Genomic DNA, 144,179 nt, shown 5'->3' with positions numbered 1-144,179 from the left:
CCAATTCCTAAATACATGTCAGAAAATAAAAATATGACAATGTCAACAGAAATATAGACCTAAGCGGAGTAACAAAGGGCCTCCCTTGGTCAAAAATTCTGGATGGTCTTTAGTCCTCATCTATTCTATCCTAAAAAATGTGTTTGATATAGTGAGCATTCTTCAGTTCCATCACACCATTCACAGTTTGTTCCAGGCAAAATCTGGGTGCTTTGACATTTACACCGGCCACTTTATTAGGTACACCTTGCTAGTATCTGGTTAGACCTCCTTTAGCCTTCAGAACTGCCTTAATTCTTTGTGGCATAGATTCAACAAGGTGTTGGAAACATTCCTCAGGGATTTTGATCCATATTGCCATGATAGCATCCCCCAGTTGCTGCAGATTTGTCGGCTGCACATCCATGATAGGAATCTCCCATTCCACCACATCCCAAAGGTGCTCTATTTGAAATGGGTTCTGGTGACTGTGGAGGCCATTGGAGTACAGTAAACTCATTGTCATGTTCAAGAAACCAGTGGTGACATGATTTGAGCTTTGTGACATGGTGCATTATCCTGCTGGAAATAGCCATCAGAAGATGGGTACACTGTAGTCATAAAGGGATGGACATGGTCAGCAACAATACTCAGGTAGGCCGTGGAGTTTAAACGATGCTCCATTGGTACTAAGGAGCCCAAAGTGTGCCAAGAAAATATCCCCCACATCATTACACCACCACCATCAGCCTGAACCATTGATTTAACGCAGGATGGATCCATGCTTTCATGTTGTTTACGTCAAATTCTAACCCTACCATTTGCAGTGGAAATCAAGACTCATCAGACCAGGCAACGTTTTTTACAATTTCCTATTGTCCAATTTTGGTGAGCCTGTGAAAAGTGTAGCCTCGGTTTCCTGTTCTTAGATGACAGGAGTGGCACCCGGTGTAGTCTTCTGCTCCTGTAGCCCATCTGCTTCAAGGTTCCATGTGTTGTACATTAAGAAATGATATTCTGCATACCTTGCTTATAATGAGTGGTCATTTGAGTTAATGCTGCCTTTCTATCATCTTGAACCAGTCTGCCCATTCTCCTCTGACCTCTGACATCTACAAGGCATTTTCGTCCACACAACTGCTGCTCACTGGATATATATATTTTTTTTTTGGTTGTGCATGGAAATCCCGGTAGATCAGCAGTTTTTGAAATAAGCCGTCTGGCACCAACAACCATGCCATGTTCAAGTTCACTTAAATCCCTTCTTCCCAATTTTGATGCTCGATCTGAACTTCAGCAAGTCATCTTCACCATGTCTAGATGCCTAAATGCATTGAGTTGCTGCCATGTGATTGAATGATTAGAAATAGGTATTACCAAGTAATTGAACAGGTGTACCTAATAAAGTGGCCAGAGAAGTTGCATGCCTTGGCAGCCAGGTAGATTTGGCAAGTGGAATAACCTGTTATGCCGCGTACACACCACTGGACTCAGTCAGACGGAATCATTTCATTGGATTTTCCGATCGTGTGTGGGCTTCATCTGACTTTTTTTTTCAAAAATTCTGATGGAACTAGAAATAGAACATGTTTTTAATCCTTCCAATGGAATCAATTCCTATTGGAAAAACCGTTTGTCTGTATGGACCAAAAACGACGCAAGGGCAGCTATTGGCTACTGGCTATTGAACTTCCTTTTTCTAGTCCCGTTGTACATCATTGCGTTCTAAACGAGCGGACTTTGGTGTGGTTGTGTGTAGGCAAGTCCGTTTCAACGGAACTCCGTCAGAACTCCATCAGAAAGACCATCAGGGTTTATTCTGATGGGAAAACCGGTCGTGTGTACGCGGCATAATTGTTGTGGATTTATTTTTATGGTGTATCACCAATGACTGTTGAGCAGTTGTGCTGTGGATCCTATCCCATCAATTCTTGTACTCCGGGAGGGGAATGTTGGGAACCTTTCCACTTTGTTTTGCCTCTGAATACAAATATCTGACCAGTGTATGGAATCCTCTCACTTCACTTTGCCTTTAAGCACAAACATTTGACAGTTTAATGAACACCTCTATTTGTCATTAATATAAATGACTCCTTTTCATTCTTGTCTAAATAGGCACCTTAGACAACCTAACAACTATCAGCAGCCAGAAGATGAGATTTAAGGAGTGATGACCTTTGCAAGCCGATACCATGGCTGTTTGAAAACCTATAATTTTGTAGACAATCCATTCCTAATTGCTGACAAATTGTGAGAACAGTATACTTCAGTATACTTCAAAATACATAGAATGCTGAAAAGAAATGACCATGATCCACACCTATCATATTCTTAATAAATGTTACTTTTTGAGGAGAACATTATTGTTAGTTTAAATAACTACAGTTAAAATAGTTTTTGGCTTGGTAAATTGACCCTGTATTTAACGTGAAGAAAGGTGGAATTACATTTTGAATTTACTTTCTGATCTAATCCATGATTTTATGGAATAACTGTAGCTCCTCTTGTCCACCTACAGATTACAGAGTCATTCTGGGTCTATGGCAGATCCTCTGTGTGTATTAGGGGCAGCATCTGGTCTTGGCCTGTGGTCCACCACTGGTCAGTTCTGGCTCTTCTCCAGTAATTAGTAGATGTGAACTATTTGGCAGATCTCATTAATATGCAGAATATGGTAATATCTTAAGAGGATTGAATTTATATAATAGAAGATGTTTGCTAAGCATATTACTTGGAAAATACCTTGCAGAACAGACATGTCTTCTAGAAATAACTTATATTGCTCATTGATGGACATTCACCGTGTAGTTATATCCTTATAATTCCTAGGACACACTCACCGGTGTGAGCACATGCTGATGACTAGTGAGAAGTGGAGAAAACTGCACATATATTTACAGTACAGAAAAATATTTGGCATTCATAACACACACAGATGGGTATCAGGTCTCAGAGTGTTAATCCACGGGAAGGATTAATTGGGAAAGGGCCAAACTGAGGTTACAGACTTCTCTATTGGGGGAGAGTTTTGATCACAAGGTCAGCTGCCTAGTATTAGTGAATGTGTTACTATATCAAGACAAATGTGATTTACTTTTATACTACGTTAAAGAGCTTGTATATAATACAGGCAGATTGTCTCCCATTTTGTATTGGCCCCATGAAAATTGATGATCAATTTTTCATTACATCTAAAGCCTTTCTCTGAGGGCAGTATCAACATACCTGGCCAAAAGTTGGGGAATATCTGACCATCACACCTTAATTAGTTTGCTGGAAAAATCATTTTAAACCCACGCACAATAATATAAAGTTGCCACCTCACTGCAGTTATAACAGCTTCCACTCTTCTTAGATGCCTTTCACAAGATTTTGTAGTGTTTTCTGTGGGAATTTCTGTCTATTTTCCAAACAACAGATCAGATTCTGATGTTGGCTGTGAAGGCCTGGCTCACATTCAGGATTTCAGTTCATCACAAAAGTGTTCAGTAGGTGAGGTCAGAGCTCTGTGCAGGCCACTCCAAACCAAATATTTCAAGCCAAACACAACAAACCATGCCTCAAATAAAGCTGTTTTTGTCTACAGAGACACAGTCATGAGGGGACAGTAGAGAACCTTCGCAAAATGTTTCCAAAAAGTTGGAATCACCAAATTATCTGAAATTACTTTGTATGCTGATCCTGAGGACCCCTTTGGGGGAATGCCCACAGGGAACCTGCAGTGTGGATAAAGGTAAGGTTTTATATTTGGCGAGTTTCCCACTCAGCATTGATGCTAGGGTGGTGAACTAGTTGTAAAATGGCTTCTGGCTGCTGCACTTCTGCCTGCCATTTCCGCCAAAATACAAAGGAACATATCTGCTGAACTAATAACTGACTACCCTCCAGAGACAAAGCAAGAGGACATCAGTCAACGCCTGGGTTATAGTGGCTCCTTTCCTGAACATGGAAAATACCCTCCCTTTACCTAGCAATGGCAGAGATGAGGTGCACAGAAGCTCAGAAAAAAGGGCCTAATAGTGCTTGTGCTACAGATGGCACTGAGGAAAACCAGTAAAAAAAAGCAAAAAAAAAAAAAAGTTAAAAAAGTAGAAAAGCTCATCATGATAGTTGTTCCCTTGCACCGGTACAAGGCCATATATTGACACAGCTCTATAATTCCTTCTTTATAATTCTAGCTCCCTCGCAGTCCCACTACAGATGGCTACTAGACTAAGGCAGATTTCACTTCACTATGTCTAAGGCAGATCTTGGGACACAGTCCAGGCAAAAATTTTCCTTTCTCAAGAAAAGACTGCTTCTCTGATGTCCAATTTTTGAACTCTCAGGTCAGCCAAGCATTCTGTGACTCACTTCTGCATGAGGGTTCTGGGCCTCACGGTAGTCTTTTTTGAGGCAGTCCCCTTTGCTCAGTTCCACTCGAGACCCTTGCAGATCTACAGTCTCACAATGTGACCACCCATTACTGCTGTGCAGCCAGGCAAAAATCTCTTTGGTATGGAGGATTTCCAACTCAGCTCTAGAATCTGGGAAACTGTTCTTTCCTTCTCTGATGGACTGGGTCAGGGTCTTCAATTCCCTGACTGTACAGGGAACTCAGTCCTCACAGGAGTCAATGCTTCCCATCAACATTCCAGGACATAAGACTTACTCTCCTACACTGGACCCATATCCTACATAGCAGATTTATGGATTCTGCACTCATATTCAATAAAAAACTAGACAGGTTTGTTGCCAGGTCCAGGTATCCCCTGGCTTTTGCAGTGGATGCTTTGGTGATTCCTTGGTCCAAGTTCAAACTGCTGATGCATTCCCTTCATTGAGGATTCTTTGACTTCTCTGCATGGTAAGAGGAATGAATGAATTTCAGTGATCCTCAGTGCCTCGAATTCGTACAGGCTCCTGGTGGAAAGCTTTGGCCTCGTTCAAACAGACCAGACTTCCTGTCACAAAGCCCTCTATTCCATTCTGCTTCTAAGTCAATGACTTTACCGGCATGACTGTTGAAACCCAGGTCCTAACAGATAAGGGCATTTCTGACTCTGCATTCCAACCTTACTCGAGGGGAGAAAAACTATCTCTCGTAGGATCTATCATCGCACCTAGAAGGCATACTTTGACTAGTGCAAAACCAGACATGTCAACTCCCATGAATATTCTGTCCCTCACATCCTTGCCTTCATCCAGTCTGGCCTGGACCAGTATCTGGTTTTTAGTACTCAAAAGCTGGCGATACACTAGTAGATTTTTGAATAACTGTGCATATGAAAATTCTTATCAGTGCATTTGATGACTTGACGAATGTTGATCAAAAGTACTTAAAAAGTTTGCGAATAACATTCGATTTAGGAGTGAATGGGCTTTCCCAAATAAAAACCACACTTATGCCGTGTACATACGACCAGACTTTCCATCAGAAAAGGTCAGACAGAATCATTTCATTGGCTATTCTGATCTTGTGTGGGCTTCAGTTGACTTTTTTTTTTCAAAAAGTCTGATGGACCTAGAAATAGAATCTTTCTGATGGCATCAAATCATAAGTGTTCATCTGTATGCTAGTCCGACGGACCAAATACGACGCAAGGGCAGCTATTGGCTACTGGCTATTGAAAATCCTTTTCTAGTCCCGTCATACATCATTGCGTTTGAAACAAATGGACTTTGGTGTGATCGTGTCCGTGGTGTGTCAAGTCCATTTGGTCAGAACACCGTCGGAAAGACCGTCAGAGTTTATTCTGATGGAAAGTTCAGTCATGTGTACATGGCATTGCTGTCAGAAATGTGTTTGTTCAATAAAATTCCATCCTGCTCCTTTCGAATTTTCTTGTCACTGCGATCAAAAACTAAATACAATTAATCCAATCAAATCGAATCTTATCAATTCTACTCCAGAACCCTTTGGATGTAAACTCTTTTGTCAAGACCTTTGTAAAGAGAGGTTCTCATGTCAATCCCCTACTTTGGCCTTCTGTGTCTCCCTTGGATATGAAACTGGTACTTTCAGTTCATCAAGGACCTCCCTTTGAACCGATTCAGAATATCCCATTGAAGGATCTTACTGTTAAGGTGGCCTTTTTGGTGCCCATTACCTCCGTCAGTCAGGTCTCTGAATTGGTGTCTCTTTCTTGTACGGAACCTTTCCCTGTCTTATATAGAAGCAAGGTGGTTCTGAGATCCAGACCCTACTTCTTCTCCAAGGTGGTCTCTTCCTTTCACCTCATCACAAAAGTTTTTATTTTGTTTACAGTTTTCAAGAGAGTATACAAAAATGTTATGATTACCGTTATAGTTGTGAAGGTAAATACTGCTGTAAATACAAAGGAATAAAATGAATGCTTAAAGAGGAGCTTCAGTCTCCCCCCCCCCGCCCCCCAAAATAAGCGTTGGCAGCTACAAATGACTTTTAATATATGGACACTTACCTGTCCAGGGATCCATTGGTGTCCTCACCCGAGCCAATTATTCAATAGGCTTCAGGAACGGCATCTTAACCACTTAAGGACTGAGCCTCTTTTTGAGATTTGTTGTTTACAAGTTAAAAATATTTTTTTGATAGAAAATTACTTAGAACCCCTAAACATTATAAGTTTTTTCTAACACCCTAGAGAATAAAATGGCAGTTGCTGCAATACTTTCTGTCACACCGTATTTGCGCAACAGTCTTACAAGCGCTATTTATTTAGAAAATAAATAAACGTTTTTGAATTAAAAAATAAGACAACAGTAAAGTTAGCCCAATATTTTTTATATTGTGAAAGATAATGTTACGCCGAGCAAATTGATACCCAACATGTCACATGACAAACTTTTACCCTTAAAAATCTCCATAGGCAAAGTTTAATACATTTTACAGGTTGCATGTTTTGAGTTACAGAGGAGGTCTAGTGGCAATACCTCACATGTGTGGTTTGAACACCGTTTTCATATCTGGGTGCTACTCACGTATGTGTTTGTTTCTGCATGTGAGCTCAGCAGGACGGGCGTGTTTAAAAAAAAAATCTTATTTATTTTACCTTTTATTTTTATTTTTACACTGTTCTTTAAAAAATAAAAGTGTCACTTTTATTCCTATTTATTACAAGAAATGTAAACATCCCTTGTAATAGAAAAAAAGCATTACAGGACCTCTTAAATATGAGATCTGGGTTCAAAAAGACCTCAGATCTCATATTTTCACTAAAATGCAATAAAAAAAAAATTGTAATTTAAAAAAAAAATGTCCCTTTAAGAGCTATTGGCAGAAGTGACCTTTTGACGTCGCTTCCACCCTGCAATGTTATGGAGACGGGTGGGGGCCATCTTCCCCTCACTCGTCTCCATGTCAAGCAAGGGGAAACATCCGATTGCTTCCGCTGCTGCCGAGACCACTCTTATTGCAAAGAGGACCGCCAGGCAAAGAAGAAGATACCGGAGTTATGGCAGCTAGCTGCTGCCATAAGAACGATATTCCTCTTGAAACTTAGGACGTATATCGGTGTGTGGCGGTCTGTAAGTGGTTAACTAAGGAAAACAAAGCTTAGTGAATGGTCCCGCGGTTTCTGGTACCTGTGATGTGTCCCAGAAGGCTGCGGGCAAAGAGGTGGGGAGGTTAACTTCTGCTTGGATTGTCGTGGTGCTCCGGGTGGAAGTAGGAGTGGGTACCTGATAAAACCAGGTACCCCCCCCATAAAAAAAAACAAAGTGCCAAATGTGGCAGGGGAGGGGGAGGAACAGGCAATCAAGTCGAACTTTCCCTTTTGGGTGAAGTGCCGCTTTAGGCCTGATTTACACCTATGCAGGTTGCAGTTTGCATATTCCAGGTGCATCTTACGCATTTTCATCTTTTTAAATACACGTTTTTGATCCATTGAAGTCTATGAAACCAAAAAACAGAAAAAAGTCCCTGGCCCTTTCCATGAAGTGCATGGAAAGGGCCAGGCCTTAAGCCAGACAACAAAAAAAGAAAACAATAGAAAAAGGGGGAGATGGGGGAAATCAGATGTCACGGGATTGCTGCTGTATGATAAAATCAGAGTGGCTAGCAAGTTAGAAGGACAACTGATAGTTGGGTATGACAGTGTGAAGGGGGGGGGGAGTGTACAGTATACAGGTGGGGGGAGGGGTGTACAGTATACAGGTGGGGGTGTACAGTATACAGGTGGGGGGGCGGTACACCACACTGGGCACAGTCAGTAGACACACAGCTGAGCCTATCACACACAAAACAGTCAGGCTGTGTGGAGAGTTGACTCACCGTCAGGCAGAGCATGATCAGCATGATGAGCACGGCGCCCCATCCTTGCTCCTTACATCACCGGACACCAATTCCGCTCTTCTCCACCTCCATTACCACCCAAACACTCCGCCCTCTTTCTGAACCTGGACCGTGCAACCCTGCCTCCACCATGACATCATACAACTGTGCCCTCATTCATTTTCTCCCACTAATCTGGAAGGAACAAGACTCCACCCCCTGCAGATCGTCTTCTGCGAAGTTACTGAGTGATTTTGCTGGTCTCAGCTCGGTTATTTTCAACACCCCTAGCCCCTCGATCTCCTCTCACCTGACAAGACATGGATCTGTGTGTTTACACACACAGATCCATGGTCCTGCGCAGTTAACGGGCAATCGCGTGTGCCCGGCGGACATCGCCGCCGCCAGGCACGTGCACTGGCCCCCCGAGTGCCACCCCCCCAAAAGGCCCGGAAGCCCAGGACATCATATGACACCCACCCAGGATGGGAGATCCCTCCTGCGGACGTCATATGTACATGGGCGGGATGTGAAGTGGTTAAAGGCTATTACTAAACCATATAGTATATAGAACCCTCATATTTGCAATAATTATAGTATAGATGCAGTAGGGGCACAGAAGATGTTTAAGATGCTATATCTTATGTAATTCTGGTACTGTGTCCCTTTTATTGCCAGTTCAGCTAAATTGCTGGAATTCAGTTACTGTTGCCCACTAGACTACAACTACAACACCTGGGAACTTTTTGTTCAAGATCTCATTACTGTTTGGTTGGCGTCCATCTACATGGACATCAACCAAGGCTTCACCCATTTGCTTTATGGAATCATTTTACATGATATGTAATCTCTGAAATGGCACGGCTTTTCATCTAATTTCTATGGTTACTACACATATCCCATTCTTGGCCGCACAACTTTCTGATATGTTCTTTTACCTTTTATGCCTCGTACACATGATCGCACATTCCGACAGCAAAATCCATGGATTTTTTCTGACGGATGTTGGCTCAAACTTGTCTTGCATACACACGGTCACACAAATCTTGTCGGAAATTCCAAACGTCAAGAACGCGGTAGCATACAGCACGTACGACGAGACAATATAATTGAAGTTCAATAGCCAATTTTCTGCGTTGGAATTGTGCACACACAATTGGAATTTCCGATCCAGATCTCAAATTTTGTTTGTCGGAAATTCTGACGGAAAATGTCTGATGGAGCCTACACACGGTCGGAATTTCCGACAACAAGCTCCCATCGAACATTTCCCAATGGAAAATCCGACCGTGTGTACGCAGTATTAGAGTAAAAACAATTTATGACTATATCTAACTCTATCCAATACCCCTGACGAAGGTGTTTAACGAGAAACCTGTCGGGTACCGGGGATTTCTATCTACTGGAAACTATCATTATCTCTCTCATATTTTTTCATGCAAACTGTTGTTTTTTGTTTTTCTTGTTTTCTTCACATGTATGTATATTCTGTAATAATTTTGATGTTTATTTAATATCGATCGTTTTATCGTAGACTTTTATGTATATTCAATAAACTATTTTTTCATATTACATCAGTGTATGTGGCCTCCAAAGTCCCATTGAAGGGGGATTTTTCTTTTTCCTACTATTACTTTTCTGGTGACAACCTTACATTTGGGATTTTCTTTTACTTTCACTTGCTATGATAATGATAAACGGGACAAATAGAGAGGGTGACTTGGTGACTTTCCCTACTGGGGACAAAGACTGCAATAAAAACTGACAAGGGTTCTAATCTTGCCCCCCTCTACCCCAAAAAAAAAGAAAAAAAAAGGTATGTGATTCTGCACTTCCAGCTCTCCAGCACGCACGATGTCCGCCAGGACCCACCGACCGTTTCAGAGGTGGAACAGCGATCTATGTAAACAAGACAGATTGCCGTTCTGCTAGTAGTGAAGACAAAGATCCAGGAACATGGATCTCTGTCTTCCCACAGTACCTCCCCCACAGTTAGCAAGCACCCCCTAGACACACATTTAACTGATTGATCACCCCCGATATTGATCTCTTCTCAGCCAGTGTCATTAGTACAGTGACAGTGACAGTGCATATTTTTAGCACTGATCCCTGTATTGGTGTCACTGGTCACCAAAAAAGTACCAAAGAATCACTTAGTAGTATACGATTTGTCCAACGCAATGTTTATCCCATAGTTTGTATACGGGATAACTTTTGCGCAAACCAATCAATATACACTTATTGGGAATGTTTTTAACAAAAATATGTAGCAAAATACATATTGCAATAAATTGATGAAGAAATTAAATTTTTTTATTTTTTTTTGATGTTTTATAGCAGAAAGTAAAAAATATTTTTTTTTTCAAAAACTATCGTCTATTTTTGTTTAAACTGCAAAAAGTTAAAACCACAGAGGTGATCAAATCCCACCAAAAGAAAGTTTTATTTGTGGGAAGAAAATGAAATCAATTTTATTTGTGTACAGCATTGCACGACCACGCAATTGTCAGTTAAATTACTGCAGTGCCGTATCGCATAAAATGGCCTGGTCATGAAGGGGGGTAAAACCTTCCAGAGCTGAAGAGCTTAAACCCTAATAGTGACGATAATCACTTTGATAAATGACCAATTTATTTTCCGATTAATCTGCTTCAATAGGAATAATTAATTGATAGATGACAACTCATTCAAGTGGATTTCAATGGAAAGGATACAGTCATAATGGATAATAAATGTATTTCTGTTTCCATGGTGTAATCTGATTATCAGAATCTGATTGGTCACAATAGTAGAGTGGGAGTGGTTTAGATCTTTATTCACTGTCTGGAGTCCCCATAGTGGAGATGGGCAAGAAGCGAGCAGAATCTCTCCCATAGCAGTAAATAAGGGGAGGGGCATCTACTGTACACACAGCGGTCATCTTGGATTGCAGAGCCTCTTTCCAGAGATTAATGTTTTTGGGGACCACTAGGATTCCCCCAATGATTGCAAGGGAACCCATACTCAGAGAAATATACAGGCTGCCATTGCTGATCTCCTTCTAAAAACGCTATACTCCTAGCTGGCTCTGGCTTCCATGCATTCTGCATCACTGCATGTTTATTTAGAACTTCTTCCCAATCAGTGATGGAGAATGGACAGAAAGCAATGGATCAGACTGATAGCCAGGAAACAAGTAGATTCAGTCTCTGTATTCTCCCATAATAAACAATTTACAAGACACCCCACCCTCATAGCAAACACTAACACTCAACCTCTGATTGGTTACTATTTACAACATGTATGTAAATGTGTTCTAGAGAACAATAGGGCCTATACTTCAGCTAAAAAGGTAAACAATCTTGTTGTCATAGCAACCATTTTGTTTACTTGTTTACAAACCTGAACTGTAAAAAAACACATCCTCCTGGTGCCTGTTTTACAGCTCAGATTTGTAAACAAACTGGTTGCTATGGCAACAAGGTTTTTATATTTAGAAGGAAACATAAGGGCCCTCTACATGAGATATCATCTAGAAAGGTAAACAAAACTGTTGTCATAGCAACCAGTTTGTTTACTCGTTTATAAACCTGAGTTGTAAAATTGACGGCATAAATATTTTAATAAAAAAGCAAAATAAAGTCGGCGCTGATCCTCCTCACTACTAACTGCTGATCTATATTACCAACAATATCTAGTTGTGTTATTTCCATATCATTCACCACCATACAAGAGAAAATTGAGTACTGTCTGTGATACTTTTTTTATTTGCACTAACATACAATTTTTCAAGACAAGCTTTCGGGGTATGTCCCCTTCTTCAAGCACCAAGCAGTATGGATTCACTAATTTTTAAGCAGAATGTTAAAAAAAACAAAAAACAAAAAAACAAAACACATCTCTGAGGGAAAGGAGAGAGAAAAAAAAGAGAGAAAAACAAACACATACAAATCAATGGTAATAAAGATAGCAGCAGAGTTAGTGAGATAAGACAGAGGAAGAGCTATAGAGCTATAGAATGGGGGGGGGGGGGGGGGGGGGGAATGCTAGTCACAGAGGGGCTTGTAAATCTTTAGTATAATGGGTAAGGAAACCAATATCTAATTTCAGGGCATTATTTTTTGTGTCAAAAAGAATTATCATTCTTAGTTCAAACGTTTTGCTTTCCTGGATAGTTCTGAAATTCCCTTTAAGAACTAAAACATTGAGGTCTTCTATAGTGTGGTCCGGTTGTGAGAAGTGATGTCCCACCAGTGTGCATAAACTTCTTTGTGTTCCTTGATGGTATGTGTGTGCAAATTCATCCTCGCTTGCAACTTCTGTCCTATTTCACCAACATAAGATCCTTTGCTGCACCTTTTGTATTGGATGAGGTACACCACATTACAGGAGGTACAGTTGTAAGATCCCATGATATTGAAGGTCCCATTTGTGTGTGTGTGACACTTTTGGGTAGATTGATCTGGTTGCATAGTTTGCAGCATTTTTTATTGCAGGGTTTGCTTTCATTATTTGTGACTTCATAATCAGAGTGAAATTTCCTGCTGATTAGTTTGTGTCTGAGGTTGGTTGGTTGTCTGAAAGCCAATAATAGGGGTTGTTGGAATATTCCTTTCAGAGTTTCATCCTCTGTTATAATGGGTTGTAAATCTTTGATTATCTTTTTGATCCCTTCAAGTGCTGGGCTGTATGTGGTGACTAGAGGTACTTGGTTATTTGTTTTTTTCTCTGTGTATTGGAGGAGATTTTCTCTTTGGGTTTTCAAGGCTGTGTTTATGCTGTTGTTGATGGTTTTGTCTTTGTAACCTTTCTTATGGAAGGAGTCTGCCAGCGTTCTGAGATGTTTATATCTGTCTTCTGGGTCTGAACAAATTTGGTGGTATCTGATGGCCTGGCTGTGTATGATGGGCGTTTAGTGTGTTGGGGCTGAAAGCTGGAACTGTGAAGATAGCTGCATCGGTCAGTCGGTTTTCTGTATATCGACGTGTGAAGCTTGTCATCCCTGATGTATACTGTAGTGTCTAGGAAGTTGACATGTGTGTTCGAATAATCAATTTTTAGTTTGATAGATGGGTGAAAACTGTTGATCAATGAGAAGAATTGGTTTAGATTTTCTTCACCTTAAAGTGGTAGTAAACCCTTCTATCGTTTTCAGTCAAGGAAGCTGACATCTTGGCCTCTAATAATTCTTCAACTGCCATGATGCTGCACCTGTGATCAGTTATGAAACCAGTGATTGGATGATATGAAAGTTTGGTTGAGAGCACAACCAATGTGAAAGTTACCATTTCCGGCATGCCGGGAATGTAAGTGTTTTTTGAAACTGGGTTTACTCCTGCTTTCAGTCCATATCATGAAGATATCATCAATATAGCAATAATATCTGTATGGCTTTTGTTGTATGCTGTTCAGGAATTTGTCCTCGAAGTCAGCCATAAATAGGTTTGCATATTGGGGTGCCATTTTGCTTCCCATAGCAGTACCCATACGCTGGAGATAGATGTAATTATTGAAAGTGAAGTAGTTGTGTGTAAGAATGCATTCGATGAGATGTGTCACATCCTCAGCAGTGTATTTGTGGTTAAAAAATATTTGTTTTGCCAAGAAAGAGTCCAAAGAAAGGGTTACAAATGAAAAAATATGGTTTGGCAGTAAAATGGTTAAAAATAAAAAGGGGGAGGGGAATCGGTTTCATAAAGGATTCATAAATGAAAGGAAAAACATTTGATTTGGCAGTGAAAGGGTTAAAAATGGAAAAATAATTGGTGTGTAATATGATCAAATAAAAGATATTAAAAGATTTGATGTGCAGGGAACCATGGGACTGAAAGGGTTAAATCTCATTCACATTAACTGTCACTTCAAGAAAAACATGTTCTTCCAGGAGCTGTATCCATATTAGATCCGTATACTGATCCTATAGGCTGTGGCTCCTTTAAGAGCTGAGTCATCATAAGATTAAAAAAAAAAAAAAGGTCACATGACTGTGATGTCATCGGCTGAGCCAATATAAAGAGGCGCAGGGAAGGAAGGCAGCAGAAGCTGAGAGCTCACTGACCAGTGAAGACGTGTTTTTTTTAATCTCTTCTGAGTTTTTTTTTGCAATTTTATTGGATTTGATTTGATTCAAGTAAATTTCATTGCGACTTCTATTCTTGTGCATTTAAAGCTTGTTTCTTTATTCTTAATAATGAACCGATTTTGTAATCAGCTTCTTTCTCTGAAAAATACCAAAGAGAAACCCTCCAAACGAAGTGTAGCTATGGTAGGAGGTATCAGTGACCAGCCTGCAGATACCCCAACCAAAAAGCCCCCCAAAATGAAGAGTATCCGGACGTTTATGAGTGGCTGTTTCAGAGCCATTGTTGGATGTTTTGGTTGTAGCTGTAAAGCCAATGGACATCACCAATAGTGATAGATACAAAAAGTACTCTGGATAAGTCATCTACACTCATGGATCAAAGGTACCTTCATCCCAAAATTATTTGTTTTCAAAGAATTATATTAACGTGGTTGTTAAGCCACAATCTGATCTTTATATCAATGGAAAAAACAAGAAAATACCGCGCTAAAAGAATAAATAGTACAAAAAATAGAAAACCAAATAAAAACAAACCCAATACCACCCACAGCAGCAGCTCTAAATTGTGAAATATGCACAAATGTAAACGTAGAAATAAGAAAAAAGCTGCGCTTACTAATATGTATGTGATATATATATACCACTATTAGTATAAAGTGACAAGACAGTCCAATATTGATAATGAAAAATAAAGTCCAATAAAATCCAAAAATTGTGAATAGAAACTGTAATTAAACAGACACCACCAACATGTGATTCACCACCACCTGAATTGCACGCTTACCAGAGGCAAGCTTAATTAAAGCCTGTATGTATCCAACCATCAACTTTATAATAGTGCTTCCATAGACCACCTGGATAATATTCATGCAGTGGGAGAGACTTTCAGATTCACATCGCTGTTGTCACCCTTCCTTATACGAACGTAAATGATGGACAAGAGAAGGCAACAACCGATCGGAGCGCACCTCCGTCATAAATTCATGGAAATGAAAGAAAGATGGAGATCCTTTAAAAACTTGTCTCCTCTCCCCAGGTGATCCCAGAGCACCCCGCAGTCCCAAAAACCGAGCTGGGGCGATTATCCAACAAAATGGCTTACAAGAAGTCACACTTAAAAATGACCCCCCAACAAACAGACGGTGGTCGGACAGAGGTTGGGTCCCCCCCCAGGAAGTATTAGAGGACATATGTGGCTGCACCATACTGCCCCAATATAAAAAAAGACTGTGGTCTGTGACCTAAACCGGGATTGGCCGCAAACACTGACAGGCTCTGTGGATTGAAACAGCCCTTGCACAACTGGTCGATTCTTCCTAAATTTCAATCCCCAGAGCCTGCCAGTGTTTGCGGCCAATCCCGGTTTAGGTCACAGACCGCAGTCTTTTCTATATTGGGCAGTATGGTGCAGTCACATGTATCCTCTAATACTTCCTGAGGTGTGACCCAACCTCTGTCCGACCCCCGTCTGTTTGTTGGGGGGTAATTTTTAAGTTTGATCTTTATATCATCTCCTCTGTCAGATAAAAAGCTGCATCCTAGTGCCTGTGCGTTATAAAAAAAAAAAAAAAAGAAGGTTTCTACCTGTATTAAAGCAGAAGTAAACCCATCGAGTTAACAGTTTCAATAAAAAAACATCTCTATTTCCAGCATGTCGGGAATACTGTCACAATTTTCAGCTTTCAGCACTGTCGCACTTTAAATGAAACTTGCACGTCATACAACACTGTACCCAAACTACATTTTTATAATTTTCTTCCCACAAATTTCCTTAGGTGGTATTTGATAACCTCTGGGGTTTTTATTTTTTGCTAAACAAGCTAAAAAAACACATTTTTGCAAAAAATATGTTTCTCTTAGTTTGTCATAAAATTTTGTTGTCTCCTTCACTGATGGGTGCTGATGAGGGGGCACTGATTAGGCGGCACTGATGTGCATTAATGAGTTGGCACTGATATGCGGCACTGATATGCAGCACTGATGGGCACTAATATGCAGCACTGATGGGCACTGATAGGCGGCACTGATATGCACCGCTATGCGGCACTGATGTGCAGCACTGATAGGTGGCCCTGATATGCACCGATATGTGGCTCTTATATGCGGCACTGATGGGCACTGATATGTGGCAACAATGGGCACTAAAAGGTGGCACTGACAGGTGGCATTGATGGGCACTGACAGACGACACTGATTGGCACTGACAGGCAGCACTGATGGACACTGACAAATGGCACTAATGGAAACTAATAGATGGCATTGCTGGGCAGCACTGATGATGATGTACTGACAGGTGTTACTGCTGGGTACTGAATGGCACTGTGATGGGCACTGATTGGCACTGTGGTGGGCACTAAGAGACTTTGAGGGGGCACAGAATGTGACGTTCACAATGTAACTACTCCAGAATGTGATGTTCACATTGAGCCTCCTCCAGAATGTGATGTTCACAATGAGTCTCTCCCAGAATGTGATGTTCATAATGATACCCCTCCAGAATGTGATGTTCAGAATAAGACTACTCCAGAATTGCATGATCACAATGAGTCTCCTCCAGAATGTGCCATTCATAATGAGACCCCTCCAGAATGTAATGTTCACAATGAGACTCCTCCAGAATGTGACATTCATGTAAAGAATTCACCAGCATGTGACGTTCATACCGAGACTCCACCAGCATGTGCCGTTCACACCGAGACTCCACCAGCATGTAATGTCCACACTGAGACTTCACCAGCATGTGACGTTCACACCGAGACTCCATCAGCATGTGACGAAGATGGGGGCAAGGTTACAAGAAAGGATAGGCACATACTAGTGGTAGTAGATTCAGTTATTGGAAAGATACAGAGGGCAATCTGTCACAAAGACCATTATCACCAAACAGTATGTTGTTTACCGGGTGCTCGGGTTTCGGAACATTGCAGATTGCATGGACAGATTGTTGGATGGCGCTGGAGAGGACCCAGCTGTCATGGTATATATCGATACCAATGACAAAGTTAGAGAAAGATGGAGCTCCCTACAAAATGATTTCAAGGATTTAGGGGCTGTATTAAAGAAAAGGTCACCCAAGGCAATATTTTCATAAATACTGCCGATACCTCGAGACACACCAGAGAGGCAACAGGAGCTTAGGGTACTTAACAAGTGGCTGAGGAAGGAGGGGTTTGGCTTCATGGTGAACTGGGCTAACTTTTCAGGTGGTTACCATCTTTATGGTAGTGACGGATTGCACTTAAATGGGAGAGGTGCAGCTTTTTTTGGGATTGAATTTAAACTAGGAGGGATTAGAGGATGATTTGCTAGTGAATATGAAAGAAAGAATCTTTAATTCATGTCATCATCAGAATTCAACATCGTCATCAATCTCTTCAAAGATCCTCATCATCAGCTTCTGAATCACAAACTATCAATGTAGTTGGACAAACAAGACAATTGGATTTTTCCTAGACGAAGACTCAACAAAAAGTTTGAAGAACCCTCCCAGGGACCAGGTACGGCTGTACCCAACACAGTTTCCTACACTGGTGGCGCTGCCACTCCAGTAACCGGAGGGTCCTCCCTGTCAGGGCTGGCTTAGTCCTTCCTCCTCTGGGCTGCCCAGCTCAGCTGTTGGCTAATTGCCAGCTCTCTTCTCTTTCCACAGTTACCAGCTGTTCCCGATGATGCTCGTCTGACCTGCCTATTTAAAACCTTCCAGCTCACTTTTTCCTTTGCCTTCGCGTTGGTCACATCACAAGGAACCATCTCCTGCTGTTTGTTTCAAGACTGGCTTGCTGACATCCCTCCTGGCTTCTTATCCTGCTTGCAGTTGCTCTCCTTGGATCCCTGACTCCTGGCCTGGCTGATTACCCGATCTGGTTAATGAACTTTGGACTGGCTGACTACCCGATCTGGCTACTGGACTCTGGCTATGCTTGACTACGCTTTTTTCTATTTACCTTTTTATTTTTATTAATAAACAAGTGTGATTTGATTGTACTTCTGTCTCAGTCTGTTTCATGGTTTCTGACACTCCCATCAGCCCTCCATTTTTGTTTTTGCTTCTGAATCGCCAACTATCAATGTAGCTGGACAGACAAGACAATTGGCTGTTCCTAAAAGAAGACTCAACAAAATGTCAGAGGAACCCTCCCAGGGAGCAGGTACGGCTGTACCAACACAGGTTCCTACACTGGTGGCGGCTGCCACTCCAGTAACTGGAGGGACTTCCCATCAGCCCTCTATTTACCTTTCTGCAGCTTCTGAATCACCATCAATATAGTTGGACACGCAGGACAATTGGCTGTTCCTAGAAGAAGACTCAACAAAAAGTCCGAGGAACCCTCCCAGGGACGGCTGTACCAACACAGGTTCCTGCACTGGTGGAAAGTGCCACTCAAGTAACCGGAGGGTCTTCCCATAAGCACTTTATTTCCCTTTCTGCAGCTTCTGAATCACCAGCTATCAATATAGTTGGACAAACAAGACAATTGGCTGTTCATAGAAGAAGACGCAACAAAAAGTCTGAGAAACTTTCCCAGGGACCAGGTATGGCTGTACCAACACAGGTTCCTACATTGGTGGTGGCTGCCATTTCAGTAACCAGAGGGTCTTCCCATCAGCCTTCTATTTCCCTTTCTGCAACTTTAGCTGCAGCGTTAAGGTTTATCAAAAATATCCCATTCTAAAGGGAAAAGTAGAACAAAGCTGAGGGGGAGTATGGAAGAGGGAGAGAGGGAGGAAAGGAAAGGGGGAGGTTGAGGGAAATGAAGGGGTGTGGGGGATCCCCCAACCCCCCCCCCCCTCTGTTCCTCCCTCTTCCATACTCCCCTCCCTCTTGTTCTACCTTTCCCTTTAGAATGTGTTATTTTTGATTAACCTTAAAGCTAAATGTGTACATTTGGAAACTCTTGGATATGAGAAAGGTTTTGGAAGACTTGGTTCGTTGCCCCCGGGCCTAGCAGGCTGTTTACCACCAACATCTCAGGGACTTTTTTTTACAAGTGATTATGTTTGATTGCTGTATTATCGATCTACATTAAGTAATTGATTATGTTGTGAAGTTTGGAGGCTGGTAAGGCTTTTGAGGCATGTGTTGGACCAGCTATAAGATGAGGTTGGAGGCTGGTATTTTTTTGAGGCGTGTGCTGGACTGACTATGAGGGGAGGTTGGAGGCCGGTATGTTTTTGGGGCGTTTGTTGGACAGGCTATAAGAGGAGGTTGGAGGCCGGTATGTTTTTGAGGTGTGTGTTGGACCAGCTATGAGGGGAGGTTGGAGGTCGGTATGTTCTTGAAGCGTGTGTTGCACCAGCTATGAGTGGAGGTTGGAAGCCAGTATGTTTTTGAGGCATGTGTTGGACCCGCTATGGGTGGAGGTTGGAGGCCGGTATGTTTTTGAGGGGTGTGTTGGACCGGCTATGAGGGGAGGTTGGAGGCCAGTATGTTTTTGAGGCGTGTCTTGTACCGGCTATAAAGGAAAGTTGAATGTTTTTGAGGACTGGCTATGAGGGGTGGTTGGAACTCTTTTTGTCTTCAGAGGCAGGAGGAGTCTTTCTGGCTTTCTTTAGGCTTGCTCTATTGGACCTCCCACCAATGAGGTCCTTTATGGAGAAGTCCAAGGCCTCACTCACACTGGGTGTACGAATCTGTACCCTGTGTGGGGGTTGCGTTAATCCCAAAAAGGACATCCATGCGGGTGTTGTGTGGATGCACCCTGCATGTGCGTTTGGGGCCGTGCACCGACACCCACACAGATGTCACATTGGGTACAGTCGCTGCACCCCAGTTGACAGCAATGGGACTGCCTACACGGGATGCTGGGAACATCTGTGCATCCCCATTCTGGTAAACATGGCCCTCCCATGGGGTACAGATTCATACCCTCCATGTGCATTAGACCTAAGTGTGAAATATTTAGTTCCATTGTGTTGCTAATTTGTGGACCACTGTACCCCTTTCTCTTGTTATTTGGGTGTGTTTTGTTATAGGAGTGTTATATATTGTAGATTATGATAAGTTTGTATATGTTGTGGAGGTGTGCGTTATTCTTTGTATGTGTGTTGGAGTGTTATATATATAGATTGTAGTTTAGGATAAGTTTGGATTTCTTCTGGAGGCACTTTAGGTGTACATAACTGATGTACTCCGCTCAGTGGGGGTGGGCCTTAGAGAACAGAGCCCTTATATGGGCAGCACAGAGGCTTAGGGGTTAGCCTTGCAGCACTGGGGTCCTTGTTTCAGATTCTGACCAGGACACTATCTGTATGGAGTTTGCATGTTTTCCCTGTGCTTGTGTAGGTTTCCTCCGGGTACTCCGGTTTCCTCCCACACTACAAAGACATGCTACCTTGCGTTGGTTGTGCAGTGGTGAGCATAGCTGCCTTCTCAGTAGCTGACCCGGGTTCGATTACCGGCCAACACCATCTCCAATACTGGGAGTCCTCAAAGAGAAAAGCGCTATACAAGGTCCATGCTGAGTATATATTAGCGGTGGAATAAATAATGAAGCAAATGTGTGGAATGTTTGTGGAAGAAAATGTTCCCCCAGAATCTATAGCAGGTGAACTCAGCAACTGATAGAAGACACTTAAGCTGCAATTCCAGATAGTGGGCAGAATTACTGCAATTCCAGATTTGCTGCAAGACAAGGATCCGTTCTGAAAACTCATGACTACCGATACTGGTATCCAGAAATGTGAACTGTAGAGATGGAGAGTTTAAAAGTTATTTTTTCTTCTCAAAGAGTTTTATTTCATTTCAGAGGGCAAAGCCAAACGATCCAAATATTAAAGGAGATTACACATAAACCATTATATTAGGTGTGGCCGAGTCTCATATTCTCAACTGGCCACAAGAGGCCAGTTTATGTGAAATCTTCATTAATATCTGTAAAATATTGTAATTATGAATATATCTCATTTGGCTTGCATCTATGAAAGCCGGGTAAAAGGGCTTCCCCCAAGCGCTTGTTAAGAGCAGACAATGTGGGGTCGAGGCTTGTATATACCAACAATGGAGAGCCAATTCCATTGTTCTACTCCTACTCACTTCAAAGGACCAAATGTTGGGGTATGCAGTGAAGGGAGCCTAACCCATAATTAATACCTAAGTTCCTGGGCTAATTCAATTACATCCCCTGCCCAGAATAGCCACAAGGATTTGCATGAAAGGGGGCTGACTTATGTAGTAAGCCCTCCAATCATGATCCAAGCTAGGCCAGCCTATAGGGCAGTGATGGCGAACCTTGGCACCCCAGATGTTTTGGAACTACATTTCCCATGATGCTCAACTACACTGAAGAGTGGATGAGCATCATGGGAAATGTAGTTCCAAAACATCTGGGGTGCCAATGTTCGCCATCCCTGCTATAGGGCATCAGCATGAAGGCATACACTCAGAGCAAAGGGAAGGTAACATTCTCTTTCTGGGAAACCAGCCACCTGAAGGGAACCTTGGTAAGAATGGGTAATTATGGTAAAGTTATGCCCTGTTATTTGTAACTAAATATGCTTGTAGATCACTGTCTTAAAGAACATACTCCTTCATATTCCTTCATGTAAATATTTTATTTCAACCTAGTATTTTCTTCCTTGATGTAAGACCATAGAGATTTGTGTATTAGCTAGACTTTCAACTACTTTTAATAAATGTTACTATATTTAAAGCTGTCGCTCCTGCTCAAAATAACTCTCATTTAACCCACATCATATCAATGAGATTAATAAATCTTAAATATAAATTTTAAAGGGTAACACCTGCCTAGCTATGTCCTAATCGGAGATCACCATGAACCTACCATAGGGGTCATGTGATCCCTTCCTGGCTATGGTCTGGTTGGAGATCACTATGACTCTAACATAGGGGTCATGTGATCCCTGCCTTGCTATGGCCTGGTCGGAGATATCTATGAACCTACCATAGGGGCCCTGTGATCCCTTCCTGGCTGTGGTCTGGTTGGAGATCACTATGAACCTACCATAGGGGCCATGTGATCCCTGTCTATGTCCTGGTCAAAGATTACCAAGAACCTATCATAGGGGCCATGTGATCCCTTCCTGTTTATGTCCTGGTCAGAGATCACTATGAACCTATCATTGGGGCCACGTGATCCCTTCCTGGCTATGGTCTGGTTAAAGATCACTATGAACTTACCATAGGGGCCATGTAATCCCTTCCCGTCTATGGCCTGGTCAGAGATCCCTATGATCCCACCGTAGGGTCCATGCGATCCCTTCCTGGCTATGGGCTGGTTGGAGATCACTATGAACCTACCATAGGGGCCATGTGATCCTTTCCGGTCTATAGCCAGGTCGGAGATCACTATGAACCTACCACAGGGGCCAAGTGATCCCTGTCTGACTATGTCCTTGTCCAAGATTACCAAGAACCTATCATAGGGGCCATGTGATCCATTTCTGGCTATGTCCTGGTCAGGGAGCATTATGAACCTACCACAGGGTCCATGTGATTTCTGCCTGGCTATGTCCTGGTCGGAGATCATTATGGACCTAACATAGGGTCCATGTGATCCCTTCCTTTCTATGCCCTGGTCAGTAAACACTATGAACCTAACATAGGGTCCATATTATCCCTTCCTTTCTATGTCCTGGTCAGAGATCACTATGAACCTACCATAGGGGCCATGTGATCCTTTCCCATCTATGTTCTGGTCAGAGATCACTATGAACCTACCATAAGGGCCCTGTGATTCCTTCCTGGCTATGTCCTGGTTGGAAATCACTATGAACCTACCATAGGGGACATGTGATCCCTTCCTTTCTATGTCCTGGTCAGTAATCAGGGCTATCAAAAACAGGAAGAAGATCTTCACAGCCACACTCAAAACATGTTTTTTTTTGCCTTTTATTCAAAAATTCTTCAATTCAAAAACAAAAATACAAGCCATAGCAGGAACAGACAGGAGCTAACACATTTCACACTTCATTGTAGTGCTTAGTTATGGCTCGGCTATTTTTTTTTGAGTAAGGCTGTCCAGAATGCTATTTTTTTTATTGCTTTTTGATTGCTATATGCATTGCCGGCACCTGGGCTTCAAAGCTGGAAGAGGTTTTTTACTGTCGCTTGACCTACCTGGAGCAGTGATATTTCTCTCTCTACCTTGATTTCCAGTAATCAGGGCTGGTGCAAGGATTTTTGACACCCTAAGTGGAAACCTTGTTTTGAATAAAACAAAGAGTCCTGCGCAAATCGTGCCACTCTTATAAAAATATAAATATATATATATATATATATATAAAAAATGTAAAATGAAAACGTGAAACAATCAATATATATTTATGAAAAAAATTAGTCCAAGAATCGCACACAAATGAGTGAGGATGAAATATGGAAAAAGCGGGACCAAATGCTACAAAGTCCACTAATCCAGGCTCTCAGAACTCTCACCTTAAGATGAAATAAGCAAGCAGATCAAATATAGCCCCAGAAACTTCTCCTTTGATTCACTGTATTAAGCCACTAAGGAAATGCAGGTGAAGGATGTGATAAAAACTTCCGCCACTAGAGGGCCAATCCCAGCATATAGGTATTGCACTGTAGATATTAACATCTATTCCGTAGTGTATGGCTCGAAAAAACAAAGGGGAGAGGGGGAAGGGGAGAGAGAGAGGGGACTCCAATAGTGTAGTAGTTTAAATAAGCAGATGTATTTATTAAAAAATAACCAAGACTCTCACATTTCAAAAAAATATAAAACACAGAGAGAGGAAGATGGTGGTCTGGCGTCTTCCGCCAGTCTTACTCTACTTCCGGTTTGTCCTACGGCCAATCCCTACGCATTACGTCATACCACGTGACTTCTTCATAAGTCACGTGGTATGACGTAACGCGTAGGGAGTGGCCGTAGGACAAACCGGAAGTAGAGTAAGACTGGCGGAAGACGCCAGACCACCATCTTCCTCTCTCTGTGTTTTATATTTTTTTGAAATGTGAGAGTCTTGGTTATTTTTTAATAAATACATCTGCTTATTTAAACTACTACACTATTGGAGTCCCCTCTCTCTCTCCCCTTCCCCCTCTCCCCTTTGTTTTTTCGAGCCATACACTACGGAATAGATGTTAATATCTACAGTGCAATACCTATATGCTGGGATTGGCCCTCTAGTGGCGGAAGTTATTATCACATCCTTCACCTGCATTTTCTTAGTGGCTTAATACAGTGAATCAAAGGAGAAGTTTCTGGGGCTATATTTGATCTGCTTGCTTATTTCATCTTAAGGTGAGAGTTCTGAGAGCCTGGATTAGTGGACTTTGTAGCATTTGGTCCCGCTTTTTCCATATTTCATCCTCACTCATTTGTGTGCGATTCTTGGACTAATTTTTTTCATATATATATTGACTGTTTCACACTTTCATTTTACATTTTTTATATATTTATATATATATTTGTATTTTTATAAGAGTGGCACGATTTGCGCAGGACTCTGTTTTATTCATTTCACTTGATAGTTTGTGTTCACTATTTTGTCCCGCTGCATTTTTTGCACTATTAATTAGCACTTGCACTTTTTATCACTTTATGGTTTACATGCTATTTATCTTTTTTGCATATTTTCTATTTATTTGTTGAACACATATTTAGATATTTATTCACTTTAGTCACTTTATTACCTAGTGGCGCGAGGGCTCATTTTTTATATTTATTTTACTCGGAAACCTTGTTTTGCCACCCCTGACTCCACCCCCTTTGCCCCTCCCATGTATATGGTGGAGGTGGCTGGGGTCATGGAGGTGTACAGTATACAGATAGGGGGCATGAGGTGTACAGTATACAGGTGTGTGGGGGGGTGTACAGTATACAGGTAGGGGGCAGGAGTGTACAGTATACAGGTGTGTGGGGGGAGTACAGTAGACAGGTAGGGGGCAGGAGTGTACAATATACAGGCGTTTGGGGGGGTGTACAGTATACACGTGGGGAAGCGCTACAATACACCACACTGGGCACAGTCAGTATGCATACAGCTGAGGTCGGTGTCCCCCTGGCAGTAGGTCCTCCTATCACACACGAGGCATCAGGCTGTGTGGAGAGGTGGCTCACCATCAGACAATGTACGATCAGCATAATGAGCATGGAGCCCAATCCTGGCTCCTCAAATCACCGGACACCAACTCTGCTCTTCTTCACCTCCATTACCACCCATACACTCCGCCCTCTTTTTGACCCCGGACTGTGCAACCCCGCCTCCTCTGGGATGTCATACAACTTCGCCCTTCAGAGTTCCTCATTCGTCTTCCCCCACTTATTTTGACAGAACAAGAATCTACCCCCTGCAGATCGCCTGATGAGGAGTTACTGAGTGATTCCGCTGGTCTCAGCCGGTTATTTTCAACACCCCTAGGGGCCGTGGCTGTGCCCTAGGTGGCTGCCTAGTGGTAGCGCCAGCCCTGTTTGGATGGTGAGCTGTATTGGGTTTCCGCCAGACATATCATTTGGTGTTGAGGCCAAATAGGTACATTTTAGTCTCATTTGACCATGACATCTTTTTCCATGTGGCCTTAGAATCTTCAAGGTTTTGGCAAAGCTCAGTTGTGACTGCATGTAGCCTCTTGAGGAGGGGCTTTTTTCTTGCAACCCTCCCATACAAGCCGCATTTATAGAGAATTTGTGATAATGATGGCACATGCATACAATGACAACTCTGTCATAAATTCCTACCACTGCTTCAGAGTTGCTGTAGGCCTCTTCTACATGGGTCTCTGACCAGTTTCCTCCTGGCTCTTTCATCCAGTTTGTAGCGACATCCTGATCCAGGTAGTGCTTTACCAAATACCTTTCACGTCTTAACAATAGACTTCACTGAGCTTTTTGGGATGCATTGGTAAAGCCTTTGAAATTATTTTTTATCCATCTCCTGACTTGTGCCTGTCCACAACTTTATCCCAGAGATCTTTTGACAGTGCCTTGCCACCCATAGTTGATTATTTGCTTCAGTTGCACTACCAGAAATGCTCCATGAAAGCCCTTTTCTTGCTGAGCTAATCAGAATGACCACAGTTGAAAGCCAAATGGATTTGTGTGATATTGAGAAGATTAGCTACACCTGCTTGAGTTTATTTTTTAGGAGGGGGTGATCCTTTTTTTCCAACTCAGTGATTCTGTTTTTTACTTTTATTAATCATCTTATAATTACCTTTCCTTTTCAATCTGCAGCCAATGATTTTTTCTGAGAATACAATGTAATATGGCTACCTGGAGTTTGCTGTACACAGAGTGTGTACTGACCACTCCCCAGAAACATAATTTCCTGCTTTTGTGATTGGCTCACCGATCTTCCCAGAAATCTGGGGTTTCACAGATTTGCAAGACTGCCATCTCGCCTTCTGTTAATACCATCCAAAACAGCTTGTTTATCGTTTTGATCTGTGATTGCCCCAAAGCAATCACATGGTACTTGGCTACCTGTATCCTGTGATTAGCTGTAGCTAATCACGGACCACAACCATAAGCAAGTTGTTTATGTAGGTTAACCCATTCATGACAGCTAAAACTATTGCTTATACAGTGATCATCACTGTATAAGCAATAGTGTAAAAAATAAATCCCTGATCAATCTCCCAAAGTAGTAGACACCGGACTACCCCGATGACAAGATGTACAAAAGAAAACAATGTTAAAAAAAAAGAAAAAAAAATTGAATTACATTTTTTTTTCTCTTACATACTTTCACCAATGTCCCTGATCACTGCCACACCAGTCATATGACGATGCTGTACTGCGCTGGTACCAGTATGTTAAAAACAATTTTGGAAAAAAAAAAAAAAAATCTTACAAAAAAAAAAAAAACTTGCCATGCCTCTTACTAAATACCCTTTCAGGCTGTCTACTTTCCAAAAATGGGTAATTTGGGAAGTTTTGTATTGTCCTGGGATTTTAAGGGCCTCAATAAATGAGATAAGCCATCAGTACATCAGAATAGATCAGTTTTCCAATATATATACACCATCGTTTGTAGATGCTATAACTATAAAACAACAAACACTAGTTCATTATTTTTCATTTTTTTTCAAATTCTTTTCATTCCCTTTGAACTCCTAAAGACAAAAGGTCGGTGACTGGATACATTCTACTCTCCTTCAGGGACTCCTGCTTATGTGTTCTATTTATCACCTTTTGGGTAAGATATAAAACCTACGATACCCATCACAAGGACATTCCACTAATGTTTGGATTCAACTGAGGAATATATTTACTTTTTCCCCCTCTTTTTAGAGCTTTCTGGTTTAACACCACACCTTATACCTTTACATCTGGTTGGTCTCGATTTGGGAGAAGTGGGCACTTGCGTCTTACACTCAGTGCCCCCCCATCCTCCCCTCACCCATGTCCACCTCATGATTTGTTATCCTCCATACTCCTACTTTCAAGGTTGATCAGGCAAGCATTTTTTCTTGATTGCTTATGAATGGTGATGTGTGTATATATGCACAAAAAGTACAAATGAATTATAAATGAAAAATATACTTCTCAATAAGCTATGATAATCACGTAATATTTTGAATTTATTAATAGCACCCACGCAATCAGTCCTGAGGAAGCAAGTAAATCTTGTGAAAACATGTTGACTAACAAGTATGGAGGAATTGTGGATATCCACACTGACACTAATATATATCTTCCAATGTTGGACTTCTATGCATAATATATATTGCTTGGCTGGATCTCTATCTCCATGCTTGGGATTGGGTATTTGTTTACCTAAAAGTAGATGGTATTACAACAATGTTATGCTCTTATATTTTAAGAATTTTGGAATAAAGGTTGTTATATATTTTAAAAGATTGCCTCATTGTGCCTCCAAAGTCCACCATGTGTTCAAGGAATTAGGGTTCTATTCTATTTTCTTCTCTTACATCCTAAAGGCCAAACTGATGTGTATTATGATAATCTAACGCATGACGGCCATCCTCCACGACAGGATGGCCTACTTTAAGAAAACATAGGATCCCGAAATAAAATACCTCTTAGGGACCTCCTGATCTGGATGGAGACACACTTATACAACACACAGCGTGCACATCTTCTACCCTGTATCTCATCTTTTCCCCTTTTCCTTTCAGATTTCTCTTTTTTACTTTTTCCTCCTCTCTTTTTTTCCACATGTGGGTTTACATTTTAAGCTATTGTTGATCCTTTATGACTTCTTTAACATATGTACCAGTGAAGGACTAGTAGAAGTCCAAAGAATTGTACAGGTTGCAACTAACTAATTGATACAACTTGAATCGACATTGTATTGTTTCTTTTTCTGATTATGGTGTTATTGATGTTCCAAGTGTTTAAGTCCTTTACATGGGCAGACCGTTCAGGTCTGCCTGTCAGTTTTTTTGGGGGACCTGAACGGACGCTCCATATACCTCTATGGAGTGACGGATGTCAGCGGTGACATGTCTGCTGACATCCGACCCGCTAAAGGGTGATGGAGGAAAACCCTATTTTTCCATCAGTCTGCAGATCGGATGAAAAAAACAAAAAACAAAACCCAAAACCAAACCAACAAAAAACAAACCAAACCAAACAAAAAAAAAAAAACAGACTCTACGGTCCGTCTTCATCCGATCCTCCATAGAGGAGAGTGGCGCTCTGACAAGCTGTGCAGAGACTGACCTGTCATCTGTCTGCTCAGATTGACACCCCCCCCCCCCCCCCCCGCTAAGCAAAGCAGAGCCTGTACACGGACACGGCTGTGTAAAAGGGCCCTTAGGCTTTATGCCGCCTACAGCCCTGCCACCTGACCAATAGAAGGTTACGCGTAGGCTACTTATCTCCTGACGTTTTTCTGTAACCATTATCATATGCCATGATGCACCAAGAAATAGACATTGTACTGTTTTGTACGATTTTTGTTATTTCTGATAACTCTAATGGAAACGATGGATATTTTCACCTTATTTTCTTTTCCAATAAAGACACAAAAACAGAACATTTATTACACGCCATCCTTTAGAAAACAAAAAGTCATCTAGTTAGCGTTAACATGCACTTTAAAGCAAGGTGAGTACTAGGTGCTTTGAATAATGTGCTCACAGTGTAGAATAAGTAACAACTGCACTTTGCTTAGGGAAAAACACTGTGCAAGGAAATGTTTTATTTTGCCAAGCATCAACTACTTGAGTCCTTGTATGTATTTAGAAAAACATGCCATTGCCAAAGTGTCTTATGAGCAGTTTTTCTTCAGTTACTTTGGAACTTTTTGGTGAAAAACAGTTGCACCCAAACCAAATGCCTACTGTGTCTAATTGTTCTACGGTCTAATCCTGGCCATATGTATGAATTGTATTTCAGTCAATCCTGAAAGCATCTGAAATTTATTCAGTGGGTGGCACGTGTCAGCACCACCCGGGTTGATAAAAGTCGATTTTTTTTTTTTTTTTTTTAAATCAACTTTTGTTGAAGGAGATGGACAGAAAATTCGCACCAGAGCAGTACCCTGTATCTAATCACATGTAGTGACTGTCAGGTTCTTTTCACAGTTGCAGCGGTCGCCTGTCAGACTACAGTAGCATGTTCAGCCATTCATGCTATTTTGGGTGGAAGGGGGGAAGCAAATGATTTATCTTGTTCAGCCCCACAGGCTAAACAAGAGAAATCACAGAATTCCCCCTTCCATGCCAAACATTGTGAATCAAGGACACTCTTTTGGTGGGCATTGTATTCAGACAGCCAGAGGAATGGCTGGAATGCACTCCTTGTTCGTCAGATTTTCCTTTCTGGCTCCTTCAATTGTTCATTTGAACTTTGTTGAGCCTGGTGGTGCTGGAAGGGCCATCCATAGCTTAAATTTCATCCCATTTAGCTGAAATTTGAGCCTTGTATGGCCAGCCTATATCCCCTGCGACATCAGCTGGTCCAATAAAAACAAAACAAAAAACACAGCCATTTGGCCACTTACTATCAGGTGAGAATGCTGGAAAATCAGCAGGGCCATCCCCTGTCAGAAAACAAACAGCTCAGGGGGAAAGATCGCTGTACTAATGTTGGCTCTTTAGTACAGCGGCTCTGGCTGGAGCAGACTTTTTTTTTTTTTTAACCCGCTGCGCTGGTCTGAATGGCTAAAAAAAAAAAAAAAAAAAAAAAAAAATCATCAAAAGAAAAATAAATAAATAAATCAGTGTGTACCAGGCCTAAAACAATATATTGCTCTTCCCCAGCAGTAACAGACATCATCAGCCTCAGTTTTCCATATCCACTATTCTACCAGATAGACTTGCTGGCATGTTAATGGGCTCCTGTCTAAACTGGGCCTAGTATGTGTATATACTGCTTGGACCTTGAAGAAGGGGACATACCCCAAAAGCTTGTCCTGAAAAATTGTATGTTAGCGCAAATAAAAAAAATAAAAAAAGTATCATTGACAGTACTCAATTTTCTCTGTCACAATTGCACTAATACTGCTACAATCACATCAAGTATGTGTATATATGAATGTGAGATAAGGATATCAGATTGCAAGCTCCTTGAGGGCAAGGAGTGATGTGAATGTACATTATGTAAAGCGCTGTAATAAAAACAAAATGCACTTTTATTGCACATGAGCACTGTATATAATTTATGAATTGAGTATTTATTGCACAGTAGCACGTTATAGGATGATTTAAAAGAGACAGCACACTTTTTTGGGGGTTTACATCAGGGGAAGTTAGATTGGACATCAGAAAGCCTAGGTTGGTTCAACTGGCAGAGAATGCTGGGACTTTTAGTTCCCCAGCAGCACATTTGAAAACTTCATTACCACTTTTGGCACTAAATGTGTCGGCAAAACAATCCTGTAAGGGCCAGTTCACACCAGACACAGTTCCGTGCGCTTTTTTCTGCACTAAAAATGCAAGCACAGTGTTTTCTATGTATTCCAATGGCTCTAGTTCACACTATGCAGTCAGTTTCTGGTGCAGAAACTGAACGGAACGGATTGTATTGGTGCAGAAAAAAACGGAACTGCATCTGGTGTGAACTGGCCCTAAAAGGAGCACACAGTGCTGAAATTTACACCATAAAACTTTTCTTTATTGTTTTGTAACTGTGACTGGATTCTGACTGTGGTAGAATAGTACAAATGTGTATGTTTTCGAGCCAAGAAAAAGTGGAGAAACGAGTAGGCTAAGAAAGAGGAAATGGCTGCAATTTAATGGAAACATAGCCTGGAATCTGACATTTACAGAAAGCTATTCCAAAGTGGACAGACAGTTTTATAATGACAGATTGCGAGGTAAAAGGCACACTTTCATTTGCATATCATAAAAAGCAAGGCACCATTTATATAAATATTCACATGAACAGATGTGTACAGACGCTGAACTGTGCATTTGGCGTCAGTTTCACACCCAGTCCCTTCTAGCACAGCACAATGCTTAACATCAACCATCCCCCAAGAACAAGATGGCAGAGAAGATGTCCTTTGTGGGAACTGCGTACAGCTTATGGAGATTTCTGTGACAGCTGAAGGTTAACTTGCTAGCACCAAATCGAATGCCCCTATATCAAAATGATATCCAATTGCCCCATAAAACCAATTTCTTTGTAAAATAACTGTTAGATAAATATGAATTAACCTGTACTGTAGGATGTAGAAGTATGTATAACTGCGGTACAAGTGTCTGAATCAACAGAGGACATAACTGAATCATTTCTGGAAAAAATGGCTTATTACCAACAAGAACACACAAAGATATATTTTTCCCATGAAAAAAAAAACATAACAATCCTTCTGCTAATTAATATCAAAGAGAGTGAAACGTGTTAGGTGCAGTCTCAAGGTTAAAGAGGAATGCAGTCTGCACACACAATTTGTAATAAAAACATCTTTGCCATTCTGAAGCTTCTCTCCAACCACTTTGTATATTTTATATATACTGCGATTCTGTACTTGTCAAATATGCTGCAGAAATCTCCCTCCACCGAGTCTGGCTGCATCCATTTTAACTGTGGGCAGCTGAAGCTATTGCCTGTTCACTTCCTGGATTTACACAGACACACACACCTCCAGCTCTGCAGCTCTCACTGGCCCCCTTATGACTCACCCCCCCCCTCCCTTCCTGGCAAACTCTCACCAGAATGAGAGAGAGAGAGAGCTGTGCAGGATGTAATAAGCCTAGGCAAGAAACAGGAAGTGGGCTGTATAAGGTATTTACTGGCATAAAAAAAATGTTTTACTATCTAAAGTTAAAACAAGGGCAGAAGATTTAATAGATGGAAAGTTGAAAAAAAATGACTGAAGGTCCGCTTTAATAAAACATACATAAAGCAATGGGGGAAAAAAAAAATATTTAAAGACCAAATGAACATTTGGTTTAAATCAGCGAAACGCATTCCAGGTGGATGAAAAACAAAAAAAAGGTATGTAAAAGACTTACAGTTTGCTTTCTTTTAGAAAACAGCCACAACCTAAAGCACAAAAGCCTACCAACATGCTGTAAAGAAGATCCCTTGCTCTCTAAATGGAAGCCATAGTCTCCATGCAGAGGGTCTCACACACACTCCTTGCTGAGTCAGAACTAGAGCTCTCCAATCAGTAAATCTTATGCTCACTGCTGATTGGACAGCGCTAGCTCTGGCAGACCTCTGTAGTGACCAACACTGGGTTGGGTCCTTCTCTACAGCTTGCTGGCTGGAACAAACATTTCTAGTCTGTTTTCTTTACAAAGCAGTCAAAGCCTAGTTATATTTATTAAAACCTGTACACTTAGAAATCGGGTGCAGCTTTTCATGGTAGCCAATCAGTTTATAAATTCAGCGTGTTCAATTAAGCTTTGACAACAAAACCTGGTAGCTGATTGGCTACTATGGAGAGCTGCACCAGAATTTGCAACATGCAGTTTTAGTAAATAACCCCCCCCCCCCCCCCCCCCAGTCTTTGCTGATGTAAGCTGAAAGTTCAGTTGGGCTATAAAAAAAAATAATAATAATAATTACACAAGGTGAAACGAAAGTACGTTTTTTCACATCAAAGAATACAACACGTTTCAACTTATTTACAGCAAACAGAAAAGAGTAGGCATATAAATAATATGCACATCAGAAAATGAGAGATAGTTTGAAAGTGTCACAGAAAAAATAAAAAATAAAAAAAAAAACACGCGACAGTTTTTTTTAACCATTCCTTACACTATACAAAAAACATTTAGACACACATAAAAGCTGAACTCCAGGCAAACCGATAAATGGATACATGGGAGCCGATTTCCTGTAGGACTTCTATTTCTTATCCAGTCCTGAAATTTACACAGCTTTAACTTGCAGGTTTCCTCCCCATTCTAGGACTGGCAATAAGAGGTGATACAGCAAACTAATGAGCTCATCTCTTTGTACTGCAACACACCTGATTGGCTCCTTGTGCGGCTTCTCCCTCTCCCCCCTGAACTCTGCTGTACAGGGGCCGATATCAAACCAAATTCATGTAGTTACAAGTATTTGTTTTAAATGCAAGTGCAATTAATGACTACACATTTGCATTTTTATATCTGCCTGGGGCTCAGCTATTAAAAAAACACAAAAATACCAAACACATAAAAGTGCATGCGGAGACTGCCTGGTTTTAAGTTGGTGGAATTGTTATAAATGTTGCTTGTGCCGTGGATACATTTATTAGAGATTTTTTACCATTAAATGAAGCAAAGCGATAGACGCGACACTGCGATGGATTCCTGCTGTGAAAATTAAGCTGTATATAAAAATCATAAGAATTTCTGTAAAACCGCAAAAACAGTTCATGAAATGCCTAGGTATAGTGCATCTCCCTATCATAACTCCACTCTGATGTATAGTAATAATCTTTACAGGTGTAACCGACACGAGTGAGGAAGAATGAACTAGAGAGACGACAGCCACCTTCGTCTTGTGCTGGAAGTATACTTGGTTCTGTTATCAATCACTTGCAGAAAGGGACATGTATAAACAGGGAGAATCATAAGATGTATGTTGGGAATGTGCACAAAGGAGATTTATCAAATATATGTTGTATCAAAATGTGATAACTTCACGGAGCCTCAAGGTGATCTCACATCTCTCAAACAAAATAGCACATATCGTAATAGAACAATTGTGCTCTGGTAAGAAGTGGTTTTATCAGGCAGCTCCTTGGTTCCAGTGGCAATGAGAGGAAGATGCAGCTCCGCACTAATAAATGTTTTTAATGGAATGAGGGATGATCCTCCAGAAGTGCACAGGAAAGATGGCAGGTCTCCCAGACTCTGTTGACAGGTCCCCAGTCCCACATATAAGAAGGTCATCAAGGAGGATGGAGGGCCAGGATCAAGAAGCTTATAAAATTGAACAAGCTTTTCACTTGTTTTTCATTCACTTAGAGGAGCTGGAAGATCCAGAGACTTTAGGCCATCCAGAAAGATGGTGGGTGTTAAAATATGAGTAGACCCTGAAAAAAAAGAGAGAAAAAGGACAACATTAAAAGATATATTTCACAAACAAGTGACTTCAGAGCTTCAATTCAATTACTCTGTCTCTCTTAAAGAGACACTGTTGTCACCTTACCTTTCCAGGGCAAAGTGTCTTTTGTAAAGGGCCCCCAAACCCCCGATACTCTGTCCCTGCACTCCCTCTACCATCATAGCCAGGGGAGATTGGTTTTGCGTGCCAAGATTAGTGATGATATCACCCTCCTGTCATTGCGATTTGATGCTAGACCCAAGCACTGTCACATGGGAAGAGGTAAAATGCCGCCACATGCTGAGAAGCACCAGGTATTGCTTCCAGCTGTGACAGAAAAAGAAGTGGTATGGAAGTACTGACAGTTTGAGCATCAGGAGTTAAGGGGAGTGCTTTACAAAAACACTTTTACTTTGCCTGAATAGCTAAGGTGATAGTATCTCGTTATCAATAACCAGTGCTGGGTAGAAATTTTTTTTTTCCGTTCAACCTAGCGGGCTGAAAGAAAAAAAAAGAAAAAAAAAAAAGGACGCTGCACCAACTAAGCAACGTTAGTACGACAATCTCCCCCGCTGTGCCTTTGTGTGTCCCCTGGCAGAACACACTGATCAGCCATTGACTGCCAGTGATGATCGGATGCCGATATTCCAGCATGCCCATTTGACAGAAGCTGGTTGTAAGTTTGGCTTCTGTCAGAAACTGGCCAATGTGAACAGGCTGTCTACTTAACCAGCTGATACAGGCCAGTGTGTACACACTGTAAGATAAGACATGAGTCACACAGGGAGTGCAGTGTTTACAATGAGCCAGCCGACTCAGACTTAAAGTGGTTGTATAGTAAATTTTTTGACTTTTACCTACAGGAAAGCCTAAAATAAGGCTTACCTGTAGGTAGAAAAAAAAATATCTCCTAAACCTGTACGGTTTAGGAGATATTCCCCTCGCAATGCGCCACTGAATGCAGTGGCGCATGCGCACAGGGGATTCTCGGCTGGAAGCCCTGGCTGACGATATCGCGGCTCCGGCCACTCACAGCGCCGGAGCTGCGATACCCGTAAGAAACGCTGAGGGAAAATGTCAGCTCCCTCGACGTGGATCGGGCCAGATGTCGGGGCCTCGTTCTAAGGTAAGTATTTCATAATGAGCTAGTATGCGGTGCATACTAGCTCATTATGCCTTTTCCTTTGCAGGTCAGGAAGAAAAAAAAAAAAAAAACCTTCCGCCGGCTATACAACCGCTTTAAGCTGGTGGAATCCTTCATGCTGTGCTATTGTATTCTGACAGCGGGACTCCTCCGCTGTCAGAATACACTGATTAGCACTGCATCCTAGTGGTGACAAATTTTCCAACATTCCCACTCACAAGAAATGGATCATTAGGGCAACTTCCCATGAACTGGAATGGACACAGATGAATCAAAATTCAGCCAGTCCCTGCTGACCTGGCCGAATTTTGATTTATGGCCAACTTTACATTATAAGCAAAAGTAGCAAAAAGCAAAACCACTGTGTGCACAGAAAAACAGGTAGCAGAACCTGAGTACATAGTGAGCAAACATAGGTGTCACCATTTATGTATTTATTATATAGACACACTGCATACTATGAAAACTTCAATTTATCCCCCCTTTCCAAATATGGGGGAAAAAAAAAAAAAAAAACTGAACAGTCACGCAGCGCAAGAGGTTTTTCTGGATCAAAAGTGCTGGAAATTACGAGAGGTCAAACTGGAAAGGCAGAGGTCTGTTTGTAACCTAGTAGAATATTGTTTGTTTTCAGTACCTGCTCCTCGTGAAATGGGTTCTGATGGAAAATGGAGGAATCTTTTCCTTAAAGTGGATGTAAAGCCTCACATATATCCAGTGATGTGAAGAGCCTCAAACGATACACAGCGATTAATCTCCCTACATAAGTTCTACATGCATATCTGTTGTCTTCAGCTATACTTTAGAATTCTCACTTCATCATTCAGCACTGGGAGTGTAGTCTTGGCTTACACTGGGAGACGATTGGAGGAAAGGCACACACCCCCACTCCACATAGGCAGAAGAACGAAGATACTTTCAGAGCTGTGCAGGGACAAGAAAAGCTCTCTGCTAATTTATAGCAACCTCCCACACAACACAAATTTTCAGCTGCTTTTATCTCATGTCTCAGAGAACTTTGTTATCATGCTGATAACAGAGGAATGAAACAGCAGAAACACTACAGATATGCGTGCCCAAGTCAAATTTCATGAATCGGGTTTACATCCACTTAAGGGCGTAGGCCCTGGATATGAGTTGCCTAATCCACCTTGCAATGGTGGAGCCAAAAGGTAAGGAGTCCTTTATGAGGGTGCACAGTCAAGACAAAAATGGACTTAAGTCTTGCACATAGAGGTGGTAGCTTTCAGGTAGACCCCGACAGCCCTGACCACCAGGCAATGTAGAGAAACTGCCTTGTCATGTTTTGGTGCAGGACAAAGGGAAGGGAGGGCAATGTCCTCATTGGGGTGAAAGAAGGCGATCATCTTTGACAAAAAGCAAGGTTTTGGTCTGAAACCCACCCACAAGAAAAGGTTCTTTTACATAGACCTGCTAACTCAGAAACATGTCTAAAAGGCCTGATGATGACCAAGAAGGCAACCCGAAAAAGGTAATATCTTCCAAAGGAACGTCTCTAGCTGGCTCTGAAGACCAGGGTGACATCCCAAGGTGACACAGAAGGTTGAATTGGGGGAATGATATTAGTAACTCCCTGTAAAAAAAGTCTGGATAAGCGATTGCGAAGGCAATGGGCTTCTGGAAGAGGATGGATAAGGTAGAAACCTGTCCCTTGAGGATGGTCAAGACCAGACTGATGAAAGGACAGAATATAAGCAATAGAGTATTCCTAAGGGTTAAGCCTCCTATCCTCACTTCATGAAAATTAGACCTCCCATGTGCAGTGGTAAATCTTACAGAATTATGCCCTGTACACGCGGTTGGACTTTGACGGAAATCAGACTGTGTTGTCAGAAATTTCGATCGTGTGTGGGCTCCATCAGAAATTCCAATGGAAAAAGTCCGACACACAAAGTTTGAGATCTGGATCTAAAATTTTCCGACAACAAAACTGATCATTTAAATTCCTGTCGTGTGTATACAATTCCGACGCACAAAGTGCCATGCATACTCAGAATAGATTATGAGACTAAGGCTAATGGCTACTGGCCTCTTGATAGTCCCGTCGTACATGGTTTATGTCACCTTGTTCTGAACGATCGGATTTTCACACAACTTTGTGCAACCGTGTGTATGCAAGACAAGTTTGGGCCATCCGATGGATTTTGTCGTCGGAATGTCCGACCATGTGTACAGGGCATCAGGGTTTCCTTGTTCTAAGTCAAGTGGGAAAGACTGAATCACCGATAACCCTATCCTTTAAAACTTGGGTTTCAACAACCATGCCATTGAGAAGCAGGATGAACAATGTTGTCCTGGGCTAGAAGTCTAAGTATGTTCTTCTGGGCCAATTTGCTGCAATAAAAATCACTGGAAGCCTTTTATCTTGTATAGCATTCAAACAAGGATTTTTATCATCAGGAATGCATAAACCAGTTGGAATTGGAGTCCAAGGAATCACCAGACCATCTACTGTGAAGTCCAAAGGATCCCTGGGCTTGGCTACAAACCTTTTCAGCTTGCTGTTGAACCTGGGTGTGGGTCAGGGTGACCACATCTGGTTTTCCCCACCTTTGACAGAAAATCCTTAAGAAATCTGGGTTCAGAGACCCCCCCCCCGGGTCTAGGTGTTCACAATTTGGAAAATCCATCTGCTAATTTTAAGGGATAGCTTACCATTTATACCTGCATGTGCGTGTTTCACTGTGTTTGTATAAGAGTCTCTTCAACTATGTAACTATAAAAGCTCCCTAATAGCAAAACACAGAGATCCTTGCCGAGTGCTTTTAAAACCTAGGGGATGATTTACCAAAAATTGAAGAGTATAAAACTGGTGGAGATCTGCATAGAAACAAATCAGTTTTCAGGTTTTTTGTCAAAACATACATTTTTTTTTGATTTTTACATAATCTCCCCTTCCATCAATATCCATTTTCGTCAAAGCTTTGAACAAGCTGAAGTTAGAAGCCGATTTGCTAACATGCACAGCTACACCAGAGTTTGTACTCTCCAGCATTAGTAAATCAACCCCCTACTCTTGGTTGTGAAGACTGGTAGTCCCATCTATCCATATAAGAATAAAAGCTCAGCAGGATATACATAAAATACCTTAATCTGAAGCAAAAGGTTCAGGGAGAAGGTGTTGTAAGAAAAACAATACAAATACAAAAACTTTAAAAATGGAGAGTGAAGATGATAACCCAAAAGAAAGAAAATATGTGGCATCCGAAACTGACCAATCAAAACCTCCCACTTAGACTCCGTAGCTTTGGTTATTTCATAGGCACATCTCATTTCAGACATGGAAACTCCTCCTACGACATAGACGAGGAGCCGTGGTCCAGATCTGTACTCTGCTGCACTGCGTGTCTTGTGCCAGTGACCAAATCGTGCGCTGAAAAACACAAAAACACATGAAAACTGGAGAATGCAATTCAATTCAGATGGAAGGTTTACTTGGAGACAGGCTGAAGACACTTACCTCACCACTGTTTGGGCAGTTCCTCCTCCCTGTGCATGGGGCTCTCTCACAAAGGGCCACTGTTTTTTATCCAACTTGTCTTCAATGGCATCCTACAAATCCACAAAGAGCTTATTATACCAGAGGTACAGTATGGAGGAGCTCATTTAATTGAATAAGTGGAGCAAATGGCAAAATAAGGTCCCTTTCATGCGGGCGGACAGGGAATCCTCCCAAAATGAGGGAATCCCGATGCGTCAACAGGGTCACTGGAACTGGTGTCCCCTTTGGAAGATTTCCCCTCTATCCTGTTCTGAAGTAAACTCAAAATTTCAGATTTTCTTTTTACTTTCACTTTCTCTATTTATCCCATTTCCTGTTATCACCTAGGGTTAAAAGTAAAAGAAAATCCAAAACTTTGGGCTGTCACCAGAACAAAAATAGAGGGGAAATCTTCCAATGGGAATTTTCTCACTGTGTGGGATTTTCTCTCACTTCCAGTTTTATATATGGGACAGCAAGTGAAGAAAAATCTCACCAATGGGACACAAGAAAACAAAAAACAAAAAAAAAAAACAAACAGCAGTTATAACCCTCCTTTACTCTAGCCAAAATGGAAAAAAAAAAAAAAAAAAAGCAGCTTTTGCCTTTAGTTCTACTTTAACCCATTCCCGACCAGCCTCCGCAGTTGTACTATGGCAGGTTAGCTCCCCTAGGTGAACAGGCGCAACTGTGCGTTGGTTTGGCGTTTGACCACTAGGGGGCGTGTGCACATGCGGCTCCACTCCGTAGCCGAAGCGAGTGCCTGGCGGACGCGATGACAGCCGGGCACCTGTGATCACTCGTGACAGAGTTTACACAGATCCCGGTTCTCTCAGCGGAGAGGAGACAGATCGTGTGCTCATACCAAGTATGAACACCGATTTCTCTCCTCCCTAGGCAGTCCCATCCCCCCCACAGTTAGAACACACACTAGGGAACACAGTTAACCCCTTCATCACCACCTAGTGTTAACCCCTTCCCTGCCAGTGATATTTATACAGTAAATCGGTGCATTTTTATAGCACTGATCGTTGTATAAATTGTCAATGGTCCCAAAAATGTGTCAAGTGTCAGATTTGTCCACCGCAAAATCTCAGTCCCAAAAAAAAAAAAAATAAAAAAAAAAAAAAAAGATAGAAATTCGCAGATCACCTGTATTACTAATATATATATAAAAAATTGTAGACGCTATAACTTTTGCGCAAACCAATCAATATACGCTTATTGCGATTTTTTTTTTTACCAAAAATATGAAGAGTACATATCATCCTAAACCGGAGGGAAAAATTTTATATTTTTTAAAATTATATATATATATTTCTTTATTTTTTAATTGGGATATTCATTATTGCAAAAAGTTCAAAAAATTGTTGCTCTTCTTTTATTTATAGTGCAAAAAAAAACCTGCAGGAGGTGATCAATTACCACCAAGAAAGCTCTATTTGTGGGGGAAAAAAAAATGTAAATTTTGTTTGGGTACAACGGCGCACGAGCGTGCAATTGTCAGCTAAAGCGACGCAGTGCCATATTGCAAAACATTGCTTGGCCATTGAGCAGCCAAATCTTCTGGGGCTTAAGTGGTTAAAGTGTATGTAATGACAAAACTTTTTTTTAGTGTTCAATAGAGTAGGGGAGGGTCAGTGGTTGGGGGGTAATCATTCCGTACTCCATCGATGAACACTTCATAATTATGAAGGTTAGTAGCAAGCCACCTACCTCTATCATACTTCCTAATCTGCTACTGTAGGGAAATCCTCTGAAACACAGTGGTTCTAAAAGTCAGTATTTGCACAGACCTAAGCATGCCCCCTACCATGCAACAGCACTGAGGCATGGCAATGGGCTGCTCAGGCATTAAATGCTGCATTGTGGAGTGTCGCACATGTCCCATGCCCTTGTTTTTAATAGGGCTAAAGTAGTGGAAGGAGCACCATTTAGGTAAACTGCTGTAAAGGAAATTTGTAAGGTCTGTATATAAATGTATTCTATTTTATATGTTGTGCACACTGCCCTAATGTTTTCATTCTTTCAAGTCCTGATTAGAATTAGTCTGCCTATGCTACGCTCCTTGTTACCATAAACATACACTTGGAATATTAATGCGATACCTACGCAATCATGTATATAAAAACCTTCAATTGCACCATAATAAAGCATAACAGTTATGTGGAGAGATGTGGAGTGTGTCTTTTGTGTCTGTTCCCTACTGCAGTAGTTCTTAATTTGGAACCACTAATCAATATGAGGATAGGAGTTGCCCATTTATAAAATTCCATGTCCCTGCTGAGCTTTATGGTTACTTCACCAATTTGAGTACCACTTTTCCTAAAGTGATTGTAAACGATCACTTTGTAAAAACGCCCTATTCAGTTTAAAATAGAAATTAAATGTTTTTAGCTGCATAAGAGCTGGGGAGGAGAAGTAACAGCACACTGATCCCCCCACCCCCCCAGTGAAAGGCTGTGGGGGCGCGAATCAGGGTAAGTCTGATCATTGGGGGAGAGCAGGCTGAGTTCCCCAGCATAGCTAGAAAACTGAGCACGGTGTGTTCTGCTTATATTTTATAGGAAAGCAGAGGGATTAACAGGAACACCAGGAAATTCACACACAAAAAAAAGGAAGCAATACAAAGAGAACAGAATACTTTCTTATACAAGTACATGGTACAGCAGGCAGATATCAGGAATATGAAATTTTGGGTTTAGATAGTCTTTAATTCTAACACAAAAGCTTACCCCACACTTCAACTTTATAATAAACTACATTATGCATTGCCCCTACCATAGCACCGTAAATACTACTGGCTTTACCCCTACAACTATATATTTACCTAATCAACACCAACATTTTACACATTCTAATGCAAAGATCTCAGTGCTGGAAGGAACCGTATTGGTTGAAGGAACATCCAAAGACCAAAGACTCTCACTATACAAAAGTTCAACTTTGTTCAAGCTGTAGGCCCTTCCCCCACAATGCATGCCTCTCTACAGATTAAAGTAGGTTAGACCATTGTAAGTGGAGGAGGGGTGTGGGGGAGCAACAAAGTAGAGCTGACCCTGGAGCATGAACTGTATGACCGCTTGGACTTTGGGAGGGGGGAGGGCTTTAGGTATTGGAGCAAGGGCTTTCACAAGATAAACAAAAGTACAACTGAAACCGTTGATTTACCTCCATGATGTCCTTCAGCACTGGCGTCCAACGTGATAGCTGATAGGTAGACTCGGGACGCAGCTTCCTGACTGGCTTGTTGGGAGAGGAGCTCGATTGCTATGGGAGTCAGGGAGAAGAGGTTAGGGTCAAACTGTATTGCCAGGTACAGAAAGTCTGCTAGGAGAAGTTATAGTTGCTGCTGGTGACAATAGAGACTGACTAATAAGGAAAAAGATTTCGGTTATGAGCTGAAGACACAGATATGCTGTTATCTTAGCTTTTAGATTTTTGCAGAGATTTTTTTGGCATATAAATTTATAGATAACTGACTGTACAAGGCATACATTTATCATAGTCATGACATGAATGCCTCAATTCTGAAAAATGAGCAGTTAAAAGAAAAAAAAAAAGAAAAGAAATTACAATATTACAAAAGCTTTTATAGATTAACTTTGCTGGGCTTCTTCTTTTCTAACTGTAATTTGGTTACGCCTATTCCCCAAACACTGAGGGGGGCATACACTGATCAAAAAGGGACAGGCTGAACTTTGATCTGTGTGTGGCCATCCCCCTTATCGAGTGTTTGAACAACTTCTGTCAGAGGGCTGGGAAACTTTTCTCATGCAGCCATTGATCAGTGTATGAGAATGTCAGATCTGGAAGGTGGGGGGTCAGAGTTTGTATTTCTTTATCCATCAGGTTTGTGTGGGTGGTGGAATCTAACAGTGTATGGCCAGCTTAACTTTAATTCTCAGATGAAGTGTAGACTATAGAACCAAAACCATCAGGCAATAGAATTTTGGGAAACCATACATGCCATGCTCATTTATCAGTGCTTAAGAACCTGAATGATGGGCGAGAGGCACCATTGTCACAACTTACCCCCGACAAGACACGGGTCCCTAGGTTGTTCAGGTTCCTGATAATGTTGCTGTCACTCTGAATATTGGCATGCTGAATTAGCTTGGTTAAATTTTCTTCTGTTATACCTACATGATAAAAGAATTACAGAGAGAAGCTAATACATTTGTAAAGCATGCAAACATTATCCTGAAAAAACATGCCGTGTTATCCTAGATCCAACTCCCCCATGATTGGTTTTGCAAATTGCTATTCTCCAGAGACTGAATGTGCATCAATATTTAATTTTTTTTAGAATACAAAATGTTGGAGTACCTGAAACTTACTTGATATTCGCCTCCCCGCTATGCACTCAGGCTCCACTCACCAACCGTTATTGTCACCTATGTGCCCCTGCAGCTTTGAAGTAACACATACAGTTGTGCTCATAAGTTTACATACCCTGGCAGAATTTATGATTTCTTGGACATTTTTCAAAGAATTTGAATGATAACACAAAAACGTTTCTTTCATTCATGGTTACTGTTTTGCTGAAGCCATTTATTATCAAATCAACTTTGTTTACTCTTTTTAAATCATAATCACAACAGAAACTACCCAAATGACCCTGATCAAAAGTTTACATACCCCAGTACTTAATACCGTGTTTTGCCCCCTTTAAACATCAATGACAGCTTGAAGTCTTTTGTGGTATATCAGATGGTAAAGCTGCCCATTCCTCTTTGCAAAAAGCCTCCAGTTCCTGTAAATTCTTGGGCTGTCTTGCATGAACTGCACGTTTGAGATCTACTCAGGGTGGCTCAGTTATATTGAGGTCAGGAGCCTGAGATGGCCACTCCAGAACCTTCACTTTATTCTGCTGTAGCCAATGACAGGTCGACTTGGCCTTGTGTTTTGGATCATTGTCATGTTTGAATGTCAAAGAACACCCCATGCGCAGCTTCTTGGCTGATGAATGCAAATGTTCCTCCAGTATTTTTTGATAACATACTGCATTCATCTTGCCATCAATTTTGACCAAATTTCCTGTGCCTTTGTAGCTCACACATACACAAAGCATCATCGATTCCCCTCTGTTTCACAGTAGAAATGGTGTACCTTTCATCATAGTCCTTGTTGACTCCTCTCCAAATGAAACGTTTATGGTTGTGGCCAAAAAGCTAAATTATGGCCTCATCACTCCAAATGACTTTGTGTTAGAGGGTTTGAGGCTTGTCCCTGTGCTGTTTGGCGTATTGTAAGCCATTGTACACATGGTCGGAGATTCCGACAACCAAATCCGTCGGATTTTGTCCGAAACTGTTGCATACACACGGTCGGACAAAGTTGTCGGAAAATCCGACGAGATGACGTTATTTCGTTACGACGGGACTACCTTCAGGCTAGTAGCCAATAGCTTTGGTGTAGGAATTTGATCTGAGCATGCGTGGCACTTTGTCCGATCGGAATTCTCTACACATGATCGGAGTATGTCCGATTGGAGCATTTTGTCAGAAAATTTAACCAACAAGTTGGAAAACTTGGTCCGTCGGACAGACCGATGTAGACCACACACAGTCGGAATATCCGACAAAACGGTCCGATCGGACACATTCCGTCGGAATCTCCGACCGTGTGTACAAGGGCTAAGAGGGATGCTTTGTGGCATTTGCGTAGTAATGACTTTCCTCTGGCGACTCGACCATGCTGCCCATCCATCTTTCTTCAAGTGCCTCCTTATTGTGCATCCTGAAACAGCTACACCACATTTTCAGAGAGTCCTGTATTTCACCTGAAGTTATCTGTGTGCTTTTCTTTGCATCCTGAACAGTTGTAACTGAAATTTTAGTTGATCTACCTGACCAAGGTTCAATTTCAAAAGAACCGCTCATTTTCCACCTCTTGATTAGAGTTTGAACACTGCTGATTGACATTCTCAATTCCTTGGATGTCTTTTTATATCTCTTGCCTGTTTTATACAGTTCAACTATCTTTTCCTGCAGATCCTTTGACAATTCTTTTGCTTTCCCCATGACTCAGAATCCAGAAACGTCAGTGCAGCACTGGATGAAAGATGCAAGGGTCTGGCAGGAGTCTATTGACCTCTTATATACACACATAGAAACTCATTGACCTCTTATATACATACACCCACACACTAATTACATGCAATCAGATCACTGGTAAGGATGGTTACCTTTAATAGCCATTCAAACCCCTTTGTGTCAACTTGTGTGCAGGTTAAAAAAAAAAAAAAAAAATCACCGGGTATGAAAACTTTTGATCAGGGTTATTTGGCTAGTTTCTGTTGCCATTGTGATTTAAAAAGAATAAAACAGCTGATTGATAATAAACTGCTTCAGCCAAACACTAACCAGGAGTGATATTTTTTTGTGTTATTCATAGTCTCTTAAAAATGGCCAAGAAATCAAATTCTGCCAGGGTATGTAAACTTATGAGCACAATTGTAGACACGTCCGATAAAGTCAGAAGGACAAAACACGTTGGAGTGTGGCTATGCAAAAATTGTATGTGACTTCACAGAAGTGACGAACCAGTAGCAGCTGGAGTGAGTGAGAGATACTACGTTGGTGTATGCCCATTGCTCCTAAATAGGAGTGATTTTATCGTTAAGGATTTTAATGAGTGGATTACTTTTGTTGTATGTGAGTGGCATTTCATTTTTAAATAAAGGTGTTTTTTATGGTATTACACGATCGGAGATTTTCTTCTTTTATGCATTTATCTGAGCGAGCTGGCTGATTGAAGGGGATGGATGATGGATGAATGCACATGGAGAACAACAAATCTAGCAATACACATGAGTGCCATATGCCAATCATGTGAATCAGGGGCATGGGATTCTGGTGAGTTTCAGTCTGAGCGGGGGAGGTATCTCAATGAATCACAAGATGGAGCACAAATATTCTAATGGTATACTGTTATCAAGAATTTCTGCATCACAGACTGTGGATTAAATATAATCGTTGTGGACCATTTCATTCCTTCACAACTTTTGGTTATTTATGGAGTTATTGGTAGTTTTAATGTATTTTTTTTTGTGAAAATAATTATTTTCTTTGTCACTGGCCAGATGAGGTGTTGCTCCCTTGATGACAGAAATGTTGCAGAATGTCACTTGCCAGCAAGAGAGCGACACCTCAATCATCCAGTCAGAGAGGAGGCCACATGTGCAAATCCTGTTGCTGGAGTGGTCACTAGCAAAGAAATAAAAAAAAAAAAAAAAAAAAAAGTGTTACCCGGGCCTTATGCAGCACATAGATGTGTTTTTTTTTATAGCAGCTGTTGTGCTGCAAGTGGTGACCTCAAATCAAAAAATAATTGTCCTCACAACAGAAAAAAAAGTCATATGTGAATGTAGATAGGCAGGCTTACAAATGTCCCAAATATATACATTTTCTCCTACAAAAACATCATTACAAATAATCAAATATGAATGGATTATCATAAAGTTTTTTTTTTTTTAATTAGTGACTATGTGCAAAAATATTATTAGTATGTAGTAAAGCATTGTAGTGAAATATGTATGACGGCTTCCATCAGACAGACAATGGTAATACCAAATAGGACTTCTACAAAGACTCTCACCATTCTTCAGATATATATACAGCAGAATAATACGAATCTTGTCATAGGGTTTGACGTTTGGATCAAGTAACACAGGAACAATAATCTTCATTGGGTCCCTCAAGTTCTCTCCCTCTGCGTTTGCTCCCATTGCCAAGTCCTAAAAATGAAATAAAAGAAGGCAACATCGTAAAGAGGTTCAGCCTGGAAGTTAGATATTTCTATTACTATCACCAGGGTGACAGTTGGGATGATGAAATAAGGAAAATTGCAGATTCAGCATTTATTGATGCTACTGATTACCAAAATGTAGATCTGATTAACAAAATATGCAGTTCATTGAACAAACTGGAGGATACTGCTGAAAAGACACATCTCCATGTTATATTTAGGAGAATGAAAAAAATGACTATTTACCTATCCAACGGGTATCAGAGCCAAGCAGAATAATACATTAGACATAGGCTTTTGTGAGTGTGGTGCTGCACCATTGTTTTCATCACTTTAACCCCTTCATGACCAAGCCAAAACAAACCTTACTGCCCAAATCCAATTTTGCAACTTTGACATGTTAGCAAAACTACTTAGGCTGGCCATACAAGGTTCGAATCTTGGCCGGTTTAGCAGGAACCAGCTGAGATTCGAACCATTAATGGGCAGGCTGAATGTACCAAGTTGATTGATCAAACTTGGGTACAAGCAGCCTGTCGGATTCATTTCAAATTATCGCAAACAGCTGCTATACCACTAGCAATAAGCACTGTCTTCTCCCAGGGGGAACAGTGTCTCCCGTCCGCTCCTACCCCCCCCCCGGCAGGAAGGATTTCCCTGTAAGCGCTGTCTATGCTAATGGAGAAAATTGTACAAATTTCTTTCCTGCAACCTGTGGCTGCGGCAATGAAATGTGCACGGTCTATGGCCAACCCAAGTCTATCCAGTTTTTTTTTTTTTTTTTTTTTAAACTGACTTTCATTTAGTGTTAAATGTTAATAAAATTCTCCAGGTTTAGTTTTATTATTAAAGAAAAAAAAAAACTGTCCCAAAAAAGTAAACATCCTGCAAAATGAATTCTACTTTTGATGATCATTGTGATAGCTCTTATGTGTGCCTTACTTGTACCTGTACTAGGATCAAGAAACAGTACGTATTTTGTGTTTTTTTTTGTCCTACCTAAACATATGGACACCGATACTCACAATCGGTGCTCACAGCCCGCCAGGAAGTCGGCACTGCGCTGCGCTAATCACAAGAGTGAGACATTTCCCCATCTCTGCAAACGTGCATCAGGACAATGTCTCACTGCCAGTGATTAGCGCAGCACCAACATCCTGGCGGGCTCTGCACGTGGGCTGTGTGAACACGCCGGATCCTTATAGTGCATTGCTTACTGACATTTCAGGTTTCATAAACCATTGGGCTATTATCGTGTGACATAAAAAATTGTAACTACTAGTATTTTATTCTCTAGTGTGTCTGCTTTCAGAAAATATATAATTTTGGGAGATTGTAATAAATTTTCAGGCCTAGTTAAAAATTTATATATATATATATATATATATATATATATATATATATATATATATATATATATATATATATATATATATATATATATATATATATATATATATATATATATAAATAAAAGAGAGTGGAAGAACACATGTGATTCAAGTGTCAGTGCACAAAATAAAAAACTGAAACATTGCATATACAACCCCCAGGGTGCATTATAAGGAGAGGCTGTCTGTCTTGCATTACTCCTGGGTTAGGCAGGGTTTTCATCCATTTCATTACATGTGGAGGCAGTTTCCAATCAAGTGTCCCAAATTTTCCCATATTTGGTCGGGCAGCCCCTGTGGGCGTAGAGTTTTTTTTTTTTGTAGGGTAATGCGCTATTAACTGCGGATATCCACTCTTGAAGGGATGGTGGTATTGACCCGAGTCACTTTTGTGCTATGAGCAATCTAGTTGTGAACAGCGTTTCTTGTATGAATATGTAGAGAAATTTGTCAGTCTGGATCTTGGAAAATTCCCAGTATGCATTGTTTGGGGCATAATGTAAGAGGGAATCCCATATTGTCATGTATGAATTTTACTATATGGGACCAATAGTCCTGTATTATTGGGCAAGACCATTAGATATGAAAAAAAATTGCTGGTGGAGCTTCCACAACTGATGAATGATCATTTTACAAAGCTGCACAGATTTGTAATATTTACTGGGGCCCCTTGTCTGCATAGGCTATTCTCTGGAAAAGGTGAACTTAGCCTTTAAAAACACACATACATTGCAGGCCTGCAGTCAGGGGAGGGCTGGGCCAGGGGGCAGGGATGCAATTGCCCCCTGGGCTGCTCTGATACGCAGTGGCAAAGGCTGCTGTGTCGTCAGCTCAAAACCGCAACATGCACAGTTCTTGAGCTGGCCGAGTCCAGTACTGTGAGCCAGCGATGTCTTCATGTCAGGGCTGACAGTCTGTGTTACACAGCACAGCCCCGCCCAGCCCCTCCCTACTCCACACCATTGGCTGGCAGAGGCTGGACCTGCTCTCTGCTCAATCTGAGCAGTTGGCTGGAATCCAGTGAGGCTCCTGGGAGGCTGGGACCATCCAAGTAAGTGAGCTCCTCCTCTCTGCAGCCAAAGAGTTTTTTCTAGCAGCCTGTGCCAGTACCTTGCCCTCCTAGGGCTAGGTGGTATGATGAGGGCTCTCACTGACATGCTGCAGTTTGGCTGCAGTGCTGGTGTACTGGCAGTCATCCTGCATTTTGCCCCTGGGACATAGAGGATGCAAATTTTTACTGCATGTTCTGAAAGTGCACAAAACGTCCTGCACTTTCAGAACATGCAGCAACAATGAGTAACCTAAAAGAAGTCTGAGGGGGTGTGACACCCGCCAGTACACCCGCACTGCAGCCAAACCGCAGCACACCAGTGTGAGCCTAAATGCTTGTATTCACTTGCAGGAGCTACTGCCACTCCTCTGAAAGGTGATCCATGCTCAGGTCACTTTTCAGAGGCATTTGACAGGCAGTGAATAGTTGATATCACATTTCATCCCTGCCTGCTTTAACCCCCCTAAATGCCAATCCCTGCAGGTAATGACACAGTTCACTTTGAACTCCACCTTATTTCCATTACTCTCTGTAGGTATTAGATGTGGTCTCACCTTTTTGTTTGCACATCTAATACCAAAGGGTACTTTCACACTGGGGCGATGTGGGCGGTAGTGGTACAGCGCTGCTCGTTTTAGTGGCGCTTTATCATTGTTTTAGTGGTGCTAGCGGGGCACTTTTAACCCCCACTAGTGGCCAAAGAAAGTGTTGCATTCATTTCAATAGGCTGGGCACCTCTCCCAAACCGCCCCAATAATGCTGCTTGCTGGACTTTTCAGAATGTCCTTCAAGCGCACCGCCCCTTTGGGAAACCTGGGGTGGCATAAGAAGCGCTTTACAGGTGCTATTTTTTAGCACTAAAACGCCTGTACAGCGCCTTCAGTGTTAAAGGACCCTAAAGAGAGTTCTGGAAATAAGGTGGAGTTCAAAGTGAATTTCTACACCTAAGTGGAGCCCCCCTTTCAGAAGATTTGAGGATATTATTAAACCCAGAGACTGGTGGACTTAGGCCACAATAGACAGATTGAAATTCTGCCGGTTCAGCAGACATTTCAATCTATCTCTGTGCAGACTGGTTGTACAGAATTTGACTCCATCAACTGACAGTACAACCAGTGTGTCTTTATGTTTTTTAGCGATCAGTGCTGGCTGCTATAGCTGCCAGCAGTGATCACTGTATTCTGATGGCTTGGAAACTTTCACCTCAGAGCACACACCGACACACGGCTCTTACGGAAGCTTGGTAATTCAAGTTCTGGGCTTCCCTAACATTACAGCCCTGTGCGGCTGTGACCAAGTCTGGGCAAGAGCTGGGATATGACATTACTTACCTCATATCCCTGCCACTCCTAAACCTGCTCCACTGCAGCACCAGGCCCAAAATGCCCTTAATCTGGTCTGTGCTCCGGCATGCGTCTGCATGTGCATTTCTTACTATCCGCAATTGAGACAGGAGGAACCTGCACCCTGGTGACAGCACAGTCTTTAGTCTTCATCTTCCTGCAGCCTCATTGGTCTGTGTACTGTGTGTGGGGAAGGGGCCAGCTCTTTTTCTCAGTCTCTCTGGGGGCAATCATGCAGTCTCGTTCTGAGAGACTGCTCCATTCTCTGAGAGACTGCTCCACTTCACACTGCCTGTACAGAGACTGACTGCTTCACAGTGCCTGCACAGAAAGTGACTGCTCTCTCTGTGCAGGCAGTGTCAAGCGAGGTCTGTGGAGGCAGTGTGAAGCGGGGTCTCTCTCTGTGGAGGCAGTGTGAAGCGGGGTCTCTCTCTGTGGAGGCAGTGTGAAGCGGGGTCTCTCTCTGTGGAGGCAGTGTGAAGCGGGGTCTCTCTCTGTGGAGGCAGTGTGAAGCGGGGTCTCTCTCTGTGGAGGCAGTGTGAAGCGGGGTCTCTCTCTGTGGAGGCAGTGTGAAGCGGGGTCTCTCTCTGTGGAGGCAGTGTGAAGCGGGGTCTGTGCAGGCAGTGTGAAGCGAGGTCTGTGCAGGCAGTGTGAAGCGAGGTCTCTCTCTGTGGAGGCAGTGTGAAGCGGGGTCTCTCTCTGTGCAGGCAATGTGAAGCAGTCTCTCTCTGTGCAGGCAATGTGAAGCAGTCTCTCTCTGTGCAGGCAATGTGAAGCAGTCTCTCTCTGTGCAGGCAATGTGAAGCAGTCTCTCTCTGTGCAGGCAATGTGAAGCAGTCTCTCTCTGTGCAGGCAATGTGAAGCAGTCTCTCTCTGTGGAGGCAGTGTCAAGCAGTCTATCTCTCTTTGGGGCAATGTGGAGCAGTCTCCCTCTCTCTCTGTACAGGGAATGTGATGTAGATGGGTGGTGAGCTGATTCAGTGGTTCAATGGGCCACTTAACTGGACTTGCCCCCCAGGCCTAAGGCTGCCAGCCCTCCCCTGCCTGCAGTCAGCCTATTTTCTTTTTTCTGCTAATGACAGGACATACACACCTGCTCTACCGCACACAGCTTTTCTACAGTTCCCTTAAAGTGCTTCATGCAGTCCTCTGCCAGGTGGAGGTGTGTGGAATACTGCACAGGAGAAAAGATTACACAGTTAGAGAGGGACTGATAAAACAAAGGTTTAAATTTGCTGACAATGGTTTACATCGTGGGACATTTCTGTTGTACATTGCTATATACAGTCTTTAACCTCCATTTGAGGACATTTTCAGGTATTAATCCTGACAGTGTTGTAGCTTGTACAGAACAATTACACTACTACCAGTTTGACTGGTAATAGTATGGAGGCCGACATTGCCGACATCACATTCTGCAAATGCTATTTTTCTCAACGTCACGTTTACCCTTTAACTACTTCCATACGTCCAGTCACTAATCCAGAAGAAGTGTGCAGATAAAGACTTCAGACTTTACTCTCTCTGACAAAATTAGTATAAAAGAGTAAGGCCTCTTTCACACCGACGTCCCGTTCAGGCCCGCCTGTCAGTTTTTTAGGCGGACCTGAACGGGTGCTCCATAGAGGTCTATGGAGCGTCGGATGTCAGCGGTGACATGTCCGCTGACATCCGACCCGCTCCGTTCCGAAAAAGTGTAACGGAGGAAAAAGCTATTTTTCCATCCGTCTGCGGATCGGATCGGATGACGACGGGCACTGCGGTCCGTCGTCATCCGATCTCCCATAGGGGAGAGCGGCGCTGTGACAGGTCCGTCCCTGCGCAGTGTGCAGAGACGGAGCTGTCATCTCCCTGCTCAGCGGGGATCGGCGGAGTGATCCCCGCTGAGCAAACAGACATCCACGGGGCGGATCAGAACTGATCCGCCCCGTGTGAAAGGACCCTAAGTGTCCACATATCAGCCAGGAAATTGGTATTTTTAGAAGATGGTTAACAATGATAGCCTTTGTTTGCTTTAAAATCTGAACTGCGGGCACACAGCTAAATTCCCCGGTTACATACATATATGGAAGTGGTTTTACCTGCCAAAAGATTTGCATTTTTGTCCAACCCAGTTCTGAGACTAAACAATTCTACAATCCCATGCTACCTTTTTGGCAATATACACATTTGTTAAAGCTGCTAGGCACCAATCTGACTCTACCCCTTGGTAAAGGTGGTCAGTAACAGTGGGTGAGAATAAAAGGAAGAGGCACGCTATGAGTACAATGTGTTACAGTCTATTGAAATTAATAACAATAGTGATCATCAAAAATGTAAATAACGTGAGCATTCCAAATAAAACAATACATTTCATATATTAAAAAACAGCATCAAATATATATTGCTTCCAATTCCCCAAAAAAACAACTGTGCTTTTTTAACAAAAAGTCTTTTAGCAGTGTCACATAGTTACATAGCTAGTAAGGTTGAATAAAGACACCAGTCCATCCAGTTCAACCCGAGTGAGTGTAGACAATTGTCCCTATCCCTGTACATTGTACACTCACATCTGTCCCTACCCTCAAGGAGCCAACAAACGGTAAATGGTACTCTTAAGAGCACACTACTCACCTTATTTAATTCCTTCTGATATTGTGGCATCTTTTTCAGTATTTGGGACAGGTCTTTGATGTTTGCCTGAGAAGGGGAAAAAAACAAAACAAAAAAACACAACATTTGAGAAAGAACTCTTTCACACTGCACTCCTACTGTCAGGTTGGCTTTAGTCTTGGGATGGATCTTAAAGAATGAATACACACGAGAATTTAAAACTCCAGCTAAAATTTAAATAAAGCATATAATTAATGCAGACAGCACATACAGCCTACATGTTGCCCCTCTGGGCACTGTAATGCACAGGATTATCCAATTGTTTTTTGGGAACATCTTCTGGATTCCATTTTATATAAAATTTACTGAAAATTCCTGGTCCAGCCCACCACACCCTTCTCAAGCTCAGTCCAATCATTCACTACATCTCCAACATATTTCTTAAGATGTTGCACTCTTACTGGATTCTTCAGATTATTATTGCCACAGTAGATTTTCCGACAGAGTACCACAGCTACCTCGCTGGCTGTATAACCCTTGATGACTTCCCTGGCTCCCTGATGACTACTCAACCTTGCACTCATTCCCAGCTTCACAAGTGTCTGCTTGGTCCTGCCTTCATTTCTCCATTTTCCCTGCTGGAATTGCCATTCTATGCACACTTCCATCTTTGCCTGCTTACCCTTCATGTTCCATTCCCTCTGCCAACAAGTTTAACATTTCTAAACTATGTAAACTCGGTATCGGCTGAAAGCAGGCAAAAAGCATTGAATGAAAACTTTGCATCTTTTCACACCTGTGAGGCCTACCAAAACTGGATCACAGGGTCCTACCTTTGCCCGGTGCTCCTCTCCCATCTCAGTCTACCACATTCCTATCTGTACACACTGTCCATTACCTACTTTTCCTTACCCTTAATCTGTCAAACTCCTTATGCTTTCCCCCTCAGGTGCGGTGTTTTTTTTTTCTGCAAATTATTTTCCAACAAGCATACATATAAGAGATGCAAGAAACAAATAAAGAAGCTTTATGAGTAGGCATGTTCGAAGAAGGAGTAGACGATATATAGAGTAAATTATTACAAGCCAATAGACCCAAAACATGTAAATACAGTTTCAATAGTGACAAGTAGAAATAATAAACTCCAAATCTAAAGAATTAGCTGTAGCATGAATGGAGAAGCTCACTCCTGCTGTGCTGCTCGCTTTTTCATAAATCAAGTTGAGAAAAAAATGAAGGGGTATAAAAAAAGGCAAGGGGAGGGGGGGGGGGGAGGAAATCAGAAGCAAACTTGGCAGTAAAATAGAAGAATCATGAACAAACGACAGTAGTGCGGTTAGGAAAAGCAAATAGGAGGGAGGGGAGAGGGTAGAGATGGGGACAGATCCACCTGGGGGTCCCTTGAAAAGATAGAAAAAGATAGAAGAGGTACAAAAGGGCCATCCCAAAATTTGAAAAGACCTACTTATTAAGTAACACACTTACCATCATCAAAGAAATATGGACTGGTGCCAATAAAACCAGGTTTTAATGGAAAACAGCCCACCTATTACTTTGGAAATGTGTTAAGTCCTCCGTTCACTCTCTTTCCTGGACTTTAATTTAGCCACAAGTGCTTACCAGCAGGCTGGAATACAAGCCATAGAAGCATTCAGGAGGTGCCACAGGAACAATTTTCTTAACATTTTGTTTGGGCTCTGGTTGGTATGAAAAAGAAAAATGGAAGGTTCCAGGGGGACAACAAAATCTGTAAAGCATGAAGTCACGTACTCTTGGCCAATAACCAATTTCCAGCATGACCAGGAGATATGTTTAACAGAGCTGGGGTCCTGTACCAGGAGAGAATTTTAAAGGATAAATTCACGTTTCTGCACGTTTCACCAATATTTAGGCTGTAACATGTTCAGCATCTGACTCCTCTCACTCAGATACCACCACCCCCCCCCCCCCCCTCCTTGTGGCAGTTAGCCAAGGGTCTTCTCCCCACACGCGCTGTCACAATTTAAAGAGTGTGGCTGTGCGAGGCTCTGCCCACATGGCCACATAATGGATTCACGGATCCCTGTGAATCCATGAACTACAAGTACTGACAGCCTTTGTGAAGGACGGCTTGTAGTTCTTAATGATATATTAGAGGTACGGGCAGACAGCTATACAGACAGCTTGCAGGTGCTAGCATTACACAATGCAATGCTTAACAGGCTCCAGAAATAAATAAATAAAAAAATAAAAAAAGAAGAAGAAGAAGTACATTTATTTTGTTTGGTTAAGGTAAAAAATTTTTTTGTAAAGGTGAACTTATCCTTTAAAATTGTATTCTTGTATTTAGGAGCATATCAAGGTTTTTAATGTGAAGAGAAAAATTATTTGAGGGTGTATCAGCATAAAAGTGATAGACAAGTCTTGTTCCCATGCAGATATAAAAGCAGGGCAATCTACCATTCTGGAGGCAATCAGCTGAGTATATAAAAGTGATAGTGAGGGTCGCAGAGGTCCAGTGAAAGAGCAAAAGATCTCAAAACTCTGTGGGCGCCTAAAATTCGCCTGAAAGAGGCAAGGAAGTGGTGCAAATGTAACGCAGAAAGGAAGTTGGTAGGGGCCCATAGGGCAAATCGACGATTAGCCTGAACTGCAGCAAAAATGAAAAAGGCATTTTATAAGTTAGCAGAGAGTCGACTTAGTAAAAAAGATTTCCTCAGGTCCGAGGAAAAATTTGGGCTTTCAATTAGGGGGAGCAGTTGGGAAGTGAAAGGAGCCAGGCTCATATTGTTTGATCGTTTTCTGGCAGTAAACGACAGCACGCCCATCGTCGGAGGAGTCTGCAAGTAATGTGGCAGAGGGTTATGACACCAGAATACATTTAACGAAAGCCAAACAATGGAGTTTTCGAAAGTAACTCAGGTCTTGCCAGGTTCATGTCTGTGCCAGTCTACCATTCTGAAAAGACGACAAACTAGATAGTATGTTAAGAAACCCGGTAAGGGAATTCCACCAAAGGTTTTAGGCCTCATAAGGAGAGTTTGTGTGTGGGGTTCTTCCCAGCCCAGATACATTTCCTGACAATGGGGGTGAGCGGTCAAATGAAGCCCAGGGAAATAGAGATTGGTAAAAAATTCAGGAGGTATAAGCCCTTGTACACACAGTCGGAGATTCCATCGGAATGTGTCCGATCGGAGCGTTTTGTCGGATATTCCGACTGTGTGTAGTCTGCATTGGACTGTTTCCGTCGGAATATCCTTCGGACCAACTTTTCCAACTTGCCGGAAATATTTTCTGACAAAATGCTCCGATCGGACATACACCGATCATGTGTAGAGAATTCCGATCGGACAAAGTGCCACGCATGCTCATATCAAATTCCTACACCAAAGCTATTGGCTACCAGCGTGAACATAGTCCCGTCGTAACGAAATAACGTCATCATGTCGGATTTTCCGACAACTTTGTCCAACCGTGTGTATACAACAGTGTCTGACAAAATCCGACGGATTTGGTTGTCAGAATCTCCGACCGTGTGTACAAGGGCTTAGAGTTTGGGAAGAATAGACATTTTTATTATATTTCATCCCCTGAACAAGCAGAAAGGTTATGGGTTCCATTTACTGAGTAAGGATTGAACCTTTTTCAGTAGAGCAGCAAAATGTAATGTGTGTTTTAGAGATGTTTCTAGGGATAGTGGCACCCAGGTACCAAATAGAAATGGATCTCCATTTGAATATAAAATTGGATTGGATTTTCTGGATTTGGGCAGGAGGAATGGCGATATTGAGGGCTTTAGAGTTCTGAACGTTTATTTTTAGGTTAGAAACGCCTTTTTCAACCAGGGTGTCTTGAGGTTTCTTCAGGGATGCCTTGGCAAAATGGCTAAAAAATTGTATACTATACTTCTGTGCACAGAACTTCTCCACAAATGTAATTTCCTGCTTTTGTTATTGGCTCACCGATTTTCCCAGAAGTCTGCACTAAGTTATATGTAAAATGTTGAGCATCCTATGCAACAGGAATTATATTGTTGGTGACATACTCCCTAAGGGTGAATTACTTCTGAAGGGATGCAGACACTGCAACTTTCCTCATTAGAAGATTGCAAGTGCATCAGCTTATCAGACTGAACATAGACACTTCCATTCAGAAACCAGACTTCCAAGGACATAAAACATTTTCTTAAGAACAGAACCAAGTAGGACAGAGTTTGTTAAAAACCTTGCAATGTATATGGATCACCCAGAGAGGATAGTTTTTTTCCCCTCAACAAAACTGGAGTTACTCTTTGAAGATTCCTGGCTACCCAAACATGTGATTTATCTTGCTTGACTGCAAGCCAAACAATGATGTCACATGCCTCTAGTTTCATTTTCCATTGGAATCTATGGAAAATTCAGCATGGGCGCTGCATACTACAGGATACAGAATAAACCCTACCTTGTCGGTTGTCATTCTTTTACTCTCACAGAAAGACCTCAGCAGCTCAGTGACTTTCCTGCAATAGAGAGGGCATGCGCTCAAAGGGAGGACCTGAGAAAATGTGATACATACAATTACTGAAGACAAAGCGATGCCTACTTGGACACATCTGCAATGTGCATGTGACGGAGCTCCACCCACAGGTCATCATCGTCGTCCAGAAGAACCTGCTTTTCCCGGGAATCTCCAATGCCCGTAGTCTCATAGCTGGAGGCAAAATAAGAAATTATGGATCAAAAACCAACAACCAGAATCCAGTCATAACAGAAAATTCAGCGTTGGGTCTTTAACCACTTTCAGACCGGACCATTTTGCTGGTCAATGACCAGAGGTCTTTTTACAATTTGGCACTGCGCTGCTTTAACTGGTAATTGCACGGTCATGCAATGTTGTACCCAAACAAAATTTGCGTCCTTTTCTTCCCACAAATAGAGCTTTCTTTTGATGGTATTTGATTGCCTCTGCGATTTTTATTTTTTGCGATATAAACGTAAAAAGACCGCAAATTTTGAAAAAAAAATGATATTTTCTACTTTTTGTTATTAGAAAAATCCAATAAACTCAATTTTAGTCATACATTTAAGCCAAAATGTATTCAGCCACATGTCTTTGGTAAAAAAAAAGTCAATAATTGTATATTTATTGGTTTGCGCAAAAGTTGTCACATCTACAAACTAAGGTACGTTTTCTGGAATTTACGCAGCTTTTAGTTTACGACTGCCTATCTCATTTCTTGAGGTGCTAAAATGGCAGGGCAGTACAAAACCCCCCCAAATGACCCCATTTTGGAAAGTAGACCCCCTAAGGAAATTGATAAGAGGCATGTTGAGCCCATTGAATATTTTTTTTTTTGCCTCAAGCGATTGAATAATGACAAAAAAATATATATATTCTTTTTTTTTTTTTTTACACAAAGTTGTCACTAAATGATATATTGCTCACACATGCTATGGGTATATGTGAAATGACACCCCAAAATAAATTCTGCTGCTTCTCCTGAGTACGGGGATACCACATATGTGGGACTTTTTGGGAGCCTAGCCGCGTACGGGGCCCCGAAAACCAAGCACCGCCTTCAGGCTTTCTAAGGGCGTACATTTTTGAGTTCACGTCTCACTACCTATTACAGTTTTGAAGGCCATAAAATGCCACGATGGCACAAAACCCCCACAAATGACCCCATTTTAGAAAGTAGACACCCCAAGCTATTTGCTGAGAGGCATGTTGAGTCCATGGAATATTTTATATTTTGCCACAAGTTGCGGGAAAATTACAAACTTTTTTTATTTTATTTTTTTCACAAAGTTGTCACTAAATGATATATTGCTCACGCATGCCATGGGCATATGTGAAATGACACCCCAAAATAAATTCTGCTGCTTCTCCCGAGTACGGGGATACCACATATGTGGGACTTTTTGGGAGCCTAGCCGCGTACGGGGCCCCGAAAACCAAGCACCGCCTTCAGGCTTTCTAAGGGCGTTACAGTTTTGAAGGCCATAAAATGCCAAGATGGCACAAACCCCCCCCCCCAAATGACCCCATTTTGGAAAGTAGACACCCCTAAATTTAGGGGTACACTAGTGAGACTAGGTAATAAATGGCGGGTGCCCTGAAACTATAAAAAAATAACTAACCAACCAGCGTCACCTGTAACAGTTATATGGTGATCACTGGTGAAAGGGTTAACTAGGGGGCAATCAGGGGGCTTTATGCGGTAGTATATGGGGGTCCCTGGCGCTATAAAAAGCTGCGGCGAAACTAAATACCTACCTGCCTAACTAGCGTCACCTGTGACACTAATACAGCGATCAGAAAAACGATTGCTTATTAGGCTGGGTTCACACTGGAGCGATGCGGGAACGCCACGAATCCGCGGCGGGTTCCTGCATTGCATGCCTCCCGGCGGCAGTTCCCACTGCCCTATGCGAACTGCTGGGAGTGTCAGTGAAATGTTAATGACACCCCCAGATCAGTTCGCATATCGCAGTGCGATCTGCAAACTTGGATCGCATGGTGTGAACACCCATGCGATCCGATTCTGCTGCGGACCATAAAAAGGGCCCCGTGCGAGTTTGCGGCGGGTGCGACGCAAATTCAGCCATACTATCTGTATGGCTGAACTCAAATCGCACAGAGATCGGATGTGATTTGCACTGCAGTGCGGTGCGAATCACATCCGTTCTCATAAACCGCTGCAATGTGAACCCAGCCTTAGTGACACTGGCGACGGGGGGTGATCACGGGGTTAAACCTTTATTGGGGGGGTTAGGGGGGTACCTTAGAACTAAAGGGGGCTAACCCTAACTGCCCTAACAGTTATTACAGTCACAAATGACACCCGCCGGGTGATCAGGGGGTTAAACCTTTATTAGGTAATAAATGGCGGGTGCCCTGAAACTATAAAAAAATAACTAACCAACCAGCGTCACCTGTAACAGTTATATGGTGATCACTGGTGAAAGGGTTAACTAGGGGGCAATCAGGGGGCTTTATGCGGTAGTATATGGGGGTCCCTGGCGCTATAAAAAGCTGCGGCGAACCTAAATACCTACCTGCCTAACTAGCGTCACCTGTGACACTAATACAGCGATCAGAAAAATGATCGCTTATTAGGCTGGGTTCACACTGGAGCGATGCGGGAACGCCACGAATCCGCGGCGGGTTCCCGCATCGCATGCCTCCCGGCGGCAGTTCACACTGCCCTATGCGAACTGCTGGGAGTGTCAGTGAAATGTTAATGACACCCCCAGATCAGTTCGCATATCGCAGTGCGATCTGCAAACTCGGATCGCATGGTGTGAACACCCATGCGATCCGATTCTGCCGCGGGCCAAAAAAAGGGTCCCGTGCGAATTTGCGGCGGGTGCGATGCGAATTCAGCCATACTATCTGTATGGCTGAACTCGAATCGCACAGAGATCGGATGTGATTTGCACTGCAGTGCGGTGCGAATCACATTCGTTCTCATAAACCGCTGCAATGTGAACCCAGCCTTAGTGACACTGGTGACGGGGGGTGATCACGGGGTTAAACCTTTATTGGGGGGGTTAGGGGGGTACATTAGAACTAAAGGGGGCTAACCCTAACTGCCCTAACAGTTATTACAGTCACAAATGACACCAATGCAAAAAAAAAAAAAATGACATTGGTGTCACTGTGACTGGGGGGCAGGGGTAATTGGGGGGGGTGATCGGGGGGGTGTGAGTGTGCCTGGCATGTTCTACTGTGTAGTGACGTGTTGGTGCAACTCACCGATCTTCTCTCCTTGGTGTCGGAACGAAAAATACCGACACGGAGGAGAGAATACATCACTTCCTCTCCTGTGTTTACATTACAGGAGAGGAAGTGATGTCACGAAGGATTTCTATTCGTCGGGAGCGATCGCGAGGGGGTGGCCATGAATGAATGGCCGCCCCCTCGTCCGGGATCGCTCCCGAACGAATACCAACCGCCGCAGGCACCGGGCGGGGGCCCGATCGGGCCCCCGACCCGCGGGAAGGCAGGGACGTACATGTACGCCAATATGCCTGCCCGTGCCATTCTGTCGACGTACATCGTCGTGCGGTGGTCGGGAAGTGGTTAAGTAAGGGTTAGTTACATATGTGCTATATCAAAGTGAAGGAGGGGGGAAATTCCATTTCATGACTTGATAGTTTGACTGAGAGCATGCCTTCTGGGTCAATTCAGGGCAACTAGGATCACCAGAACACACTCAGCCCCGATCTGGCGAGACAGGTGAGGGAGAATCTTCAAGGGAGGAAAGGTACATATCAAAGAGAACTGATTTCACAGGGTCACCAGAGCATCCACTGAAAAGGCCTTGGATCCCTTGACCAAAATAGGAATCTTTCAAGTTTGCTACTGAATCACGATGCTTGGAGATGCATCTTGCTCTTCCTCCATTCCCCCCTGGTCCAGGCTCTGATGGCAATTGAAGTCCGCATGCCAAAATTTGGGGGGTGGGCAGAGGACATGAACATGCACCAGAAGGTGAGAAAGAGGGGAGGGAACCCAGCCAGGACAGTAAGGGAAGAGTGCCCCGGTAAGCACACTGCTAAAGTCACCCCCCCCCCCCCCCATCGATGGCTGTGGGATTTAACCCTTCATACACCTGGCTTCATCCACTTCTTTAGAAGGCGGGTCACAGTAGTGTGGATTGCCTGCGTCTTGGACCTATATATCACCACGCTGCTAACCCAACATGCTGCAACTGTGTGCCAAGAGGGGCGCCTAACACAGGATCCAGCAACCTAGGCAACTTTACAGGCCAGCCCCATGTCTTCTCTGTTTGGGTCCAGATCGCCCCCCCGAAGCTCTCGCTTTGGGGCAACGATCCAGAAGTTGCACAAGATGCTGCTGTGGCTGGAACAAAGCGAGAGAAAGTTGATCATAGAAACCAGAAAGTCTAGGCAATAAAATCCCCACACAGTAGTGAGGAGACATCCAACACCTAATGACACCATCAAAGTACCGAGGCCTGCAGGGAAGGGAGTGGTTGTATAAGGGTCCTTGCAGTTTTTTTGTCAGTGTCCAATCACCTGAAGGTATCTGCCTGTAGCCCAATCTCCTCTGAACCTGCCTGCGTCCTGTATGAACAATAAACCGCTCTAGTGAGCGAGACATATTTGAACCTCAAACAGCCGCTTGATTTCCCTGCACACAATATGGGAGGTTTATCTGCTTTCTCTATACAGTATGTGTATAGGGGCTGAACCAGCCAAACTAGGAGCTTAAAGTAATTGTAAAGTCTCTTTTTCAATAAGAATAACAAAGATGTTATATTTGCCTCCTCTGTACAGTGGATTTGCACAGAGAAGCCCAGATCCTCCTCTTCTTGGGTCCCTCTTCTGTGATTCAGGTCTCTCCCTCCTGTTCAGTGCCTCCACAGTAAGCAGCTTGCTATGGGGGCAGCCGAGCTGATTGACAGCACCCTGTGTCCATTCAGACATGGAGCACCGCCCTGGCCCCTCTCTCCTCTTAATGGCTAGTTGACTGATTGACAACCAATGGTGCCGCTGCTGTGTCTTAGTCAATCAGGAGGGAGAATCTCGGATGGCTGAGACACTCGTGGACATCACTGGACAGAGAGGCACCTCAAGTAAGTGTTAGGGGGGCTGCTGCACACAGAAGGCTTTTTATCTTAAATTCATAGAATGCATTAAGATAAAAAAAAAGAAATTCTGCCTTTACAACCACTTTAATGGGCAACTCCAAACAAACAGCTAAAAACAGAGATAAAAAGTGTTGAACTAAAGAACAAAAAATATATTTATTCCAACCAGCACATCTAAAAGAGCAGTAAGCTGCCATATGTTTTCTTTTTTCAGGCTTCTTTTTCCTTTATGTTCTGTCAGTAACACACTTCCTGTCCTAGGGTGACCACGCTTACTGTACTGTATATCTTTTGTCACCTTATGACAAAAATGACCTATCCTCCATAAAAAACAGGTGAGGTGTTCTGCGGGCTTCAGAGATAAATGGGTACTAACTGATAAGAGTGCAGCACAGACAATAGGAAGCTATCGGTTGACCACATTTCTGGCAGGATCGACAGGTATTTTTTTGAATTTATTGCGCAGATATAACATATTTTCAAATGGTATATTTAACAGACTAAAATTAACCAAAAAAGAGAAGTTAATTGTAAGGGTTTACATACACTTTAAAAGAACATTTTTCTTGGACCAGATTACTTCACAACAGTTTATAAAAGTAAATTTGCATATTCATACGATTCACCCACCCTTGCTGTGCTATAGGTCTGCATAGCATAAGGGGGATGAAAACCTACTGGTATATGTCTTGCTTGATGTCTAGCAGGTCATGAGCCATGGCCTGAAAGGTAAGTTCATGCAGGAGGGGAGACACAGGGTCATATCCACGATCCACAATGAGGAGCTGGGAGCGGGACTTGTCTGGGCCCTGGGATGGAGAGAAGCAGGTGAGAACACAGGGAAGAGAAAAGCATTTGGGAAGAATGTGGAGAAGGACAGTAAAGTCTCATAACCAGAATCCACCATCACCTCTACAGTAAGTATATAACCCCAACATGCTTCCGACGCCGACATATGCTTGGTATTCACCATAGAGAATAAAGATCACTATAGATGGATACCTAGATACACTAGAGAAATGCTCAAGCAGCCCCAATGGCAGATAATGCAACAGAACAGGAATAAGATGAACGGCATGGAGAAAAGCAAACATGCAGGAAGAGGCAAACATTTTCTGACACAATTATGCATTTATATTTTATTTAAAGAGGAGCCCTACCAAAAACATAGCACAGTTGCACATTGTTCCCTTTCTGGATAATGCCACTAGAAAAGTTTCCACTTTCCATTCCTGAATCCTTACTGATTAATAGAAATGAAAGAGTTATGAAAACAATGGTGGATACTGGATAGTACACCATTTTAATGTTATCGTAACAGGATAGTGGCACCCTTTACTGTGTCATTGCCCGTTTACCAATGCATGATTTTAAATTGTCCAAAAAGGGTCAAATGATACAGATAAATGTAGTTAACAGCATATACAGTTAGGTCCATGTAAATTTGAATATTCAATTTTCATACTTTTGGCTCTGTATGCCACCAGCATTTAATTAAAATTAAACAATCTGCGGAAACAAAGTGCAGACTTTCAGCGTTAATTCAAGGGGTTGAATATAAATAAAGTACAAATTTTAGGAACTGCAACTATTTTTATACACAGTCCCCCCATTTTTAGGGACTCAAATGTAATTGGACAAATGAATACAATCATAAATAAAATGTTCATTTTTAATATTTTGTTGAGAATCCTTTACTGGCAATGACTGCCTGAAGTCTGGAACCCATGGACATTACCAAAGACTGGGCTTTCCCCCCTTTCTGATGCTTTTCCAAGCTCTAACTGCAGTGGTCTTCAGTTCTTTGTTTGTGGGCCTTTCAGCCTTTGGTTTTGCCTTCAGAAAGTAAAATGGATGCTCAATTGGGTTGAGATCAGGTGATCGACTCTATTGACTCAGCTATTGCACAACATGCCACTTCTTTTCCATAAAAATCATCGATCATTGTCCATCTGTTCTGTGAAGTGCCGTCCAATCATTAGCCGAATCTGGGCTGACAGTATATCTCTAAACAATGCAGAATTTATCTGGCCGTTTCTGTCATATCAACAATAAACACTAAATGACTCAGTGCCACTGGAAGCCATGCATTCCCCATACCCATGCCATCACACTGCCTCCACCATGTTTTACAGATAAAGTTGTGTACTATGGACCATGAGCTGTTCCAAGCCTTCTTCACACTTTTTTCTTCCTGTCTGGTACAGATTAATCATAGTTTCATCACTCCAAAGAATGCTTTTCCATAACTGGTCTGACTTTTTTAGGCTGGTTCCACACCATTGCGAATTGGATGTGGCATCACCAGATCCAATTCGCAATAGCAGGAGCTTTTGACTGGCTCTCTATGGAGCCGGATCTCATATCTCCGCAGCAGGTCCTATGCATTTTTCAGGTCCAAATTCAGCCTAAAATTCGGGCTGAAACAGTGAACCAGCATGACTGGACCCCTGCTGTGGCTGAGCCGCATGTGGCTTATATGCGAACCGAGCCTTAGATGTTTTTTTGGCAAAGTCTAATCTGGCTTTTCTATTCTTCAGGCATAAGAATGGTTTGCACCTGATGGTGAACCCTCTGCATTTGCTCTTGTGAAGTCTCTTGATTGTAGACTTTGACAATGCTACACCCACATCCTGGAGAGTCCTTTACTTGTCTGGATGTTGTGAATGGGTTTTTCTTTACCATCGAGAGGATTCTGAGATCATCCACCACTGTTGCCTTCTGTGAATGTCCAGGCCTTTTTATGTCGCTGAGCTCACCAGTGCGTTCTTCTTTCCTCAGAATGTACCAAACTGTTGATTTGGCCACTCCTAATGTTGCTGACATCTCTGATGGATTTGTTTTGTTTTTGAAGCCTTACAATGGCCTGTTTCACTTCACTTGCATAGACAGCTCCTTTGAACACATGATGTAGGTTCACAGCAATAGATTCCGAATGCAAAATAAAACACTTAGAATCAACTCCAGACCTTTTACCTGCTTAATTGATGAATAAGTAACGAAGAAGTAGGCAACACCTGGCCATGAAACAGCTTTTGATTCAATTGTCCAATTACTTTTGGTCCCTCGAAAAAGGGGGGTATTTTTAAGAGCTGTAATTCCTAAACCCTTCCTTCGATTTGGATGTACATACCCAAAAATTAAACCCGAGAGTGTGCACTTTCAGCCCATATGCATTATATAGCTACAGCTTGAATATGTTTTGGTAAATACCTGAAAAAAACTAAAATTGTGCCTGTGTCCAAATATATATGGACCTAAATTTATACAATGCTGAATTATTTATTGTGCATTGGAGTGACAGTGACTCAATACGAACAAGCTGCAAGGAATTTGATTCTATAACGCTCCACAGCACCTAACATAATATTGGTTTGTTACTATGCAAGTCCCTTCCAAGGACAGTAGTATCTTTCTACCACCTCCTCATTCTGTTACCTTTGACTCTTACCACCAAGAGCCAGATTATCAAGATACAAGACGATTGAGTGGCAGATGTGCAGAACTGTCACGATTGCAAAACTTTTCTACTTTTTAGAGTTTCTAATTTGACTTGCTACACTAAAAATGTTTTTAGTAGCGTTCCTTTTTAAGTCTGTCTATAGAATAGTGACAGGTAAGCAGCCTTTAGCCATCGTCAGAAGCGCTACAGTAATTCTAGCAACATCTTACCTCTCCCATGCTTGGGTTATCAGCTTTGAATGCGTTCAGTCGGTCCTGCACCATGTGGGCGAGGGTGGAGTTGTCTCCGTAGCCACTGCGATTAAAAAAAACAATTACTTCTACATATGTACAAGCACAGAAAGCCATTAAATAGAAATGGGGCAATTCTGCAAAAAAACTAGGGAACCAAAAGAGCAACAGAGCAAGGAAATGGTGAGCGATATGTGTAGAGGTTGGAGATTTCCACTTACACGGCACATCGTTAAGTAGAAAGAAGATAGAAGGCAGTAGAACGAGTCTCATGAGTTATTTCACTAGGATAGATGGCATATTAAAGAATCTAAGTTGTAAGCAATTTAAAGCTGAACTCTGGACTTCATATTCTTTAGCTCTCAAGCCTCCCTTCTTCCCCTGGACAGTAGTCACCAATAAAGACATTTCACATGGGCTGGATATTGGATAATCCAATCCAATATCTTTTAACTGCATCTGATTGTTGAAGCTTAATGGCTCTGGTTAGGCATCTAACATCACCCTGGGTGGAGGGCTGAAGAAAAAAGTAATCCAGCAACAAACCAATAATTCTAAAGTTCAAAATTATCCTTTAATTCACGGAAAGTGACATATGATAAAAGCAGCCAACACATTTCTGAGGTTAATAACAGTCCCTCTTCATCAGGGCTATAACAAACAAGAAATGCAAAATGAGCAAAATCTCAAGATCACCTATTAATATCCTGGCTATTGATGAGCACAAAAAACCTTTGCGATTCCAAACTATATTCTATTTTTTGGGGGGGGGGGGGGGGGATTAGTATGTAGCTGTATATAGCTCTAGAACATAACTACCCACTTGTTGAAATATTAATAGGCAGTCTAGAGTTCTATCTGCTTGCTCTGCATCATCTTAACACCAATAAGAATTGTGGCTTTACCTTGTTCCTGTGCCTTTGTGCGGGGAAATACTCCAACAGAAACACCAGTTCCATTGACAACTGTGGAGGAGGGGATTTATCCGCACTTAGGAAAAATTTCCTTTCATTTCCTGTTGTGTCTTTGGAACAGGAAGTGAAGGGAAATCTCCTCAACAGGCCTCAGACAGGAAAAACAACCCTACTACACTTTACAGCCTTTTAATCTGCCAATTAGTGGGGGAAGCCTCGTGGTGACATCTTCAGTGGATGCTTACTTGCGGTATCTGACTGATGGGTATTCCTTCAGGGTCTCACATAAGGTGGCGACCTGTTCTGCCAGGGTCTCCAGGCACCTCTCCCGAACTTCCTTCTCCATCTTGCTAAAGAGAGTGTGAAAGGAGTCCTTTGCATCTAAACAGTAGACCTAAATAAGCAGGAAATGGCAGAAGGTGATTGATGAGAAAAGGTAATAAGTAAGACAGAAACACAACTTCATTCAATAAGCACACCCTAGTGCATCAACATGGGGACAAGGTGCTTTGGCCCGACTCCCCCCTTTCCTGACCTGCATGCTCAGATAAGGGTCTGGTATGGAATTGGGGGGGGGGGGCACGCGTTTTTTTCTTTGGCATTGGGTTTCCATCGGGGGAGGGGGGGTCTAATGGCTTTTTTTTATTTGGGCGCGGGGTTCGCCCCCTCAAGATTCATACCAGACTCAAAGGGCCTGGTGCAGTTGGATCAAAGTTGGATCTTGTTCATTGAAGTCGCATGGAAGTCGGACATGAAGTCATAGAGCAAAGTCGGATCTGAAGTAATCAGAGCAGTGTGAACCAGACCAGAAACTAAATCAGCTTCCAGGTTTTTATTTTTTGTCAAAGCTTAACCACTTCAGCCCCGGACCAATAAACACCTTAAGGACCAGAGGTCTTTTTCCAATTTCGCACTGCGCTGCTTTAACTGGTAATTGCGCGGTCATGCAATATTGCACCCAAACAAAATTTGCGTCCTTTTCTTCCCACAAATAGAGCTTTCTTTTGATGGTATTTGATTGCCTCTGCGATTTTTATTTTTTGCGATATAAATGGAAAAAGAGCGAAAATTTTGAAAAAAAAAGATATTTTCTTCTTTTTGTTATAAGAAAAATCGAATAAACTAAATTTTAGTCATACATTGAGGGTAAAATTTATTCAGCCACATGTCTTTAGTAAAAAAAATGTCAATAAGCGTATATTTTTTGGTTTAGGCAAAAGTTATAGCGTCTACAAACTAGAGTACATTTTCTGGAATTTACACAGCTTTTAATTTATGACTGCCTATCTCATTTCTTGAGGTGCTAAAATGGCAGGGCAGTACAAACCCCCCCCAAATGACCCCATTTTGGAAAGTAGACACCCCAAGGAAATTGCTGATGGGTATGTTGAGCCCATTGAATATTTTTTTTTTTTGTCCTAAGGGATTGAATAATGACAAAAAAAAATAAAATAAAATAAAATTTACAAAAAGTTGTCACTAAATGATATATTGCTCACACATGCCATGGGCATATGTGAAATGACACCCCAAAATACATTCTGCTGCTTCTCCTGAGTACAGGAATACCACATGTGTGGGACTTTTTGGGAGCCTAGCCGCGTACGAGACCCCGAAATCCAAGCACCGCCTTCAGGATTTCTAAGGGCATAAATTTTTTTATTTTACTCCTCACTACCTATCACAGTTTTGAAGGCCATAAAATGCCAAGATGGCACAAAACCCCCCCAAATGACCCCATTTTGGAAAGTAGACACCCCAAGCTATTTGCTGAGGGCCATGTTGAGACCATTGAATATTTTTTTTTTTTGTCCCAAGGGATTGAATAATGACAAAAAAAAAAAAAAAAAAAAAAAAGATATATTGCTCACACATGCCATGGTTATATGTGGAATTGCACCCCAAAATATATTCCGCTACTTCTCCCGAGTATGGGGATACCACATGTGTGGGACTTTTTGGGAGTCTAGTCGCGCACGGCACCCCGAAAACCAATCACCACCTTCAGGATTTCTAAGGGTGTAAATTTTTGATTTTACTCCTCACTACCTACCTATCAGGCCGCGTACACACGGGCGGACTGTTCGCCCAACTTTGTCCGCTGAACAGTGTTTGGGCGGACAGTCCGCTCGTGTGTGGGCTTTCAGCGGACAGTTTCAGCGGACAGTTTGACGAACAAGGTTTTTCGGAAATTCCGTAAAACTGTCCGCTGAAACCTTGTTTGAGCGAACAGTCCGCCCGTGTGTAGGCTTGTTCGTCAAACTAAGTTCCGCGCATGCTCAGAAAGGATTTACACGCCGAAAGTTATAATGCAGTGTATAGGACGTCATATTTTTCGTCCCGTCGTACATGCCGTTCACGTCATCGCGCACGGTTTCAGCAAACTGTTCGTTCGTCGTGTGTGGCGATGTCCGTCCATGCTAATTTTGAGCGGACTGTTTGCCGAAACTGTTTGACGGACAAAGTTGGGCGAACAGTCCGCCCGTGTGTACGCGGCCTCACAGTTTCGAAGGCCATAAAATGCCAAAATAGCACAAAACCCCCCAAAATGACCCCATTTTGGAAAGTAGACACCCCAAGCTATTTACTGAGAGGCATGTTGAGTCCATGGAATATTTTATATTTTGCCACAAGTTGCGGGAATATTACAAACTTTTTTTTTTTTTTTGCACAAAGTTGTCACTAAATGATATATTGCTCACACATGCTATGGGCATAAGTCAAATTACACCCCAAAATAAATTCTACTGCTTCTCCCGAGTACGGGGATACCACATGTGGGGGACTTTTTGGGAGCCTAGCCACGTACGGGCCCCCGAAAACCAAGCACTGCCTTCCGGATTTAAATATAAAATGCTACCAAAAAAACTGTTAGCGATCGCAGGGATCAGGCCTGACTCTACGATCGCTGCAGTTATGTGTTTAGTGTTTTGTAAGTGACAGTGATCGATCGATACTGCACTTGGGTGGGCTGGGCAGAGGGGCAAAACGCAGGTGCTAGCAGGTATCTGGGCTGATCCCGCTAACAATGCGTTTTTTTGGAACCCTAAACTACTGGGGACGCTAGTATAGATCTGATCAGAACAGATATTGATCTGTTCAGATTCTATACCACTACGGGAGGTTTATGCTTTGCGCGTGGGTGTTAGCGGTACTGGCACTAACCTAGCGCTGCCTGGGGCGACGCAGACCCTGACCCTAAAACCTAATTGATATCACCCGCCGGGTGATCAGGGGGTTAAACCTTTATTGGGTAATAAATGGTGGGTGCCCTGATGCTATAAAAAACAAACTAACCAGAGTCACCCGTAACACTTATACGGTGATCAGTGGTGAAAGGGTTAACTAGGGGCAATCAGGGGGTTCAAATTTTTATTAGGTAGTATATGGGGGTCCCTGGCGCTATATAAAAACCTGACGGGGAACCTAAATAACTCACTGGCTAACCAGCGTCACCAGTGACACTTATACTGTGATCGCTGGTGAAAGGGTTAACTAGGGGCAATTGGGTAGTATATGGGGGTACCTAGCGCTATAAAAACCTGGCGGTGAACCTAAAAAAATAACTAGCTACCTAGCGACAGTAATGCAGCGATCAGAAAAATGATCGCTTAGTGACACTGGCAAAAGGGGGTGAAAGGGTTAACTAGCAGCAATCAGGGGGTTAAAACCATTATTGGGTAGTATATCGGGGTACCTAGCGCTATAAAAACCTGGCGGTGAACCTAAAAAAATAACTAGCTACCTAGTGACACATGCAGCGATCAGAAAAATGATCGCTTAGTGACACTGGCAAAAGGGGGTGAAAGGGTTAACTCTAGGGGCAATCAGGGGGTTAAATCTTTATTGGGGGGTGATAGGGGGCTACCCTGGACCTAACACTAACTGTCCTGACAGTTTTTACTGTCACAACTGACACTGAATGCAGTGATCAGTAAAGAAATGATCACTGCAATCAGTGACACTGTGACTGGGGGGGGGGAGGGTGGCGATCGGGGGGGGGGGGGGGGGTTTGTGTGCCTGTGTGTACCTACATGTCAGTGTAGTGTTGGTGCACACTTACTTTGTGTCTTCTCCTCGTAGTCCGGTCAAAAAGACCGCCCCGAGGAGAATGACATCACTTCCTCCTTCCTGTGTAAACAATACACAGTGGGAGGAAGCTTCTCATTGGCCAGGAGCGATCCAGAGGGGGTGGCCGAAAACCAAACGGCCATCCCCTCATCACGGAACGCTCCCGGAGGGAAACGGACCGCCGTATCCAGCGGGAGGGGGTCCGATCGGACCCCCCACCCGCTGGAAGGCAGGCACGTACATGTACGTGCTTGTGCCTGCCTGTGCCATTGTGTTGACGTACATTGGCAATACGGCGGTCCTTAAGTGGTTAAATGAACAAGTTCGAAGCCGATTGGCTACCATGCACAGCTGCACCAGATTTTGCACGCTCCAGTTTTAGTAAATCAGTAGTAAGGTTGTAACGTTAGCCTAATTTTTGTATAATGTGAAAGAGGACGTTACGCTGAGAATCGTGGGGAGACCGTGATCTTTATTCTAAGCAAAAAAAATCTAAATTGTGATTCTTGTGATTCAGACTTGTGCAGCTCTACTGTATAGCATGCATCAAGTACAGTATTAAAGAAAGGCACAATACCATATTCAGGCTGTGGGGGCATCTGTATGAAACTTCCCCCCCCCCCCAGCCTGCATGCAATCTCAGTGTCAGTGCTGAAATGGTGACAACAAAAATGGGAACCCTTGTGATTGGCTCCTCATCATTAGTGGGGACCAGATCAGTCAGTGTCAGAAAAAAAAAAAAAAAAAAAAAGACGTTGCAGAGAAACTTCAGGTATAACAAATGCCACTTTACTGATTAAGAATTAATTAAACGGCAATGCAAGTCAGGTGGAAGATAGCAGTGGGTTCTCATGCTCTGAGTGGATGTCTCGCTGCAAGTTGTTCTTGATATCTCTGGCTGACCATAATCAGCTTCACTGTATAGTTAGCAATAGTTAGATTATAATGCATTGGTCAAAAATAAATGGATACAAATGGCTTACCTGGGACTCATAGGGCAAGAAGGCCAAGTTAATTTCCTTTAATGTTTTAATTACTTTAGGGACCCTCGATTTACCCAGCTCATTAAACAATGACTCTGGGCAGGCTGTGAAAGACAAACATGATGCTTTAATTCTATTGCTCTGTAAACATCATTTAGCTTTAGTGAGGACCAAAAAAATTCTAGTACTGCTGTATAGTCAAGACATTTCATGCTTTCTGTGTGCAATGCATTTCAAAACTGCTATAACTGTTATACCCAAATGGCATCAGACTGCACAGAGAAAAAATATGACATCCCTCAAGGTCCCTTAAGTCTAGTGAGACATCAGACACAAAGATGTCTTTCAGTCTTAGGTCATACTTAATGTGATTGTAGCCATATGGAGATTTTATGAAGCATAAAAAAAAAAAAAAAGGCAAATTTACTTGATGGTTGAACCCCTTGTAAATACACATATATTGTAAATGAACTGTTTTACCTAGTAGATCTGCATGGTCAGGCAGGACCTGGACTTCCATGGAGGTTACACTGCAGTTAATACAGACTGGTCTAATCTACTTAGTTTCACTTTAATGATTGTAATCAATCTATAATTAGATGTAAGCCCATGTGCATTTTTTTTCAACACAGCACACAAAAAAAAAAAAGAAAACCACAAGAGAGGATTCAAAACCTGTTTGTTGTGGTGTAGGATACTGCAAGTATATTGGGAGCTGCCTAGGTGCATTCTGTTGCCCCTCAAAAATGTATTGCACCACATTGCACTGCACTTAGCTGTGGTAACACATCAGTGGGAAAGGACCCTAAATGGTTTTTAAGCTGTCTGAAGTTTAGCCCTAAACACTTATCAGGTTGAATCACATGCTTCTCTCTCATATCAATGAACTTCAAAAAGACAAAATATCTTTAGAACTCCCAGCCTCGCCTAGTTGTCACATTCACTGCAAAAGCCAAAACCTTCAAAAGTCATCACATTCCCTCTAAATAAATCACCAGGCAACCTTTATGGCGTGAATTTGCGGCAGTCAAACACCTTATATCTGTGGATGTGAGCAGTAACCTGGCTGCTTGCCTTCTACACTTATCGAACAGTCTTGTCAGGAAATGTATAAAACCTCTGATGATTCACCTTTTGAATGTGTCGAAGGCATGTACCAGTGTTTCTCAACTATAGTCCTCAAGGCGCCCCAACAGGTCATGTTTTCAGGCCTTTCATTATATTGCACAGGTGATATGATCAGTTTCACTGCCTTAGTAATTACCACAGCTGTTTCAACTGCGGAAATACTGAAATCATGACCTGTGGGGGCGCCTTGAGGACTAGAGTTGAGAAACACCGATGTATCCAACTCCGCTGGAAATAAATCTGTCCCCATACGAAATCTCTGTGGTTCACAAAGCTAAACGAGATCTCATTCATGGAGGAACTCATGGCCAACTTTCAGGTCCATGTGGATGCCCTGGCAGTATTATATTTACACGCATGCTTACCTCAATGCATTGTCGCAATTGGAGTAATCATCTATACCCAGTGTTTCTCAATTCCAGTCCTCAAGGCGCACCAACAGGTCTTGTTTTCAGGTTTTCCATTATTTTGCACAGGTGATTTGACCAGTTTCACTGCCTTAGTAATTACCACAGCCATTTTATCTGAGGGAAATCCTGAAAACATGACCTGTTGGTGCACTTTGAGGACTGGTATTGAGAAACATTATCTATACCTGTGCCCACGGCCCCTTTGCCTGTCTTCCTCTGTATGTCCTTTCCCCTTCTCCCTTTCCTCTTCACTACCTAGTCTTGGAAGCTCTGTTGATCAGCCCAACCTAATCTGTTTTTAGATCTTAACGCCCCTTCGAATGGTATCATTGTTGGCTACCTGGAATCAAAGTACACTAAGCGTTGTCTCTGGTTCTTAGTTTTTGTCCATGCATTCCACCAGGCCTACATGGTGCCTTCCCCTTCTCACCACTGTATTGTTTCTCAGAGCATATATTGTTCCCTTCCAACATTATCACTTTTTTGCTAGCTATTTTTCTGTCGTCCTTTTATTGACCTTACCTTTGTGCTGGATAATTGGTGCACTTAAGTTTGTATTTCATGGAAACTACATTTTCTCTCCGTGTTTGTAACTTACTTTTCTGAATAAAGTGAATTACAAAAAAAAAGAGGAAGTCACCATAAAAGACAAATGGAGCGTAATCTGACTTGAGTTTACATCTGTCCCAAGACCTGGTGTAAGGAGGTGAATCCACAGACTGTAAAGAAGGCTTATGGCTTGTGCAAAATGTATACTTTAACTCAACAGTGCCCACCCTACATTGTAATATCACCACTAAGGGGAGAAGCCTCTTAATAAACTAGTTAGTGCTGCTCATGCCAGTACTTACTGTCTGTGAAGAATATATGTACAGCTTTATACATGGGTGCGCCCAAGTCTCTGAAGTCAGATATAAGGGCCCGGATAGACTATGGAGAAGAAAAAAATAAATAAATAAAAAAAGGACAAACATAGCAATAAAATTAAACAATATAACTTCAGCTGATTAGTTGAAACACAATGTGGCTTGGACAGGGACATAACACATGATCTAAAGTTTGACAAACACTAGATAACAATTCAATGCAAATGAAGAATGTGGACTAATCCATTTAATATTTCTTAAGATCTAAATCTCTAGCTCTAGGACCTGTTCCAGCCAAAGGCTCACTGTTCTTACTGCCAATTATTGGCCCACGTCAGCTGCACAGAGCTACATAGTGAAATCATTCTTGGTGTGTATTTTTAGCTAATTTGGCACAGTAATGTATTTTAGAGATGCGCCGATGGATCAGCCGCCGAAAATTATTGGCCGAGATTAGGATTATCTGCATTTTGCCAATAAAAAAAAAAAAAAAAAAAAAAAAAAAAAGAAGAGAAGACAGAGTTAGGTACCCGTTAACTCCTTTTCTAGGAGGTCTTCCAGGGCAGCATCTGAGAGATATGCTCCTCCTACAGGAAACACATTGTCCACCATTCTAAAAAAAGATTGCACATACCTTTTGCAGTGAAGATTTGATCTCTTGTGGGACTGTGACCCAGGACTTTAAGGAGCGTGGGTTCCTGTCCCACTGAGCCAGAATGAAGTTCTGTAGTGGGCTTGTGTGCAGTAGTGCACACGTGATGGCAGGTATGGAGGAGGTCATGAGGCCCAGCACCCTCCTGCTCTTACTGATGGTAACTGCATTGGGGAGAGATAAGGTCTCAATCTCTTCTGTTAGTCTTGCTACCTTGTCCTGTGGTAGAAGGATCTTTGTTTCTCTTGAGTCTAGCACATACCCTAGGTCAGTGATGGCGAACCTTGGCACCCCAGATGTTTTGAAACTACATTTCCCATGATGCTCATGCACGCTGCAGTGTAGTTGAGCATCATGGGAAATGTAGTTCCAAAACATCTGAGGTGCCAAGGTTCGCCATCACTGCCCTAGGTAGTTTACGCTTTGACTGGGAATTAGGTTGGGACTTTTGTTCGTTTATTATCCACCCTAATTTCTTTAAATAATTGAGACTTAACTGCAGGTTGGCTGCCAAAAAAAAAAAAGGGGGGGGGGGGAGGGAGGGGTTCATCCGGATATGGTACGACTCCTATGCCTTCTGGTCTTAAGCCCTTTATTGCCCCTGCCAGTATTTTGGTGAATAATCTGAATTTCGTCAGCACCCAGAAGGGCAAGGAGGTGTACTGGAAGTGCAAGGTAGCCTTTTGACCCTGTATCCTGAATCTTAGTAACATGTGGTAGTCTACGTTTATTGGTATGTGCAGGTAGGCATCCTGTAAGCCTACCGTGACCATGAAGGCCCCTGGCGGTAGTAAGTTCTTTACTGAGTAGATGGATTCCATTCAAAATTTTTTGTATTTTAATTTTCTTGTTGAGGGGTTTTAGGTTCCAAATGAGCCTGTACTTCCCTGAGGGTTTTTTCCTGGCAAATATGTGAAAGTAAAACTCCTCGCCTATTTCGTCTTCCAGAACCACTGTAATGAAGTGCTGTGTTAGTAGGTTTCCTAGTGATGACGGGAATCCCTCTGCTTTCCCTTTGTCTCTGGGAAGTGCAGTCATCAAGTACTTGGTGGGTGGAGTGTTGGAAAATTCTATGGAACACCCTTGTTCTACCGTGTGTAGGACAAAAGTTGTTCGAGGGGACTTCTCTGCACTTGTCTATGAATGCCGCGAGCCTACTCCCCACCTACTGGGTGGTCGTTGTGTTTTTGGCGTTGCCCTTGGAAGGTTTAAGGAGGACATTTTCCCTTGGTCCTTTCGAAAGAGGAAGATCTCTAATGCCCCGTACACACGATCGGATTTTCCGACAACCAATGTTGGATGTGAGCTTGTTGGCTGAAAGTCCGACTGTGTGTATGCTCTATCGAACATTTGCTGTTGGACTTTCCACCAACACAACGTTGTTGTTGGACGTTCCGATTGTGTGTACACAAGTCAGACGCAAAAAAGTTCACGCATGCTTAGAATCAAGCAGAAGGAGCCACACTGGCTACTGAACTTTCTTGGCTCGCTGTACGTAACCATGTTTCAGAATTGTTGGCCAACATTTGTGTGACCCTGTGTATGCAAGACAAGTTGGAGCCAACATCTTTTGAACAAAAATCCACGGATTTGTTGTCAGAAAGTCCGATCCTGTGTACGGGGCATTACCGTTTTCGCTTTGCTTGTAGCTTTTTTCTGATGACAAAAAAGGCGTTTTGTTTTGCTTTGCTTTTTCTTCGGCTGCCGTAACCCCTTTTTTTCCCCGTCTACTGACCTAGTACCTGTTCCAGGCCTGGTCCAAAAAGAAGGTTGCCTGTGAAGGGGAACCGGATACCACATAATTTGTTTTTGGAGGCGCCATCCCCTGTTCACTCTAAGTCATAGTGCCCACCTGGCTGAGTTTATCAAGGTCGTTGTCCTTGATGCAATGTTAACTGCCTCGACTGATGCATCTGCTATGAAAAGCCGATGCCTGCATCAGGGTGGGCATGGTTTTTAGTATGTGTTCTCTGGGGGCAGCTCCTTCTAGGAGTTCTTGCAGTTGGTTTAGCCAAAGCAGCAAGATTCTTGCTGTGCATGTGGATGCAATGGCAGGGTTGAGGTTTGCTGCCCCTGCTTTCCATGCTCTTTTTAGTAGTGATTCTGCTTTTTTTTATCCATGGGATTTTTTAGTGTGCTGGAGTCTTCAAATGAGAGGTCCGACTTTTTTGCCATCCTGCGTGGTATGCCGTGATGCGTCTACCTTAGGGCATTTAGCCCATGATTGCTTGTCTTCTTCAGCAAATGGGTACCTGGTTTTTGCGAAGGGTGTGAAAAGTATTTTCTTGGGTTCTTCCCATTCCTTCTTAATATTTTTTAAGGTTTGGTGTACAGGAAATGCCCTAGGCCTTTTGGGCTGTAGGCCTTTGTACGGTTTGTGTAATGACAGCTCTGGCTTTTGTTCTTTTATTCCTAGTGTATCCGCAATTGCCCTCAGTAGTTCCTGTGTGTCCTCTGATGGGAAGAGTAAACTTTGAGAGTCTTCCTCTTCATCCTCCGAGTCCGAACATAAGCCTATGTTGGAGTCAGAGGACAAGGTTGCCGACGATTTTTTTTTGGTCAGATTTGTCAGGCTGATCTCTACTAGTGGACGGGGTGGCTGCCCGACTGGTGGGCGGTTGACTGCCAAACGCTTCTTTGGTAGGTGGTTTGCATTTTTTTTATTTTTTATTGCTGTGCGCAAGGGGTTAAATGTGTCCCACATTTCTTTTTTTTTTTTTAAAGTTGACTTGAGTTCTTTAAAGCACCCCTGTGATTCTTTTGCCACCAGTTTAAGACTTTTTGCATAGCAGTTTCATCCAATCTGCCGCTAATTTGTGTCCGCATGAAGCACATGTTTTGCTGCAGGACCTAGACTTTTTCTCTTCTGAGGCTTTTGTCTGTAGTGAAAAGTACCCAGAGTGAGAAGGATGCAGATGCGCTGCATACCACTATATAGCCTAGTAATAGTGGTTACTAAGTGCAGAGGTGACCTGTGCATGCTCTGGCTTACCTTGGAGCTTTCCTGGCTTACAGGATCTGCAGGGCATGGTGATCCAGCTTCCGACATGGTTAGCCAACTCAGCCTACTGTCAGATGCTCTTTGATGCCCCTGCTTTGGCTCCACCCCCAGCTGCCCTAATAGAAGTAAGGGTGGACACAAACTTCTGCTTAGGAGCGGTACCTGGTCACGCTTTTCGACGCCACTTCCGGCCCTCTGGTTTGTCGGTCTGAAGGCCTGGAACGCAAGCCAATAGCGAATGCGGAAGGACTTTTTTCGTCCGGTCGGAGAGTGAGTTTTTCAGTCAAGGCGAGCAGCCCCAGTGCCTGGTCAGGCACACAACCACGTAAGGAGCCATTTGGCTGTCTGTTTTTATATACTTACTTTTTTTTTTTATTAAAGTCAGTATTATGCCATGGATCCTTTTGTATTATTTTTTCATATCTACCGCCTGAGTCTGTGAAGGGGGGACGTATCATCCATTGTCATTTCCATACGAGCAGGCATTACCTGTATAGGCGCTTTTTGACTTACTTTTTAATTAAAGTGGTCAAACGAATCTGGTAAGCAGCTTGGACTTACATCTTCACAACTGGTGTATTGTTGCATGTTTGGTGGAGGGAGTCGCAAGCCTTTCGGATTTGCCGCTATATCACAATTATATTATTTGTTTCTACACTTGGATCTGCAGAATTTTTCAATGTAGAGACACGTTATTGGGACTTTACCTTATGATTGGTGGTTCACCAATTTTCAGCATATTTTATTTATGGATATTATATTTTTTTGTATATGTTGATTAGATTATTGCTCTAATTACTTCTTACCAATGCCACTTTGTTATTGATATTGGTTGATTAATCTTTCACATATAGATTATTCTAGAGCGCCCCTTAATTACCGTTATTACACTTCTGCTCGCGACTACATCCAACGTGTCCAGATTGTCGTCCACGACTGGAAATGCCGCTTACCTGGTTTTCCTGTCCCCCTCCATGTACAGATATCCACCAAAAAGATGATTCCTGTGGCCCCGCAGGACCGGAAGTGCATCACCGGAAGTGATGTGCTCGGCGTCATCTCGCTACATCTTTCTGAACACTCGGTGAGGGAGAAGAGCTCAAAATGGCAGGCCCAAAAAAAAGCCCCACCAGCCCAGATTGCCTCCTGCTGCATAACAGTACTGGAAGTGGAGTTGCAGGGAGTCCTAAGATATATCTTTATCAGAAATGGTTGCTTACCCCCCCCCCCCCCCTTTGGGGGGGGGGGGCAAACTTAAGGGCTGTTGTGGGCCCTGGAGGGTCCCTGGGAGCCCTGGCCTAAGTTGCCTGACCCCCTCAGAGGCAACTGGAGAAGACTTAGCACAGGGACTGGAAGAAAATAGTAAACTGAGTTGATCCTGTTGGCCCGGCAGAAACAAGAACTGGGGCATGCAGATAGGGGCAATCTTTTTATAATGGTGGACATTGTGTCTCCTGTAGGAAGAACCTCTGTCTCAGATGCTGCCCTGGAAGACGACTTGAGAAAAAAAAAAAAAAAAAGTGCCGATAATGGCTGAAAATAAATTCATATTCATTTAAATGCATGATATTAATTATAAATTCAAATAGAATAAAATTATATATACAAAATATAGATTTTATAAAAATTGTCCAATTTTGGTTTCGGCTTTCTGCCAAGAGCATCCTGAATTTTCAGTTTTGGTCAAGAATTTTCATTCCGGTGCACCACTAGTAAATTTGATCAAAGATGACCTATAACCAGCACATGGCTTCATTTATATTTAACTTATACAGTCTTCAGGCTGATGTTACACTGGATTTGTCACACAGCTATACACGTTTTCCTTCACCCACATTTTAATATGTGCAAAAAAAGACAGCATTAAAAGCAGTTCCAGTTTCATTCAGAATGGGAGGATCCAGGTAGGGTTTTAGCTGGGTCCCAGATGAGGCTTAAATTTCAAATTTTTTTTTGTTTTTTTGTTTCCTGCTGGGAGATTAGATCTGCATGCTCATTCAGCTGCTTCTCAAACTCGTATCAGTGCAAAGTTCAACGTTGCATGACAGGATTTAGTCTATATCCTGGTAATTTCCTTAGAAATATCTGCATTAGTAATTTTTTGTGACACAGCAGAGGTAGTAGAAGAGGGGTGACATTCTTCAGGAGCAGAATTACTATGTGATGTTCCTGTTCTTCTAGCCAGACTGAGAGCAGAAGGTAAACTAGTCAAACTGGTCCGGGTCAATACCACAAGAACACAAACTTTATCCACAGTGCAGTGGCACCACCTCAGACAAATGCCGATTTGTGTTTCAAAAGATTTACCACTTTATACCATCTCAGAGTGAAAACAGCCATTACCTAAATCACTTCAATGCAACACACCATGTCGACACAGAAAACATATCTGCACTAGGCCACCAGTCTGAATGATGACTTTATTGTGAGTTATTGACTTCTGCCATGTATACTGTTCCTTGTTTGGACCTAAAGCAGATCTTCATCCTGAAAAAATAGGATTTTTGTACTCCCCATAAAATCCTTTTCTCTGAAGTTCATTGATGGACACAGCATCTTCATCTTGACCTTAGGGTTATATCGCTCCTTTAAGAGAGGACTAGGCAGAAAGTGTTAAAAACAGCAACACTTGCATAGTACCGCCTAGGGGGCGGTCCTACTGGCTATAACCCATCATACTTCATCCAGCAGCTCAGTTCATCAAAAGCAGTACAAAACATAAAACAGGAGGGGAGTGTGCTGTGTCCGTCAAAGAACTTCAGAGAAAAAGATTTTATGGCGAGTATTTTCTCTCTTTCGTTCATTGACGGACGCAGTGGGGGTTATTTACAAAAGGCAAATCCACTTTGCACTGCACGTGCAATTGAAAGTGCACTTGCAAGTGCAGTCGCTGTAGATATGAAGGGGTCATGCAAGGAAAATAAACAGCATTTAGCTTGCACGTTTGGATGATAAAATCAGCAGAGCTTCCCCTCATTTCAGATCTTCCCCACAGATCTACAGCCACTGCACTTCCAAGTGTGCTTTCAATTGCACTTGCAGTGCAAAGTAGATTTTCCATTAGTAAATATCCCCCAGTATCTTCATCTTGATGTTAGGGATGGTCCGAAGCAGTGTCAAAGAAACGAGGGGTGGGAACAGCAAGAACATAACTCCACCCATAACAAACAGAGGAGTTGCAACCTTAAACAGCCGCCTGCAAAACCTTATGGCTGAAGCAAGCATCCGAAGATGCGCTCACATCAACCTTGTAAAATTTTGTAAAAGTGTGAACAGACAATCAGTTTGCGGCCTTACACACCTGGGAAAGACGCTTGATGTCGGAAAGCCCAAGGGGCACAACTGCCCTGATAGAATGTGCCGTGAAAGGAAAGGGTGGCGCCCGCCTCCTTATGGCATAAGCCTGAACCACAATCTGTCTGAACCACCAAGACATGGTGGCCGATGAGACCGCCAGTCCCTTCTTCAGACCAGCCACCAATACAAACAAACAGCGAGTCCGACCTCCGAAAAGGAGCCGTAGCAGACAGATACACCTGCTGAGCCCAGACCAGGTTCAAGGAATGCAAAGCCACCTCTTTGGGGTGTGACGGGCATGGACACAAGCACAATATCCTCATTTAGATGAAAGGCCGAAACAACCTTTGGCAGAAACTAGAATGACTACTCTGAGTGTCAATAAGGGAATCTCCCTAATATTTTCAAATGGCGGTTTCTGAAGCACAGAGCACCAGATTCAAATCCCACAGAGGTAGCTGTGGTCGAACTGGAGGGGCCACATGACGGAGGGGCCATATGTTGCTGAAAAAAAAAAAAAAAAGACAGCCAAAACTGATATCTGCCCCTTAATGGTGCTTAAGGCAAATTTTTGATACACTCCTCACTGCAAAAACAGCAGGATGCTGGACATCGAGATGGAGATATAGGCCTTCCACGTACGATGCTAAATCTTCAGAGAAGATGACTTCCGTGCCCTCAGCATAGTGGATATTAACAAATCCGACAGACCTCGTCCCTTAGCACCTGGCTTTCAAACAGCCATGCCGTTAAAGCCAGTGACGGTAAAGCAGGGAGTATTGGACCTTGCGACAGAAGGTCCTCCGCTTCGGCAGTCGCCAAGGAACATCCGCCACCATTCTTACCATGTTGACGTACCACGGATGCCGAGGCCAATCTGGGGCAATCAGAATTACTGGAATCCCCTCAGCCTCCACTCTGCGAAGCAGACGTGGTAGAAGTTTGAGTGGGGGAAAAGCATAAATGAGCCGATAATGCCCCCATGGAGCCACCAACGCATCTGCCACGTTTGCCCAGGGAACCTTTGACCTGGCCACAAACCTCTGTACCTTTCGATTAAATCGAGAAGCCAGGAGATCCACATCTGGCAAAGGAGCTGAAATACATCTGGATGTAGCGACCATTCCCCTTGGTCCAGCATCTGACGACTTAGGTAGTCTGCTTGTCAGTTTTCTATGCCCGGAATGTACACGGGCGAGAGAGCCGGCACGCATCGCTCTGCGCACCGCAGGATGTGAGTGGCCTCCAGTGCTGCAGCCGAGCGCCTTGTTCCTCCTTGATGGTTGACATACGCCACTGCTGTAGCGTTGTCAGACTGCATCCTGACTGGATGTCCCTGCAGCCTCTCTGACCATGTGGAGAGGCATCGCCTGATTGCCCATGATTCTTCCTGGGTCCAGCGACCCTGGGCTGACTGTACGCACCAAACCCCCCTCCTCCCCCCCACAACTAGTCAGGCTGGCATCCCTTGTGATCACCGTTAAATGAAAAGACAGACCCATCACCCGTGCAGTATGGGGTGGCCATCGGCTATGGCACACTGACACAGACAGCAGTAGCTCGGTCATATGTGCGCCCCGAAGCATATAGCTCACTGGAAATCCCTGGATCAGATGGGGCATGTCGTGGCTGACCCAGTGTGTAGCTAGGGCCTGCTCACGCATGATGGCCAGGCTGGGAAGACTACCAGGATCTATATAATCCAGCCTGCCACCCAGCCCGGCTGTTGATTGTAGATCACAGGAATCAAAAGTGCAGAAAAAAGAAAAAAATTCCCATGACCAATGGTCCGACCAGAAGCCAACCCTTCTACACTAGGCAGGAAAAAACTGAGCTGCTGGATACAGTGTTAGGGGTTATAGCCAGTAGGACCGCCCCCTGGGCGGTACTGTGCAAGTGTGATATCTGAGATATATGAACAAATAAGTGGGAAAATAATTAATGGTGAAAGATTGGCTAAAAATAAAAGTAGATGGGAGGAAGATTTGGGAGAAGAAAAAAAAAAAAAATCACTGAAGAACAATGGAAAAGGATAATGGAAATGAGCTCCCAAGTGTCAGTATCCCCCTCACAAAGAATGTCACATTTATCTTTGATACATAGGGCTTACTATACACCAAAGAAACTTTTCCGATATGGATATAGAGTATATGATAAATGCCCATGATGTCATGGAATAGGGAATTTGGGTCACCTGATGTGGAGGTGTCCAAAACTATTTAGGTACTGGAATGACATACTAGAGGAAATTAATAGGACCTTTGGGACCAAGTTGGAGATGGATGCCACATTATGTCTGCTGGGCAAAATAGAGGATAACAGCATATCTAAAAATATCAAGATTGCTGTAATAAGAGGCCTATTTCAAGCAATAAAGATAATCGCTCAAAATTGGCAATCCGTAAGGCCCCCCACAATAGAAGAATGGGGGAGGGTGATGGATGCTAATGTATGGAGGGAAAAAGTGGTATTTATAAGGCGGAAGACATTGGATAGATTCTTAAAAATGTGGAAGCCATGGCTGGATAAAATGGGGTGCCCATTATAGGAGGTGAAGGTAGACTATTTTGAAAGTGCGAGGAGCGAGATGTAAAGTGGGACATGGTGAGGATAGGTGATAGAGAGTAGGAAATGAATATACACTATCTCTATTGAAACAAACAACGAATAAGGTGATATATTGGAAAGTTTAAGATGCACGGGAAGGTGGGAGGGGCTAACGGGGAGGGAGGGTTATAAAGAGGGAAGTGGCACTAACCGGGGGAAAGGAAACACGATAGGCGTAGCACATAAACTTTGGTTTGCCACCCCTGTTCAAGGGATCATCTCCTGATATGCTTCATAACAAATTGCTCCCAGCATCGGTTGAAGGAGGATGGGCAAAGAGCAATGGGTTTACACCAAGTTATAGAGGATTTTCCCGGTTCTGCCAACTGATAGGGGAGGCAAAAATGGTTTGGTAAAATGTTTCTTTTTCTGTATTTCTCTGTTTAAATTGTATGAGCCTTTGGAGAGGTGCTGTATTTATATGTATGGAAAGAAAGGAAAATATAATAAAAAAGAAAGCAGTTTAAAGATGAAGATGCTGTGTCCGTCAATGAACGAAAGAGAAATTCTCCTTCTCACCGACACTAATCTACATAAATATCCCTTTATTTTTTTGTTAATTTCCCTAGTGTACAGGTTCCCAAACCAGCTCTCCCCCCTCCTCTCTTAAGCGAGAAAGATGAGCAGCGCTCCTGGTGCCACCTGGGAATTGAAAGTAACATATCCCAGGAGGTATAGTCTTCCATTCATTAAAGGAGAAGGAGGGAGTGCCTAAGGGTGCATCATCAGGAGGCAGTTGTCTGAACCCAGCAGAAACAGCCGTCTTCCAATCATGTCACAGAATAAAATGGCAATGCTGGACCAAAAGTGAGAAGTGGATCTCAGGAGAACTCAGGATCCACTGGGTGGACATCAAGTATCCCAACTGAGGACAACCCAGCATCAGGTAAGCAGAGATTAAAAAAATATATCTAGTGAGGGCTGAAGTTACCGTTTAAGTCAGGCAGGAAGGATAAACCATAAGTTAAAAAGGGAAACGCCTGTCAATTTGCCTGATGAAGTCACGTGATAGGTGGCGATACGCGTTGGAATAGGAGGAACTAGGACACCGGAAATGACGTCCGTGTTACGAGCGGAACGCTCGTTTGTTTGATATGCAAGCTGTCTGTTTTATGTCTGTGAGTACCTTTTCAATATCTTTTTAAATTAATAAAAGTTTATACGTACTTCACCATTGGAGCCTACCTCTCTTTTCCCTATGAGACCTTGACGTAAATATTGAGTTATCAACATCAGCCGTGGGGACAATACTAATCTCCCAGGAGTAGGGATACAATCCCTGGATTGCCTGCCATTTTACTGCTCTGCTGTTTACCTTACAGCAGTAAGGTAAGGGGCCACTCCACCTGGTGTGCATTGAGAACTGAAGAGGCACAAGAGTTACATTTACTGTTTCTGGCACTCTTTATTTGGAGAAGCACTTAATGAGCCACGTGTCACTTTATGTTTACATAGAGACTCAATTTCATTTGCTGTATTTGCACTGTGTGATTCACACTTATGTCAGTATTGATATATTTGTTCATTTACTGTGCTTGATTTTGTTTTACCTATGAGGAATTTGATTGCACTTTATTATCGCACTAATTGGAGGTTTGTTTTTCACATATGCCAGGGGTTGACAAATTTGCTTGGAATCTAGGAGCCAGCTAAAAAAGTTAGGAGCCAGGTCCGTGACGGCGATCCGGACCTGTCCCTGGCCTGACATGGAGACGAGTGAGGGGAAGATAGCCCCCAGCCCCCCACCTGTCTCCAAGTCATTGCCCATAGCTCTTAGAGGGACATTTTTAAATTGCATTTTAGTGTAAATATGAGATGTGAGGTCTCTCTGACCCCAGATCTCATATATAAAAGAGGACCTGTCATGCTTTTTTCTATTACAAGGGATTTTTACATTCCTTGTAATAGGAATAAAAGTGACACACATTTATTTTTTTTTTTTTTAAAGAACAGTGAAAAAAATAAAAATAAAAGTTAAAATAAGAAAAAAAAATTGTTTTAAATGCGCCCTGTCTTGCCAAGCTTGCGTGCAGAAGCGAACGCATATATGAAAGCGGTGTTCAAACCACACATGTGAGGTATCGCTGCGATCGGTAGAGTAAGAGCAATAATTCTAGCCCCAGACCTCCTCTGTAACTCAAAACGTGCAACCTGAAGAATTTTTTAAACGTTGCCTATGGAGATTTTAAAGGGTAAAAGTTTGTCGCCATTCCATGAGCGGGCGCAATTTTGAAGCGTGACATGTTGGGTATCGATTTACTCGGCGTAACATTATCTTTCACAATATAAAAAAAAAAAAATTGGGCTAACTTTACTGTTGTCTTTTTTTTTTTATTAAATAAAAAATTTTTCCCCAAAAAAAGTGCGCTTGTAAGTCCGCTGTGCAAATATGGTGTGACAGACAGTATTGCAACGACCACCATTTTACTCTCTAGGGTGTTAGAATAAATACTAAAAAAAAAAAAAATATTTTATATATATATATATATATATATAAAAAAAAAAAAAAAAAAAAAAAAAAAAAATTATATATATATATATATATATATATATATATATATATATATATATATATATATATATATATATATATATATATATATATATATATATATATATATATATATATATATATATATATATATATATATATATATATATATATTAATATAATATATATTTTTTTGTTTTGTTTAGGGGTTCTAAGTAAAGGGATGGAGAAAGACTGGCTCATTAGCATTGTTGGTTGTAATTCCAACGGCCACCACAAGAGGGCGCCAGATTCCAGAAGGAACCATAGGATCACAGAAGGCCTCAAAGCCGGGGGCTCAATTACCGGCCGCCTGCGGCGCGGCCCGACGCGATCGCGCGGGGGGGGGGGTCCACGGAGACGGGATATCCCCAGCTATGCTGCCCCAGGCGCAAGGTCGCTGATTCTAGTCGCCAATGCGACCTGGCGACCGGGTTTTGTCGAGCACTGACATATGCGATTTTGGATATATGAATATCTAAGCACTGGACACTTTACTATCCTTTTTGATGTGGTTTAAGCACCTGACACTTTATTCACTCATCGCATGTTTTTGTATAATTCGTTTTTTGCATTTCTGGATTATACTTCTTTGCACTTTTATGTAACTGTTTACCTTAGGGAAAAATCTGCTAGGGGTTACTATTTAATCCAAATTTCATGCACTAGCACTTTAGTTTAATTTATTTTAAGGTAGCGCAACACCATTTATTTGATTTTTACAAGCAATTTTTTGGTGGTAGGGCTTATACCTCCGTCGGTGGTCTGCTGCAACCTGCCCTTAGTGTTAGTTTATGTTCTGTATGATAGCGCGGGGATACCCCAATTTCTTCTACCATGTTAGGTATTAGTCATGTTATTTTTCTGATATACACATATAAGGGAAGTGCGGAACTAAAACACACATACTCACCTAGGTGGATGCAGCATTGGTCTGCAGGCTTTAGCCCGCTGTCGGCTGAATACGAGTTACAGGAATACAGAGTGCACTCCTGGGATCCACAGGAGAAGTAGGGCCAAAAGAGCTTTAAAATTTAACATTTATTAATTATAAGGGGGGGGGGGGGGGGGAAGAGGAAACAGATTTCCCAACAGATTGGCCAGAAAACTCGCCTGACCCAAACCCCATAGAAAATTTGTGGGGTATTGTCAAAAGGAAGATGAGAGACACCAGACCCAACAATGTAGATGAGCTGAAGGCTGCTATCAAAGTAACCTGGGCTTCCATAACACCTCAGCAGTGCCACAGGCTGATCGCCTACATGCCACACCACATTGATGCAGTAATTCATGCAAAAGGAGCCCCAACCAAGTATTGAGTGCATACTTTACAGTACAAAGATATACTTTTCAGTAAGCCAACATTTCTATATTAAAAATGCTGTTTTTTTATTGGTCTTATGTAATATTCTAATTTTCTGAGATACTGAATTTCGGGGATTTCACTGGCTGTAAGCCATAACCATCAAAATTAAAAGAAAGAAATGCTTGAAATATAAATCACTCTGTGTGTAATGCATCTATATAAAATATAGGAGTTCCAGTTTTTATGATATACACATGGTGTGTCATTTTTTTCCTTCCATCTCACCTTTTAAGCTGCTGTCCTGAAACATACATTTCAGTTGTTATTTTTTTTCCAGACAGGGAGAATTTGAGATTTGAGGCTATTCAGAGGTTAGACTGAGTAAACCACATATTTTTGAACGGGCGTTGTAAATTTTTGTTAAAAATATTCAACATGCACACGAGAGATTGAGCAAAAGGAGCCATATCCGTGTCATCTCCTGTGTCCAGATAACTTCTGTTAATACCAGGTTTTCTCAGAACTAAGTTGTGAAACCTATTAGTAATACTTTGCTTATTATGGCTATTACTATGGCTTGAACTGGTGAAAGGGGACTGAAGAGATAGTTTACATGCCTTCAGCACAGCAATTTTTATTTTTTTTGGACCGGCTTTCTAAAGCCTCACAGAAATGTCTAGTAAGGCAAAGAATTAAATATGTAATATATTTATGTGTTTGTGCATGTGTGTTAATATTCAAATCCTGTGCAGATAAAAAAAAATAAAAAATAAAAGTATACAGGCCAAATATCAAAGCAAAGTCCACCTTTTAGAACATGTTGAACCCGTATTTAGGTTCTAGTCCACCCATATCCCCCCAACCAGCATGATAGCGGGCAGGGATTCTTCTCCCCGCATCTACTCCCACATTTTGAAAACGCCAATCTATAAATGAAGAAAATACAAGTCCCATCTTTAACAGTGGCAAATGGACTTGTAATTTAAACAAACTGCAAGTGTGATGATCAGCATTCTTGTAGTTCATTTTCAGATCTGAAATTGATAGCTGTGTACAGCTACGGGTAACAGATTTGTACGTAGTGTGTACAGGAGCCGGATTGCAGGTGTAATACTTTACATGCTCCTATTTTAAAAAATAAAATGTTTTTTTTTTTTTACCTGCAATAATATGTGCGTTTATTATTTTTTTTAATTAAAAGGTTAGCTTAGGTTTTTTAAATATTCCTAATAAAAGAAACACATAAATACACTCAGGAAAATAATTACCTTCTCACTAGGAGTGATGAGATAAATGGCTTCCAGGCTCGGAATGGGCTCTCTTCTCTTATTAACATCTTCCACAACTGCATACAGGAAAGAAACAAGGATACATGTGACACTATTCTCTCCCAATTCAATAAATGAAAGTGTATGCAATCCCTAACAATGCACCACTTCTTTCTCAAATTTGTTATCCTTTGCTCTGTTAAAAACATAAATTGAAAGCATTTTGGTCTATTTGCTACAGTGAGGGAAAAATGTATTTGATCCCCTGTTGAATTTGTATGGTTTGCCCACTGATAGACATGATCGGTCTATAATTTTAATGGTAGGTTTAGTTTAACAGCGAGAGACTGAATAACAAAAAAAATCCAGAAAAACGCATTTCAAAAAGGAGTTATAAATTGATTTGCATTTTAATGAGTGAAATAAGTATTTCAATCAGCAAGATTCCTGGCTCCCATGTGTCTTCTTTACAGGCAGGACTGAGATTAGGAGCACGATTTCAAACCAGCAATGCAGTCAGAATTGGGGGGGGGGGGGGGGGTGTGGGTTACGGGGGTGACCGCTGCAGGCATCAGTACAAAGTTAATGACACCCTCAGATCAAACAGACATTGCATATGATCTGCACAGTAATGTGGTGTGAATCAAATGCAACGTCTGGCATTGCAGCAGTGTGTACTGATCCTTAAAGGGAGTGCTCCTAATCTCAGCTTGTTACCTGTATAAAAAGGCACCTGACCGCAGAAGCAAATCAGATTCCAATTTCTTCACCATGGCCTAGACCAAAGAGCTGTCCAAAGGATGTCAGGGACAGGATTGTAGACCTACACTAAGCCGTGAAAGACTGAAATCCTGCAGCACCAGCAAGGTCCCCTGATCAAGAAAGCAAATGTATAGGCCCATCTAAAGTTTGCTAATGAACATCTGAATTAACTGGGTGAAAGTGCTGTGGTCAGATAAGACCAAAAAAATAAAATAAAATAAAAAAAAAGCCCTTTGGCATTAACCCCAACTCGCCGCAATTGGAGGGAAACATCTCCACCGTCAAAAATGGAGGTGGAAACACTATACTTTGGGGGTGTTTTTCTGTTAAAGGGGACGGGACAACTTCACTCCATCAAAGGGACGATGGATGGGGCCATGTACCGTCAAATCTTGGGTGAGAACTTCCTCTCGGCCAGGGCATTGAAAATGGGTCCTGGATGGGTATGCCAGCATGACAATGACCCAAAATACACGACCAAGGCAACAAAGGAGTGGCTCAAGAAGCAGCACATTAAGGTCCTGGAGTGGCCTAGCCAGTCTCCAGACCTTAATCCAATAGAAAATATGTGGAGAGCGCTAAAGGTTCGAATTAGCAAACGTCAGCCTCGAAACATTAATGACTTGGAAAGAATCTGCAAAGAGGAGTGGGACAAAATCCCTCCTGAGGTGTGCAAACCTGGTGGCCAACTAAAAAACGTCTGATCTCTGATTGCCAACAACGGTTTTGCCACCAAGTACTAAGTCAAGTTTTGTGAAGGGGTCAAATACTTATTTCACTTATTAAAATGCAAATCAATAACTTTTTTTTGAAATGTGTTTTTCTGGATATTTTTGTTATTCTGTCTCTAACTGTTAAAATAAACCTACCATTAAAATTGTGAGATAGATAGAAACGATCAGTCTATAAACATACAAAATCAGCAGGGGATCAAATACTTTTTCCTCTCAATGTATGTGCAGAAAACTACCTGTTAATTGAGCAATTTAGCTGTCCTGTGTCCTTTGCACTCCTTCTGTGTTAAATCAATTAACCTAATTAGCCCTCCTAAGTCTCATCTTTTACTATTGAAGGAGAACAGTTTATATTGCAAAGATGATGACCGTGGGAGAGCTTGAGTAGTTTAAAGACAAGTGAGCAGGGTTGACAACACTCAAGTTCACAAAGTGTTGTATATTGTCAGCCCACAAGACTGAGGTTAAGTGCACATCTGGTAGGGATATTTTTCTGTCCTTACAAAACCTTAAAAAAATAAAAATTAAGTGGGTAAAACGTGCATGTATTGCAACGATGTAGCCACAATATTTTACCATTTCTTCCATTTTCTCAAGAAACTGTGGTTGTCATGTTAGGACTTAGCAAAGTTAAGGATTTAAAGCCTTGTGCATTTGGTATCGGGGCCCCATCATGGGCAATTACAAACTTTAAAAAGTTTTACATGCAGGCATCATGTACCCACTATTTAACTGGGCTCTCCATTCCATTTCATGTGTTTTTTCCTATGGTCTTTTATAAATGGATCTTGATAGGAGAAATATCAAATGCAGCAACAGTAAATTTTCTGAGTGCTGTGCGCAAATGAGCTACAATCGCAAAAAACTCTAGCATTCTCATGTAAAGTTTCTCTACTCTATGACTGTTTCCCGAAGCGTGTTCCTTAAACTCATAGCTTTGTGGCTTACCATATTATCTACTATTTAGGCCTCATGCACACTGGACATTTTTACAGCAGCTATTTTTGGCAGTAGACTTTTTTTTCTACAGTCATTAAACTCTTCATCATATTATCTTATGTGTCCATGCACACATAGGCTGTTATCAGCAGTTTTGGGCAGTAAACAAACACACTAGTGGGTTCTGAGAGACGTTTTTCAGCTGTAAAAACTCTCTAACACTGATAAACGTCGATAAACGCTGAAAAACGTCACTCACCAGCGTTTAACGTTTTTGATCTATTTAAAAAAAAAAAAAAAAGATTAAAAAAAAGCCAAAAACCGATATCGCAAAAACGTTGAAAAAACTCACTGCAAAGCTACTGACGTTTTTATAACATTATTTTACGCTCCAGTGTGCATGAGGCCTTAAAGTTCAAGATTTATCTGAAACTTGCTCGTCTTGCAATTGTTTTCTTCAATATAATAGTTACATTTTAAGGGTTGTCCTGGGTGATCCGTATACTCAAGAATCCCCTAACTGCTACTAGAAGTACCCTAATCAAATTGTAACCAACACTCCTGCACAGTGAAATACAGTGCAGTTCAAAGTGAATTGATGAAACAAACTGAAGGCATGTGTGAAGGGGCGCTTAGAAGGGCATGTGTGGTTACAAATTTATCCAGAGTAGGCCAATCTGTTTTGTATTTAATACCCCGATGTAAACATTTTATTGACAAATCAAAAAAATTAAGATACATCCTGCAACATCAGAATACTTTTACTTTATTTTCCTTGAAAACTGCACCCTAACTTACTAGTTATGCCTTCATCCAGTATATCGGACATCTTGCAGCATGAAGACAGTATGCGCATACTGGTGTGGTCGACCAGCAAGACCTTGAGGAAGGAAGACAAAATAACAAGATAAGGTACTTCTGGTTGCTGTACACACTAAATTGCTGCATCTGCTGGTTGATTGACATACATTGCTAAAATCTGCAAAGCCCTCCCTTACATCTCAGACCGAAATGGCTCAGTAAAAAAAAACAAGTGGTCGGTCTTGCAAATAATTTGTGTCACCCCCCCAAAAAAAATAAAAAAAACACCAAACAGCCTTTTTACACAGTGTGGAGGATTAACCCCTTAGGTTCCACAGTATAGCAAGCATGCTTTACTGGATATACAGATTGATTTTACTGTTGTGGGTTTAGTAACACTTTAAGCCTACCCCCCCCATGTTCCTGCAGATTCAAAGAAAACAGCCTACAAGTTAGGTACAGGTACCAAGTTTATTTCTGTCGTTAATGACTATATGTACAGAGATAAATGACCCAATGCCAAAATCTGATGCAATGCTCAGGAAAAAGGCCACATGAGGCTACCATGGTGGAGATAATGAGAACTTCCTCCATTCAACAAGCTGTCACATGGATAATCCTTCCTCCAGTAGGAGACTGACCAAGCCTGCACTTTCTTGAAAGAAGACTGGGCAGACATGTATTTTTCTCAATGACACAAAGGTCCACCATTCAGTAGCCACAGATTGGTGACAACTTGCTCTGCTCATCTATAAAATTGACCAGTGCCACCAATCTGTGTAACATGTCAAGCTGGATACATGGATAAAATAAGAACAATTTATTCTAGCCTTCACATAAAGCTCAAATAGCATGGAGCACCAAAATCAATCCAATGTAGGGAAATGTAAATTGCAACAGGGTGACACATCTACAAAGTCAGGATAACATGGCTTTCCTTAGAACATGCAACAAAATAACAGCACATTATTAGTAACGAGTTTTGCTCAAGTCGATCACTTACCTTCCACTCGCCATCCTTTTTGATGCTGCAGATTACCCCGTTCAGGATCTCTGAAGAGCAAGAAAAAAATAAAAAATCCAGAGTGAGAGAGAAACTTGGCAAACAATAGAAATTCAGTAGATGAAGGCTAATTTATTGATATAAATTGATGTACGGATATAAAAACAACAAATATTGCTGATCCCAATGCAAAGAACCACAACAAGAAGAGACCAGGCAAAAGCAGGCACAGGCTGGCTAAGCTGCATGAAAAACCGATGGGAAACGTGGATTGCCGCACTGAAGGGAAAACGTGGATTCATGCACTTTGTCCAGCATAACTTTAACAAAGTATATACAAGCAAAAAATTTATTTGAGGAAGGAAAGGTTAGAACCCCCTGTCCTTGTTTTTAATTCTGTCTGTGAAGCAATTGGGGAGACTTACCCTCTCTATAACACTTGGTGACCTTTCCCACTGGGACAGAAAGGGATGGAAAAATTCTAAAAATTTTTACAGTGGGGGGGGGGGGGGGGGAATAAAAATCTTCCACTTGGAACACCTGTTCTGGCGACAACTGTGGATCTCCCCCATTTTAGATAGATGTCCTATTTCCTGTCTCTGGAAAAGAAATTAACAAAAAAGTAATAAAAGTGACAGGGGTTTTATCCTCTCCTTATGCTATGTCATGTGACAGTAAGAAATACCCCCCTACTTAGAAGAATCGGGTATTGTCACTGGCTGCAAAGGAGGCAGGAGCAGCAAGGGATCTCTGGTAAGCGGAGTATGAGTGGGTTAGGGCCTTTTGGGCCCTTTGCACACAGGCGGTTTACATTCCGATCAGCAGGGGATCCACTCACAGATCCCTTGTTAATCAAAGCAGAGCTGGGCAGATGACAGGACTGTGACCGCTCAGTTTTTCTGCAGAGAAGACAGAGCCCGCTCTACTCTATGGGCCGCCATGAGTGAACAAACTCTGCTGTCCATTTACACCTGGCTGCCTCCCATCTGCCCAAACGGAAGAGGATGCAGTCTGCAGTCCCCCTCCAATTTTCTTTAGTGGGCCTGATCGGACCACGAGGTAGGTGGGTGTAAACAGACAAGTCCAGTTACGCCCTACAAACCATAGGAATGCATGGAGCTCCGATCAGGTCCGTCTGAAAAACTTGAGAGGTGGACCTAATCAGATTGCCAATGTGAAAGGGTCACTGTGCAAGGGCAAGGTGGCAATGACTTCTTAATCTGGGTAAAGCAAACGTGATGCAAAAAGCTCCACTAAGCAAACAAAGCAAATTCTCTGGAGATGCTGGCTAATTATGAACCTAAAGTCAGGAGCTAGCAGAAGCTCAGCTTCTTCAAAAGCAATGAAGTAATATAGAAAACGCTTAAAAAAAAATAAAAATAATAAAAAAAAAAAAGTGCGAGAGGACTAAAATAGTACACACACAGTGACTAAGACATACAACTAGAACCATAAATACAACACAGGCAATGATTACAGTGTTTGAAGAAAATTCATAAAAGTAGAAAGATGTCCCAGTTGTAATTTAGGTCAAATAGTTTTCTAGTTTTTAACCACTTAAAAGGACATTTTTTAGATGTGTTGTTTACAAGTTAAAACTGTTTTGCTAGAAAATTAGTTAAAAAAAATAAAAAAAAATAAAATGTATAATGTTTGGGGGTTCTAACACCTAGAGAATAAAATGGCAGTCGTTGCAATACTTTCTGTCACAGAGTATTTGCATAGCGGTCTTACAAGCGCACTTCTTTTGGGGAAAAAAAAATACACATTTTTGAAATATAAAAAAAAAAAAAAAAGTTAAGACAACAGTAAAGTTATCCCAATTTTTTTTAAATATTGTGAAAGATGATGTTACGCCGAATAAATTGATACCCAACATGTCACGCTTCAAAATTGCACCGCTCATGGAATGGCGACAAACCTTTACCCATAAAAATCTCCATAGGCGACGTTTAAAAAAAAATTATACAGGTTGTATGCTTTGAGTTACGTAGGAGGTCTAGGGCTAGAATTATTGCTCTACCGATTGCGGCAATACCTCACATATGTGGTTTGAACACAGTTTTCATATGCGGGCGCTACTCACATATGTGTTCGCTTCAGCATGCGAGCTCAGCAGGACAGGGCGTGTGTGTATATATATGTATTTTTCTTATTTATTTTACCTTTGATTTAAAAAAAAAAAAGGGGGGGGGAGGGAGCGCAATTATTTCTATACCCACTGTCTTCTTTAAAAAGTAAAGACCTACCAGTCTAATACATCTATTATTTTAAAACCGTAACCTGAAAAATTTACCTTTTGTCTTGAATTTCTCTTGAAAAACAACAATGCCAATACTGTGCCAGTCACTCTGTTCTATAACCGTGAAGCTGAAAGGCTGGAGCGTGGGATCAACTAAGGAAATGCTACTAGTCTCATGAGGTTGGGTGATAAATACTACAGGTTTTCTCACTGGTCCGCTGGCTGGAGAGGAAACTGTACTTGAGGGCCTGCAGTGCAAGGATTTCCCTGCTTTTTCTTTCATCCATTCTGTGTATGTGTATGTGTATCTGTGCATTTTCCCATCAGCTACTCTATTGAAATAGCTGCCTCCACACAGAGACACAGTGCAGAATAAAGGCATGGTAAGTCCATATTGGGGAAAGATCAGCTAGTACTGGTGCCTAGTCTTTTGCCTTGCTCACCTTTTTTGGGCCCATCTTCCACAGTATCAGTCCTTCGAAAGACAAAAGACTTTCTCCTCCACACATGCAGCAACCTGCTGCCTCTGTATAGATTCCTCCCTTGCAATGGAGGTTTCTCTGGCTCCTCCATGCTGTTAGACCATTCCCCAGAGCCTTTTCTTCCCTGCCTTCTGAGGTTGGATGCCCCGATGCTGGGACCATAGCCCTGTAAGGACACTGACAGTCTGTCGTCTGGGCATGGTGGAGGACCACCATCTACAGCAGAAAGGAGGATCAGGCAATTAAAAATGCTTTATTGCCCCCCCCTAGACATACAGTGCTTTGAAAAAGTATTCATACTCATTTTCTAAATTTTGTCATGTTACAACCAAAAACGTAAATGTATAATATTGGGATTTTATGTGATAGACCAACACAAAGTGACACAACACACCAGACAGGTCAGGGATAACGATCTGAAGAAGTTTAAAGCATGGTTAGGTTCTAAAATATAGCCAAAGCTCTGAACATCTCATGGAGCACTGTTCTTTCCATTTTCAGATGGACCGAGTATGGCTCAATTGCAAACCTACCAAGAGATGGCTGTCCGCCTAAACTGACATGATGGGCAAGGAGAGCATTAATCAAAGAAGCAGCCAAGAGGCCCATGGTAACTCTGGAGGAGCTGCAGAGATCCACAGCTCAGGTGGGAGAATCTGTCCAAAAGGACAACAATTAGTCATGCACTTCAAAAACCTGGCCTTTATGGAAGAGTGGCAAGAAGAAAGCCATCATTTAAAGAAAGCCATAAGAAGTCCTGTTTGCACTTTGCGAGAAGCCATGTGGGGGACACAGCAAACTTGAGGAAGAAGGTGCTCTGGTCAAACAAGACCAACTTTGGCCTAAAAGCAAAACACCATGTGTGGCAGAAAACTAACACTGCACATCACCCTGAACACACCATCCGCACCATTAAACATGGTGGTGGCAGCATCATGTTGTGGGAATGCTTTTCTTCAGCAGAGACAATGAAGCTGGTCAGTTGATGGGAAGCCAGGTGGAGCCAAATAGAGGGCAATCTTAGAAGAAAACATGTCCGAGTCTGCAAATGATTTGATACTGGGGTGGAGGTTCACCTGCCAGCAGGACAACAACTCTAAACATACAGCCAGAGCTACAATGGAATGGTTTACATAAAAGCATATTCATGTGTTAGAATGGCCCAGTCAAAGTCCAGACCTAAAACCAATTGAGAATCTGTGGCAAGACTTGAAAATTGCTGTTCACAGATGCTCTCCATTCAATCTGACAGAGCTGGGTAAAAATGTCACTCTAGATGTGCAAAGCTGGTAGAGACATCCCCCAAAAGACTTGCAGCTGTAATTGCAGTGAAAGGTGGTTCTACAAACATATTGATTCAGGGGGGCTGAACACAAAATGCACACCACGTTTTTCAGATATTTGTAAAAAAAGAAAAAAAAAAAAAAAAAAAAAAGTTATATTATATGTATACGTTTTTGGTTGCAACATGACAAAATGTGGAAAATATCAAGGGGTATGAATACTTTTTCAAGGCACTGTAAGCAGTTAGCCCTTGTAGTGTGGGAGCAGTCCCACTGCAAGGGAGGACTTTTACTTTTCCCAGCGTTGGCCTTTAAGATCACCTACCAAAATCATCAAACTGTAAAGTGCCTTGTGGCAATACTTTTTTTTGTTTTGTCAGATTATAAAGACCACTACCAAATGCAAACTTTCAAGTATAGGGGTGACCAGCTTCTGCAGATGTTTAGGTAAAAAGTATTTTGGTAAAGTAGGTCAGTCTCAGGTCTGATTCCAGAATGCGCAACTGACTGTTAATAAAAGTTAATTTAAAACCAAGGACTAAGTGCAATGAATCTATACTTACTTTACTAATGAACAAGAAATACATATACAAATAAATGGAGGAGAGAAAGACTAGCAGATCTTTATCTGCAGCTCAACTGAAACTACAGGTAGAAAGCAGAATTAATCAGTGACTGCTATTCAGGAAATGCTACAACAGTGCAAGGTTAAAAGCGGGAGTAAACCTGCTGACTTTTTTTTTATTATTTTTTAAAACTTTTATTTTTTTATTTTATTTTTTTACACCTGTAAGGGAAAAGGCATCTAGCTCATTATGAAATACTTACCTTAGAACGAGGCGCCGGAATCTCACTCAGTCCACGCCGAGGGAGCGGACATGTTCCCTCGTGTGTCTTCTGGGTATCGAGGCTCCGGCGCTGTGAGTGGCCGGAGCCGTGAGGTCGTCACTCCCATGCTTGTGCGTGGGAGTTTTCTTCCCGGCAGAGTCTGGCTTCTGTCGGAATTTCAGCCTAGAATCCCCGGTGCGCATGCGCCTCCAAAGTCAGCGGCTCATTGCGAGGGGAATATCTCCTAAACCGTACAGGTTTAGGAGATATTCTTTTTATCTACAGGTAAGCCTCATTATAGGCTCACCTGTAGGTCAAAGTGAAAAAATTAACTATACAACTGCTTTAAGGACTCATGCACACTGGATGTCAAAAACACCACTTTTAAAGGACGTTAGACAGAGAGAGACAGAGAGGGGGGACAGCGTCAGTGTTTTTTTTTTTTTTTATTACAATTCTTTCTTATCAGCCCTGTTGGTCGGGGGGGGGGGGGGTGGCTCTGGTGAGATATTGGGGATCTACACATGACCCCTGATGCCCTGTTGGGGGGGGGGGGGGTAGCTTTGGTGAGATATAAGGGATCTACACATGACCCCCGACATCTTCTTTTGAGACAGGGAAAGGGACTGAGGGATCTAACATTTGATTTTGGAATGAACAGATTTTAACAAATAAAAAACCACATTAATGGTTAGAAATTCTTTTGTTCGAGAAATATTTTCCATCCTGACCCCACTAATGATTAGGGGAAAAAAAAAAAAAAGAAACTTCTAACAACGAATAGGAAAAAAAAAAATTTGAAGGAAATTCTAATAGGGTATACCCAACTTTATCAGTTACATTATTCAGTTAATTGAGGACAGCAGAATCCCATAAGTCTATGGTATCTAGATCTGAGGCAAAAGAAAAAAAAAAAAAAAAAAAAAAGTAGAAAAAAAAAGGAAGCCCAAAGCTGTGAGGCTGGGTGTGTGACACTTGTAGGAAATCCTGTGATAGATTATCACTGGACAGATAACCCCGGGGCCGCAGAACGGACAGTTGACATGTAACAGTTGATGACAAAGGGCTGCAGGGTAGTATACAATGTTCTGAAAGTGTGTATGATTGAAACATTTACACAATTAGGGTGTTTTGTGATTGGATACATTTCTACACTGTTCATCTGTAAATGGAGAAATAAGCCCAGCTCTATTGGGGAAGGGAGGCTGTGCATGGAAAGTCATGACTTTGTATGCTCCAAGTAGATCAAAAAATTCCAGAAGAATCAATTGCCTAGCACAGCCCCCTCCCTCCTTGCACATCATAACTCTCTCTTCCAGGAGTGTCCAATTACTCATTGTGCTGTGCTGGCCCAGCTCCTCCACCCCTCATTTTACCTCCTTACGTAATCCTTTATGTGGCTACTGGAAAGTAGAATACTACAGAGAATCCCTTGAGTGACAGCTACGAGTCTGCTGACATCACATCTAAGATGGCGGCACCCATCAGCAGTTTCATGGCTTCTGGATGTCTACACAAGGAAGGCTTTTGCAGGTAAATAGCATGTATACGTTTAAAAAAATGCCTCTCCAAATCCTCCAAAGAAAGCCTTGTATTCAATAAATAAATAAATAAAAAAGGGGAAGAAAAAACAAACACAAGAACAAAACAAACACAATGCATTCTGTGGATGGCGCCCATGTCAAACAGGCAAACCCCCTGCATTCACTATGCAGAATGGCAGCCACTCGTCACGGGACTTGGATAACAGCAATGATTACTGTTGTAGCGCCTATTACTACAGAGATTACCTTCTTCCACAGCTGTCCCACAGGTATGAAATATGTATTCTTACCGTGATCCAAGCTGGACAAATGTAAACGCTACAATTATAAAAAAAAAAAAAAAAAAAAAAAAAACCACACACCATACCTGGGGCTAGAACGGCACGATTCTGGATAAAATGAGAGCCACAATTTTTTTTGCTTAGAATAAAAAGATCATCTTTCACATTATAAAAAGTAACATCTTTTACATCATACAAAAAGTGCATTTTTTTCCTCCCCAATAAAAATTGCGTTTGATAGATTCGCTGCGCAAATATATATTGTGACATAAATATTGCAATGGTCGCCATTTTATTCTCTAGGGTCTCAGCTACAAAAACACGTGTGTGTGTGTGTGTGTGTGTGTATTATATATATATATATATATATATTTTTTTTTTTTTTTTTTTTTTTTGTAGCAGAGAAAAAAAAAACTGTTTTTAACTTGTAAACACCAAATCTCAGAAAGAGGCTTGATCCTTACGTGGTTAGAAAAGGACAAGTATAACCCAAGCTCGTTTGGCTGTACGTCTCCTATGGATCACAGGAGTGCAATTAGTTTCGCACTCCTGTGATCCGTTTTCTGCAGAGAGCGGAACGTCATCAACGTCAGTCCAGGCACCGCGTCATCCCGACCACGGAGTCTGGACCTGCCAGGTCCCTGGACCGACACCCGACTCAGCCTCTCAGCAAGCCGATGAGAGCCTGAGACGGCTGCTGTGCCCCCTCCACAGCTCAGCGCTCCAGTGAGCAAGGAGGTAGAAGAGCAGAAAGCTGTTACTGACGGCAGCTCTCTACTCACGGAGCTCTGAAAACCAAGTGATCGCTGGTGTTCGATCGCTCGTTTCTCAGTGTTAGAGGTGACGGGGGAACAGATGCTGCATCTACCAAAGTATGAATATGGGGAAAAAAAAAAAAAAATTTCCTTATTTCTCTTTTAATTATTAAAATCGGGCAGCTCTACCTGGGGCCCATCTTTAAATCTGCAGCTTTCATTACGGTAATACCTTGTGATCTGCCATGAAGGTCCTTATTCAGGCACTTCCTTAGTAGAGGGACAACACCATGTCAGTGCCTCCCAGGTATACTCTTGCGTTCTCACCCTATCCTATGCACTTCTGGTGGAGACTACAAGGGGCTTTTGCCACCCACACTATGGAGGCATTGTGGTCATTATCAGGGCGTTCTCCCCGAGAAACATCATGCAGCTATCCCCGTGAAGACAAAGCGTGACTGAAGGAGATCAGCAGCACTGAGATACAACAAGAGGATAAAATAAAGTTGAAAACAAATATTTTAGTTTAAAAAATGCAGTCGTTTGCCATACACAGTGCTAGAGTTTTACATGTACATTAAGTAGAGATTGGCTATGGCCATAAAAAGCTTGATGAGCACCGAATACTGACATTGGTCTAATGGTCTGATCTACATATAATGAATATATATGCCCATGTTTAGAAGCTGCTTTAATCAAGCTCCTTAATTAGAGAACTGGTACAACGGTCATTACTCAGCAGAACTAGGCTTGGTTTGCATTGTATTCACGCTTGTTGTGCTAACTCGCTGTTGTGAAACGCTTATTGTCTGGGACACAAATACTCCATTATCAGTCACTTCTACAAAGAGACGCTTTAGTGAGACTAGCAGTGATCATTGTCCTCAGCTCTTTATGGTGTTCAGACTGAGAAATGGCTCCCAGAGCACCTGTGGTGACATGGTCTATCCCAGTGTATGGTGCGCCGCCTCTAACCATTGTATTCAGAATTCTGAGCGGCTTCTGAAAGCGAGCTGACCAAAGTACACAGCAGCTAACTTTTCCTCTATACTGTGCTTATTCCAATTGTTGTCACTTCCGCGACCAGAATCTCATGCTGGGATGGCAGTGGAGAGGGTACAGACTCCATTCACACTTGTGCAACTCCAAAGCAGTGCAATTTACATTGCAACTTCGATGTAACCTTGGATGGGTGCAATTTGCATGCCACTTTGGCTTTGACTGTTGCATTGATAACATTAAGATGCGACTTTTATGAGTCAATATTGTAGTCTACGGCACTTAAAGTGGTTGTAAAAAGACCTGCAAGACAGAGGCATAATGAGCTAGTATGCTGTAATACTCACCTGAATTTGAAGCCCCCGCTGCAGTGCCTGTACACAGCACCGGCCGGCAACATCGCTCCCGGAGTTTTTTTCCGGGGAAAGTAGGCTCCAGTGCTGTGACTGGCTGGAGCCGCGATGACATCACTCCCACGCATGCGCACGAGAGCCGCAGGTAACAGAACACTTACTGAAGTGCCAATGACGGCACATACAGATATAGGGGATATGCACGGTTTAGGAGATCTCCGGGGTAGCTACAGGTAAGCCTTATTATAGGCTTACCTGTAGCAAAAAGTGGATTGTAAAGGTTTACAACCACTTTAAGTTGCACAAAGGCACATCAAAGTAGTGCAGGAACCTACTTTAAAGTAGATTTGAACAGCTTCCATTGAAATACATGGGCTGCAACTTGTCATGCAACTTTGTGTGTCCAAAGTTGCATGACAAGTCTCATAACTGTGAATGGAGCCTTATACTACTTGACAAGAGTGCTCCTCTATATACTGTATGGCAGGATGCCATTGCCAGCACTGGTAGGACTCAGGCAGAGTGAAAATGTGCCACGTCTCCCACACCCTGGAGGACATAGCACCAATTTATTACCCGGGAATAGTTAGCACAGAGCAAAATCCCATCATGGCCACATCTGTACTAGTGTGCTGCTTGTCCTGAGATGCTTCTTTGATCTACCTTTTATTTGCACTGCCTGTTCTTCCGTTACCTCTTCCTCTCGAGACTGACCTTTCAGTTTAAAAATCAGCTAAATACATTCCATGTTCTTCAAAAGGAAAAAAAAAAAAAAAAAAAAAAAAAGAAGAAGAGGGGGGGGGGGGGGGGGGTTTATCCCCGTTTACACTGGTGCGGCTTGTCATGCTAACAAGTTGGAATGGATCTATTCAGATTAGTGCGACGCCAACTTTTCTGTATCACGCCGATTTGAAAAAGTAGTTCCTGCACTACTTTTGGCAATTTTAGGTGTGACTTTGCATAGACACCTGTGCATGAAGTCGCACAAATGTCAGCCAAGTTGCACTGACAAGCAGCTTTGAAATAATGGGTTTCAAGTGAAGTTGCATGATTTTAAACCCACATTCAATGTGAACCAGGGCTTAAAGTAATACAGTTAAAGTGTTAAACCTCTGTGTAATGGTTTTGCACAGGGAGGCCCCGGACATCCTATTCTGGGGTCCCCGGCCAGTGATCTTGGCTCCTCCTCTTCTCCGAGTGCCCCCATAGCCTGATTGTATTTCCGCTCAGGTTTCTTCCCCCCCCCCCCCCTTAAGTTGCTCTATCCCTGTCTCTTTTCCCATATCGCGCATATTTTCTTGTCCTGTATTCAATTTTTTCCCCTGGAGGCTCCATCTTCACCAGGTCTCTCTTCAGGTCCCTGAACTCCGGCTCTGTGACTGGCTGGAGCCACGATGACATCACTCCCATGCATGCACAGGGAGCCGCCGTTTACGGCACAGAACTCCCAAGGAACGGCCCAGGCCATTCCTTCAGAGCACATGCGCCAATGACGTCATCAGCTGCATATACAATAAATATCTCCTAAACGGTGCATGTTTAAGTGATATTTACAGTACTTAGAAGTAAGCCTTACCTATAGGTACAAGTCAGAGATGCGAGTTTATTCCCACTTTAATTACTATAATTCTTTTGTTTTTTAGTTCTAAATGTTAACTACGGTACATAAAAAAAAAAAAAAGAGATTATATTATATATATATATAATTATTATTATACACACACAATTAAAATTGTAAATGCCATAAAATACAGAAATTATTCAGTAATGAGATTTCATTACTTCACTGACTGTAGAGCAATTGGCTGCCAAGGTTTAGTGCCCACTGCTGTCCTCTAAGCCTAAGGCCCCTTTCACACTAACGTCCCGTTCAGGCCCGCCTGTCAGTTTTTCAGGCGGACCTGAACGGGTGCTCCATAGAGCTCTATGGAGCGTCGGATGTCAGCGGTGACATGTCCGCTGACATCCGACCCGCTCCGATCCGAAAAAGTGTGACGGAGGAAAAAGCTATTTTTCCATCCGTCTGCGGATCGGATCGGATGACGACGGGCACTGCGGTCCGTCGTCATCCGATCTCCCATAGGGGAGAGCGGCGCTGTGACAGGTCCGTCCCTGCACAGTGTGCGGAGACAGACCTGTCATCTCCCTGCTCAGCGGGGATCGGCGGAGTGATCCCCGCTGAGCAAACGGATATCCACAGGGTGGATCAGAACTGATCTGCCCCGTGTGAAAGGACCCTAATATTGGGTGCAGGATGACTGACCTACACTGTAAATACACATGGTACAAGTGACGGTGTATGTACACAGACAGGTAGAACAGCTCCAGATCCACCTACTTCACACATGCATACAGGAGTGGCCTCACCAATTCAGATAAACATCCAGGAAATCGCTCTCTGTGTACATAAACACACGGTGACCACATCTCATGTCTATGGAGTTAAGGGAAACAACTGATACGTTAGGAAACCTGTCCCTTCACCATTTTCCTAAGATAAGTGGCAGAAGAACTGTTTACCTATCCACTCCCTTGGATTTATCTACAAGATCAACTGACCATAATCCAAGACCATTACCCTGTACACATCAATGGAAAACAACATAATCAGAGTTAAATGACCTTAAAGAGGAGGTCCAGCCCCCCCCCCCCCCCCCCCCATGAAAAATTTTAAGTCAGAAGCTACAAATACTGCAGCTGCTGACTTTTAATATAAGGACACCTACCTGTGCAGGGAGCCTGTAATGTCCGCCATTCCTGGTAAGGGAACCCAGCAGTGAAACCTTTCGGATTCACAGCCTGTTCCCTACTGCACATGCGTGAGGTAGGCTGCGCTCTCTAATTGGTCCGACGGAAGGAAGGAGGGGCCTGAACTTCTGTGTTAAAGTGCCAAATGTGGCGCCGCAGGGGAGGGGAGGAGACAGATAAGCAGTTCTTCTTTTGAGTGGAACTCGGCTTTAAACTACTTATAAGAGAGTGTGTTTGTTGGGGGAAGAGAAACTACACCTGTACATATTCTATCACAGCCGAGAAAAATTTATAATTTTAAATTTTATTGCACATGAATATTTGGGTTTTCTTATTTCTCAGGCAGTAGGTGGAGTTCCAAGCTGCTTTTCCCATGTTTTCCCATCTATGGTTATGTGCTTTGCAGAGAGGTCCGAGTACAAAGCTCAGTAGTTCAAGCTGAAAAAAAAAACAACAACATGTACAACTGACAAAGTCACAGCAGCGCTTCATCTTCTTCACTGCCCCTTCCTCTCACTTTTTTAAAATGGTTCTTTATCCTAATAAAAATAGAATTAAAAGTCAGCAGCTACAAATACTGGAGCTGCTGACTTTTAATTATAGGTCGCTTACCTGTCTGAGGATTCAGCACAGTTCTCATCCAAACTGGCTCTACACCAGTCTTTGGGTCCTTGGCATGTTCACTTTGGAAAGCCAGTCTGACTGCTTGTGGTTTCAGAGCCAGCTTCCCACTGCACATGTGCGAGCCGCTCTGCACTGCATATTGTGAATGGTCCAGCAGCCTTCTGGGACCCGTGATGTGTCGTAGAAGGCTGCAGGGGAGGGCCAACTTCTGCTCCTTCAGCCCCTTCCAATGTTTCAATTGAAAAAATTGATTTGCATTCACAAGCCCAGTGAATCCAGGGCTGTTCTGTTGTAATATGCCACCCAGCTGCAGCACACTCAGTCTGTCTCACCATCTTCCTTTCTTTACACCATTGGGAGTCTCTACCCAAGTCTTGCAGCCGGCCCACTAAGCACAACGGCGCACGTGCAGTAGGTTCCCTCCAAAACCACCTGGGATGTGAGACATGAGTATCTCAGGAGGCTGCGGGCTACGTAATTCTCACCCAGGCAAGAAATACAGAAGGAGGAAAGGGAAGGGAACCTGAAAAACGTATTTGCCTAAAATAAATTAACCACTTGAGATCCGCGCTATAGTCAAATGACGGCTACAGCGCGGATCTCCTTTTCCGGGACTACGTCTATTGACGTCGTCCCGTGCACGAGCGGCCTGCACGCCCCCTGGGGGGGGTGCGCGCGGCACTCTCTGTGATTGGCGAGTCTACGAGACTCGCCTGATCACCGATCCGTGCAATGGGTCGATCCCGACCCCTTATCACGTGATCAGCTGTCAGCCAATGACAGCTGATCATGTGATATAACGGAGCCGGTAATCGGCTATTATTCCTCCTCGCGCTGACAGCGCGAGGAGAAAAAAAAAGCCCATCACCGGCGGCCGTGATCGGGACATCAGTCCCGATCACAGCCAGCCCTGCTAGTGCCCACCTGCCCCCTGCTAGTGCCACATTAAAAAAAGTAAGTGCCCCCCGTCAGTGCCACCCAGCAGTGCCCACAATCTGCCTTAACAAAGGTGCTGCACCCCAGTGCCCACATATCCGTGCCCATCAGTGTCATCTACTAGTGCCCAGCAGTGCCACCCATCAGTGCCACCTATCAGTGCCCATCAATCAGTGGTACCTATCAGTGCCCATCCGTGCCACCCATCCGTGCCATCTTATGTGCCCATCAGTGCCCACCAATGCAGCCCATCAGTGCCCACCAATGCAGCCCATCAGTGCCGCCTCATCAGCGCACTTCAATGAAGGAGAAAAATGACCCGTTTGCAAAATTTTATAACAAACTATTAAACATGATTTTTTTTTTGTTTGTTTAGCAAAAAATAAAACTCTCAGCTGTGATTAAATACCACCAAAAGAAAGCTCTATTTGTGGGAAAAAAATGATAAAAGTTTCATTTGGGTACAGTGTTGTATGCCCGTGCAATTGTCATTCAAAGTGCATCAGCGCTGAAAGCTGAAAATTGGTCTGGGACTGAGGGGGGTTTAAGTGCCCAGTAAGCAAGTGGTTAAAAGCCATTCTGTCACAGGAGGGAGTAAAAATAAATGTTAGGGAAAGCAAAAAATAAGGGTGAAAGTTCACAAAACAATGTCAATTCAACGTGAAGACATGATAAAAATAAAAGGAAAGTTTCCTTTCAGTAAAAGCTGCATGTCAAAATTATGAGATTAATGGAAGGTTTATTTTAACAGTGAGAGAATAAAATATCCAGAAAAACGCATTTCAAAAAAAGTTATAAATTGATTTACATTTTTTTGAGTTAAATAAGTATTTGATCCCCCATCAATCAGCAAGATTTCTGGCTCCCAGGTGTCTTCTATACAGGTAACGAGCTGAGATTAGGAGCACTCCTAATCTCAGCTTGTTACCTGTATAAAAGATACCTGTCCACAGAGACAATCAGAATCCAATTTCTCCACTATGGCGTAGCCCTAGACCAAAGAGCTGTCCAAGGATGTCAGGGACAAGATTGTAGCCTTACACAAGGCTGAAATGGGCTAAAAGACCATCGGCCAAGCTGCTTGGCGAGATGGTGACACCCATTGGTTCGATTATTCACAAATAGAAGAAACACAAAATAACTCAATCTCCCTCGATCTGGGGCTCTATGCAAGATTTCACCTGGTAGAGTTTCAATGAATATGAGAATGGTGAGGAATCAGCCCAGAACTACGTGGGAGAATCTTGTCAATGATCTCAAGGCAGCTGGGACCACAGTCACCAAGAAAACAATTGGTAACACACCACGCCGTGAAGGACTGAAATCCTGCAGCTCCCGCAAGGTCCCCCGGCTCTAGAACGCACATGTACAGGCTGTCTGAAGTTTGCTAATGAACATCTGAATGATTCAGAGAACTGGGTGAAAGAGTTGTGGTCAGATGAGACCAAAATCAAGCTCTTTGGCATCAACTCAACTTCCCGTGTTTGGAGGAGGAATGCTGCCTATGAGCCCAAGAACACCACCCCCCACCGTCAAACATGGAGGTGGAAACATTATGCTTTGGGGGTGTATTTCTGTTAAGTGTACAGGACAACTTCACTGCATCAAAGGGACCATGTCACCCAAATCTTGGATGAAAACCTTCTTCCCTCAGCCAGGGAATTGAAAATGGGTTGTGGAAGGGTATTCCAGCATGAAAATGACCCCAAACACACAGCCAAGAAAACAAAGTAGTGGCTCAAGAAGAAGCACATTAATGTCCTAGAGTGGCCTAGCCAGTCTCCAGACCTTAATCCCCACAGGAGATATATGACGGGAGCTGAGGGTTCGAGTTACCAAACATCAGCCTCAAAACCTTAAAGTGGAAGTCCATGCAAAATCTAAAATCCCTGCATCTATACACACCAGGGATCCACCACTAACCCTTCTATCCCTGTAAAGAATAAATGATTATACATACCTTTTTGGAAGCAGATATGACCCGCTCCAACCCGATCTCCAGCGCCGGAAGCTCTGCAGAGGATGACAATGACTGTGAAATGAATGGGAAGTGATGTCACCCATAGAGTTACTATGGGGCTTCTGTTGTCCTCCATCTTTTCTGCACCCGCCTACACAGAAAAGCCGTGGCTGACAGCACAGTGTGGGATTTGGTTGGAGCGGGTCAGATCGGCTTCCAAAAAGGGTATGTATACTAGTTTTTTTCCTTACAGGGATAGAGAGGTTAGTGTTCGATCCCTGGTCTCTATAGATGCAGGGATTTTTTATTTTGCATGGACTTCCACTTTAATGACTTGCAAAGGAACTGCAAAGAGGAGTGGGACAAAATTTCTCTTGAGATGCATGCAAACCTGGTGGACAGCTACAAGAAACATCTGACCTCTTTGATTGGCAAAAAGGGTTTTTCCACCAAGTACTAAGTCATGTTTTGTGAAGGGGTCAAAGAGGAAGTAAACCCTAATGGGTTTTACTTCCTTTTTTGTCCCCTGCAAAGTAAAAGCATAATGTGCTAGTATGCATTGCATACTAGCACATGCTGTGACACTTACCTGCAATGAAGCCTGCTCTGTCCCCACTGGAGGCCGCATCCACGTTCACCCCTCTTCCTTCCGGGGGCCGCGGACGCCGGCTCTGTGACTGGCATGTGTGCGGGAGCCACCAGTCATGGCACACGCTAGTGAAGAAATGGCACAGAGGGACGTTTGTTCATAGCACATGTGTCAATGACATTGTCCACGCAGTACAGAGTAAATAAACGTGTGCCGTTTAGGAGATATTTACAGTACCAATAGTAAGCCTTATTATAGGATTACCTGTAGGTACAACCTCTTTAAAATAAAATCACCATTAAAATCATAAACTGATCATTTCTTTGTCAGTGGGCAAACCTACAAAATCACCAGGGGATCAAACACTTTTTCCCCTCACTGTAGACGCAGATGTGGAACGCACAACGTCTCAGCCTGGTACGGTGACTGGAATCACATTAAACCAAGGGGAATATTGTGTGACCCTGACTATTAGCAGACCCCATAACATTACATAACAGTGTCAGTAAACAAATCCAGTGTTTGTTATTCTGATGTAGCTGCCCAAAATAACTGAATAGGCAAGAGAGGAGTTTATTAACCACTTGCCCACTGGGCACTTCCTAGCCAGACCAATTTTCAGCTTTCGGTGCTCTCACACTTTGAATGACTGTACCCAAATAAAATTTTTGTCAAAAAGGACTGAAAATTCAGTAAAAGCCCACACTGTATTTGCGCAGCGATCATTCAAATACAATTTTTTTAAGAATTACTTTAATGAATTAAAAAAAAAATTTAAATTAAAATAAAAAATAACCAGTAAAGTTAGCCCATTTTTTTTGCATAATGTGAAAGATTTTACATTGCCAGAATCGTGATCTTCTCAATCTAAGCAAAAAAAAAAAAAAAAAGTTGCGATTCTCATTTTGCCCAGAATCACAGCTGAGAACCCCAATAGTTGCATCACAGCTAAATACAGGGTAATAATTACAAAAAGCTTGACATGTTTCGCTGGGAACAGCTTCTTCAGGAGATATATATATATATATATATATAATTCTGACACTGTTATATATGATCAAACCAAAACAGCTGAGCTCTCCCACAGCATTGGAAATATAGTTGTACAGAACTCTCCTTGTCAGTATCGGCAGAGATGGAACCTCCAAGCAGTATCTAAGATGCAAATCAGTGCAGCATAGATAGTATCAGATAAGTTGGCCATATATAGCGGGTCGCTCTTCAGAGCTATATGGTAATATCCACCGGCTATCTGCCCACTGGTAGTATCTGCTTTTACGGTTGTATCTAAAAAAAAGAGACTTTTGGGTTTTCTGCAGATTTACCGCTAATGCCGCCGACCCCCCCAAGTGTGAAATGTAGCCTAAAGTGTGTGGTAACACACCACAAGAGCACATGGGGGGGGGGGGGGAGAGATGGCCGCGGTCTGATGAGACTTCACAAAAGACAATCAAGCTGCGCAAATACAAAATGTGCCTTAGTTTACCGCATACCTTTATTAGAACACACCAAGCATGAGTCTTAGAGGAGTATTTTTATTTGCAAAGTAACATTTTGGCCGCAACACCGCTTAAAGTGGTTGTAAACCCTTACAAACCACTTTGACCTACAGGTAAGCCTAGATTAAGGCTTACCTGTAGGTCCAAGAAATATCTCCTAAACCTACACGTTTAGGAGATATTTGCCGAAAGATAGGCACCGCTGTCTACGGCCCGTGCAAGCGCACTGAGCGCGCCGCTGTAAACGGCGACATGCCGCGAGTGGCGGCTCCCGTGCATATGCGCGGGAGCGACGTCATCGCGGCTTCGCCGGACAGCGGCGGAGCAGCGAGAACCACCGAGAAGATGGATGCGCCGGACTACAGGGGACAGCTGTGACTTCGCTGGCTCCTATGTCAGGTAAGTGACACATAATGGACTACTATGCGATGCATAGGAATCCATTATGCTTTACCTTTGCAGGGAATCAAAGAGGAAGTAAACTCATCAGGGTTTACTTCCTCTTTAAAGCAGGGTTCCACCCTAAAGTGGAACCTCCGCTGATCGGAACCCTCCCCCCCCTCCGGTGTCACAATTGGCACCTTTCAGGGGGGAGGGGGGTACAGATACCTGTCAAAGACAGGTATTTACACCCACTTCCGGGCATAGACTCCCGTGGGAGTCTACGCCATTTCCTGTCCTGCCGCGCTGTCTGCTGGGACACACACGGGTCTCAGAGACAGCGGGGGAGGAGGAAGGCATTTGCTCACACTGAGAGGGAGGGGGAGGGCATTCGCTCACACTGAGGGGGAGGGGGAGGAGGAGGGCATTCGCTCACACTGAGGGGGGCATTCGCTCACACTGAGGGGGGCATTCGCTCACACTGAGGGGGGGGGGGGGAGGAGGGCATTCGCGCTCACACTGAGGGGGGGGGGGAGGAGGGCATTCGCTCACACTGAGGGGGGGGGGGGGGAGGAGGGCATTCGCTCACACTGGGGGGGGGGGGGGGAGGAGGGCATTCGCTCACACTGGGGGGGGAGGAGGGCATTCGCTCACACTGAGGGGGGGGGGCCTTCGCTCACACTGAGGGGGGGGGAGGAGGGCATTCGCTCACACTGGGGGGGGGGGGGGAGGAGGGCATTCGCTCACACTGAGAGGGGGGGGGGGGGGGGGAGGAGGGCATTCGCTCACACTGGGGGGGGGGGGGAGGAGGGCATTCGCTCACACTGAGAGGGGGGGGGGGAGGAGGGCATTCGCTCACACTGAGGGGGGGGGGGGGAGGAGGGCATTCGCTCACACTGAGGGGGGGGGGGGAGGAGGGCATTCGCTCACACTGAGGGGGGGGGGGGGGGGGGAGGAGGGCATTCGCTCACACTGAGGGGGGGGGGGGAGGGCATTCACTCACACTGAGGGGGGGGGGGGGAGGAGGGCATTCGCTCACACTGAGGGGGGGGGGCATTCGCTCACACTGAGGGGGGGGGGGGGGAGGGCATTCGCTCACACTGAGGGGGGGGGGGGGGGAGGGCATTCGCTCACACTGAGGGGGGGGGGAGGGCATTCGCTCACACTGAGGGGGGGGGGGAGGAGGGCATTCGCTTACACTGAGGGGGGGGGAGGAGGGCATTCGCTCACACTGAGGGGGGGGGGGGAGGAGGGCATTCGCTCACACTGAGGGGGGGGAGGAGGGCATTCGCTCACACTGAGGGGGGGGAGGAGGGCATTCGCTCACACTGAGGGGGGGGAGGAGGGCATTCGCTCACACTGAGGGGGGGGAGGAGGGCATTCGCTCACACTGAGGGGGGGGAGGAGGGCATTCGCTCACACTGAGGGGGGGGAGGAGGGCATTCGCTCACACTGAGGGGGGGGAGGAGGGCATTCGCTCACACTGAGGGGGGGGAGGAGGGCATTCGCTCACACTGAGGGGGGGGGGGGGAGGAGGGCATTCGCTCACACTGAGGGGGGGGGGGGGGGAGGAGGGCATTCGCTCACACTGGGGGGGGGGGGGGAGGAGGGCATTCGCTCACACTGAGGGGGGGGGGGGGGAGGGCATTCGCTCACACTGAGGGGGGGGGGGGGAGGAGGGCATTCGCTCACACTGAGGGGGGGGGGGGGAGGATGGCATTCGCTCACACTGAGGGGGGGGGGGGGAGGAGGGCATTCGCTCACACTGAGGGGGGGGGGGGGAGGAGGGCATTCGCTCACACTGAGGGGGGGGGGGAGGGCATTTGCTCACACTGAGGGGGGGGGAGGGCATTTGCTCACACTGAGGGGGGGGGAGGGCATTCGCTCACACTGAGGGGGGGGAGGGCATTCGCTCACACTGAGGGGGGGGAGGGCATTCGCTCACACTGAGGGGGGAGGGGTGTGTGGAGGGCATTCGCTCACACTGAGGGGGGAGGGGTGTGTGGAGGGCATTTGCTCACACTGAGGGTGGGGGAGGGGTGGAAGAGTGGCAGTAGATCTGCTGAGAATGGCAGGGGGTATAATTCCTGTCATGGCTGCAAAACATGTGTACACACCCCGCCGCTGCCACAAGAGTAAAAGGGGGAGTAAAAACAGCTCAATCGCAGGGTATTATTACCCCCCAGTAATAAGCATAAACAAACAGGGCCGGTGCTACCACTAGGCAAACTAGGCAGCCGCCTAGGGCGCCCAGGCACTGTTTTCCCTACTCTCTTTGTCTTCTGACAGTCTCTGCACTGTGTAGGTTTTCGATGTGGTGGTGACCGTATGCAGGGGATGCCTCCGTCTGCTCTCTGAAGCATGTAACTAACTCAAGCGGCAGCCGTCCCGTCCGTAAGTAATGTCAGAGGTGCAGCACTGGAGGACTATGTCCTGACAGAGCTCTCCCTTCCGGCCTGTTTTGTACAGCAGCAGCCTGTGCTATAGCCTAACTGGATCCGAGTAGTGGGCGCTCCGGTGCTGGCGACAGCTGGAGCCTAGAGGCACCAAGGTGGGGTTTGTTCCTGGCACCGACAGGGCCGTCGGATGCATGTAGGACATGTGTGTGTGAATAACACTGACATTGTATTAGGAATCAGGTAGGCCAGTGTAAGGGTCAGGTAGGTCAGAGGTAGGGATAAGGTAGGTCAGTGTTAATGTCAGGTAGGTCAGAGGTAGGGATAAGGTAGGTCAGCGTTAATGGCAGGTAGGACAGGGGTAGGGATAATGTAGATCAGTGTGGGGGTCAGGTAGGTCAGTGTAAGGGTCAGGTAGGTTACATGGACAGGGAAAGTGGGTGGAGTCAGGGGCGGAGCCAATGGGGCAGCAAAATTAGGTTTTGCATAGGGTGTCAAATATCCTTGCAGCATCCCTGTAAACAATTCCGGGACAGTAGTACAACAATCCATAGCATAGAAACCAACACAGACGAGGGGCCTGGAACGCGTTATTGAACCGGACGCAAAGGTGTTGAAAACGCGTCAATCATCATAGAGACATATAGGGGGAAATCTACTAGACCCCGAGCACACGGAACATGGGGCAGCTCAGCATAGTAACCAATCAGCTGCTAACTTCAGTTTGCTCAATTAAGTTTTGACAATAAAATTTGGAAGCTGATTGGTTACTATGCAGAGCTCCATCAGACCCAGGCTCAGTAGATCTCCCCACAGACACAATCGGTGCGGTCAGGTATCACAGTGGATGTATCTTCGGCCTTACTGGGCGGGGGGAGGGGGTCGGGTACTGCACACACCAGCCCCATCCCCCTCTGCCCTGCCAATGTCCTCAACTATCCCAACCAAGCCATTCTCCACAGGAAAGGCCACTTCCCGTTTCCACCTCTGACGTCACGGGCCACACAATATAAGCTGGCACTACAGCCTGACAGACTCTATGGCAGGACCGACACCCACCACACCATGGCACTTACTCTCCCCAACCACCGCCTTCAGCCCAGTCGGCGCCATGTCGTTTTATCCAAACGCCTCCAGCCGCCAACGACTACGGTCCCCCGAAACTTCGGCCACTTCCGCGTGCTGACGTCACGGGAGCTGGTGACATCACGGGAGGAGCAGGAAGCCCGTTGTTAAGGGGCGGGCTCCTGGTTGCTGGGAGGCGACCTGGGCGAACCAATGACACCAGCCATTTGCTACAGACCGTTCCAGGTAGTTTGAGGCGTAGACGGGCGACTGGAAAGCCTGCTCCATTGGCCGAAATGTAAAGTGGGGGAGGAGTTTGGCAAACGGGCGTTGAATATTGCTGTCAAGAAGGACCGTATTGGTTGCTATGGGCGTTGCGGAAGGGAAGTTGTTTGCAAGGAGTTGGACCTAGGGTGGGCGCAGGAACGTTTAGCGACGCTATTGGTTGGATCTTACTGACGTAACCAGCGGGAAATACAAATGATTGGTGGAGGCGTGTGGGGGAAGCTGACAGATGATTGCGCGTACTTCTGCTTTGTTATGTATGAGAATTGAAAGATCCCCCACCCTGTAAACAATGGAGCGTGATATCCCATGTTAATACTGTATATATAATGTATACACACGCTGCCAACTTTATTAGGTACACCTGATGAATTGCTTGGTAACAAATTGTTAATCAGCCAATCACATGGCAGCAACTCAATGCATTTAGGCATCTAGACGTGGTGAAGACAACTTGCTGAAGTTCAAACCAAGCATCAGAATGGGGAAGAAAGAGGATTTAAGTGACATTGAACATGGCATGGTTGGTGGTGGCTGACGGGCTGGTCTGAGTATTTCAATAACTGCTGATCTACTGGGATTATGTACAACCATCTCTAGGATTTACAGAGAATGGTCCGGAAAAGGAAAAAAAAAAAAGGTGCTTCAAGCGAGCTTTGCCATAAACTTCTATGGAGGCTTTGAAGCACCACTATAGCGACACGGGGTATTATTTTTGAAGCGAAGCCAAAGCAAAGGTGTAAATAAGACTAAAAGCTAACCATTTTATTTAGTGACCGGGGCTTTAACTGACGTTTAGAGAGCTTTAACAAAGCCTGTCCAAAGCCTTGTTTTGAAGCGTAAACTAGCCCTTACTGACAATTACGCAGTCGTGTGACGCTGTACCCAAATACAATTGATGTCCCTTTTTTTCCCACAAATAGAGCTTTCTTTTGGTGGTATTTAATCACCTCTGTGGTTCTTATTTTTTGTGCTATAAACAAAAAAAGAAAGTTATGAAAAAAAACCTTTCTGCTATAAAACACATTCAATAAAGAAAATGTAAAACATCAAATTTCTTCATCAATTTAGGCCAATATGTATTATGCTACATATTTTTGGTTAAAGAATACCCAATAAGCGTATATTGATTGGTTCACGCAAAAGTTATAGCGTCTACAAAATATGGGATACATTTATGGAATTTTTTTTCATATATATATATATATATATATATATATATATATTACTAGTAATGGCACCAATTTTTTAATGGGACTGCGACATTGCGACGGACAAATCTTACACTTTGTGGAACTTTTTGGGGACCAGTGACACCAATACAGTGATCAGTGCTAAAAAAAAATGCACTGTCACTGTACTAATGACACTTGCAGAGAAGGGGTTAACATCAGGGTCAATCAAATGGTTAAATGTGCTCCTAAGGAGTGCTCCCAGAGATCCACTGGGCTGAACAGCTTAAGTAGGCAGGACTGACGAACAGAATATCATCAACAGCTGAGTAACTGTGGAGATATAAGAGCTGACAACTAGCTGACAGCTGAGTGGCCAGCTCTGGGAAGGAAGGGCTGAACCCAGCCCTGACATTACCCCCTCAACGACCCCTCCCCCTCAGAGGACCACCAGGCTTGAGGGGAATCGCAGAGGAAGACAGGGGCATGTACGTTAAAGGATGAGACCCAAGAGTGTTCCCCCGGACCGTACCCCTTCCAATGCACCAGGTACTGTATGCGCCCACTGAACCTACAGGATTCAACAATGGACTGTACTTCATACTCCTTATGGTTCTCAACCCGTACAGGGTGAGGACGTGGCACTGAGGTGGTAAAGCAGTTGCAGACCAAAGGTTTTAATAAGGAGACATGAAATACATTAAAAATACGCATATTAGAAGGAAGGTCTAATGCATAAACCCAATAAACCGGAGTGCAAACTTCAATTAGGGAACACGAACTCAGAGGTTGCGAGATTACAGCCAGACCCTGTCCCCAACCTGGTAGGAAGGCGCAGGCAGGCGTATGCGGTCAGCATGGAGTCTGTACCTATCATTAGCATGTCGCAAAGCCTCCTGGATTTGTGCCCAAGTGGAACGAAGACCACAGAGATGCTCCTCTAATGCAGGAATACTCTGCGGAACAAATTAATCAGGAAACATGGGAACATGGGAGGTTGGAAACCATCGTTCTCCATAAATGGGGACAATCGGGAAGCAGAATTTAAGGCACTATTGTGGGCAAACTCTGCCCACGGTAATAGGTCTGGCCAGTTGTTATGATGGTCAGAAATATAGCAACGTAGGAATTGTTCCAAGGACTGATTGGTTCATTCTACGGCCCAATTAGACTGCGGTTGATACACAGAGGAAAAGGCACTGTGCACAAAAGGCCCGCCAGAACTGGAACACAAACTGACTACCCCTGTCCGAGACAATCACCTTGGGTAGCCCATGTAAGCGAAAGATCTCCCATGCAAAAATGGAAGCCAGTTCCTTAGAAGTGGACAACTTCTTAAATGGACTACAATGAGACATTTTTGAAAACCGGTCAACCACCATAAGGATAACTGTGTTTCCCTGTGTCAGAAACCATGAATCAGACTGAGACAGAAGTACAATTAAATCACACTTGTTTTTTTAATAAAAATAAAAAGGTAAATAGAAAAAGCTTAGTCAAGCAAAGCCAGAGTCCAGTAACCAGATCGGGTAGTCAGCCAGGCCAGAATTTAGGGATCCAAGTACAGCACAGCAAGCAGGATAAGGAGCCAGAAGGGATGTCAGCAAGCCAGTCTTTAAACAAACCGCAGGAGATGGTTTCTAGTGATGTGACCAAGGAGAAGGCAGAGGTGAAGTGAGCTGGAAGGCTTTAAGTAGGCAGGTCAGGTGAGCATCATCAGGAACAGCTGGTAACTGTGGAGAGAGAAGAGAGCTGGCAATTAGCCGACAGCTGAGCGGCCAGCCCAGAGAAGGAAGGGCTAAGCCAGCCCTGACACCCTAGGAGTCAGGTAACTCCACAATAAGATCCATAGACAGATGGGTCCAGGGCCTCTCTCCATTGGGTATGGGTTGTAGGAGGCCCACTGGAAGATATCGTGGAGTCTTACTTTGAGCACACACGGAACAGGCAGCTACGAAGGTGGTTGCATCAGCATGTAGACTAGGCCACCAGAATTGTTGGGAAATGGCCCAAAAGAGTTGATTCTTCCCAGGGTGGCCAGCAGCCTTGGGAGAATGGTAAGTCTGGAGCACGGCAGTACGGAGACTCTCTGGGACAAAGCAGCGGTCACAAGGTTTCTCAGGAGGAGCACCCAAAGGAGAAGTGAGACTGCTGCGAACCGTAGCCAGAATACGATCAGGAGGAATCACAGGAACTGGAACCAACTCCATCTTGGAAGTGGAGGAAAATTGTTGTGACAAAGCATCAGCCCTTACATTCTTAGTACGGGTAAGAATGAGACAATGTAATTGAAACTTGCCAAAAATAGAGCCCAACGCGCTCTTCTGGGAGAGAGGCGTTTAGCCTCAGACAAGTATGTGAGATTCTTATAAGAAAGAATGAGAGCCGGCACAGTGGTACGTTTGAGGAGATGTCTCCATTCTTTCAGGGCTAAAATGATCGCCAACAGCTCTCTGTCACCAATCTCATAATTGTACTCCGCAGGTGACAATTTCTTGGAAAAGTAGCCACAAGGATGCATAGAGGTTTTGGAGGTAGGACGTTGAGACAGAAGGGTGCCAACACTAGTCTCAGAAGCATCAACGTCAAGGATAAAAGGTAACGTAGGATCAGGATGCCAACACGGAAGGAGAAACAAAGGCAGGCTTCAGACTCTCAAAGACCTTAATGGACTCTGGAGACTAACTCTGTGGGTTACCGTCCTTTCTGGTCATATCAGTCAGGGACTTGACCAGAGAAGAAAAGTTACGAATAAACTTCCTATAATAGTTGGCAAAGCCCAGGAAATGCTGCAGAGGATGTAAACCCACGGATCAAGGCCACTGTAGGACTGCCAAAAGTTTTTCTGGGTCCATCAAAAAACCAGCAGTGGAAATGACATAGCCCAGGAATTTAACCTGTTCACGATGGAACTCGCACTTCTCCAGTTACAAAATAGATTGTTCTTTCTTTTCTCTAGTTTCTGAAGCACACAACAGACATCTGTGTGGTGGCTCTCCAGGGACTTGGATAATACAAGGATATCATCGCTATAAACCACCACACATAACTGCAACAAATCTCGGAGGACATCATTAATAAATTAGTCGAAAACTGCCGGGGCGTTACAAAGGCCAAAAAGGCATTACAAGGTATTCATAATGGCCTGTTCTGATATTAAACGCAGTTTTCCACTCGTCACCCTCCTCACAAGATTGTATGCCCCTCTCAAATCAAGCTTTGTGAAAACCTTTACTCCCTTGAGGCGGTCAAATAACTCCGTAATCAACTGAATCGGATAGGAATTCTTAATAGTGAAACGATTGAGACCCCTATAATACAAGGTCTCAGTTCACCACTCTTCTTCACAAAGAAGAAACCAGCACCAGCAGGAGACAAGGCTTTGCGGATGAAACATACTCCTCCATGCCTTTATCCTCCAAGAGTGAAAAAGAGTAAACCTGCCCACGAGGGGGTATGGCACCAGGTTGAAGGTCAATTGCGCAATCATATGGCAGGTGTGGAGGCAAACTACCGGCTTGATCTTTGTCAAAGACATCGCTAAAATCACGGTACTCCTCCGGCAGGGAGGGGAGTGAAGAGGTGACAGGACATTGGCTACCATTTGGAAGCATGTCTCACTGCATTGTGGTGACCAGGAGTGAACCTCAGCACGGATCCAATCAAAAGAGGGGTTGTGCCTCTGTAACCAAGGATAACCAATAACCAGTGGAAACTTAGGTGAGGAAATAACTTGGAATTAGATTATCTCATGGTGAAGAGCCCCAACAGCTATGGACAATGGAGCCATCTCATGAGTCACATGGGCAGACTATTGAGGTCTCCCGTCAAGAGCCTCAATGGCAAGTGGAGTGTCACACAGCTGCAGCGGAATTGAGTGCTTCAATACAAAGGCAGCATCAATGAACAGGCCTGCAGCCCCAGAGTCAAGCAGAGCCTGTAATTCGACGGACGACTCAACCCAAGAAAGGGTGACCGAAACCAGGGGCTTATCCTTCTGGATAACTGGGGATGAAATAATGCCACCTAAGGTCTGTCCATGACAGGACCTCAAGGTTCGGGTGTTCCCTGGACCGGTAGGACGAGACTTCAAAAAGTGACCTGCCTGGCCACAATAAAGGCACAATCTCTCCCTCCTCCTAAACATTCTCTCATCCTCTGAGAGACGCGTTAATCCCAAGTGCATGGGTTCATTTTCACTGACTGACTCGGTACCATGAAGCATGGGAGGTGAGGGAGGCACGGGTGGGACTGCAAAGCTTGGAGGCAACTGTACATTACTTTCAGCAATAAACAAAATGGCACATAAAGAGTTTGCGAAAAGGCATGTGGGAGACTCCCAAAATGTATGAATGTATGGAGGAAGGTGCTCTGGTCTGATGAGACTAAAATTTAACTTTTTGGCCATCAAAGAAATGCTATGTCTGGTGCAAACCCAACACATCACATCACCCAAAGAACACCATCATACTGTGGGGATGTTTTTCAGCAGTCGGGACTGGGAAACTGGTCAGAGTTGAAGGAAAGATGGATGGTGCTAAATATAGGGATATTCTTGAGCAAAACCTGTACCACTCTGTGTGTGCTTTAAGATTAGGACCGAGGTTCACCTTCCAGCAGGACAATGACCCCAAACACACTGCTAAAGCAACCCTTGAGTGGTTTAAGGGGAAACATGTAAATGTGTTGGAATAGCCTAGTCAAAGCCCAGTATATCAAACAGATAGAAATTATTTTAGTTATAGCGCTGCACTAACGTATTAAAATTAATATTAAAAAAAAGTACAAAATAGCTTATATATCTAAAAATCCATGTGAAAAATCTTCAGTGGTGTACAGTCAGACCATGCATAAAGGGACTTAGTGCCAGGGGAGACCGCCACCAATGGTAGAATTGGCTGCTCACCTCATCGTGTGGACTCTTTATTTACAGAGGGTCACATGCACTTAATATCAGCGAATGCTTATCAACTCGTCCAATTGCTGTATTCCTCCTCACAGATAGTATCCGACCAGTTCACAAACGATGATACAGCTTTTTCCCCACTCAGAGTCAAAACAACTGACAAATTCGTGGCGTACCCACATTGGATAGTTGTATGGCAGTAGTCACATTTCTTCAAACCATGTGGATAGAAACACAAGCCATAGTGCTCTCCATAGAAAAACTTTTTAATGATGAATATACATAAAAACACACTTACAATAACGAAGCTTCATACAAACGTTAAAATGAACAGTGGCTGCGGGTGACATCACGTGATCTCCGTCCGTACAGTACGTCCCTATGGGCGGGACTTCATCAGCGGACTGCTGAGGCACCGAGGTCTGCTGATGAAATGATGCAAATCCTCAAACAATTCACGTTAATTCCAGGTTGCAAGGCAACAAAATACGAAAAATGGCATGGGGGATGAATACTTTTGCAAGGCACTGTAGAACTTTCTGTCTGGAGGCCCAGCAACAACCCCTTTGTGGTCTGTGATGACAGCTTGACCAAAGGAAGGATGGAGAGCAATACCAGGAAGGAAAATGAGATCTCTTGAGGTGGTCTGAATTATGATAAGAGCAACATTTAGATCAGTGTGGAAATGAGGAAGTACAAGAAGACTTGAGGAAGCAGAAATAATGCTTACATGAAAAATAACATTTGACAACAGAGGAGGGAAAGATAGATGCGCAACAGGGCCGAGATGAAACAAGGGCTGAAAAGGCAAAAGAGAAAACCAAAACCAGAAACTTTATATGCCAGAAAATTTAAAAAATACCACACATCTGGGGAAAAACTGTATATTAAAACCCTCAGCCATCCTCACCAAGTTCTACACCCAAGCCGAAAGAAAAAGGCTTCAAGAAAATGGAATTTTCAAAATGGCTAACAAATAACCTACTGTGTTTTTTTTTTTGTCTCCCAGGGTACAAGAACCAGACACCCTTAACTGTGCCAGCCACATTCATGGAAAAAAAAAAAAACGGCACACAGAAAAATGCATCCTTTCCTTTCAGAATTTATTTTTATTTTTTTACAAACAGTGGATATAAAAATTCTAGACACCCCTGTTAAATGTCAGGTTTCTGTGATGTAAAAAAATGAGACAAAGATAAATAATTTCTGAACTTTTTCCACCTTTAATGTGACCTATAAACGGTAAAACTCAGTTAAACAAAAAAAACTGAAATCTTTTAGGGGGTTGGAAGTAAAAATAAAATAATATGGTTGCATAAGTGTGAACACCCTTTTCAGGAATGTGAGCTGTCCCTGCCTTCTGTCCTAGACCCTGTATCCTGAAATCTTGCCCTTTAACCCAAATCCTGACCCTGAGACCTGTCCCTTGGTACCTGTTTCCAGTCCCCTTTGTCTGTTACCCATGTTTATTCCTTACATTTGTGTAAACTTAATTAGCTAGTTAGTTAGGTCTGTTTTGGGGTTTGCTATGTTCTTTGTATTCATTACTTGTCTATGGTTTGCTGTGTGGCTTACACGTGTGTCTTTATCTTAATAAATATACCTTTTTCACTTACTCTTTTGTTCCTGATTCCTTAAGTGCAGCCCAACGATCTGATCTCCCAGTGCTGGATGCCTGTATATGGCATCCCTGTCAGAATTCTGAAGTCATACAATCAGATCGGCTGCACCTGGGAATTAGGTCGGAGCACTTGCTCAATTACTGCAAGATGCATCTGGAAGATATTTTGTATTTTTCACTCTTGGCAACAGATGACAGAGATTTTTGCTATCAGACTTTGAGAGAGCATACTAAAGAGCACTTATTGGAATGTATCCATCTGGCTCGCGTTTTCATTGATCAGGGGAGTTTTCTGTTTGAGGACGTTCTGCCACTTATTCAGATTTGTGCAGAGTTGGTCCTGTCTGATGCCTCTAGTGGAGGTGATGACTATACGCTCCCTTTTAGTGCAGCTCAGGTGGAATCTTTGGTTTGGCTTTTGGAGGATGACTCTATCTTTTTCTTTGTGCAATACTCAGATTGTTCTCAACAGGTGCTTGTGGAATGTATTGATTCAGTGCAGTCTCTGGTCAGACAAGCAGTGCGCAAATCGGATTTTGTGCAATCATTATTACAGGCCTGGTCAAGTTTGTTTTACTCTGTCTCTGTCAGCTTCCAGCCACCCATTTCTGTGGCTAGATACCAGCCTGCTCTGATGTCTACCTCTCCTTCACCCACAGCAATCACAGTTGCCACCCAATATACCCTGCTGCCAACTAAATACCAGTACCCCGTTTCCTCCTGCCTCACCTACCCTGCTTTTAATCGTTCTGCTTCTTCTTTGCCACCTCCAACAGTTCCACTAAATCTCTCCTCGTCAACTATTCCCTCTGTTTTTCGACCCTTCCACTCTTCGCTTCAATCATCTGCACCCATTACCTACAGCCCTGTGTCCACATACAAGACTTCAGTGACTAAATCCAAGCAGAAACTGAAGTGTTTCTTCTTGGATTTAGTCACTGAAGTGTTTTCCAACCCATCAATACTGCCATTATCCAATCCTGCCTCTACACCAGCCAATCTGCTCCAGTCTGATGTTCCGGTGCCCGCTGTCCAGTCTGATGTTCCGGTGCCCGCTGTCCAGTCTGATGTTCCGGTGCCCGCTGTCCAGTCTGATGTTCCGGTGCCCGCTGTCCAGTCTGATGTTCCGGTGCCCGTTGTCCAGTCTGATGTGCTGGTGCCACTGCCCAGTCTAACACTCCAGTGCCCACTGTCCAGCCTGCTGTTCCAGTGCCTCTGACCGCTGTCCAGTCTGATGTTTCGATGCCTGCTATCCAGCCTGATGTTCCAGTGCCCGCTGCCCAGCCTGATGATCTAGTGCCCGCTGTCCAGTCTGATGATCCGATGCCTGATGATCTGCCTGGTGAATCAGTACCTGATATCCAGCCTGACAATCCAGTTCCTGGTGGTCCTGTTCCTGATGCCCTGCCTGGTGGTTCCTTTCCCGCTGCCCTAGCTTACAGTTTGAAGTCCCGGTGCCTGCTGTCCAGAATGAGCTAGTGCCCGCCTTCCAGTCTGATGTTCCAGTGCCCGCCTTCCAGTCTGATGTTCCGGTGCCCACTTTCCAGTCTGATATTCCAATGCCCACTTTCCAGCATGACGATCCGATGCCTGATGATCTGCCTGGTGAATCAGTACCTGATACCTAGCCCGACAATCCAGTTCCTGATAGTCCTGTTCCTGATGCCCTGCCTGGTGGTTCCTTTCCCGCTGCCCAGCTTGATGTGCCTCTGCCCAGTTTGATGTGCCGTTGCCCAGCCAGATGACCCCATGCCTGTTGCCCAACCTGATGACCCATTGCCCAGCCTGCTGAGCCGGAGCCCGTTATCCAGCCCGCTGACATGGTGTCTGCTAAACCGGTTCCTGATGCCCAGCTTGCTGCTGATGTTTTCCTGACTGATGTCCATCTTGCCGCTGCAGCCTCTCTGCCTGATGCTCAGCTTGCCGCTGATGCTTCCTAGCCAGATGTCCAGCTTGCTGCTGTTTCTCTCCTATCTGACACCCAGCCTGACTGTAATGCCCCTGTGTGGTCTGCCTCCAATGGATTCTTGTCCGTTGCCCAGCTAATTTTTGTTTCCGGATCCAAACTTCCTGACCCTTGTGGTGGAATGCATGTCCTATTTTCACACTCGGGTGGCAGGATGGAGTGTCTGGAGAGCCACTCCTTAAGGGGGGGGAGACTGTCAGGAATGGTGACATTGCTTTGTTCACCTGCTGGCCAGTTACTAAGTTACTGACAATCGGGTTACACCTGATGTGGGTCTGCTGGACTATATAAGCCCGCCCTTAACCAAGCCTTAGGGCTTCAGACTTCCCCCTGCAAGCATGATTCCTGCCTGAGCCTGACCCGTAGCTGTCTTCTGTCCTGGACCCTGTATCCCAAAATCTTGACCCTGAGACCTGTCCCCTGGTACCTGTTTCCAGTCCCCCTTTATCAGTTATCCATGTTTATTCCTTACATTTGTGTAAACTTAGGTGTATTGAGGTTTGCTGTGTTCTTTGTATTCATTACTTGTCTATGGTTTGCACGTGTGTCTTTTATCTTAATAAATACACCCTTTTCACTTATGCTGCATACACAAGATCAGACTTTCCAGCGGAGGTCCACCGAACTTTCCAAATTAAATGATTGCCCAAACACGGAGTAAGTCCGTTCATTTTGAACGTGACTTGAGGTACGACGGGACTAGCGAAGGAAGTCAATGTCGCCGCCTCAGTCACCTTGCTGGCCCCGTCACCTGGTATGGATTTAAAGGGGAACCCCTACACTGAAAAAACAGCATGGGGGTCCCCCCAAAGCCCATAGCAGACCCTTATCTGAGCACACAGCCTGGCAGGTCAGTAAAGGGGATGGGGACGAGCGCCCCCCCCCCCCCTGAACTGTACCAGGCCGCATGCCCTCAACATTGGGGGTTGGGTGCTTTGGAGAAGGGGGCCCTCTGGCCTCCCCACCCCAAAGCACCTTGTCTTCATGTTTATGAGGACAAGGGCCTCTTCCCGACAACCCTGGCCGTTGGTTGTGGGGGTCTGCAGGCGGGGGGCTTATAGGAATCCGGGAGCCCCCTTTAATAAGGGGGCCCCCAGATTCCGGCCTCCCAACCTATGTGAATGAGTATGGGGTACGATGGGGGACCCCTACACATTCACCTGGGGGAAAAGTGTCAATAAAAAAAAAAACACAACACAGGTTTTTAAAGTAGTTTATTAGACAGCTTCGGGGGTCTTCTTGCCGGGCTCCTCCGCTATCTTCTGCTATTTTGCTAGCGGAGCCCAGCTTTCTTCATCGTCGCCGCCGTGCGGGGGTCTTCTTCCAACTTTGGGGGTCTTGTCCTGCTCTTCGGTTCTTCTGCCGCTATCTTCTTCCAGCTCTTTTACTAGCATTGGTCCAGTCTTCTCGTTTGTCGCTGCCTTCTTCTTCCCTTCTTCCTTCTGATGTGGACACGACGCTCTCTCCGGCAGCAATGCCAGGGACGCAGGAGGCTGCTGAGGACGTCTATGACGAAACGCGTACAGCGTCATTACGTACACCATGTCACTTCCGGTGCGCCTGTCCCAGTGGAGCGCAGCTGGAGCGCACGCCGTTCGATCAGGGTGACTACCCTTGTGGATTGGCGAACCGGGCTGGTGCTAAAGTGTTTCAAGCTTCCGTTTATGCAAGGAGGCTAACTGTTTGATGAAGATAAGTAGCTTTGTATCCAGTATATGGGTAGCCTGCAGTGCCTAAAAAACGGTACCCCCTAAACCTTAGGAAGAGGACAGAGAATTGGGGATTTAGGCTCCATATAACTGTGCATAGTGCTGTTTTGCACAAAAAAGGATTGTACCGCTGCTTTTAAATATATACTCTTTATTTCATGTTTATTTTTATTTTTATTTTTAATTTTAATTTTTTCTGATTTTTTCTGACTTTTATTTGATTTTTTACTTCATCATTTTTATTGGCATACTCTTTTGAGCTGCATTATTGGTACATATATACAAAATTTGCAGGCTTGCAGTGCAATTGGTTTAGATCACACCTTTGGTATAAGGGGATTCTTTTGTAAATGAACCTTTTTGTACAAAGCGCTGCAAAATAATTTTTTAATATATGTAAAAGCTCCTTTTTGTAATTATATACATTTTTTGTAATAAAGCATATCTCAAGTGGCTATCAGTCCTCTGCTATATATATATATATATATATATATATATATATATATATATATATATATATATATATATATATATATATATATATATATATATATATATATATATATATAAAAAGGCATATATATTTTTTGAAGAAGCTATATATATTTTTTGCAGAAGCTTTTTTGTAGCCTGCTTTCCTTCCCTCAAGTGGCCAGTTATCAAAATACTACACCATGAGCAGATTTTTTCTATTTTGAGGACCCATTGGTGGACAACAAAGCCTCCTTCTCTCATCGCTCCCAAAAAACCCTGGGGAGGACCAGTTGAAGACAGAGCCAATCAGAAGAATCCTCAACTAGTGGAACACAGATTACAGGCAATATACCCCCTAGGGGGTGCGTGGATTCGGTGAGTGGGGACCCTTGAGGGGGAACGAGCACGGAAGTCACCAATAAGCAGGCTTATTCACAAAAGTCACCTTCCTGTTATTTGAAAAAGAATAATCGCACAGTTGAAAATACCTGATAAGAGACTATTTTGTGGACTATATACACACATTTATTAATATTCTGACCTTATTCACATTTTTCCTAGGTTTTTTGTATTTTTTTATATACCCGTAAGGGGGTTAGAATTACTCCGCACATTCTGTTTATTCTTTATTTATTTTTATTTTGAATTTTCATGTTTTGGGTTGCTTTTGTTGATTTTTATACTGCAATACCCCTTTTCTCATTTATTGGGGAAATATAAACTGCGCACAGTGAAAGTAATTATCAGCACAGGAACTGCGCAAGCGCAGTGGAATTATAGGTGTTATAATTTTTTCCCCTATAAGGGGCTTTTTGTACACAGAGTGTGTTTGTCTCTGTCTAGCATCACAAATATTTTTAGTATTACAAAAAATTTAGTATCACAAAAGTATTTTGAATATTGCTTGGTACTCTTGAATTTTTGGTGGTTTTCATATGTGGTTTTGGGTGCTTCAGGGTTTAATTAATTAATCCTTTGGGATTTTGATTGATTGACTACGTTGGTGAATAATTGAACGTGTCCACCTCTTTTGGGGTTGTCCACTGTAGGGTAATCAATATAAATGGTTTATAGTGGCACGTGGTTGAATCTAGGATAACAAGAAAAAATCTGTTGGACACAAACACAAAAATTGGGACATTATAGCAAACACATATTTGGTTTGCACAGTCTGTAGGGAAGATAAAAGGTAATATAGGGTTTGAGGTAGCGCCAGTAGCCCACAACTACTATTCAATTCAATGCCAGGGACGCGTTGCACAGCGACTTATATAGGCATAAGGGGCGGGGTCACCGGGTGATGTCACATGGTGACCCCACCCTTTATGTCACAGTCCCAGCATCCACCGGAAGAAGAACCCTGGATGGTGTCGACGACGAAGAAGAAAGCCGGGTTCCTCCGCTAGCAAAAGAGAGGCAAAAGAGAAGAAGATAGCGGAGGAGCCCGGCGGAAGACCCCCGCAGTCGGAAGAAGACCCCTGCAGCTGTCTAATAAACTACTTTAAGAACCTGCGTTGTGTTTTTTTTTATTGACACTTTTCCCCCAGGTGAACGTGTAGGGGTACATCGTACCCCATACTCATTCACATAGGGTGGTGGGGCCGGAATCAGGGGGCTCCTGGATTCCGATAAGCCCCTCGCCCGCAGACCCCGACAACCAACGGCCAGGGTTGTCGGGAAGAGGCCCTTGTCCTCATCAACATGGGGACAAGGTGATTTGGGGTGGGGGGCGCAGGGCACCTACCCTGCTTTTAATCGTTCTGCTTCTTCTTTGCCACCTCCAACAGTTCCACTAAATCTCTCCTCATCAACTATTCCCTCTGTTTTACCACCCTTCTGCTCTTCGCTTCCATCAGCTTCACCCACTACCTACAGCCCTGTATCCATATACAAGACTTCAGTGACTAAATCCAAGAAGAAACTGAAGTGTTTCTTCTTGGATTTAGTCACTGAAGTGTTTTCCAACCCATCAATACTGCCATTATCCAATCCTGCCTCTACACCAGCCAATCTGCTCCAGTCTGATGTTCCGGTCCCCGCTGTCCAGTCTGATGTTCCAGTGTACTCTCTCCAGTCTGATGTTCCGGTGACCGCTATCCAGTCTGATGTGCTGGTGCCGCTGTCCCAGTGCCTCTGATCGCTGTCCAGTCTGATGTTCCGATGCCTGCTATCCAGTCTGATGATCTAATGCCTGCTGTCCAGTCTGATGATCCGCTGCCCGCTGCCCTTCGCTTACAGTTTGAAGTCCTGGTGCCTGCTGTCCAGAATGAGCTAGTGCCCGCCTTCCAGTCTGATGTTCCGGTGCCCACTTTCCAGCCCAATGTTCCAGTGCCCGCTGTCCAGTCTGATGATCCAATGCCTGATGATCTGCCTGGTGAATCGGTACCTGATACCCAGCCTGACAATCCAGTTCCTGGTGGTCCTGTTCCTGATGCCCTGCCTAGTGGTTCCTTTCCCGCTGCCCACCTTGATGTGCCTCTGCCCAGTTTGATGTGCCGTTGCCCAGCCAGATGACACCATGCCTGTTGCCCAACCTGATGACCCATTGCCCAACCTGCTGAGCCGGAGCCCGTTATCCAGCCTGCTGACATGGTGCCTGCTTAACCGGTTCCCGATGACCAGCTTGCTGCTGATGTTTTCCTGACTGATGTCCATCTTGCCGCTGCTGCCTCTCTGCCTGATGCCCACTAAGTCCGCCAGGTAGTCCGATTGTGTGTACGCGGCTTAACTCTTTTGTTCCCGATTTTCCTTAACCACTTAAGCCCCGGACCAATTTGCAGCCAAAGGACCAGGCCCCTTTTTGCTATTCGGCACTGCGTTGCTTTAACTGACAATTGTGCGGTCGTGCGACGTGGCACCCAAACAAAATTGACGTACTTTTTTTCCCACAAATAGAGCTTTCTTTTGGTGGTATTTGATCACCTCTGCAGTTTTTATTTTTTGCACTAAACAAAAATAGAGCGACAATTTTGAAAAAAATGCAATATTTTTTACTTTTTGCTATAATAAATATCCCCAAAAATACATAACATTTTTTTTCCTCAGTTTAGGCTGATACGTATTCTTCTACATACTTTTGGTTAAAAAAAATAAAAGAAAATAAATTAGCGATTATTGATTGGTTAGCGCAAAAGTTATAGCGTTTACTAGTAATGGCGGCGATCAGCGTTTTTTTTTATTTTTATTGTGACTGCTACATTATGGCGGACACATCTGACATTTTTTGGACCAGTCATTTATACAGCAATCAGTGCTATTTAAATGCACTGATTCCTGTGTAAAAGACACTGGCAGTGAAGAAGTTAACCACTAGGGGGCAGGGAAAGGTTAAGTGTGTGTGTGGTTTTTTTTTAACTGTAGGGGGCGTGGCTTGGCATCTGATGTCACTGATCGTCTTTCCCTATAACAGGGAACAGACGATCAGTGACAGGCTTGCTCGTGACCCACGGCTGGGCACTTAAAGAGCAACGTACAGGTACGTGCTTGTGCCCAGCCGTGCCATTCTGTGGACGTATATGTACAGCCCAACAATCTGATCACCCCGTGCTGGATGCCTGTATATGCATCCTTGACACCCTAAAACTAATACTTTGAAACACCTTTTTGATTTTATTACAGCACTCAGTCTTTTTGGGTATGAGTCTATTAGCATGGCACATTTTGACTTGGCAATGTTTGTCCACTCTACTTTGCCAAAACACTCCAAACCTATCAAATTCGAGTCTGGGCTCTGGCTGGGCCATTCCAAAACTTTAATCTTCTAGCTTAAGACATTCCTTTGTTGATTTGGATGTAAGCTTTGGGTCGTTGTCATGCGGAAAGATGAAGTTCCTTTTCATGTTCAGCTTCTAGCAGAAGCCTGAAGGTTTTGTGCCAATATTGACTGGTATTTGGAACTGTTCATAATTCCCTCTACCTTTTGAATAAGGCCTCTCTTCCAGCTGAAGAAAAACAGCTCTAAAGCATGATGCTGCCACCACCATGCTTCACTGTGGGTATGGTGTTCTTTTGGTGATGTGCAGTGTTTGCTTTTGCACCAAACATATCTTTTGGAATTATGCCAAAAAGTTCAACCTTGGTTTCATCAGACCATAACACATTTTCACACATGCTTTTAGCAGACTTCAGATGCGATTTTGAAAAATTTAGCTGGGCTTGGATGTTTTCTTTGTAGGAAAAAGCTTCCGTCTTGCCACTCTACCCCATAGCCCAAACATATGTAGAGTATGGGAGATTGTTGTCACATATTTCACACAGCCAGTACTTGCCAGATATTCCTGCAGCTCCTTTAATGTTTTCTTCTCATCAATTTTGGAGGTTCATCCAGTTCTTGGCAATGTCACTGCTGTGCCATATATTTTCTCCAATTGATGACTGTCTTCACTATGTTCTATGGTATATCTATTGCCTTGGTAATTCTTTTGTACCCTTCTCCTGACTGATACCTTTTAACAATGAGATCCCTCTGATGTTTTGGAAGCTCTCTGCGAACTATGGCTTTTGCTGTAGGATGTGACTAAGAATGTCAGGAAGCCCAGGTTCACAAGGACAGCAGGATTAAAACTGTGCAAGTTCAGCTGAACTTGCACAATTTCATTCCCGCATGTCAGTCCAACTTCTGGGGCGATTTCAGAGACATCTGTGTGGGTTCCTGCATTAGATGTCTAAACAAATCGCACCCCAAAGTTGCCAAAAGTAGTACAGAAACTACTTACCTAGGTAGATGCAGCATCTATCCCTGGTGTCTCTGCACTGAGAACCGAGCAATCGAACATTGCCGATGGCTCGGTTCTCTCAGCTCCCCGAGCAGAGATCTGCTGACTGTCAATCAGCAGCTCCATTCTGCCACCCAGTGCATTTACTGGAGCGGTGAGCAGCGGTCTCTTCTTTTTTTACATCACAGAACCCTGACATTCTAACAGGTGTGTAGACTTTTTATATCCACTTCTATCAGCAAACCCATATATCTACACACAATTCAGGCAAATATGAGGGGATGCACTTATCCAGACCAATCTGCATTGCCTGTGACCCTTTGAGAGGACCAAGAATTGGCAGATGTTGGAGTCTTAATTTTGCTATGGCTTGTGGCAGAATCTTCAGCATCTGACACTCTTGGGTGTGCCAGATGCCTTGGTTCTCTGCTGCACCGAGGTTCCAATCATGAACCCCTACCTAGGAGCCCACAGGAGAAACCACAGTGTGCAGCGGGTGACCAAGCATCTGACATACTTGGAAGTATTAAATGCTGACCCTTCTAAAGCTCCTTTGCACTGACTTGTGTCAGTGTCTCCTTAAAGGGGTTGTAAACCCTTGTTTTTTCACCTTAATGCATCAAGGTGGAAAAAAACTTCCGGCAGTCCTGTTTGCACAGACCCCCCCTCGGATATCGCCCAGGATGGCCATCCACACTGGACCACCAGGTATGCCCCCTAGACCACCAGGGAAATGCAAATCAGTGCCAAGGCAGCTGCCAATTAATTCCCAGGCAGCTGCCAATCAGTGCCCACTCACAATGCTAGCCAGTGCCACCAGGGATTCCTATCAGTGCCACCCATAAGTACCCATCTTTGCAGCCTTTCAGTGGCAAGTTACGCCTATCAGTGCCCACCAGTGCCACCCATGAGTGCCCATCAGTGGTGCCTATCAATGCCCATCAGTACTGCATATCAGTGCCACTTACCAGTGCCCATCATCGGTGCCTGTCAGTGCCCACTCATTGGTGCCGCCTTATCAGTGCCCATCAGTGAAGGAGAAAACTTACTTATTTACAACATTTTATAACAGAAGCAAAAGAAAAACTTATTTTTCTTCAAAATTTTCGGTCTTTTTTAATTTGTTTAGCAAAAAATAAAAACTGCAGAGGTGATCAAATACCACCAAAAGAAAGCTCTATTTGTGGGTACAGTGTAGCATGACCACGCAATTTCCATTTAAACAGCGACAGCGGATAAAGCTGAAAATTGGCTTGGGCAGGAAGGTCTATAAGTGCCTGGTATTGAAGTGGTTAAAATAAAAAAAAAGTTATACTTGCATAAGAATAAGCTAATGCGCTGACAAGAACCCAGCCATCATTAAACAGGGCACATAGGAGGGCCAGGAGAATGGTAGGGAACACCAGATGAAGTGGATGCAGCTCCTCTGCACACATAAAAAAACAAACACAAGAGGGTGCCCTCCATCTAGGTGTAGCGATTTATTTAACCATTTGTCCTCCAGAAGGTTTACCCCCCTTCATGACCAGGCCATTTTTTTGTCATACAGTACTGCGTTACTTTAACTGACAATTGCGTGGTCGTGCGACGCTGAATCCACATAAAATGAATGTCCTTTTTTTCCCACAAATAGAGCCTTTTTTGGTGGTATTTCACCTCTGCGTTTTTTTTGTGCTATAAAAAAAAAAAAAAAGACTGCCAATTTCGAAAAAAAACCCCCCCAAAAATATATTTTTTTTACTTTCTGCTATAAAACATATCCAATAAAAAAGAAGTGTTAAAATATGTCTTCGTTAATTTAGGCCAATATGTATTCTGTTATATGGTTTTGGTAACAAAAATCCCAATAAGCGTATATAGACTGGTTTGCGCAAAAAATATAGTGGGATAGGATTTATGGAATTTTTTTTTTTTTTTTTTTTAAGTAATGGTGGCGATCAGCAACTTACTGCGGGACTGCGATATTGAGGCAGACAAATCAGACACCAGGTGACACTTTTTGGGGACCAGCAACACTAATACAGTTATCAGTGCTAAAAATATGCAATGTCACTGTACTGACACTGGCAGGGAAGGGGTTAACATCAGGGGCGATCAAAGGGTTAAATGTGTTCCTAGGGAGTTCTTGTACTGTGGGAAGTTAGAGATCCATGCTCGTGCTTAGCAGAAACACAGGATCACTACCTCCCCTTCTCACAGAACAGCAATCTGTCTTGTTTACAGTTCTGTTTCTCTCGGGAACAATTGGCGGGTCTCGGCAGACATTGCGTCTGCCAGACCCACCGATTGGCTTCCGCTGTGTCCAATCACAGGAGCAGATCGCTGGCAGTGCCCCAGACCTGGAAGTGCAGGATCACATACAGGTACATATAGAGTATATGGTCGGCAAGCAGTTAAAGTATAAGGAAAATAAAAATGCACTCACTAGATAACAGTGGATCAAGGCTTGTCATAGACCCATATAGACCTCCATGGGATCAGCAGGCATGTGGCTAGTTGAAGCCGAGTTCTTGATGGAAGTGCAGCTGTCAGGCTTCAGGCTGGAACATAAGCATCAACAGCTTCCAGAAGTGGAAGTGCTTCAACTAGCCACATGCCTGCTGAGCTCTGCAGCTTCACGGTGATCCTATGGAGGTCTATGACAAGCCTTGATCCACTTTTATCTAATGAGTGCATTTTTATTGTTTTTTTTTATACTTTTTTAAATAAATTGCTACACCTAGATGGAGGCACCCACGTGTGTTTTTTTATAGATTGTACTTGCCTGCTCCGTGCAGTGGTTTTGCACAGAGCAGCCCCGATCCTCCTCTTCTCGGGTCCCTTGCTGGCGCTCCTCGCCCCTCCCTCCTGCCCCCAGAGAAAGCAGCTTATGGGAGCATCCGAGCAGGCTCGCTCCCGAGCCGCTGCTCTGTGTGTCCATTCACACAGAGCCACAGCTTGGCCCCGCTCCCCCTCTCTCCTCATAGGCTCACTGAAAGCGATTGCCGCTGCTTTCTCAGCCAATGAGGAGAGAGCGTCCCCATAGAGCCAAACTTTACATACAAATCACTGGATCACAATGGGGCTCAGGTAAGTATTAGGGGGTCTGGAGGTGGCTGCTGCACACAGGTTTTTACCTTCGGACTTTATAACCACTTCAAAGCATTCTCCTGGACATCGCTGGATCAAGAGGGGGCTCGGGTAAGTATGGGGGGGGGGGTGCTGCACACGGTACACAGGTATTATTGGGCATTTGTACACACATAGAAAAGTGGCATGGGCAGCTCTCGCCATGCACACAGTCCCTGGCACCTGTACGAGACATGTATTTAGACAAATAGCTGTGTCTGCACTACTGAAATGTTTCTTGCATTCAGATAGAATAAAAACAGACAGCAGCATCCACTCTGAACAGTCCTTTTCAGTTCACCAGCATCCATGGTGGGCAAAAATTTGATCAACAAAATGTGTTCTGTACCAGGGAATATGTGTAAGCTTTGGAAAATGTACATCACCTCTAATTTCAGTAATCATTAACATACACGGACACCTCAAAAATTTATTTATCTTATTTGCTCCCTTCCAGCCTGTTAAACATCCAATTGATTGCGTTTTTGTTATATATGTTCAGTATGTGCAAAAAATACCTGTTCATGGTAGAAATTTTTTTGGAGCCGAAAACTTTCCGTGCCGACTCTTCTCAGTTAGCATTGTTCCCACCAGCTGTCTTTGTAAACTACAAAACAGCTCCCCTATGGAGAAAAGGAGGGAGTGGGGTCTCCTGTCATCTTGTTCTTGGGCGACATCAATGCTCCTCCAAAAATACAGTAGAGAGTATTCCCTAAGGTACCCTAAGACACCTTTCACACTGGAGCCTTTTGCAGGCGCTATAGCGTTAAAAATAACGCCTGCAAAACACCCTAAAACAGCGGCTCCATTCACTCCAGTGTGATAGTCGGAGGGCTTTCACATTGGAGTGGTGCGCTGGCAGCGCATCAGAAAAAATCCTGCCAGCAGCTTCTTTGGAGCTCCGGCGACGTTTAGTGGGTGGATTTAACCCCTTTTCGGCCACTGGCGGGGAAGTAAAACCACCCCCACTAGCGGCCAAATATCAAATACCAGGTTTACCAGGTGAAAAAGATATAAAAAAAAAAAAAACTGAAAACTAACCTGCAATATACTACATTGTTGTTTTTGGGTTATGGGCACTTTTGTGTTTTAAATGCTCCCACTGGTTCTTCTACAAACACATCAATACTTACTATAACCTAACCACAAGGGATGCAGAAAACAAACCAATGAAATTCTGTGAGACTCAACCCATATTTACAAAAAAAAACATTTTTACTGAATAGATCACTTTGGTACCACACATGGAACCTCATTCAATCTTACATAGTGTATAAAACACACTGGGGAAGAGTGCAATATAAGAACAGGTGTGAAGGAGCAGCGCCTTCTGCTGGACACCTTCTAGTCCTGCGCGTACAGCTTCTCTCTTCGATGTCTTGCGGCTTCTTTTGCCTCCTGTAACTGCTGCTTCTGCAAGACAAAAGGGATGGGCATTACTACTGCTTCTCTATAATGGAAAAGCAGGATATTGTTCCAAAGCAAGGACTTAACAAATATTTATATACCTCAAATTAACCACTTACAGTGGGCTCCTACTGGCCCTTAAAAGGGGTTCTGTACACCGGAGACTCCCGATTAGAAACGGGGATCGGGAACTGTGGATGACGGCGAGGTCGCAATGCTGGGGGGAACAAATGAGTGTGCTTCCCAGCACAGAGCAGAATACATGTATGTGGCAGCACAACATTAAGCCCACCGCTGTGATGCCATATAAGTATGGCCAGGAGAAACAGCAATTTTTATTTTTTTTTCAAATATACAAGTAAAAGGGAGCAGCGTTTCTACCAGGGATCCCCAACCCCCAGGCTGAAATCTGGTGCTGGTCCGTGGCCTGCCGGGACCTGGTCTGCCCAGGAGGTGGATGGTGGCAGGCAGAGCAAGCCGGCACAACCTGCATTGCCACCCTCTGACCACCAGAGGGCGCCCACTCCCATTCTCTTAGCACCACTGCGCCCTTTCCTCTCTGTGGTCACGAAAAAGGAGAGGAGGAGGGAGAGAGCCAGGTCAAGAACAGGATCTAATAGCACTGATGAGACCCATGCTGCACCACACCCCCTACCTGGGGTGACAGGCTGCACCACCCCTGCCCCACCCTCCCTCCTCCCAGTTGACAAGCTGCAAACCCACCTTAACCCCACCCGAGGTGACAAGCTGCATACCCATCCCCATGACAGGCTGCAACCACCACACAAATAACCACCAACCCCTTCCCTCCAGTCCATGGAGGGGTTCACTTCTGAGTGGCAGGGGACTGGTGATCTAAACAATGTACTTTTTTTTTTCTTTTTTTACTTTATAATTTGTCCCCCTGGGAAACCATATTTGTCACATTATATATTTAGGTTTTGTTTCCTGATTTGAAGTGCTACACAGTGGTTGTACTTTACTGCTGCTTCTCACATTCAAAGTCTTCTCTTTTCTCCCTGCCCTTCCATGTAGCCTACAGGAGCAAGGAAAAGGAACCGTGTAAGCTCTAGTGAGTGACTTGGAGCTTACACAGGGCTGAGGACTCTTTCCTTGTTTCCATGTGACAATGCTGGATGTCTGAGCAGCCAATTATCAAGCACCATTGCTGTCACCTGGAGGAATGACAATGCACGTCATACTGTCCCATACCTTGAAGAATTGCATATGCCACTTTGCTTCTCTTAAACAGATCATGAAACGCAAAGGAAATAGTAAGACTAAACTGCTTTGGGGCCGGCATACAGGTAATTTGTTGCTCTTCTCTAAATGGACAAAGCAAAGGTTTATTTTTAAGTCATTTTTATATGACTTTTGGATCTTTACACGTATGTTCTCATATTTTTGTTATCAGTGTATTGAATTTGTAGATTTGTAGTTTAGCCACCAGTGGGAGCCACCAGACCCACTGAAAACAATGGGCTGCCTATACAGATGATATCTTATTTCAGCAGTTATTAAAGAACACAGCCAAAACATTTTATAGTGTCTTTTTTTTGTTGTTGCCATCTGTGTCCCATTGATGAAACTTCCCTTAACTTCATGTCACCTAAAGTGGAACTAAGCTCTCTGATTCAACATTAACTATTTTTTAATCCTTAGCATGTTAGAATTAGTAAATACAAAGGAATGTATATTATATTCACTTGTTTTAAACTTTTTTTTTGTTAACCACTTACGGACCAGAAGATTGGCCCCCTTAATGACCAGGCCATTTTTTGCAATACAGCAGCACTGTGTCTCTTTAACTGAAAATTGCACGGTTGTGCGACAAAATTGATGTCCTTTTTTCCCCACAAATAGACCTTTGTCTTGGTGGCATTTGATCACCTCTGTGGTTTTTTATTTTTTGCACTATAAACAAAAAAAAAAAAAAGCGTAAATTTTGAAAAAAAAACAAACTATTTTTTTTTACTTTTTGCTATAGTAAATATCCCCACCAAAAAAATAAAAATAAATTCTTCCTCAGTTTAGGCCGATATGTATTCTACATATTTTTGGTTAAAAAATCCCAAATAGCATTTATTGATTGGTTGCGCAAAAGTTATCGTGTCTACAAAATAGGGGATAGATTTATGGCATTTTTATTATTTATTTATTTTTACTAGTAATGGCAGTGATCTGCGATTTTTAGTGGGACTGCGACATTGAGGACACTTTTGACACTTTTTTGGGACCAGTAACATTTATACAGCGATCAGTGCTAGAAAAATGCAGATTACTGTATAAATGACACTGGCAGGGAAGAGGTTAACACCAAGGGCAATCAAAGGGTTAAGTGTTCATTTTCTAGGTGCTTTCTAACTGTGGGGGGAAGGGACTAACAGGGAGTAGAGAGAGAGATCGCTGTTCCTAATCACTAGGAACAGACAATCTCGCTCTACTCCCCTAACAGAATGGGGATCTGTTTGTTTACACTGGCAGATCCCCGTTTTGCCTCTCTGTGGAGTGATCACAGGTGGCCGGCAGACTCACTGATTGGCTCCCTCACTAGCGAATGGGCACGCGTACAGATTGCCGCGTACGCGCACGATGTACAACGACGCCGATTCGCTCAGGAGAGCCAACCGTCCCGGCCTAGGCCAAAATTATATCATACATTCTGGGAGTCTTCATGGACATTTTTTTCTTTCATTTGGAAAAGAAAGGTGGAGGCACTCTCTCAGGGAAGCACATCCTCCTGCCAGTAAGCCTGAGCTAAGGGCAGAAGGATCCCAGAAAGTAAATACTACAAAACATCTACCCATTACTCATGATGGCCATGGCCAGAAATGCTGGGAATGGAAGTGGCTTCAAAACAAAGTTAAGCATGTCTCCGATAGATGGGTGAAATGCTTTGAATATAAAAAATGAATTAAAGTGCATTTTTGGTTTGTGTTGCTCAAATACGGTTTAGTTCCACTTTAAAGTGGTTCTAAAAGTTTAACGTTTTTCTCGGCATTAAGGTAAAAAAAAAAAAAAAACTGCGCAGAGGACCAGCCCCCCCACCCCCTAAATACCTGAGCCTGATCTCGATCCGGCATTGTGCCATGGAGAAGCGGCTCTCTTCTCTCTCTCCTCACAGGACAGAGAGGAAGCAGCAGGAGCCACCGGCTCCCGCTGCTGTCAATCAAATCCAGCAACGAGGGAGTGGTCCCCTTTAACCACTTGCCGCCCGCCCTATAGGCAATTGACGGCTGCAAAGTGGTTGCATAATCCTGACCGGACGTCATATGACGCGATCAGGATTATGAGCCGCTGCGCGCCCCCGGGGGCGCGCATCGCGGCGATCGTTGTTGCGGGGTGTCAGTCTGACACCCGGCAACTACGATCTCGGTAAAGAGTCTCCGACGGAGACTATTTACCACGTGATCAGCCGTGTCCAATCACGGCTGATCACAGTGTAAATGGGAAGAGCCGGTGATCGGCTTTCTCTCACTCGCGTCTGTCAGACGCGAGTAGAGGAGAGCCGATCGGCTGCTCCTCTGACAGGGGGGGTCTGTGCTGATCGATTATCAGCACAGCCCCCCTGAGGATGCCCACACTGGACCACCAGGGACGCCACCAGACCACCAGGGAAAAGGTAATCCTCCCTAGACCACCAGGGATGCCAGTCAGCACAATGGGTGCCAATCAGTGCCCATAATGGATGCCAATCAGTGCCCACAATGGGCATCACTGATTGGCATGCATTATTGTTTGGCACTGATTGGCATCCATTACTATAGTATAACACCAATGCCGCCTATCAGTGCCCACCTGTGCCGCCTATCAGTGCCCACCTGTGCCGCCTATCAGTGCCCATCTGTGCCACCCATCCGTGCCAGCTATCAGTGCCAATTTGTGCCACCTATCAGTGTCCGTCCGTGTCGCCTATCAGTGCCACTTCATTGGTGTCGCCTTATCAGTGCCCATCAGTGTAGCCCCATCAGTGCCCATCAGTGAAGGAGAAAACGTACTTATTTACAAAGTTTTGAAACTGAAACAAAAAAAAACTTTTTTTTTTTCAAAATTTTCGGTATTTTTTTTATTTGTAGCGCAAAAAATAAAAACCGTAGAGGTGATCAAATACCACCAAAAGAAAGCTCTATTTGTGGGAAAAAAATGATAAAAATTTCATTTGGGTACAGTGTAGCATGACCGCGCAATTGTCATTCAAAGTGCGACAGCGCTGAAAGCTCAAAATTGGTCTGGGCAGGAAGGTGTTTAAGTGCCCGGTATTGAAGTGGTTAATAAACCTCAAACAGACAATACTGCAAATAATTGCAAATTACAAATGGTGATGAAACTGGGGAGGGGATCACATCAGTGTTTGTCAATCACTAGATATAAGAGTTTCTATGGGTTATTGAGCCTATTAAGAAAGAGGGTGTCACTTTTACATTGCAATACATTTTTGTTTTTTATTGTTTGCACATTTGCAAAGTCATTTTTAGAGTATGATTTTCAGTAGGTTTGTGATGCTTTTTTATGTTTATGGGTGTGGGAACACATGTCAATGCTAGTGGCAACAATTGAATCTCCTTTTATTATTTGACGTGAGCTTTTATTTATTTTTTATTTATTTTTTTAACAATTATATCACAGCAATTTTGTAGTGATCAGGGCCGCTGATACAAATCATGGGGCCCCGTACAGCCTACCTGACGGGGCCCCCTTCAGCTCCACCCCTGGCCCCGCCCATGGTCCCTCCTTCAGCCTGGCCCTGTCCCAGCCCCTCCCCAGACCCCGACTTGAAACAAAGTGCAGGTTTGTCTACAAGTGATAGGCATGGCTGGCACTGTCTGCAGCACATTACGGCATTGGCGGCACTGTCTGTAGCACATTACGGCATTGGCGGCATGGGTGACACTGTCTGTAGCACATTACAGCATTGGCGGCACAGGTGGCACTGTCACTGCAGGCAGCACATGCGTTATGGGCCATAAAGCATTGTGCTACCGGCAGACAGTGCCGCCAATGCTGTAACGTGCTGCAAACAGTGCCAGCCGTGACACTAATGGCATAACGCATGTGCTACTTGTTGACAGTGCACCCATGCCGCCAATGACATATTGTGCTGCAGACAGTGCCACCCATGCCGCCAATGGCATAATGCCATTGGCAGCATGGATGGCACTGTCTCTGCAGGCATCACATGCGTTATGACATTAGCGTCATGGGTGGCACTGTCTGCAGCACAATATGGTATTGGCAGCATGGGTGGCACTGTCTGCAGGCAGCACATGTCTTATGGGCCATAACGCATGTGCTACCTGCAGACAGTGCCACCCATGCCACCAATGCCATATTCTGCTGCAGACAGTGCCACCCATGCTGCCAATACCATAATGTATATACGCTGCTGCATCAGTAGTAGATCTTGAATTCCCCCCCAAGCAAGCACACACCTGTGTCATTTTTAGCTGGGCTCCATGAGGCACTTCTTCCCTGATCCTGCTGCTGCCTGGACTGGAGTGTCCAACTGTCCACAAATGATTCCATTCAGATGCGATCATGTCAATGATGCCAGCTACTTATTTTTTGTGTTCTGCCACCGCCGCTCGCCTCACTGGCACTTCTCGCAAGAGGAGGGGGAGGAATCACTCCACGGCGCCAAGGGGGACGGCATGATAGAGGACGCACTGGCTGGGACTTGAGCCACAGCCAGCATGAGAGCGGGTGCAGAAGAGGTATTCTTCCACACTGTAAATAGAGGAAATAGTCCCTCCCCTGCCGCCACCTAGTCTGCAGATAGCTATCTGCACAAAAAAAAACCATAAAAATAACCGGGGGGTGGTGGGGGCTATTTGGTTGGTAGTTGAGCCGGATCGGCCATAACTGGAGGATTTTTTTATTTATTTTTTATATTATTTATCTGCTCAGCTTGCCCGGGCCCCCCTGCTGGCTGGGCCCGGTACAACAGGGCCAGTCATACTGGCCTATCAGCGGCCCTGGTAGTGATTATTTGATTTATACACTCACCGGCCACTTTATTAGGTACACCTTGCTAGTACCAGGTTAGACCTCCTTTTGCCTTCAGAACTGCCTTAATTCTTCATGGCACAGATTCAACAAGGTGTTGGAAACATTCCTCAGAGATTTTGGTCCATATTAACATGATAGCATTACGCAGTTGCTGCAGATTTGTCGGCTGCACAGCCATGATGGGAATCTCCCGTTCCACCACATCCCAAAGGTGCTCTATTGGATTGATATCTGGTGACTGTGGAGGCCATTGGAGTACAGTGACCTCCTTGTCATGTTCAGGAAACCAGTGGTGAGATGATCTGAACTTTGTGACATGGTGCATTATCCTACTGGAAGGAGCCATCAGAAGATGGGTACACTGTAGTCATAAAGGGATGGACATGGTCAGCAACAATACTTGGGTAAGTCGTGCCTTTAAAACGATGCTCAATTGGTACTAAGGGGCCCAAAGTTTGCCAAGGAAATATTCCCCCACACCATTACACCACCACCAGCCTGAACCGTAGATACAAGGCAGGATGGATCTGTGCTTTCATGTTTACACCAAATTCTGACCCTACCATCTGAAATTAAGACTTGTGAGACCAGGCAACATATTTCCAATCTTCTATTATCCAATTTTGGTGAGCCTGTGTGAATTGTAGCCTCTGTTTTCTGTTCTTAGCAGACAGGAGTGGCACCTGGTGTGGTATTCTGCTGCTGTAGCCCATCTGCTTCAAGGTTCCATGTGTTGTGCATTCAGTGGTGGTTATTTGAGTTAGACCCCTTTCACACCGCCGAGCCTATAGCGCAGGCGGTAAAACGCACTATTTTTAGCGGCGCTTTACCGTCGGATTTGCAGCACATTTTGGCCGCTAGCGGGGCGCTTTTAACCCCCGCTAGTGGCCGAGAAAGGGTTAAAACCACCCGCAATACGCTGCAATAGCGGCGTTTTGCCGGCGGTAATACAGCGCTGCCCCATTGATTTCAATGGGGAGCAGCGGTGGAGAAGCTCCAAAGAAGCTGGAAAAGTCCTGCCAGCACAATGCTTTCACACTGGAGACAAAGGAGCAGCAGTTTGAGGGCGGATTGCAGGCGCTATTTCTAACGCTATAGAGCCTGCAAAAACGCCATTGACATCAACAAGGGATTTTCATTCCACACAATTTCCGCTCACTGGATATTTTCTCTTTTTTTCCAGACCATTCTCTGTAAACCGTAGAGATGGTTGTGCGTGAAAATCCCAGTAGATCAGCAGTTTTTGAAATACTCAGACCAGCCGGTCTGACACCAACAACCATGCCAGATTCAAAGTTAATTAAATCCCCTTTCTTCCTCATTCTGATGCTCAGTTTCAACTTCAGCAAGTCGTCTTCACCACGTCCAGATGCCTAAATGCATTGAGTTGCTGGCAGGCGATTGGCCGATTAGCAATTTGTGTTACCAGGCAATTGATCTGGTGTACAGTGGCTAGTTTGCGTACTTTTGCGTCAGGCCCACTGTTGGTTTTAATTTCTAGCATAGGAGCAGAGATGTGCAAATAGGTTTGTGATTTTCTGTAAACTGACTGCATCAAATGCACTTGTAGACTCGGTTCATACTGGTGTGGTGCACATCGCATTCCTGTTCAAATTACATGTGGTTCTATGAAGTGCAATTCCGATTCCTTTTGTATGGCTCAAATCGCACTGCACGAAAAAATTTAATGCACTTTTTTTTGTCGCACTGGAATTGGATCACATGGGTGTTCATACCTATGCAATACGATTTCTCCAATTGCAATGCGATTTGCAAACTGTTTTTGGGGTGTCATTGAGATAATGCTGACACCTTGCAGTGGTTCACATGGACAGGAGTGGCATTGCGATGCGGTGCGGGAAAAGCACAGG

At 43.5% G+C, this 144,179-nt stretch overlaps 1 protein-coding gene across 1 annotated transcript; it reads right to left on the bottom strand.

Moving 5' to 3' along the window:
• Window positions 1-30,820: 30,820 nt before the first annotated feature.
• On the bottom strand, window positions 30,821-115,136 carry STXBP2 (syntaxin binding protein 2). The gene is made up of 19 exons (XM_077469979.1): window positions 114,951-115,136; window positions 93,975-94,024; window positions 92,969-93,050; window positions 89,736-89,812; window positions 75,060-75,138; window positions 72,671-72,774; window positions 67,862-68,010; window positions 66,682-66,766; window positions 63,688-63,818; window positions 57,993-58,100; window positions 57,852-57,909; window positions 53,451-53,516; window positions 51,931-52,011; window positions 46,903-47,041; window positions 43,336-43,442; window positions 42,472-42,570; window positions 39,280-39,371; window positions 39,035-39,192; window positions 30,821-34,643 (listed from the first exon to the last, which is right to left on the bottom strand). The coding sequence occupies exons 1-19, from the start codon at window positions 114,985-114,987 to the stop codon at window positions 34,564-34,566; spliced, it is 1,782 nt and encodes a 593-aa protein (XP_077326105.1). The 5' UTR covers window positions 114,988-115,136; the 3' UTR covers window positions 30,821-34,563.
• Between the last annotated feature and the right edge of the window lie 29,043 nt (window positions 115,137-144,179).

This window comes from Lithobates pipiens, unplaced genomic scaffold, assembly GCF_037356315.1.
Source record: "Lithobates pipiens isolate NorthernLeopardFrog02 unplaced genomic scaffold, aLitPip1_a1.2 Scaffold_8, whole genome shotgun sequence".
NCBI classification, from domain to species: Eukaryota; Metazoa; Chordata; class Amphibia; order Anura; family Ranidae; genus Lithobates; species Lithobates pipiens.
This window is presented reverse-complemented; position numbering and strand designations above follow the sequence as displayed.

What these genes read in the sequence shown, in the direction of transcription:
- STXBP2 (XM_077469979.1), bottom strand. Translation starts at nt 114,987, where the DNA reads ATGGCGCCGACTGGGCTGAAGGCGGTGGTTGGGGAGA. An exon ending in TCATCACTCCTAGTGAGAAG is followed by an intron (nt 75,139 to 89,735) that starts GTAATTATTTTC and finishes TCTTCTCCATAG; the next exon opens with TCTATCCGGGCCCTTATATC. An exon ending in GTATATATATCTGAAGAATG is followed by an intron (nt 43,443 to 46,902) that starts GTGAGAGTCTTT and finishes TTTATCATGTAG; the next exon opens with GTATAACAGAAGAAAATTTA.